The sequence below is a fragment of the Somniosus microcephalus genome, unplaced genomic scaffold (assembly GCF_052327205.1).
Source record: "Somniosus microcephalus isolate GS21.2 unplaced genomic scaffold, FLI_Smic_1.0 unresolved_chr3, whole genome shotgun sequence".
Lineage (NCBI taxonomy): Eukaryota > Metazoa > Chordata > Chondrichthyes > Squaliformes > Somniosidae > Somniosus > Somniosus microcephalus.
In genome coordinates, this window is record NW_028225181.1 from 62,911,633 (window position 1) to 63,055,413 (window position 143,781).

General features: G+C 48.6%; 5 protein-coding genes and 1 pseudogene across 8 annotated transcripts; 3 read left to right on the forward strand and 3 right to left on the reverse strand.

The window, feature by feature from the left end:
* Positions 1-10,850: 10,850 nt before the first annotated feature.
* Positions 10,851-11,166, reverse strand: LOC147091623 (histone H4-like). The gene has a single exon (XM_085976564.1). It carries the CDS (start codon positions 11,164-11,166, stop codon positions 10,855-10,857), a length of 312 nt encoding a protein of 103 aa, XP_085832690.1. The 3' UTR covers positions 10,851-10,854.
* Positions 11,167-20,148: 8,982 nt separating this feature from the next.
* Positions 20,149-20,884, forward strand: LOC147091624 (histone H2B type 1-A-like; annotated as a pseudogene).
* Positions 20,885-27,007: 6,123 nt separating this feature from the next.
* On the forward strand, positions 27,008-115,420 carry LOC147091625 (uncharacterized). Its single transcript, XM_085976617.1, has 5 exons — positions 27,008-27,422; positions 32,370-32,544; positions 48,229-48,410; positions 59,512-60,558; positions 114,537-115,420. The coding sequence occupies exons 4-5, from the start codon at positions 59,617-59,619 to the stop codon at positions 115,254-115,256; spliced, it is 1,662 nt and encodes a 553-aa protein (XP_085832743.1). The 5' UTR covers positions 27,008-27,422; positions 32,370-32,544; positions 48,229-48,410; positions 59,512-59,616; the 3' UTR covers positions 115,257-115,420.
* On the reverse strand, positions 72,326-109,052 carry LOC147091626 (uncharacterized). Of its 4 annotated transcripts, XR_015075230.1 has the most exons (4): positions 99,740-99,847; positions 95,117-95,198; positions 72,692-72,778; positions 72,326-72,550 (listed from the first exon to the last, which is right to left on the reverse strand). XR_015075230.1 is itself a non-coding variant. In XM_085976843.1 (3 exons), the coding sequence occupies exon 3, from the start codon at positions 80,595-80,597 to the stop codon at positions 80,064-80,066; it is 534 nt and encodes a 177-aa protein (XP_085832969.1). In that variant the 5' UTR covers positions 80,598-80,704; positions 95,117-95,198; positions 108,871-109,052; the 3' UTR covers positions 79,936-80,063. The 4 variants fall into 4 exon arrangements, 3 of the variants coding, with proteins under 3 accessions (XP_085832969.1, XP_085832967.1, XP_085832968.1); XM_085976843.1 differs by lacking the exons at positions 72,326-72,550; positions 72,692-72,778; positions 99,740-99,847 and adding exons at positions 79,936-80,704; positions 108,871-109,052; XM_085976841.1 differs by lacking the exons at positions 72,326-72,550; positions 72,692-72,778 and adding an exon at positions 79,936-80,704 and having other exon boundaries at positions 99,740-100,103.
* Positions 115,421-123,367: 7,947 nt separating the features above from the next.
* Positions 123,368-124,540, reverse strand: LOC147091627 (uncharacterized). Its single transcript, XM_085976840.1, has one exon. The coding sequence runs from the start codon at positions 124,435-124,437 to the stop codon at positions 123,664-123,666; it is 774 nt and encodes a 257-aa protein (XP_085832966.1). The 5' UTR covers positions 124,438-124,540; the 3' UTR covers positions 123,368-123,663.
* Positions 124,541-130,029: 5,489 nt separating this feature from the next.
* LOC147091628 (uncharacterized) lies at positions 130,030-140,925 on the forward strand. Its single transcript, XM_085976618.1, has 2 exons — positions 130,030-130,046; positions 139,878-140,925. Exons 1-2 carry the CDS (start codon positions 130,030-130,032, stop codon positions 140,923-140,925), a joined length of 1,065 nt encoding a protein of 354 aa, XP_085832744.1.
* The last annotated feature ends 2,856 nt before the right edge of the window (positions 140,926-143,781 follow it).

Below are 143,781 nucleotides of genomic sequence, written 5' to 3' on the forward strand. Positions count from 1 at the left end.
GTTCATGGAATCCATTCGGGACAGTTTCCTGGAACAAAATGTCATGGAACCAACAATGTTAGAACTTGTATTGTGTAATAAGACAGGGTTAATTAGCAATCTCATAGTAAACGATCCACTGGGGCAGAGTGATCATAATATGTTAGAACTTCACATTAATTTTGAGAGTGACTTGCCTAAGTCCGAAACTAGTGTCTTAAACTTAAATAAAGCCAATTACATTAGGTATGAGGGGTGAGTTGGCTGAGGTAGATTGGAAAAACATTAGGCTGAGTCAACATGGTTTTATGAACGGGAAATCGTGTTTGACAAATTTATTAGAGTTCTTGGAGGATGTAACTAGCAGGTTATGTAAAGTGGAACCAGTGGATGTAGTATATTTGGATTTCCAAAAGGCATTCGATAAGGTGCCACATAAAAGGTTATTACACAAGATTAGGGCTCACGGGGTTGGGGGTAATATAGTAGCATGGATAGAGGATTGGTTAATGGGCAGAAAACAGAGAGTAGGGATAAACGGACCTTTTTCAGGTTGGCAGGCTGTAACTAGTGGGGTGCCGCAAGGATCAGTGTTGGGGCCTCAGCTATTTACAATCTATATTAATGACCCAGATGAAGGGACCGAGTGTAATGTATCCAAGTTTGCTGATGATACAAAGCTAGGTGAGACAGTAAGCGGTGAGGAGAACACAAAGATTGCAAAGGGATATAGATAGACTGTGAGTGGGCAGTAAGGTGGCAGATGGAGTGTAATGTGGGGGAAATGTGAGGTTATTCACTTTGGTCGGAAGAATAGAAAAACAGAATATTTTTTAAATGGTGAGAAACTTTCAAATGTTGGTGTTCAGAGAGAGTTGGGTGTCCTCATGCAAGAAACACAGAAAGCTAGCGTGCAGGTACAGCAAGCAATAAGGAAGGCAAATGGCATGTTGGCCTTTATTGCAAGGGGGTTGGAGTATAAGAGTAAGGAAGTCTTGCTCCAATTGTACAGGGCCTTGGTGAGACCACACCTGCAGTACTGTGCACAGTTTTGGTCTCCTTATCCAAGGAAGGATATACTTGCCTTGGAGGCGGTGCAACGAAGGTTCACTAGATTGATTCCTGGGATGAGGGGGCTGTCCTATGAGGAGAGATTGTGTAGAATGGGCCGATACTCTCTGGAGTTTAGAAGAATGAGAGGTGATCTCATTGAAACATGTAAGATTCTGAAGGGGCTTGCCACGGTAGATGCAGAGAGGTTGTTTCCCCTGGCTGGAGTGTCTAGAACTAGGGGGCATAGTCTCAGGGCATAGTCTCACAACGTGGACCACTTGCCATACCTCGGGAGCCTACTGTCAACAAGGACAGACGTCGATGACGAAGTCCAACACAGCCTTCAGTGTGCCAGTGCAGCCTTCGGTCGCCTGAGGAAGAGTGTGTTTGAAGACCAGGACCTCAAACCCCACACTAAGCTCATGGTCTACAGAGCAGCAGTGATACCCGCCCTGCTGTATGCCTCAGAGACATGGACCATGTACAGCATGCAGATCAAAGCACTGGAGAGGTACCACCAACGCGGCCTCTGAAAGATCCTGCAAATCCATTGGCAGGATAGGCGCACCAACGTCGGTGTTCTCGCTGAGGCCAACATCCCCAGCATCGAAGCTTTGACCACGCTCGATCAGCTCTGATGGACGGGTCACATTGTCCGCATGCCCGATACGAGACTCCCAAAACAAGCGCTCTACTCGGAGCACTGGCACGGCAAGAGACACCCAGGTGGGCAGAGGAAACACTTCAAGGACACCCTCAAAGGCTGCTTGAAAAAAAAAAGTGTAACATCCCCACCAACACCTGGGAATCCCTGGCCCAAGACCGCACAAAGTGGAGCAGAAGCATCCGGGAAGGCGACGAACACCGAGTCTCTTGGCCGGGAGCAATCAGAAGACAAGCGCAGGCAGCGCTCGTCGACCCAAGCAACACCCCCCACCCCTTCGCCCCAAACACCACCCCCCCCCAAGCGCGCCACCCCCCACACGATCGCCCACCCCTAGCGCAACTCCCACCCGCCCCCTTCGCCCCAAGCACGCCCCCCCCGAACACCTAGAGTCTCTTGGCCGGGAGCAATCAGAAGACAAGCGCAGGCAGCACACGTCAACCCAAGCGCCCCCCACCCCCAACCCAACCCACTTCGCCCCCAGGTTCCCAGAGATTGCCTGAGACCGGCGCTGCTGTAAATGTCGGAGATTCTCTGATCCACACTCACCGCACCATCCGCCACTCCTCAGTCCCGCCGCCATTTTATCTCCTTCCTCAAACCGGAGCCTCATCCGGGGACTGCGAGCAGCACCGAGCATGCGCACTACGGCCACGCCGCCCACGCTTAAAGTCCGTCACGGAGTCCGTCTCTTCTATTGGCTGCGACTCGTAGATTGACAGCTGCGCTCACCAATCGCAGCCCGCGACGCCTCGGGGCCCCGCCCACTGTGTTAAAAGGCCGCCGCCAGCTCCGGGGTCACGTGGCTCCTGATCAGCCGTTCAACCGCCTCAGCGCGCGGGTGACGTCATAGCCCCGCCCACCCGCGAGCCCTTGTTGCCCAAGGTGCCGGCCGACTGCTGTCCCTTCTCCCCGGGGGGGCGGACTCCTCTCTAACTCTGTTCTCCAACTGCTCCTCCCCGCTCCGGCCTGCGGCTTTTATAGCAGCCGCCGGTCCCGCCAAGCCCAGCCCAGCCGCGCCTTCTGATTGGCTGAAAACCCGGCAAATCTCTGCCTCTGATTGGCGCGTTTTTCAATCCGCTCCAACCTCGGACACCAACGAAAAAGGCGACTGATAGAATAAGAGCTCGTCTGTGAATCAGACTCGTTATTGTTAAAGTGATGGCCCTCTGTGGGACTGAATATTAACCAGTTATTAAAATCATTGCATCTGTGGGACTGAATATTAACCAGTTATTAAAATCATTGCATCTGTGGGATTGAATAATAATCATTATTGTTAAAATTATTGCATCTGTGGGATTGAATAATAATCATTATTGTTTAAATTATTGCATCTGTGGGATTGAATAATAATCATTATTGTTAAAATCATTGCATCTGTGGGATTGAATAATAATCATTATTGTTAAAATCATTGCATCTGTGGGATTGAATAATAATCATTATTGTTTAAATCACTGCATCTGTGGGATTGAATAATAATCATTATTGTTAAATTATTGTGTCTGGATTTGAATAATAATCGTTAAAATTATGGTATCTGGGACTGAATTATAATTAAAACTGGCATTTGTGAGACTAAATAATCATTACTGCTAAAGATTGTCATCTGTGGGACTGAATAATCATTTTAATTAAAATTATAGCGTCTGTGGGACTGAATAATCATTAAAATGGCATCTGTGAGACTGAATAATTCATTATTAAATTGTGAATTATGGCAAATTGATCCTTTAAAATTACTGGTTCCTGAATTGACAGATTTAATTTCATTTTAGCTTTTCAGCGACCCGCTTGTGAATGAGATGCCGGTGTTGACCTGCTTCAGCACCTTGTAGATGTAGAATGTTGTAACTCTGCTTCCTGGTCTTCCTGCACTTCTTTTCGCCTTTCGCCCGCTTCTTGGTGGCCGCTTTCTTCGGCCCCTTTTTCGGGGCGATGCCCCTGGACGCCGCTTCAGGCCTGGTGAATGGACGCGAGGGTTTGTGATGGAGAAAGTTTCCCGGACGCGCTATTTAATAGATAGTCGTATGCAAATGAGGAATCAGAAAGTGAAGGATTCCTATTGGTGAACCAGTGCATAAGTATCTATTGTGAGTTAGGAACAAGGGGTGCCAACTGGCCAATCAGAAACGCTCATGGCGTTGCAGCTGGTTTCAGGCACGTGGGGGAGAGTCTCCACATGGCAGCAGCTTGAAAAATATATTACAATAGGAAAATACTGCGGAATCTGAAATAACAACAGAAAATGCTGGAAATACTTGATGAAGGGTCCCAGACCTGAAACGTTAACTCTGTTTCTCTCTCCACGGATGCTGCCTGGCCAGCTGAGTATTTCCAGCGTTTTCGGTTGAAAAATGTATTTTTGGTACCATAAGTTGCCCTGTTAAATTGCAGACTGCTTGCCCGACATTGATCCAGCTGAATGTTGGGAAGACCGGTCCCCGCCACTAACTGCGTCCCCACGTCACCGACTCCCTCCCTCTCCCTGGGCAGCTGGCTGAGCCAGACTGTTCGAAACCGTGGTGTCATATTTGGACCCCCCCCCCCCCCCCCCCCCCTCAGATGAGCTTCCGACCACATATCCACGCCAGCACTAAGACCGCCTATTTCCGCCGCCGGTACATCACCCGACCCCGCCTCTGCCTCAGCTCATCTGCTGCTGAAACCCTCATCCATGCCTTTGTTACCTCTAGACTTGACTATTCCAACACACTCCTGGCCGGCCTCCCACATTCCACCCTACGTAAACTTGAGGTCATCCAAAACTCTGCTGCCCATGTCCGCACGTGCACCAAGTCCCGTTCAACCATTACCCCTTGTGCTCGCTGACCTACAGAGGCTCCCGGTTAAGCAACGCCTTGATTTTAAAAATCTCATCCTTGTTTTCAAATTCCTCCATGGACTCGCACCCCCCCTCCTCCCCCACACACACACAAAGCTAGGTGGGCGTGTGTGCTGTGAGGAGGATGCCGAGAAACTCCAGGATGATTTGGACAGGTTGGGCGATTGGGCAGATGCATTGCAGATGCAGTATAATGTGGATAAATGCGAGGTTATCCACTTTGGTGGCAAAAACAGGAAGACAGATTATTATCTGAACGGCAATAGATTGGGAAAAGGGGAAGTGCAATGAGACCTGGATGTCCTTGTGCACCAGTCGTTGAAGGTAAGCATGCAGGTGCAGCAGACGGTTAAGAAGGCAAATGGTATGTTGGCCTTCATAGCGAGAGGATTCGAATACAGGAGCAACAATGTCATGCTGCAGTTGTACAGGGCCTTGGTGAAACCACACCTTGAGTATTGTGTGCAGTTTTGGTCGCCTTATCTGAGGAAGGATGTTCTTGCCATGGAGGGAGTGCAGCGAAGATTCACCAGACTGATACCTGGGATGGCAGGAATGACGTATGAGGAGAGATTGGGTCGATTGGGCTTATCCTCGCTGGAGTTTAGAAGAATGAGAGGGGATCTCATTGAACCTTATAAAATTCTAAGAGGACTAGACAGACTAGATGCAGGAAGGCTGTTCCCGATGGCGGGGAGTCCACAACCAGGGGTCACCGTCTACGGATAAGGGGTAAGCCATTTAGGACTGAGATGAGGAGGAATTTCTTCACCCAGAGAGTGGTGAACCTGTGGAATTCTCTACCACAGAAGGCAGTAGAGGCCAATTCATTAAATATATTCCAGAGAGAGTTAGATATATTTCTTAAGGCTAAAGGGATCAAGGGATATGGGGAGAAGGCAGGGACAGGGTACTGAGCTTGGATGATCTGCCATGATCTCATTGAATGGCGGAGCAGGCTCGAGGGGCCGAATGGCCTACTCCTGCTCCTATCTTCTATGTTTCTATGTTTTTTCTATGTTTCTACCTTTATTGAATGGAATTAAATCCGCTCTACCTCTCTCTCTCCGCCATTAAAACACTCATTAAAACCTCCGTCTTTCTGTCCTAATATCTCCCGATGTGGCTCGGTGTCAATGTTTGTCTGATTACTCTCCTGTGAAACGTCTTAGGACGTTTTACTACATTAAAGGCACTATATGAATGCAAGTTGTTGTTGGAATACCTAGACTAGGCAGATGGATCATGGAGACCTGGGATTATCGTTAGCAGCATGACTCGATATTTCATCCATAAACCACGCCTGAAATCAAATATAAAGAGGCACATTCTTTGACAAAGATACACATAAAACATACCATAGTCACGCTGAAGCAAAGATTCTGCTGCTTGAACAGGTCTGGGAGGGTGGAGGGTGGGGGCTGTCCTATTGCACTGCGCTAGAAAGGTATCCATTATAGTGGTAATAGTGGTATGCTGCACAGTGCATAATTATGCTCTCAGAAGACATGTCACCATGCAGTAGTTGGGACAGGAAGGACAGTCAGGATCGACAGAGGCTGAGCTCACGGCTGGCTGCTCCACCAGACTGGCAGCAAGGAAGACAAGCCCAGCAACTTCTAATGGACAACCATTTCAATTAGACATTCAAAGGTCACTTCAGCACCAGCATTGCTGAACTCATGTTCCCAACGAAACTGATGCACCAAACCCATCCACACCATTATGCTCTACCCAACCCCGGCCATCAAACATATCAACCCCATTCATTTCCTGCTACAGAAATGTGCCCCAGTAAGAGTGAAAACGTGATTCCAATAAACAGTGCAGGATTCATTATGAATGAATGCCTCCTTATCCCACTGCTTCTCTGTGTCCAGCGCGTCTCCAACTACCTAATGTAAGCGACCTGATGGACGTGACTGAATGTTTACTTGGATACAGATGACTCTTTACCTCCTTCTGCTGGGCCATAAGATTGCCCTGTTAATGCCACATCTAACACTGCAGCGGCTGCCTGAGATTGCACTCTCTGGCTCAGTAGGATGGCAAGAATACAGCAGGACCCCGAGCAACAACTCCCTTCTCCAATATATCCAAGTTTGCTGATGATACAAAGCTGGGTGGGAATGTAAGTTGTGAGGAGGATGCAAAGAGGTGTCAAGGGGATATAGATAGGCTAAGTGAGTGGGCAAGAACATGGCAACTGGAATATAATGCAGAGAAATGTGAAGTTAAGAACATAAGAACATGAGAAATAGGAGCAGGAGTAGGCCAATTGGCCCCTCGAGCCTGCTCCGCCATTCAATAAGATCATGGCTGATCTGATCCTAACCGCCAATCCACTATGACAGGACGATCTCCTGAATCTAACAGCATTAGACACACGAAAACAGGAGCAGGATCAGGCTACACGGCCCCTGGGCCTGCTCCGCTACCCACAGGGCCATGACCTATCCGAACCTAGACTCATGTCCAAATTCCTGCCCGCTCCCCGTAACCCTTAATTCCCTTTTCTACTAGGAAACTGTCTATTTCTGTTTTAAATTTATGTAATGATGTAGCTTCGACAGCTTTTTGGGGCAGCATATTCCATGGACCTACCACCCTCTGAGTGAAGTAGTTCCTCCTCATCTCAGTTTTGAAAGAGCAGCCCCTTATTCTAAGACTATGCCCCCTAGTTCTAGTTTCACCCATCATCTGGAACATCCTCCCTGCATCCATCCGATCCAACCCCTTCTTAATCTTATATGTTTCAATAAGATCGCCTCTCATTCTTCTGAACTCCAATGAGTAGCGTCCCAATCTACTCAACCTCTCCTCATATGTCCATCCCCTCATCCCCGGGATTAATCGAGTGAACCTTCTTTGTACTGACTCGAGAGCAAGTATGTCCTTTCTTAAGTATGGACACCAAAACTGTATGCAGTGTTCCAGGTGCGGTCTCACCAATACCTTGTACAACTGAAGCAATACCTCCCTATTTTTATATTCTATCCCCCTAGCAATGAAAGCCAACATTCCATTGGCCTTCTTAATCACTTGCTGCACCTGCATACTAACCTTTTGAGTTTCGTGCACCAGGACCCCCAGATCCCTTTGTACTTCAGTACTTTCAAGTTTCTTGCCATTAAGATAATAACTTGCTCTACGATTTTTCCTGCCAAAGTGCATAACCTCACACTTTCCAGTATTGTATTCCATCTGCCAAATCTCTGCCCACTTACTTAGCCTGTCTATGTCCCCTTGCAGGTTTTTTATGTCCTCCTCACTCACTACTTTCCCTCCCATCTTAGTATCATCTGCAAACTTTGATGTGTTACACTTGGTCCCCTCCTCCAAATCGCTAATATAGATTGTAAAGAGTTGGGGACCCAGCACTGACCCCTGTGGAACACCACTGTTTACTGATTGCCAGTCTGAATATGAACCATTTATCCCAACTCTCTGCCTTCTGTTAGATAGCCAATCCTCTATCCATGCCAGAATGTTGCCCCCAATCCCGTGATTTTTTATCTTAAGCAATAATCTTTTGTGTGGCACCTTGTCAAATGCCTTTTGGAAGTCTAAATACACTACGTCCACTGGTTCACCTTTATCCACCCTATATGTTACTTCCTCAAAGAACTCCAGCAAATTTGTCAAACATGACTTCCCCTTCATAAAACCATGCTGACTTTGTCTTATTAAATTATGATTATCCAAATGTCCTGTTACTGCCTCCTTAATAATGGACTCCAAAATTTTACCTACCACAGATGTTAGGCTAACCGGTCTATAGGTTCCAGCCTTCTGTCTACTGCCCTTTTTAAATAAGGGTGTTACATTAGCAGTTTTCCAGTCTGCCAGGACCTTTGCTGAGTCCAGGGAGTTTTGGAAGATTATTACCAATGCATCCACAATCCCTACCGCCACTTCCCTCAAAACCCTGGGATGTAAGCCATCAGGTCCAGGTGATTTATCCGCCTTGAGTCCCATTATTTTACCAAGTACTACTTCCTTAGTGATTTTTATCGTATTTAGCTCCTCCCCCCCTATAGCCCCCTGCTTGTCAAGTGTTGGGATATTCTTGGTGTCCTCTACTGTAAAGACTGATACAAAATATTCATTCAGTGTTTTTGCCATCTCCATATTTCCCACCATTAATTTCCCGGTCTCATCCTCTAAGGGACCAACATTTACTTTAGCCACCCTTTTTCTTTTTATATAACTATAAAAACTCTTACTATCTGTCTTTATATTTTTTGCTAATTTACTTTCATAATGTATCTTCCCTTTCTTAATCAATCTTTTTGTTATTTTTTGCTGTCTTTTAAAGTTTTCCCAATCCTCTATCCTCCCACTAGATTTGGCTACCTTATATGCCCTTGTTTTTAGTCGATTACTATCCTTAATTTCTTTACTTAGCCACGGATGGCTGTCTTTTCTTTTACACCCTTTTTTTCTCAGTGGAATATACTTTTTTTGGAATTTGTAAAATAACTCCTTAAATGTACACCACTGATCATGTATCGTCTTATCCTTTAACCTATTTTCCCAATCCACTTTACTCAATTCCGCTCTCATACCTTCATAGTCTCCTTTATTCAAGCTTAGCACGCTTGTTTGAGATACAGCCTCCTCACCCTCTAACTGAATATGGAATTCAACCATGTTATGGTCACTCATTCCAAGGGGATCCTTTACTAGGACATTTTTAATTAATCCTGTCTCGTTACACAGGACCAGATCTAAGGTTGCTTGCCCCCTGGTTGGTTCAGTTACATACTGTTCAAGAAACCCATCCCTAATACACTCAATGAACTCATCCTCAAGGCAGCCCTGCCCAATTTGATTCGTCCAATTTATATGATAGTTAAAATCCCCCATAATTATAGATGTTCCCTTATTACAAGCCTCAACTATTTCCTGATTGATACTCCGTCCAACCGAGTTGCGACTGTTCAGAGGCCTGTATACTACACCCACTACTGTTTTTTTCCCCTTATTATTCCTTATCTCCACCCAAACTGTTTCATTATCCTGATCCTTTGACCCAATATCATTCCTCTGTATTACAGTGATTCCTTCCTTTATTAACATAGCCACCCCACCTCCCCTTCCTTCCTGCCTGTCCTTCCTGATTGTTAAATAACCTGGTATGTTTAATTCCCAGGCATTGTCACCCTGCAGCCATGTTTCTGTAATGGCCACAAGATCATACCCATATGTAGCTATTTGTGCCTTTAACTCATCTATTTTGTTACGAATGCTACGTGCATTCAGATAGAGAACTTTCAAATATGTTTTGTGACACTTAGTTCCTGCTATTGCCCTTTTTATTACTTTACCTTTTACTCCACACCTTCTACCCCTTCCTGACACGCTCTGGTTTTTAATTTCCCCACTGCTACCTAAGTCTATGGCCTTCTCTGTTGTCCACTTTAGTAGGAAAAATAGAAAAGCAGAGTATTTTTTAATTGGTGAGAGATTGGGAAATGCTGGTGTTCAGAGGGACCTGGGTGTCCTTGTACACGAATCACTCCAAGTTAACATGCAGGTACAATTAGAAAAGCAAATGGTATGTTGGCCTTTATTACAAGAGGATTTGAGTATAAGAGTAAAGACATCTTACTGCAATTATATAGGGCGTTGGTGAGACCACACCTGGAGTACAGTTTTGGTCTCCTTACCTAAGGAAGGATATACTTGCCATAAAGGGAGAGCAACAAAGGTTCAGCAGACTGGTTCCTGGGATGGGGAGATTGTCCTTTGAGGAGAGATTGAGTAGACTAGGCCTATATTCTCTAGAGTTTATTAGATTGAGAGGTGATCTCATTGAAACATACACAAGTCTGACAAGGCTTGACAGGGTAGATGCAGGGAGGATGTTTCCCCTGGCTGGGGAGTCTAGAACCAGGGGTAACAGTCTCAGAATAGGGGGTCGGCCATTTAGGACGGAGGTGAGAAATGTCTTCACTAGAGGGTTGTGAAACTTTGGAATTCTGTACCCCAGAGGGCTAAGGAGACTCAGTCATTGAGTATATTCAAGACAGAGAAATAGATTGTTTAATATTAAGGGCATCAGGGGATAGTTCAGGAAAGTGGAGATGAGGTGGCGGAGCAGGCTCGAAGGGCCAAATGGCCGACTCCTGTTCCTGTTTCTTATGTTCTTATCTGTGCCTACTCCTGCCACGCCCCTCATTGTCAAATCTCACAGTGAGGTTTACCAGAATTTTTACATTTCACAGACCTCTTTGTCGATTGAATGGGTGGCTATTAAAGGAGCCTTTTTTCTTTGGTTCAGATCCATAATTTTATTTTAATCTTTTCAACCACCGAATCCATAGAGTGTCCGCCCCTGGTGTTTCAGCGCGTACACCACGTCCAGGGCAGTGACCGTCCTGTGCTTCGCGTGTTCCGTGTAGGTGACCGAGTCTCTGATGATGTTCTCCAGGGAGACCTTCAGCACACCCCGGGTCTCTTCGTAGATGAGACCGGAGATGCGCTTGACGTTGCCTCGCCGAGCCAGGCGGTGGATGGCGGGCTTGGTGATACCCTGGATGTTGTCACGAAGGACTTTGCTGTGCCGCTTGACTCCGCCTTTCCCCAGCCCCTTACCCCCTTTCCCTCTGCCGGTCATAACTGAAACTTAAGCTATTGCAAAAGAAACAACCCCAGTAATTGAATTGGGAATAAGAGTTTTGGCGCCGCACACTCCTTTTATACAATGCTGGCGGACCTGGTTGGAAACCCATAAATGGGCGGAGTCAGGATGAAAATGAGGACTCCCGGTTCCTTCTCAAGTAGCCGATATTGAACTGCACCCGTGGGGGAGATAAGCAAAATACTGCGAATGCTGTCAAACCTGAAATAAAACAGAAACTGCACGGAATATACGCAGCAGGTTGGGCAGCGCCTGTGGAGAGAGAGAGAGAAATAGAATCGATCTTCCTTGTGCCAGACCTTGTTTTGGACACAGTTTTGTCTCCTTCAGCGGTGCTTTATTAAAGTCCTTCCCAGTTTTTATCTCCCATTACATGTTTCGGTCCTTCCAGCAGACGACTTTTCCATTGTACCACTGTTCCCCCCCACCACCCCCCCTCCGCCTTTGTGGGGTGTTTCCAGTTCGCCCGGGTTTTCACAAGTTAACAGGGGTGGAGGGTGGGGGTGGGGAGATGCCTTCAGTTAGATGCAACCTGGATGAAGGCAGCCTAGACACCTCTTTCACAGAGTGTTGTAATCGCTGATAAGCACAAAGGTTTAATATAATAATGACTGGGAGATGGCTACTCTCCGAGTCCTCCTGACCCTCAGACTTGAGCACCTACCAGCAATCAGTGAAATCCCAATTGTGATCTGAGGTGAAACCTTTGCTTTAGAAAGTAGCTCCAGGGGTTTCAGAATGCAAGGGCCACTGTATGTGCGTTGTCCATCAGCAGCTTTACCAGCACAAAAATTAATCAGAAGAGCAAATGACAGAATAAACAGCCACTTGCCAATATACAGACAAGACTACTAGGAATCATTCCTAATAGAAATGTTACTCCAGCTCCCCATATTTCCAATTGCATGTGATTACTATGGTTTACAATACTAATCAATCTTTGCTAGATAGGAAGGTCTATGGATGCAACATTAATATTTTCTGGTCTATTTCTCAGTCATTGTTTTCCATTGTTTCCCTAAACCTCTCCGTCTCTCGACCTCTCTTTCCTCCTTTAAGACACTCCTAAAAACCTACCTCTTTGACCAAGCTTTTGGTCATCCACCCTAATCTCTCCTTATGTGGCTCGCTGTCAAATTCTGCTTGATAATCGCTCCTGTGAAGCGCCTTGGGACGTTTTACTACATTGTTGTTGTTTTGTGCGCCTCTTAAGTTAATATGCAGCATATTCCTTTCTCTCCTGTGAAATTGGAAGTGGCAGAGAACCAGGAGGCAAAGTAGGCCGACAAGAGCAGGGGTGATTTGTGAGCGGGACCTGGTGCGGGATAGGATACAGGCAGCAGAGTCTTGGATAAGCTGAAGTTTGCCGAGGATGAAGGAAGGGAGGCTGCCCAGGAGAGCTTTGGAATAGCCGTGCCTGGGGGGCGACAAAGGCATGGATGCGACTTTCAGCAGCAAATGGTCTGAGGCAGGGGCGGAGGCAGGCGATGCCACAGGGGTGGAAGTAGGTGATATTCATGATGGAGAGTAAGGGGAGAAACACAGGGGGTAGATTTTCATCTTAGCACTCAGGCGTAAAACGGGTGTTGCGGATCGGCTGCCCTTTAAAGAAACCACCCGATTTTCGTTCCGTTGAATTAATGTAGTGAAAATTGGATGACTTCTATAACAGGAAGTCTCGCCAGATTCAACCCCCAGACTGAGCCTTATGACATTTATGAACTAACAAAGCAGGTTCACTCCTAAGTTAGAAATTTCTTCCAAATCCATGGGAATCTTGAACTTTTTTTTATTGTTTTGAAAGCCTCTTGCATTAATATACAACATTCCTTTTCTTTTAAATTGGAGGTGTGAGGGAGCCAGGAGCCAAAGTAGGTCAGCAAAGGCAGTGGTGATTTGTGAGAGGGACCTGCTTTCAGCTGTGGCTCTGTGGATAGCACCCTTGCCTCTTGAATCAGAAGGTTGTGGGTTCAGAGTCCCCACTCCAGAAACATCAGCACACAATCTAGGCTGACACTCCAGTGCAGTGCTGAGGGAGCGCTGCACTGTCGGAGGTGCAGTCTTTCGGATGAGACGTTAAACGGAGGCCCCGTCTGCTCCCTCAGGTTGATGTAAATAGATCCCAAGGGGGATGATTTCGAACAAGAGCAGGGGAGTTATACCCGGTGTCCTGGCCAATATTTATCCCTCAATCAACATAACAAAAACAGATTATCTGGTCTTTATCACATTGCCCATTTGTGGGAGCTTGCTGTGCGCAAATTGGCTGCTGCATTTCCTACACTGCAACAGTAACTACACTTCAAAAGTATTTCATTAGCTGCAAAGAGCTTTGGGACATCCTGAGGTCATGAAAGGCGCTATATAAATGCAAGTCTTTCTTTAATTAATCACATGTTTTTTTAACTTGTCACAAACAAGGCTTTTCGTTAGGCCTGTTATACCGAACGCTCAACCATTCCATCGAGGGAGATCAAGACTGCCGTGCTTCTTCAGCCTGGGGAGAACTGGACAAACAGGCCAGGTTGCTTTCTTCAGTGCCCAGGGGTAGTGCTTGGCAGGGCAAAAGCTCCAGTGGCAGAAATTGGAACAAAAAGCATATCCTTCCATTGTACTGGTTTGTGACCAAATTTTAACCTGGTCTTATGTAGTCATGAAAATCTACAATGAATCTAAAAATGCAAAATTGGACAATTTCCCCAGTCTCCTTTACGTTCTAAGCTTTGGTGATTTCAGCAAAGATGGCTATAAAACGGAGGATAGGAGTTAATGGAAGTTTCATGGACTGGCAGAAAATGGGAAGTGGTGTCCTACAGGGACCACCGTTGTTCACCTTATAGATATATATATATAAATGATTTAGACTCAGAAATCGGAGATCTAGAGTCGAAATTTGTTGACTGGCACATAGGAACAGGAGGAGGCCATTCAGCCCCTCGAGCCTGTTCCACCATTCAATGAGATCATGGCTGATCTGTATCTCAACCCCCTCTACCAACCTTGTTCCCGTGACCCTTAATAACTTTGCCTAACAAAAATCGATCAATTTGATGCCAAATTGGGGTGAGGTTGGGGGGGGGGGTAGAGCTAATAATGTGGGGAGCTGCACCAAAACACAGGAAGATATAAACAGGCTTGCAGAATGGGCAGATAAATTGCAAATGAAATTCACTATAGCTAAGTGTGAGGTGGTTCATTTTGGTAAGTGGAATAAGGAGGCCACTTATACCTGGGAATACAGATACAGTACGTAAATTGCTAACCGAAGTAACACACCTTGATAAGGTCATAAAGAGTACAAATAAATTACTGAGGTTCATTGCTGGAGAAATTGAATAAAAAAGCAGAGATGCCAATTTATATAGAACCTTGGTTAGACCACCACTGGAGTAATGTGTACTGCTCTTGTATCCATATTACAAAAAGGATACTGAAGCATTGGAAAAACTGCAGGAAAGACTTACAAGAATGTTTCCAGAATCGAGAGCACGGGAACTATCAGCAGACTGGGGTTCTTTTCTCCGGAGAAGTGATGACTACGAAGAGACCCGATCAAGGTCTTTCAAATTAGGAAGGGGTTCTATGGGGTGGATGTGGAGAAATTGTTTCCACTTGTGGGTCCAGAACAAGTGGGCTTAAACATAAGAGAGCCACTAACAGATCAAATAAGGAATTCAGGAGGATTATTTTGACACAGAAAGAGGGGTGAGAATGTGGAACTGGCTGCCACATGGAATGGTTGAAGCAGAGAGCACTGGTGCATTTAAGGTGAGGCTTGATGCATACATGAGGGAGAAGGGACTAAAGAAGGAAAGACTTGCATTTATATAGCACCTTTCATGACCACCAGACATCTCAAAGCGCTTTACAGCCAATGAAGTACTTTTGGAGTGTCGTCACTGTTGTAATATGGCAGCCTACAGCAAGCTGCCACAAACAGCAACGTGATAACGACCAGATAATCTGTTTTTGTTATGATGGCTGAGGGATAAGTATTGGTCCCAGGACACCAGAGAGAACTTCCCCTGCTCTGCTTCGAAATAGTGCCATGGGATCTTTTACATCCACCTAAGAGGGCAGACGGGACCTTGGTTTTAACGTCTTATCTGAAAGACGGCACCTCCGACAGTGCCGCACTCCCTCAGCACTGCACTGCAGTGTCAGCCTAGTTTTTTGTGCTCAAGTCTCTGGAGTGGGACTTGAACCCACAACCTTCTGACTCAGAGGCGAGTGTGCTGCCCACTGAGCCACAGCTGACACTGTAGTGCAGTGCAGAATAGAGGGCTAGGGTGGGAAGGGGCAATTCGAGTGGTAGGAGGTTTGTGTGCAGTATAAACATCGGCATCGAGCTGTTGGGCCAAATGGTCTGTTTCTGTTCTGTAGATTCTATATTGACAATTTAACCAGATCTCAGTCTCCGCCTCTGGTCTTAGTGTGGCCTCAGTTGTCCACCGATATAAAAGTCCTTTTGCATTAATAACAAAACAATTTGTTGCTGGAAAAAGAAACAAAGAAAGACTTGCATTACTACTACTTTGGTCTGGCGGGTAAAGCTTATGATGGGATGTCTAGTTTGGCCGTCCATCCGATGGCCTCCTGAGATGCCGAGCGGAGAAATGAGGTGCCTCCCACAACAGATCTTTAGTGGGCATGTGTGATGTGTTCCATGGTCTGGGACTCATGGCCACAGTCGCACATCGGGTCGTCCCTCATCTTCCACTTGTGGAGCGGCTGGCCGCAGCGTCCATGTCCTGTGCGGATTGGGTTGAGCGCTGTCCGCTGTCTTTGAGCGAGGTCAAAGCCATGGGCCTCTGCTGTTGAGTCAGCGATGAGGTGTCGGTTCTTTATGTTGCATGTATCCCACGAATCTGTCCATCTGGATAGTGGGTCGATACCAGCTGCATCAAAAGTGGCTGCTGTTTCCCAGAATGGCCGGTGCAACTTTCAGCGCCTTCGTGGTGGGTTTATCCAGTCTTTGTGAATGGGAAGGTCAACGTTGCTCATGATTTCTTCCATCTCATGGAGCACGGTGGCATCGTGGTGAATGGCAGGCGGGGCAATGTGGGACTGCACCGGGAGCAAGTTCAGCTGGAGTGGACTTAAGCATCCCTGACACCGCCCTCAGCGCCTTTCACCACCTCAGGATGTCTCAAAGTGCTGTACAGCCAATGAAGTATTTTGAAGTGCAGTCGCTGTTGTAATGTCGGAAACACGATTTTCACATGACTGCATATAGTGATATTTCAAGCACCAGGCAGAATGGAGATGATTTGGAAATACCTGCATCAATCATGCCTGGAGACCACACAGCTGTAAATGACTGGGATTAATTTTAAGCATATCATTTCTATTATGGAACTATCCTCCACTCACGGCATTTCATTGGAGAAATAAACTCTCTATTATCGGAAGACTTTGCTGTAGTTTCGGTCATGAGTTATGTTTCCTGTACTTTGTTAAATAGACTTTGTTTGCTGTATGCTGAGTAATAGGCTGTTTAATTCTGTTGTGACGTGTTTTAAAATATGGTTCAACCTTTTTTTATTATTCATTCATGGGATGTGGGCGTCACTGGTAAGGCCGGCATTTATTGCCCATCCCTAATTGCCCTTGAGCTGTGACGTGATGATAATCCCATTGAATGTCAAGCTGAGGTGGCTAGACTCTCTCTTGTTGGAAATGATCATTGCCTGAAACTTGTGAGTTGCGAATGTTACTAGCCACTTATCAGCCGAAGCCTGAATGCTGTCCAGGTCTTCCTGCATGCGGGCAAGGACTGCTTCATTGCCTGAGGAGTAATTGGTGTAAGACAAGCCCAAATTCAAAGTTTGAAGAGCGCAACCAGATCGGATGCACCTGCCCAGGGAGGGGGAGGGGGGGATTGAAAGTTTGAAGAATGCAGCCAAATTTGATGCACCTGCCCATTGAGGGGAGGTGGGTGTTGGGTTGTAGGTTTGAAGAATGCAGTCCCATTGCATGTCAAGGGGAGGTGGCTAGGCTCTCTCTCTTGTTGGAGCTGGTCATTGTCTGGCACTTGTCAATTATCAGCCCAATCCTGAATGTTGTCCGGGTCTTGCTGCAGGCGGGCAGGGACTGCTTCGTTATCTGAGGAGTAATCGGTGTACTCTTTTGATTGGGTACTTAAACAAAATGCCTGTAAATTAATAAAACTTTAAATAAAACTTAACAAATTAAATTAAAATTTGATTGTCTGGGCTGATAAATCACTCCAGTCCCTGCAGCGCCCACCAGTCGCGGAATGCCTCAAGCGTGCTGGCGGACACTGCGTGCTCCATCTCCAGGGGAGTAATTGGTGTACTCTTTTATTGGGTACTTTAAACAAATTTAACTGTAAATTAAACAAACTTCAAATGAAACTTAAAATCAAATTAAAATTGTGTTGGCCGGGTTGATGATGCACTCCAGTCCCCGCAGCGCCCACTGGTCGCGGAAATACTCAAGCGTGCCGGCGGACACCGCGTGCTCCATCTCCAGGGGGAGTCATCGGTGTAAGGCAAGCCCGAATTCAAAGTTTAGTTCGCATGGTTAATGTCATGGATGCACCCGCCTTGGGAGGTTGAAGGTTTGAAGAATGCAACAAAATGGGATGCAGCCGCCTCGGGAGAGGGAGGGGTTGTAGGTTTGAAGAATGCAACCAAAAGGGATGCACGCACCTCGGGAGAGGGAGGGGTTGAAGGTTTGAAGAATGCAACCAAAAGGGATGCACCCACCTCGGGAGAGGGAGGGGTTGAAGGTTTGAAGAATGCAACAAAATGGGATGCAGCCGCCTAGGGAGAGGGAGGGGTTGAAGGTTTGAAGAATGAAACCAAATCTTTTCACGCTCACACTCACACAGAAAGAGCCGCAGGCGGCGCTCGGCCACGCGCCGGGTCCCGGTGGAGGAGTTGCCTCTGGACCGTCCGCCTTGAGCTTACAAAAGGCGTGACCACCGCCGCCGCTCGGCAGCTGGACTCGGCGCGGTGAGGAGCGCGGAGCAGCCGGAGGAGGGGGGGAGGCGCTGAGCGGAGCAGCTGGACTCGGCGCGGTGAGGAGCGCGGAGCAGCCGGAGGAGGGGGGGAGGCGCTGAGCGGAGCAGCTGGACTCGGCGCGGTGAGGAGCGCGGAGCAGCCGGAGGAGGGGGGAGGCGCTGAGTGAGCGAAAAAATAAAATGGCTTCGGGCGACCAGACCAAAGGCCCGGCCCGAGGCCGCAAGGCCAGGAAGAGGAGGAGCTCAGCCCAAGGCGCGGCCGGCGGGCGGGCCCACGGTGTCGGGCCACATCCTGCAGGCGGTGGCGGCTTCCAGGGAGCGGCGCGGCCTGTCGCTGGCCGCCGTCAAGCAGGCGCTGTCGGCCGCCGGCTACGACATGCCGCGCATCAACTGGCGGGTGAAGCAGGCGGTGCGGAGCCTGGTGACCGAGGCCTCGCTGGTGCGGCCGGTCGTCCAAGAACAAGCCCAGGGGGCGGAGGAGGAAGGAGGCCGGGGCCGGTGATCCTGCTGCTGCCGCCCGCCGGAGAAAGGCCGAGAAGAGGGCGGGTGGGGTCCGCCAGGGGGCGAGGCCCGTCGGGCGACCCGGGAGCCGTCGGGGGCCCCAGGTCCCCTCCAGGGGCAGGAAGCCCGGGAGCTGCCGAGACCAGAAGGCGGCAGCAGCCCCACGGGCGGCGGCCAAGACTGAAAACCCAAAACAGAAATACTACCCGTGTGAACCAAAACAACAGGCTCTTTTCAGAACCACCACACCCTTCAGATGAAAGAGGTTGTTCCAGAATTATACAATAAATATCTTTATTTTTAAATCATTGCTGCGGCCGATAAACCCGAGAATCTTCGAATGATCCTGGCGGTTGTCCTCCAGCTCTCGGGAGCCTTTGCAACCAGCTGCAGCCGTCGTGAAGCATCTTGCAGACCAGAATGAGTTGGAGAAAAAATAGTCACAGAAATGATTGGTAGTCATTGGATTAAGAGTTGGAATTGTGTTGGTGTTTCCGCTCCATACGATCATCCATGTCGCCCTACTTTACCTCATGTTTCCAGCGTATTCTGCAGTGAGTGTCTCACTTCCTGACTCCAAGCCTTTCCACCATCTACAAGGCACAAGTCAGGAGTGTGATGGAATACTCTCCAGTGTGGACCATCGACAAGATGCACTGCAGCAACTCGCCAAGGCTTCTTCGGCAGCACCTCCCAGACCCGCGACCTCTTCCACCTAGGAGGACAAGGGCAGCAGGCGCATGGGAACACCACCACCTCCAAGTTCCCCTCCAAGTCACACATCATCCTGACTTAGAAATATATCGCCGATCCTGCATCGTCACTGGGTCAAAATCCTGGAACGCCCTCCCTAACAGCACTGTGGGAGTACCTTCACCACACGGACTGCAGCGGTTCAAGGAGGCGGCTCACCACCTCCTCCTCAAGGGCGATTAGGGATGGGCAATATAAGCTGGCCTTGCCAGCGATGCCTACATCCCGAGAATCTTTTTAAATACCAAATAAATTGCCTCAGGTTCAGCATTTGTGTACTATGCCATAAGGATTTCAGTAAATAGCTAATATTGCAGTGGCCTTTCTTAAACAGAAGCGATTAAGCGCATATATTTTTTTCTTAGACAATCTCTTTTGTAGTTTCTGGGACCTGTCTAACTTGTATATTATGGGGAGTTCCAGAATTGTTGTGGCTCGAATGAATTTATTTCGCATAAGACATTTACTGTGGACGTGTCACATGAGAGTATGAGATTTTATATATATATATATATATATAGCTTCGGGGTTTTGCTCCAGCAAATTAAGGTTTCCCCATTCCTTGCGTGGCAGCGGCTTCTGGCAAAAAAAACTTGATAGGTGACTGTGATTTGTGCAGAATGAACATGTGGTGTGTCAAGGATCAGCCAATTGGAATAGACAATTTGGCATCCTTCATTAGGATAAAGCAGTGTATATAAAGGAGGGGTTGCGGGCTCCATTTCGATGTTGCTTTGTGTTTTTATTAACCAGTCGAGGTGGAGAAGGAATTGAAGGGCTTGCCATGCCGACTGCTGCTGCTGTTTCCACCAGTTCCACCACAGCCGGTGCCAAGGATGCCGTCTCCAAGAAGGGCTCGAAGAAAACCGCCATGAAAATGACCAGGAGAGGGGACAGGAAGTACAGGAGGAGCAGGAAGCAGAGTTACAGCATCTACATCTACAAGGTGCTGAAGCAGGTCCACCCCGACCCGACACCGGCATCTCCTCCAAGGCCATGAGTGTCATCAACTCGTTCCTCACCGACATCTTCGAGCGCATCGCCTGCGAGGCCTCCCGCCTGATCCATTACACCAAACACCAGACCATCTCCTCCCGGGAGATCCAGACCGCCGTCCGCCTCCTGCTGCCCGGGGAACTGGCCAAGCACGCCGTCTCGGAGGGGACCAAGGCGGTCACCAAATACACCAGCTCCAAGTAGAGTCCCCCTCCCAAAATAAAACCTGCAATTAAATCACCAAACGGCTCTATTAAGAGCCACTTCACAAAGCCTTAAAACGGAGCTATAAAACAAAACCGAGACCCCTGAACAAATACTTCTGTTAGGCTGTATGTTAATGCAATGAATTGCCAAATTAATCATCCGGTTCATCCATCTACATGTGGTGCGTTCTATTTATGAAAGCTGTTTTAATTCGCATTTCTTACTTTTGAGTATAAGTCCCTGAAGAGATTGGGGAATTCACGGGGAAGGGGGCAATCGGTGCTCAATAACTCCGAGAACAAGGATTTCGGTTGAAACCAAGGCTCTTCCCTGCCAGTTGAAGAATTTACTCTTGATATTGAAACCCAGGAGTACAGCGAAGATCAATGTTGCCGGACCGCCAATATTGTGGAAAAAAGCGGGGTAAAATAGGAGGTTGCTCAAGCATTAATGTTCAGTGACGCCACATTTCGGTTTAGGAAGACCTTTGTTTTGTACAGGGAAGGGGAGAACTTGGAGACAAGAAATCATTGAGACCGCGACTTGGAGTAGGAGATAAGACGGACACATTTTCCCAGATCAAGAAATCTGCACAACTCGCATTTACAAACGACATTTAAGGTCGAAACACGTCCCATGACGCTTCACGGGGGAAAGAGATGAAGAGACGCTCAAGTCTTTACAGAGAGTTGAGCTAAAGATACATGAAAAAAACATAAGATTCAGAAGAACTTAATAATAACAATAATCAACTTTATTGTCATTGTTAGTGCACAAGTGCAGTACAACGAAATGTAGGCTTGCGGCTCCCGAGAGTGTACATTTAGATTAAAACATTTAACATTCAACATTCATTTGGTTTGTAATACATAAACATAAACATAATAAAGTGCCTTGGCAGATGTGCAGGCTTTAGAGTTTATTTGTGGAGTTCAGTAGGATGACAGCCCTGGGAAAGAAGCTGTTCCTAAATCTGTTTGTTCGGGTGCGAATGCATCTGTAGCGTCTCCCAGATGGCAGGGGGTGAACAGACTGCGGCTGGGGTGGGTAGGATCTTTGATGATGGTCAGTGACCTCCGTAAAGAGCGAGAGAGAATGTCTCTGGGGATATATAATCACTCTGAGGTGATACACGCTTTGGAAAGAAGGCGACTTTGTTTTGTGTTTTGTTGGCAGGCATTTTTCAGGAGACGAGACCTTTGGCTCTGCAGCGTCTGGTTCGCCTGGTTAAATAGCGCCGGCTGCTGGAAACTCTTCATCCCCCAACACACACTCAGATAGAGAGAGAGAGAGAACAGGTCCCAGCCCCAAGCCATGGCCGACACTCTCCCTGCCAGGAACACCAGGAGGAAGACCAGGACTGCGCCCCCGGCCAGGAGACCCAGCGCCACTGTGTCCCAGCAGATCCTGGAGGTGGTGGCGGCCACCAAGGTGTGCCGGAGGCTCTCGGCTCTCAAGAAGCTGCTCTCGGGCCACGGCTACGACGTGGCCAGAAACAACTGACGGGTCCACCAGGCGGCCCGGAGCCTGGTGACCAAAGGCTCACTGCTGCAGCCCACCGGCACCGGCGCCTCGGGCTCCTTCAGGCTCAGCAAGAGGTGGGGCAACCGGGAGGAGGAGGAGAAACCCAAAAGGGAGCCCGCCGCCGCCGCCAGGGAGAGGAGGAGGAGGATGAAGCAAGGTGCGGTCAGGAAAGCGGCACCCAGGAGCAGAGGCTCGCCCGGGAAGACCAAGAAACAGGGCGCTGCCAGGAAGGGGGTGAGGAAGGCCACCGCCCACAAACCCAAGGGCAGGAAGGCGGCCAGGGCCGAAGGGAAAGGCAAACGCCAGCGTGCAAAGCCGAGAAAGCTGGCCAAACAACCGGAGCAGGAAGCGGACCAAACCCCCGCTCAGGAGGAGACCTCCCTGTCGGAGAAAGAAAGCCAAGTTTGCTCAGAGCAAGAGGACAGCTCCTGAAGGGGAGACCAATCAGAGGATGAATACCTTCAATATCAAACGGCTCTTTTCAGAGCCACAAAAAACATTCACAAAGAGCCGGACCGGAGGGTTGGGTGTGTGAAAAAAGGAACATTGCAATTGGCCCGATGGTATATGACCAAAATCATCCTTATTGAAAAATAGAAAACCAATTATTTCCCCATTACAATACTGGAAATTATCAAAACTTCGATTGAGTTTTAATTCCTGAAGTATACCTTCCAGGAATAATATAATATATGAACCAATATTGGTTTTTAACTCCTATTTTAAAGGTGGTTAAATTGACAGCAGCAGAGCTGTGATAGATTGTAGGGCGGGAGAATCGGAAGACCAGGAGTCCTCAGCCTGGGCACCACTTTCAACAGTCCTCAGCCAGCTCCGCAACGGCAGCTTTTGCCTCAAATTGTTCATTTTGTTATATTTCTCGCTTTGAAAATGAGACTATCTGAAAATTATAAATGGTTGATATCAAATCCTGTCGTGCAGCTGATGATTGTTGCTGCAAGTATTTATTGCAATGGGCATATCGTGAAACTACAAACGTCTTTATGAACTCTTGTGGTTGCGGCGATGCCTTGTAGATAGCATTTAAATTCTGTTAGTTAGTGACACGATTTCGGTAGGTCAGTCGTCTTCGCCACTTGAATGTGTAAGAATCAACGTTGAAACAACAATAATGAGCTATTTTCACTTCCATTGTGTGCTTCCGATACACTTTTAATAGCCGAGCTGAGATTGTCTTTGTCAAGACCACCAATTTACATTTATATAACGTAAAAAATGGATGGTATCGCAGAATACAACCTCCAAAACGCTGGGGAAATTCCTACAAAACGTGGTTACTAAAATTCAGGCACCATAAACCAGGTGGCCCTACTTATAAACAAATGAAATTTTAGAATGTGGTCTCCAACGTACTGGTGAAATGTTTGGGAATTCCCAACATCCCAGGTAATAGGATTTGGTCACCAAGAACCAGTGTGTGATTGTGCGGACCCAGATCGATGAGTAGCCCCACAACCTATCAGCAACATTCAACACAGCGCTTGAGAATGGAAGTTGCAGGTGATCCTTTCAAATGTTTATTTTCAAAAGGACAGCTCCGCGACCATGGCCGAAATTAATAGAACCTATGGGGTAAAGGCCACAAAATAGCACCGACATCTAAATGACATGACCTGCTGCATCAACACATTGAAATGAAAACGCTGCTTTTTTGCCTGCTGGATCTTCTTGGGCACGGCGGCCGCAGATCTAATGTGCATGATCTCTGGCCAAACTTGCGGTAGGCAGCCCTCTGATTATCGCTATTGATAGGATGTGGCCTTCTCAAACATCCGCTCTCCTGTGAATTCAAAAACCCTCGGGTGTTTACAAGTTCTCCCTTGCCACGACTTCAATTTATATAGTGCCTTTCAAATCCTCTGGACATCCCAAAACACCTGACAACCTAAGATTACTCTTCAATGAAGGAACAGCCAGACAATCTGTTTTAGGTGGTGTTGGCTGAGTTGTGAAATGTTGGTGACATAGGAACAGGAGTTGGCCATTCAGCCCTTCCAGTCTGCTCTGCCATTCAATTAGATCATGGCTGATCTGTACCTCAACTCCATGTACCCACCTTAGCTCCGTATCCCTTGATATCCTTACAAAGGTGGTTGGGACACGGAGACACCTTTTTCTTCTTCAATTACTGCTACGGGACTTATATCCACCCGAACTGAAGATTTCACTTGAATGACTGTGTAAGGGTAAACCGGGAGAGCTTCTTCTCCCCTCTGGTATAAAGGGTCGACGTCCGCCTTATTCCCTATCAATCACTGAGTCCTGCGAGGCCTCCCGCCTGATCCATTACACCAAACGCCATGCCTGGAGGAGTCGGTGTTCCACGTATATATGGAGTGTGAGAGGTTGCAGCCCCTCTTTCATTACCTGAAGGGGCTGCTCCTCCATTTTTGGTTGCACTTCAGTCCCACGCTCTTGATCTACGGTCACCCGGTGCGGAGGGGAGCGGGCAGGTTGGAGGACCTCCTTGTGGGCCTGCTCCTGGGCCTGGCTAAAAAAGCCATCAATTGGTCCAGGCAGCGGCGGTCGAGGGGGTCGTCCAGCCAGATTGCCTGCCTCTCTTCCGCGGCCATGTTCGTGCCCGGGTGGCCCTGGAGATGGAGCACGCGGTGTCCGCCGGCACGCTTGAGTACTTCCGCGACCAGTGGGCGCCGCGGGGACTGGAGTGCATCATCAACCCGGACCACCAAATTTTAATTTGATTTGTTTAAGTTTTATTTGAACTTTTGTTAATTTACAGTCAATTTGTTTAAGCACCAACCAAAAGAGTGCACCAAACGCCAGACCATCTCCTCCCGGCCGGGAGATCCAGACCGCCGTCCGCCTCCTGCTGCCCGGGGAACTGGCCAAGCACGCCGGACCATCTCCTCCCGGCCGGGAGATCCAGACCGCCATCCACCTCCTGCTGCCCGGGGAACTGGCCAAGCACGCCGGACCATCTCCTCCCGGCCGGGAGATCCAGACCACCGTCCACCTCCTGCTGCCCGGGGAACTGGCCAAGCACGCCGGACCATCTCCTCCCGGCCGGGAGATCCAGACCGCCGTCCGCCTCCTGCTGCTCGGGGAACTGGCCAAGCACGCCGGACCATCTCCTCCCGGCCGGGAGATCCAGACCGCCGTCTGCCTCCTGCTGCCCGGGTAACTGGCCAAGCACGCCGGATCATCTCCTCCCGGCAGGGAGATCCAGACCGCCGTCCGCCTCCTGCTGCCCGGGGAACTGGCCAAGCACGCCGCACCATCTCCTCCGGGCCGGGAGATCCAGACCGCCGTCCGCCTCCTGCTGCTCGGGGAACTGGCCAAGCACGCCGGACCATCTCCTCCCGGCCGGGAGATCCAGACCGCCGTCTGCCTCCTGCTGCCCGGGTAACTGGCCAAGCACGCCGGATCATCTCCTCCCGGCAGGGAGATCCAGACCGCCGTCCGCCTCCTGCTGCCCGGGGAACTGGCCAAGAATGCCGGACCATCTCCTCCGGGCCGGGAGATCCAGACCGCCGTCCGCCTCCTGCTGCCCAGGGAACGGGCCAAGCACGCCGGACCATCTCCTCCCGGCCGGGAGATCCAGACCGCCGTCTGCCTCCTGCTGCTCGGGGAACTGGCCAAGCACGCCGGACCACCTCCTCCCGGCCGGGAGATCCAGACCGCCGTCTGCCTCCTGCCCGGGGAACTGGCCAAGCACGCCGCACCATCTCCTCCCGGCCGGGAGATCCAGACCGCCGTCCGCCTCCTGCTGCCCGGGGAACTGGCCAAGCACGCCATCTCGGAGGGGACGAAAACTGTCACCAAATACACCAGCTGCAAATAAAGCCTCTTGTTCCTCCCACCTTAAAAACTCAACCCAAAAGCTCTTTTCAGAGCCACTCACCAGATCCAGAAGGGACTATTTATTTTCATTTGACTAATGACATTTGAAATATGGACAGCATAAAGAACGAAACTCTTTAAAAAAATGTTTTATCATCCTTTCTTTATTTAACCCTCACTTTCATTTTTTTGTCGTATGTTCAGATTTTGCTGGTGTGTTTTTGTAATACAGTATATCGTTAATTTAAAATAGATTGAAATTTAACATAAATACAACAAAATGATGCATTGTCACTGCCCTGTTTTGTACAAAGCACTCATTTATAAGCGGGTCGCTGAAAAGCTAAAATTAAATTAAATCTGTCAATTCAGGAACCAGTAATTTTAAAGGATCAATTTGCCATAATTCACAATTTAATAATGAATTATTCAGTCTCACAGATGCCATTTTAATGATTATTCAGTCCCACAGACGCTATAATTTTAATTAAAATGATTATTCAGTCCCACAGAAGACAATCTTTAGCAGTAATGATTATTATTTAGTCTCACAAATGCCATAGCTTTAATTATTATTCAGTCCCAGATACCATAATTTTAACGATTATTATTCAATCCCTCAGATGCAATAATTTAAACAATGATGATTATTATTCAATCCCACAGATGCAATTATTTTAACAATAATGATTATTATTCAATCCCACAGATGCAATAATTTTAACAATAATGATGATTATTCAGTCCCACAGATGCAATGATTTTAATAACTGGTTAATATTCAGTCCCACAGAGGGCCATCACTTTAACAATAACGAGTCTGATTCACAGACGAGCTCTTATTCTATAAGCCGCCTTTTTCGTTGGTGTCCGAGGTTGGAGCGGATTGAAAAACGCGCCAATCAGAGGCCGAGATTTGCCGGGTTTTCAGCCAATCAGAAGGCGCGGCTGGGCTGGGCTGGGCGGGGCCGGCGGCTGCTATAAAAGCCGCAGCCCGAAGTGGGGAGGAACAGTTGGAGAACAGAGTTAGAGAGGAGTCCGCCACCCAGCGGGGGAAGGACAGCCGCCGCCCGCCCGGGGAGAAGGGACAGCAGTCGGCCGGCACCTTGGGCAACAAGAGCTCGCGGGTGGGCGGGGCTATGACCTCACCCGCGCGCTGAGGCGGTTGAACGGCCGATCAGGAGCCACGTGACCCCGGAGCTGGCGGCGGCCTTTTAACACAGTGGGCGGGGCCCCGAGGCGTTGCGGACTGCGATTGGTGAGCGCAACTGTCAATCTACGAGTCGCAGCCAATAGAAGAGACGGACTCAGTGAAGTACTTAAAGCGCGGGCTGCGTGCCCGCAGTGCGCATGCTCAGTGCTGCTCGCAGTCCCCGGATGAGGCTCCGGTTTGAGGAAGGAGATAAAATGGCGGCGGGACTGAGGAGCGGCGGATGGTGCGGTGAGTGTGGATCAGAGAATCTCCGACATTTACAGCAGCGCCGGCCTCTCTCAGGCAATCTCTGGGAACCTTGGGTCGAAGGGGCGTGGGAAGAGACTCGAGGTGTTCGGCACCTTCCCGGATTCTTCTCCTCCACTTTGTGCGGCCTTGGGCCAGGGATTCCCAGGTGTCGGTGGGGATGTTGCACTTTTTCAAGGAGGCTTTGAGGGTGTCCTTGAAGTGTTTCCTCTGCCCACCCTGGGCTCTCTTGCCGTGCCGGAGCTCCGAGTAGAGCGCTTGTTTTGGGAGTCTCGTATCGGGCATGCGGACAATGTGACCCGTCCATCGGAGCTGATCGAGCGTGGTCAAAGCTTCGATGCTGGGGATGTTGGCCTGAGCGAGAACACCGACGTTGGTGCGCCTATCCTGCCAATGGATTTGCAGGATCTTGCAGAGGCAGCGTTGGTGGTACCTCTCCAGTGCTTTGAGGTGCCTGCTGTACATGGTCAGTGTCTCTGAGGCATACAGCAGGGCGGGTATCACTGCTGCTCTGTAGACCATGAGCTTAGTGCGGGGTTTGAAGTCCTGGTCTTCAAACACTCTCTTCCTCAGGCGACCGAAGGCTGCACTGGCACACTAAAGGCGGTGTTAGACTTCCTCATCGCCGTCTGCCATTGTTGTCAGTAGGCTCCCGAGGTATGGAAAGTGGTCTACGTTGTGAGACTATGCCCCCTAGCTCTAGACACTCCAGCCCGGGGAAACAACCTCGCCGCATCTACCCTGTCAATCCCCTTCAGAATCTTACATGTTTCAATGAGATCACCTCTCATTCTTCGAAACTCCAGAGAGTATAGGCCTATTCTGCACAATCTCTCCTCATAGGACAGCCCCCTCATCCCAGGAATCAATCTAGTGAACCTTCGTTGCACCGCCTCCAAGGCAGGTATATCCTTCCTTAGATAAGGAGACCAAAGCTGTGCACAGTACTCCAGGTGTGGTCTGACCAAGGCCCTGTACAATTGTAGCAAGACTTCCTTACTCTTATACTCCAACCCCCTTGCAATAAATGCCACTTGCCTTCCTTATTGCTTGCTGTACCTGCACGCTAGCTTTCTGTTTTTCTTGCACGAGGACACCCAAATCTTTCCGAACACCAACATTTGAAAGTTTCTCACCATTTAAAAAATATTCTGTTTTTCTATTCTTCGTACCAAAGTGAATAACCTCACATTTCCCTACATTACACTCCATCTGCCACCTTACTGCCCACTCACTTAGTCTATCTATATCCCTTTGCAATCTCTGTGTTCTCCTCACCGCTTACCGTCCCACCTAGATTTGTATCGTCAGCAAACTTGGATACATTACACTCGGTCCCTTCATCTAGGTCATTAATGTAGATTGTAAATAGCTGAGGCCCCAACACTGATCCTTGCGGCACCCCACTAGTTACAGCCTGCCAACCTGAAAAAGATCCGTTTATCCCTACTCTCTGTTTTCTGTCTGTTAACCAATCCTTGATCCATGCTACTATATTACCCCCAACCCCATGAGCCCTAATCTTGTGCAATAACCTTTTATGTGACACCTTATCGACTGCCTTTTGGAAATCTAAATATACTACATCCACTGGTTCCACTTTATCTACCCTGCTAGTAACATCATCAAAAAACTCTAATAAATTTGTCAAACATGATTTCCCTTTCATAAAACCATGTTGACTCTGCCTAATCATGTTATGATTTTTCTAAGTGCCCTGATACCACTTCCTTAACACTGGATTCCAGTGTTTTCCGAATGACTGATGTTGGGCTAACTGGCCCATAGTGCCCTGTTTTCTCTCTTCCCCCCCCCTCCTTTCTTGAATAGCGGTGTTACATTTGCGACCTTCCAATCTGCTGGGACCATTCCAGAATCTAGGGAATTTTGGAAGATCAAAACCAATGTATCCACTATCTCTTCAGCCACCTCTTTTACAACCCTAGGATGTAGGCCGTCGGGTCCAGGGGATTTGTCGGTTTTCAGTCCTGTTAGATTCTCTAGTACTTTTTCTCTACTTACAGGAAACTTTGTGCTATCCGGCACCCACGGGACCGAGCTGCTGCCATTGCCTCAAAACTGCTGTACTCTCCAGAGTTAATGTTGAGAGATACGGAGATTCTTATCTCTGTATTTGACAACAAACACTGTTGCTTAGCAACAGCTTCTAAACACTCGGGTGTGGCCTGCAAGCTCTATGAAGCTGTTGCTAAAGCTACAGACCTTGCACAGCTTGACTGTTCAAACAAAGCAAAAAAAACAAACAAAGAATAAAAAACGGCTGCTGATTTTTGCCGGTGGCTCCAGATTGCTGGATAGCTCATCTCCCGGATAACACAAAGTTTCCTGTATATGAATTACGTTCAGTTCCTCACCCTCATTAGACCCTTGGTTCCCCACCATTTTTGGTATGCTTTTTGTGTCTTCTACTGTGAAGACAGATACAAAATACTTGTTTCACGTTTCTGCCATTTCCTTATTCCCCATAATCATTTCTCCTGTCTCAGCCTCTAAGGGACCAATGTTTACTTTTGCTACTCCCTTCCTACATACTTGTAGAAAATCTTACAATCTGCTTTTAGATTTCTTGCTAGTTTTCTGTCATTGCAATTTTTCCCTTTTTTAAATCAATTTTTGGTCAATCTTTGCTGGTTTCTGAAACTCTCTCAATCCTCAGGCTTACTATTATTCTTTGCAACGTTATAAGCTTCTTTCAATCTAATGCTATCCTTACCTTCTTTAGTTAGCCAAGGCTGGATCACTTCCCGTGGAGTTTTTGTTTCTCAATGGAATGTATTTTAGTTGAGAATTATGAAATATTTCTTTAAATGCTAGCCACTGTTTATCTACCACCATACCTTTTAATCTATTTTTCCAATCTACCTCAGCCAACTCGCCCCCTCATACCTAATGTAATTGGCTTTATTTAAGTTTAAGACACTAGTTTCGGACTTAGGCAAGTCACTCTCAAAATTAATGTGAAGTTCTAACATATTATGATCACTCTGCCCCAGTGGAACCTTTACTATGAGATTGCTAATTAACCCTGTCTTATTGCACAATACAAGTTCTAACATTGTTGGTTCCATGACATTTTGTTCCAGGAAACTGTCCCGACTGGATTCCATGAACCCGTCCTGCAGACTCTTGCTCCACAGCCCTGTAGGTTACGGCTCTTCAAGTGTACACCCAAGTACTTTTTAAATGTGCTGAGGGTCTCTGCCTCGACCATCCTTTCAGACAGTGAGTTCCAGACCCCCACCACCCTCTGGGTGAAAAAAATTACATCTGCTCTACACCCTCTATTGGATGGACTGGGGAGAAAGGTCTTTACTAGCCGAGGCATGGAATATAAGAGCTGGGAGGTAATGCGTGAACTGTATAGCTAGGCCGCAGCTAGAATACTGCGTGCAGTTCTGGTCAACACATTACAGGAAGGATGTGATTGCATTACAGAGGGTGCAGAGGAGATTTATGGGGATTTTGCCTGGGCTGGGGAATTTTTGCTATGTGGAAAGATTGGATAGGCTGGGGTTGTTTTCTTTGGAACAGAGAAGGCCAAGGGGAGACTCGATTGAGGTGTATCAAATTATTAGGGGCCTAGATAGAGTGGATAGGAAAGACCTATTTCCCTTAGCAGAAGGGTCAATAATCAGGGGGGCATAGATTTAAAGCAGATGGTCAAAGGGTTAGAGGGGTTTTGAGGTAAGTTTTTTACACCCAGAGGGTGGTGGAGGTCTGGAACTCACTGCCTGAAAGGGTGGTAGAGGCAGAGAACCTCATCATGTTTAAAAACTGCTTGGATATGCACTTGAAGTGCCGTAAGCTACCAGGCTACGGACCAAGTGCTGGAAAGTGGGATTAGAGTGGATAGATCTTTGTCAGCTGGCTCGGACAAGATGGGCCGAATGGCAGCCTTCTATGCAGTAAATTTCTATGATTGTGTAACCCAGGGAGGATGGGCCCAGTGAGGTCAGACAGTCTGTAACCCGGGGAGGATGGGCCCAGTGAGATCAGACAGTGTGTAACCCGGGGAGGATGGGCCCAGTGAGATCAGACAGTGTGTAACCCGGGGAGGATGGGCCCAGTGAGATCAGACAGTGTGTAACCCGGGGAGGATGGGCCCAGTGAGATCAGACAGTGTGTAACCCGGGGAGGATGGGCCCAGTGTGATCAGACAGTGTGTAACCCGGGGAGGATGGGCCCAGTGTGATCAGACAGTGTGTAACCCGGGGAGGATGGGCCCAGTGAGATCAGACAGTGTGTTACCTGGGGAGGATGGGCCCAGTGAGATCAGACAGTGTGTAACCCGGGGAGGATGGGCCCAGTGAGATCAGACAGTGTGTTACCCGGGGAGGATGGGCCCAGTGAGATCAGACAGTGTGTTACCCGGGGAGGATGGGCCCAGTGAGATCAGACAGTGTGTAACCCGGGGAGGATGGGCCCAGTGAGATCAGACAGTGTGTAACCCGGGGAGGATGGGCCCAGTGAGATCAGACAGTGTGTAACCCAGGGAGGATGGGCCCAGTGAGATCAGACAGTGTGTTACCCGGGGAGGATGGGCCCAGTGAGATCAGACAGTGTGTTACCCGGGGAGGATGGGCCCAGTGAGATCAGACAGTGTGTAACCCGGGGAGGATGGGCCCAGTGAGATCAGACAGTGTGTAACCCGGGGAGGATGGGCCCAGTGAGATCAGACAGTGTTACCTGGGAAAGATGGCCCCAGCTTCGGTTTGCCTAAAGCACAGGGAAATTGTACATTTCTATCCAGAACTTTGGTGATTTGCTGGAAGCCCAGGCGGGCGTGGCGGGGATCTGAGAAAAGGGACAACATCAGACAAAAGCACTCGGACCCAAACTTTTATTTTTATTAAGCTGAAGAAAAGTCTACATTACATTACTTCACACTATTCATGTTGTTATTTTCAGTCCTGCCATAATTAGATCTCCCGGTGAAAGACTGAGTGATTGAGAGGTCCACAGCTGAGAGTAAACAGGGATTGTAGACTGAGGAACGACAGCAGGTGAACCAACACAGGATTGTGAGAGCACCAACTGGAGAGAACTCTTCCGATTCAAAGAGCTTCCAGAGATCGACGAAAAGGTCAGAGAGAGTCCCATTGACTCAGATACACACTGGTCCTGGAGATGGACTGGGGAGAAAGGTCAGAGTCCCATTGACTCAGATACACAGTGGTTCCTCCCTCCCTTCCATTTCCTGATTTACAGCTATTTCTGGGATGTTACTTGTATCCTCTATGGTGAAGACCGATACAAAATACCTGTACAATTCAACTGCCATCTCCTTATTTTCCATTTTTAATTCCCTGACACTCTTTTTGTTAAATCTTTTCTTTATTAAATATCAATAGAAGCTCTTGCTATCTGTTTTTATATTTCTAGCTAGCTTTCTCTCGTACTCTAATTTTTCTCCTTATTAATCTTTTAGTCACTCTTTGTTTTTTATATTCTGTCCTGTATCTTCTGACCTGCCAGCCATCTTTGTGCAATTATATGCTTTTTCTTTAAGTTGGATGCTATTAATTTTTTTAGTTAACCATGGATGGTGGGTTCTCCCCTTGGAATTTTTCTTTCTTGTTGGAATGTGTATATTCTGTGTATTCTGAAATATCCCCTTAAATGTCTGCCACTGCATCTCTATTGACCTATCCCTTAACCTAATTTGCCAGTTCACTTTAACTAGCTCTGCTTTCATGTCCTCGTAATTGCCCTTATTTAATTTTAAAATACTAGTCTTGGACCCACTCTTCTCTCCCTCAAACTGAAGGTAAAATTCAATCATATTATGATCGCTGCTACCTAGGGGCTCCTTCACTGAGGCCTTTAATTAATCCTATCTCGTTGCACAATACCAGGTCTAGTATAGTCTGCTCTCTGGTTGGCTCCAGAACATGCTGTTGTAAGAAACTATCCTGAAAACATTCTATGAACTCCTCATTTAGGCTACCTTTGCCCATCTGATTTTTCCGGTCTCTATGTAGATTAAATCCCCCATGATTATTGCCATACCTTTCTGAGAAGCTCCCATTATTTCTTCCTTTATACTCCATCCTACCGTGTGGTTACTGTTAGGGGGCCTGTACACCACTCTCACAAGTGACTTCTTGCCTTTATCATTTCTCATCTCTACCCAAACCGCTTCTACATCCTGGTTTCCTGAACTTAGGTCATCCCTCTCTATTGTGCTAATACCATCATTAATTAACAGAGCCACCCCTCCACCTTTTCCTAGCTTTCTGTCCTTCCTAAATGTCACGTACTCTTCAATATTCAGGTCCCAATCTATGTCATCCTGCAGCCATGTTTCTGTAATGGCTATCAGATCATACTTATTTATTCCTATTTGCGCCATCAGTTCATCTGTTTTGTTTTGAATGCTACGTGCATTCAGATGCAGAGCCTTTAGTTTTGTCCTTTTATTTTTGTAACCTCTAGCCTTAACTGTTGATTTACTCTTAGATTTGTCCTCTCTATCCCTTCCTGTCACGGTCTGTTTATCATTTCCCATATTAATACCTTTCTCTATTGCCTTGTCTCTACTCTTTGATTTACCACATCTTCCCAAATTTGATCCCTTGCCCCCACTATTTAGTTTAAAACCCTCTCTACCGGCCTGGTTATATGACTCGCCAGAACACTGGTCCCAGCACGGTTCAAGTGAAGACCGTCCCAACGATACAGATCCCACTTTCCCCAGTGTGGTGCCAGTGTCCCAGGAATCGGAACCCATTTCTCCCACACCAGTCTTTGAGCCACGCATTCATCTCGCTAATTTGATTTACCCTATGCCAATTTGCTCGTGGCTCAGGTAATAATGCAGACATTATTACCCTTGAGGTTCTGCTTTTTAATTTAGCCCCTAGCTGCTCACAGTCTCTCAGCAGAACCGCTTTCCTAGTTCTAACTGTCGTTGGTACCTACATGGACCACGACCATTGGCTCCTCCCCCTCCCACTGCAAGTTCCTCTCTAGCCCAGAGCAGATATCCTGAACCCTGGCACCGGGCAGGCAACACAGCCATCTGGACTCTAGCTCTTGGCCGCAGAGAACTGTATCTATCGCCCTGACTATGCTATCCCTTATTACCACTATATTCCTATTAACTCACCCCTGCTTGAATCGCTTCCTGTGCCACGGTCAGTTTGCTCATCCACCCTGCAACCACCGCTTTCATCCATACAGGCCGCAAGAACCTCAAACCTGTTGGACAATTGCAAAGGCTGAGGCTCCCCCACCTCCTGGGTCACCATACCTGCCTCACTTTTAATTTAATTTGAATGAATTAAAGGGTAAGGCATGGCAGGAGAGCTCTGTGCCGTGGTATGCTCTTCCTGCACTATGTGGGAAATCAGGGACACTTCCTGTGTCCCTGACGACCAGGTGTGCGGGAAGTTTATCCAGCTGCAGCTACTGACAGACCGCATTGCGGCGCTGGAGCTGCGAGTGGATACATACTGGAGCATTCGCAATGCTGAGGACGTCGTGGATAGCACGTTTAGGGAGTTGGTCACACCGCAGGTAAAGGCTGCACGGGCAGGAAGAGAATGGGTGACCACCAGGCAGAGTAGTAGGTGCAGGAAGGTAGTGCAGGGGTCCCCTGTGACCATCCCCCTCTCAAACAGATATACCGCTTTGGATATTGTTGTGGAGCATGGCTTATCAGGAAGGCAGCAGCAGCCAACTTCCTGGCACCGTGGGTGGTTCTGCTGCACAGGACGGGAGGAAAGAGTGGGAGAGCTATAGTAATAGGGGATTCTATTGTAAGGGGAACAGATAGGCATTTTTGCGGCCACAAACGTGACTCCAGGATGGTACGTTGCCTCCTGGTGCAAGGGTCAAGGATGTCTCCAGAGCGGCTGCAGAACATTTTGGAAGGGGAGGGTGAACAGCCAGTTGTCGTGGTGCATATAGGTACCAACGATATAGGTACAAAACGGGATGAGGTCCTAAAAGATGAATATAGGGAGTTAGGAGGTAAATTTAAAAAAACGACCTCAAAGGTAGTAATCTCAGGATTGCTACCAGTGCCACGTGCTAATCAGAGTAGAAATAGAAGGATATTTCAGATGAATACGTGGCTAGAGGAATGGTGCAAGGGGGAGGGATTCAAATTCCTGGGACATTGGAACCGGTTCTGGGGGAGGTGGGACCAGTACAAAACTGACAGTTTGCACCTGGGCAGGACCGGGACTGATGTCCTAGGCGGAGTGTTTGTTAGTGCTCTGGGGGGAGGGTTTAAACTAAAATGGCAGGGGTTTGGGAACCTGAGCAGGGAGACAGAGGAAAGGGAAACCAGGATAGAAGCAAAAGACAGGAAGGAGAAAAACAAAGGTGGCAGTCAGAGTAATCAAGGGTTTAAATCAAATATGGCCACAGTAAATAATAATTCTAAAAGGTCTAAGAGCGTTTAAAAAAAACAAGCCTGAAGGCTTTGTGTCTTAATGCAAGGAGCATTCGTAATAAAGTGGATGAATTAGCTGTGCAAATAGAGGTAAACAGATATGATATGATATGATATGATTGGGATTATGGAAACATGGCTCCAGGGTGACCAAGGCTGGGAACTCAACATCCAGGGGTATTCAATATTCAGGAAAGAAAGGCGAAAAGGAGGTGGGGTAGCATTGCTGGTTAAAGAGCAGATTAACACAATGTAAGGAAGGATATTAGCTCTGATGATGTGGAATCCTTATGGGTAGAATTGAGAAATACCAAGGGGCAGAAAACGTTAATGGGAGTGGTATACAGAACCCCAAACAGTAATGCGGAGGTTGGAGATGGCATTAAATGGTAAATTAGAGATGCGTGCAATAAGGGCACAGCAGTTATCATGGGTGACTTTAATCTACATATAGATTGGGCTAACCAAATTAGTAACAATACTGTGGAGGAGGCATTCCTGGAGTGTATACGGGATGGTTTCCTGGCCCAGTATGTTGAGGAACCAACTAGAGATCAGGCCATCTTAGACTGGGTATTATGTAATAAGAAAGGATTAATTAGCAATTTTGTTGTGCGAGGCCCCTTGGGTTGGAGCGATCATAATATGATAGAATTCTTCATTAAGATGGAGAGTGAAGTAGTTGACTCAGACTAGGGTCCTGAATTTAAATAAAGGAAACTACGATGGTATGAGGCGCGAGTTGGGTAGGATTGATTGGGGAATGTCACTCAAAGGGTTGACAGTGAATAGGCAATTGCAAACATTCAAAGACCGCATGGATGAACTACAGAATTTGTTCATCCCTGTTTGGCATAAAAGTAAAACAAAAAAGTTGACTAACCATGGCTCATAAGGGAAATTAGGGATAGCGTAAGATCCAAGGAGAGGACATATAAATTGGCCAGAAAAAGCAGTAAACCTGAGGATTGGGAGCAGTTTCAGATTCAGCAAAGGAGGACAAAGGGATTAATTAAGAGGCGGAAAATAGAGTATGAGAGTAAGCTTGCAGGGAACATAAAAACTGACTGCAAAAGCTTCTGTAGATATGTGAAGAGAAAAAGTTTGGTGAAGTCGAGCATAGGTCCCTTGCAGTCAGAATCAGGGGAATTTATAATGGGGAACAAAGAAATGACAGACCAATTAAATACATACAGGAAACTTTGGTTTATCCGGCGGTTGTATGTCCGTAAACCTCAATCTAACTGCAGAAATCAGCAGCCGTTTTGGTTAGGTTTTTTTTCTTCTGGCATTCTTTTAACAGGCAGGCTCTGGAAAGCATCTCTAGCTTCGCAACAGCTTCAGAGACGCTTCCAAGATACGGGCTGAGTGTTTACAAGCTGTTGCTAAGCAACAGTGTTTGTTGTCAGATACGGAGATGAAAACCTCCGTATCCTACAACATTAGCGCTGGTCTATCCGGAAGTTTGGATAGATCGGCAGCAGCTCGGTCCCGTCGGTGCCGGATATCGCGAAGTTTCCTGTACTTTGGTTCTGTCTTCACAAAGGAGGACACAAATAACCTCCCAGAGATGTCGGGGAACATAGGGTCTAATGAGAGGGAGGAACTGAAAGAAATCAGTATTTGTAGGGAAATGGTGTTAGGGAAATTGACGGGATTGAAGTCCAATAAATCCCCTGGGCCTGATAATCTACATCCTAGGTGTTGTGTATGTACCTTTAAGGGAATAACTGGTCTCAGACTGCAGTACCGGCAGTGACCACCCCTGTATAAAAGGCACTAGCAGCCTTCTGTAGTTTCAGTTTCCCAATTGTCTCCATTCAGTAAAGACTTGTTATAATCAACTCCTGCTGTCCGTGTCTCAATTATACACGGACATAATATTGGCGACGAGCAGATACGAACTTACCTACAGTCTGCACCACCTCATGGGATCCATCCCTGAAGCGAAGTGAGCAGAGGTCGAGGCCAGAAAGAAGAAAGAAACAGTAGAAATGGGCGTTGACCGTGGGCATCCGCCCCTGAGTCAGCGGAGTTGAAGATTTGCAGGAGAGGCTGTCGAGAGCGGGGCTTGGTTCCTGTTGATGGTGCTTCAGCTAATCGGGCTGGTGGCAGGTAGTACACTGATCCTTCCTGGGCTGCGGCGGTCTAGAACTCGAGCGGGTGGCTTGCAACGGGGCCGAGCAGCGTTGTCGGGAAGAGGAGAGAGAGAGAGGGTGGAGCACACAGGGTGCGACCGGTGCTACGAAGCCGGGCAGCGTACAGACCTGAGAAGAGGGAGGCAAGAGTCCCACAGGGTTGTTCCACGACGGGAAAATAATAAAATTTAAAAAAAAAATTAAAAAAATATTAAACGCGCAGAAAGCCGCGAGGAGCTGCAGGTTGCCACTGAAACCGCGGAAAGCAGCACTAGCAACAGCGGGGAAGAAGGCAAAGCGCGGGAGGCGCCATCTTAATCCAGCGGGGAAGAAGGCAAAGCACGGGAGGTGCCATCTTAATCCAGCGGGGAAGAAGGCAAAGCACGGGAGGTGCCATTTTGTTAAATCTGGGAAGAAGGCAAAGCGCGGGAGGCGCCATTTTAGATTTCCAAGATGCCGAAGACTGGCTATATCACTGCCTTTGATAATGCAATAGAAGACTGGACCACGTATGTGGAAAGAGTCGAGGTATATTGCGAGGCAAACGAAATAGCCGATGAGAAAAAGGCATCGGTACTGCTAAACTTAATGGGCGCAAGAACGTACGGCCTATTGCGGGACCTGATTACTCCAGCCAAGCCGAAGGCGAAGAGTTTTAACAAAATTGTTGCTATCCTACAGGAACACCTAAACCCTGCACCGCTGCTGATAGCAGAAAGATTTAAATTCCACAGGAGAACTCCACATAAAGATGAGAGCAATGCTGAGTACCTTACGGAACTACGCAAGCTATCAAAGCATTGCCAGTTCGGAGCAGGACTGGCAGATACCCTACAGGACAAATTTGTCTGTGGACTCCTGAGTGAAGGAACCCAGAAGAAGTTACACTCCGAGAAAGAGCTGATGCTAGATAAGGCTTTCAGCGTGGCAGTATCGTACAAAGCAGCAGCCAGGGGGGCTGCGGAAATACAACAAAAGCCACAGGAATACGGCACCCACGAAATGACACTGGGATTTGCAAAATGTTATCGCTGCGGCAGAACAAACCATGACCAGAGGACTGCTGGTCCAAGGACAAAATATGCAGGCAATGCGGAAAGATGGGACACATTGCACGAGTTTGCAGGTCTGGGAAGAAGACCAACGACAACAAAAAGGCTACTAAGGAACCGTACAGGAAAGTACAAAAGATGACGGACAGTAGTTCCGAAGACCAGATGAGCGATAGTGAATCCGGGAGCAAGAGACTAAGCTGTCTCAAACTTCACAATGTAATCGCAAAAGAGGATCACCGAACCATTTGGGTCACCCTCACTATAGCAGGGTCCCAAGTCAAAATGGAATTGGATACAGGATCAGCTCTAACCATCATGACTCGACGAGACTACGAGCGGCTATTCTCACACATACCCTTGAGAGAGACATCCATTGTCTTGAGGACGTATACGGGGCAAAAAGTATACCCCAGAGGAAAAATAAGGGTGCCTGTGGAATACAACGGCAAGAAAATACGGAAATTGTATCTCTACATTCTGCAAGATGGTGGACCTCCGTTATTGGGACGTGAATGGATCAGAAAGATAAGTTTAGACTGGCACTCCATTCAAACACTGACGGTGGCTGGTAAAAAGGATGACGACGTCACTCCTGGACGATTGTCAACAATCTTAGCTGACGCCAAAGAGGTATTTCAACAAGAACTGGGCACTCTTAAAGGTGTAACCGCCTCGATTAAAAATAGAGGAGAATGCAATTCCCAAGTTTTTCAAAGCAAGATCGGTACCATACGCAATTTGCCCAGCCGTCGAGGCGGAGCTGGAGAATCTGGAGAATGCAGGCGTGTTATCTAAGGTAGACTGGAGCGAGTGGGCGACACCCATCGTTCCTGTCATGAAGAAAACGGTAAACAATAAGTCTGAGGAGCCAAGGAAGGATCGCATCTGTGGGGACTTCAAGGTGACGGTGAACCCAGTCCTTCACACAGTACAATATCCTGTTCCAAGGATGGAAGATATCTTCGCCTCACTATCTGGAGGGAAGCGTTTTACAAAAATTGACCTAGCACAAGCATATTTGCAGATGGAGGTTGAAGAATCCTTTAGGAAGTATCTCGCGATAAACACTCACAAAGGTCTTTACCAGTATAATCGACTGGTCTTCGGAGTAGCATCAGCTCCGGCGATATGGCAAAGAGCGATGGAACATGTCCTGCAAGGGATTCCGGGGACTCAGTGTTACTTAGACGACATCCTAGTGACAGGTGAAGATGACAGTGAACACCTTGCCAACCTAGAGCATGTGCTCACTAGACTACGTGAACATGGGCTACGAGGCAATCGCCCCAAGTGCGAGTTTTTTAAGAAACAGATATTGTATTGTGGCCATGTGATTGATGAAGAGGGGTTGCATAAGTCCCCTGACAAAATTGAAGCGGTAGTTATGGCTCCGGCGCCTGAATGTGTCGCAACTGAGGTCATTCGTCGGATTGGTGAATTACTACCATAAGTTTTTGCCGAATTTGTCCACAATTCTGCATCCATTGAACGCCCTACTACGAACGGGAGTAGCATGGAAATGGAGTGATGAATGTAAGCGGGCCTTTCAGAAGAGTAAGGACCTAATCACTTCAAGAGAAGTATTGGCTCACTACAACCCATCACTACCGATAAGACTGGCGTGTGATGCATCTCCCTACGGCATTGGGGCGGTACTGTCACATAAATTCCTTGATGGTTCAGAGAGGCCGATAGCTTTTGCGTCACGCTCGTTAACTTCAGCCGAGCGTAACTACGCTCGGATTGACGGAGGCCCTCAGCCTGGTGTGGGGGGTGAAGAAGTTCAATCACTACCTGCACGGTCAGAAATTTACTTTACTAACTGATCATCAACCTCTCGTCTCCATTTTCAACCCTCAGAAGGGAGTTCCGATAATGACGGCACAACGGCTGCAGAGGTGGTCCCTTTTCCTAGGGGCACACCAATATGACATCGCGTACAAGGGAACTAAACAGCATGGGAATGCTGATGGATTGTCACTCCTACCGTTACCGACGGTGGAAGAAGAACTGGCAGTGGATCCAGTGGAGTTATTCCACTCGGCTATAGTCGAATGTCTCCCTGTGACGAATGCAAACATAGAAAAGGAAACACGAAATGACCCGACACTCTCCTGGGTCTATGATTTAACGGTGAATGGATGGTCAGCACATGGCGAACCACTGCTGCCAGCATTCTCGCCGAGAAGAGAACAGCTGTCAGTGTGCAGAGGGACCTTGATGTGTGGATCCAGAGTAGTAATTCCACCCAAATTGACGGATAGAGTGCTCAATGAGCTTCATGAGGGTCATCTGGGTGGGGTAAAAATGAAGAACTTAGCCAGAGCGTTTGTGTGGTGGCCGGGAATCGATAGAGAAATCGAAGAGATGACCAAGAGCTGTACAGGATGCCAGAAGGTCCAAAACTCCCCACCACAAGCTCCTCTACATCCATGGGAGTGGCCCTCATCTCCATGGCAAAGGGTGCACATTGATTTTGCTGGTCCCTTTATGGACTCGATGTTTTTAATTGCGGTGGATGCACATTCAAAGTGGCCAGAGGTAATAAAAAATTCCTCAACCACCACAGAAAAAACTATCGCAGTCTTACGAACCATATTCGCCAGGAATGGGCTGCCTGAACAGATTTGCTCTGACAATGGACCACAGTTTGTGTCTGAAGAGTTCCGGAGGTTCTTAAAGAACAATGGTGTTAAGCATTACACATCCGCCCCATATCATCCAGCCACTAATGGATTGGCCGAGAGGTTTGTTCAAACATTCAAGATGGCTATCAAGGCAATGTGTAATGAAGATATACCCCTACAACACAAGGTGGATAACTTGTTTGCCTACCGGAATGCGACACATGCGGTTACCAACCAAACTCCAGCCATGATGTTCTTCATCGAAGACTACGATGCCGCTTGGATTTGGTTAAGCCAAACGTCCGAAGAGATGTGGCGAACAGGCAGTTTCAGAATATGAATGAAAGGCCGACCAGGAGTTTTAAGATAGGTCAACCAGTTTTGGCCCGGGACTACCGCACAGAGAAATGGCAGCCAGGAATGATCTGTACACGGCAAGGACCTCTCATGTATACCGTGGACGTTGGAGAGAGCATTGTAAGATGCCATGCTGACCAGATTCTAGAGTCACTGGAAAAGTCAACTCCACACCACGATCTGATACACCTGGCGATGAAGCCGAAGTACCAATTGCATCTACCGCAGAATCGGTGATATTGGAAGCAGACGAACCAAACAACGACATTGCTCCCGACTCAACCTCACCAGAAGAACCTGATACCCCAAAGAGGCGTTATCCAGACAGAATCAGGAAGCCTCCTCAAAGACTGAACTTATAATTGCTTAACCTCAACCAATGTATCTAGCAACCGTAATTGTAATTAGTTATTTCGTTGTTAAATGAATGTTATGTACTGTTTATCTAAAAGGGGAGGAATTGTTGTGTATGTACCTTTAAGGGAATAACTGGTCTCAGACTGCAGTACCGGCAGTGACCACCCCTGTATAAAAGCCACTAGCAGCCTTCTGTAGTTTCAGTTTCCCAATTGTCTCCATTCAGTAAAGACTTGTTATAATCAACTCCTGCTGTCCGTGTCTCAATTATACACGGACATAATACTAGGGTACTTAAGGAAGTGGCCCTAGAAAGTCTATCTTCCAAAATTCGATAGACTCTGGAACAGTTCCCATGGATTGGAGGGTAGCTAATGTTACCCCACTGTTCAAAAAAGGTGGTAGAGGGAAAGTGGGAAATTATACACCAGTAAGCCTGACATCGGTAGTGGGGAAAATGCTAGAGTCCATTATAAAAGATGTAATAGCAGAGCATTTAGAAAACAGTGATAGGATCGGACAAAGTCAACATGGATTTACAAAAGGTAAATCATGCTTGACTAATCTACTGGAATTTTTTGAGGATGTAACTGGTAAAATAGATAAGGGAGAACCAGTGGATGTGGTGTATTTGGACTTTCAGAATGCTTTCAATAAGGTCCCGCATAAGAGATTAGCATGTAAAGTTAAGGCACATGGGATTGGGGGCAAGGTACTGACTTGGATAGAGAACTGGTTGGCAGACAGGAAGCAAAGAGTTGGAATAAACGGGTCTTTTTCCAAGTGGCAGGCAGTGACTAGTGGGGTACCCCAGCTATTCACAATATATATAAATGATCTAGACGAGGGGACTAGATGTAATATCTCCAAGTTTGTAGATGACACAAAGCTGGGTGGGCATCTGTGCTGTGAGGAGGATGCCAAGAAAGCCCAGTATGATTTGGACAGGTTGGGTGATTAGGCAGAAGCATAGCAGATGCAGTATAATATGGATAAATGCGAGGTTATCCACTTTGGTGGCAAAAACAGAGGCAGATTATTATCTGAACGGCAATAGATTTGGAGAAGGGGAAGTGCAACGAGACCTGGGTGTCCCTGTGCACCAGTCGCTGAAGGTAAGCATGCAGGTGCAGCAGGCGGTTAAGAAGGCAAATGGTATGTTGGCCTTCGTATCGAGAGGGTTTGAGTACAGGAACAAGGATGCCTTGCTGCAGTTGTACAGGGCCTTGGTGAGACCACACCTTGAGTATTGTGTGCAGTTTTGGTCGCCTTATCTGAGGAAGGATGTTCTTGCCGTGGAGGGAGTGCAGCGAAGATTCACCAGACTGATACCTGGGATGCCAGGAATGACGTATGAGGAGAGATTGGGTCAATTGGGCTTATACTCACTGGAGTTTAGAAGAATGAGAGGGGATCTCATTGAAACTTATAAAATTCTAACAGGACTAGACAGACTGGATGCAGGAAGGATGTTCCCGATGGTCGGGGAGTCCAGAACCAGGGGTCACAGTCTAAGGATAAGGGGTAAGCCATTTAGGACAGAAATGAGGAGGAATTTCTTCACCAGAGAGTGGTGAACCTGTGGAATTCTCTACCACAGAAGACAGTGGAGGCCAATTCATTAAATATATTCAAGAAGGAGTTAGATATATTTCTTAAGGCTAAAGGGATCAAGGGGTATGGGGAGAAGGCAGGGACAGGGTACTGAATTTGGATGATCAGCCTTGATCTCATTAAATGGTGGAACAGGCTCGAGGGGCCGAATGGCCTACTCCTGCTCCTATCTTCTATGTTTCACTCGCAGTCACATCCTCCTGTCCCTGACCAAATCCAAAGACCCTATCGTAAGGGGTGTGACTGCCTCCTGGAATAAAGTGTCCAGGTAACTTTCCCCCTCCCTGATGTATCGCAGTGTCCGTAGCTCGGCCTCCAGCTCCTCAACTCTGAGCCGAAGCTCCTCGAGCCGCAGACACTTCTCACAGACGTGTTCGTCCTGGATCAGACTGGCGTCCAGGAGCTCCCACATACTGCAGTCGCAACACATCACCTGCCCTGCTATCTTTTTATTGAGTCTTAATTAATTTATTTTATAACCCTACTACACCCAATTAGATTTATTACTGCTAGTAAACTTTACTAATACTAATGAAACCTTACAATTACTAAAACTTCCTGGGCTTTAAAACATATAAGTGTAAGAAGTCACACAACACCAGGTTATTGTCCAGTGAAGTCACCTGATGGAGCAGCGCTCCGAAAGCTTGTATTTTCAAATAAAACTGTTGGAGTATAACCTGGTGTTGTGTGACTTCTTACATTTGTCCACCCCAGTCCAACACCTGCATCTCCACACCATGGCTACTATTAAAAGATAAGAGAAGTGAGCATAATACTCACCAACCAATCACTTACCCTTTTCCCTGTGATGTCACCTTTTATTTTTCTCCGAATGCGGTTGGGGGGGTTTCACAGAGCCGAACTCCCACTGGTTCTCTGTCCCCCCTCGTGCAGCTTTTTAACTTCTGCTCTCCTGGAGGCTGAGAAAGATAGATAAAGGAGCACTTCCCTCCACTCCTCGCCTAACTCCCTTTCTCATCAAATACACAGGTTTACAGTCTGTGTAAAGTTAAGGCACATGGGATTGGGGGCAAGGTATTGACTTGGATAGAGAACTGGTTGGCAGACAGAAAGCAAAGAGTTGGAATAAACAGGTCTTTTTCTGAATCGCAGACAGTGACTAGTGGGGTACCGCAGGGATCGGTCCTTGGAACCCAGCTATTCACAATATATATTAATGATCTAGACGCGGGAACTAGATGTAATATCTCCAAATTTGCAGACGACACCAAGCTGGGTGGGCGTGTGTGCTGTGAGGAGGATGTCGAGAAACTCCAGGATGATTTGGACATGTTGGGTGATTGGGCAGAAACATGGCAGATGCAATATAACGTGGATAAATGTGAGGTTGTCCACTTTGGTGGCAAAAACAGGAAGGCAGATTATTATCTAAATGGCAATAGATTGCACTTCCCCTTCTCCCAATGAGACCTGGGTGTCCTTGTGCACCAGTCGCTGAAGGTAAGCATGCAGGTGCAGCAGTCAGTTAAGAAGGCAAATGGTATGTTGGCCTTTGTAGCGAGAGGGTTTGAGTACAGGAACAAGGATGTCTTGCTGCAGTTCTACAGGGACTTGGTGAGACCACATCTTGAGTATTGTGCGCAGTTTTGGTCGCCTTATCTGAGGAAGGAAGTTCTTGCTATGGAGGGAGTGCAGCGAAGATTCACCAGGCTGATACCTGAGATGGCAGGAATGACGTATGAGGAGAGATTGGGACGATTGGGCTTGTACTTGCTGGAGTTTAGAAGAATGAGAGGGGATCTCATTGAAACTTATAAAATTCCAACAGGACTAGACAGACTAGATGCAGGAAGGATTTTCCCGATGGTCGGGGAGTCCAGAGCCAGGGGTCACAGTCTAAGGATAAGGGGTAAGCCATTTAGAACAGAAATGAGGAGGAATTTCTTCACCCAGAGGGTGGTGAACCTGTGGAATTCTCTACCACAGAAGGCAGTAGAGGCCAATTCATTAAATATATTCAAGAAGGAGTTGGATATATTTCTTAAGGCTAAAGGGATCAAGGGATATGGAGAGAAGGCAGGGACCGGGTACTGAATTTGGATGATCAGCCATGATCTTCTTGAATGGCGGAGCAGGCTCGAGGGGCCGAATGGCCTACTCCTGCTATCTTCTATCTTCTATGTTTCTGTTCCAAGCTGCACTCCGTGACAAACGGCACTCAGTTGTGAATTACAATTCTGAACTGGAAGCTGTATTTACTGAGTTATTTTCTATCAGTAAATCTGTTTCTAAATTTTGCGATGGCAGTTGAATTAAATGATTAGCGTTTAAGTATAAACTGATAAAATGATACGTAAATCTTATATTTTAATGATTATTAGTAAAATTATTTTGTGTTGTCAGAAAAAAGTTTCTTGTTGGTCCCATGCTCCAGGTGTCTGGAGACATACAATTCGAGAACTAACAGATTTAGATGGTTTAAGACAATCTGTTTTTCAGCGGTCACAGGGTGAATCTCCAACAATGTGACTATTGTGTTGATGTATTTCTGTAGATGCGGCACTGCTTAATGTTCTGTACAGCTGGAACTGACGGTGGATTCAGTAAACCCGCAGTGTCTGGTCTGGTGGTGTAAAAATCCGTTATTGGAATCGCAGCTTCATGGTTAGAAACACTGGCTGAATGTTCAGGATTAATGTTCTTCACTAAACTCCAAACATGTGATGTTGGTTTTGTTATTTCTGTTTTCAGTTATTGTCGGTGAGTGATTTCCTCTGTTGTCAGGGTAACAATCTGTCAGATCTCAGTGCCAGAGGCCTTGGCTCCAATTTATATCTGAAAGTCTGTGAAACATTCAGTGTAAACTCCTGTCTATGTACTCGGCAGTCCAGGCGTAGGTACCTGTTGGTTCTGAGCAGTAGGGTATGTGGATACATATAATTGGTAAGACTTCCTCTTGCTATGGTTTAGTAACTTCTTTTAATTTGATAAACTCTGTCTCATTATATTTTTGAGTAGTGAATATTGTTCCACATGTTGTTCAGTTCTGGGCACCGCCCCTCAGGAGAGAGATGTTGGCCTTGGAGGGGATGCAGAGGGGATTCATCGGATGATACCTGAGCTAAAATGGTTCAATTATCAAGACAGGTTGCAAAGACTAGCCTTCTATTCCCTTGAACATAGAAGATCAAGGGGTCATCTAATTGAGGTGTTTAAGGGGAGCGATAGTGATACTCTCCTGCTGTGTTGCCGTCCCGCGCAGGCGCAGTGCCGCGGCCTTGCCGTCCCGCGCAGGCGCAGTGCCGCGGCCTTGCCGTCCCGCGCAGGCGCAGTGCCGGGCGGTGCGGGTTGATCGGTGAGTGAGGGTCAGACACAGGCTGGTTGCCCGGGTTACAGGGCCTGCTCTGTGACTGAGGGAACTCTGCTCCATTCAACACCCGGCCCGACAGCGGCTGCTCAGCCCCGAGTTTAGATCACAACGAGCGAAGGAGGGTTACAGGGTCACCGCTCTGGTTAGTAACTCCGCACAGAAAATGGCGCGTTTCAGTCTACAGGAGTGAGAATGCGGAAGTCTCAGTTCTAATGTTTTATATCACAAGGAGGGAGGGTAAAGTGCAACAGAACCGGCTTGTAATGGAGGGGAGATTCCTGTCAGCATCAGGTCCCGGGGAATGAGCTGAACCGGCTGACAATACAGGGGCTGGTCCGGGGGTGGAGGGCGCAGTGGGTTCATCAGCAGTTTGGACACAAAATGGCGCATTTCTGTCCAGAGCAGTGAAAATGGGGGAGTCTCAGGAGGCCGGAATTTTACTGTGAGGAACATCTCCAAACTAAATACTCGGCCTTGAAACTGGGTTTGGCGAGAGGACGGAGTTATAGAATAGAAATACCAGTGAGATCAGACAGTGTGTAACCCGGGGAGAATGGGCCCAGTGAGATCAGACTGTGTGTAACCCGGGGAGGCTGGGCCCAGTGAGATCAGACAGTGTGTAACCCAGGGAGAATGGGCCAGTGAGATCAGACAGTGTGTTACCTGGGAAAGATGGCCCCAGCTTCAGTTTGCCTAAAGCACAGGGAAATTGTACATTTCCATCCAGAACTTTGGTGATATGCTGGAGCCCAGGCGGGCATGGCGGGGATCTGAGAAAAGGGACAACATCAGACAGAAGCACTCGGACCCAAACTTTTATTTTTATTAAGCTGCAGAAAAGTCTACATTACATTACTTCACACTATTCATGTTGTTATTTTCAGTCCTGCCATAATTAGATCTCCCGGTGAAAGACTGAGTGATTGAGAGGTCCACAGCTGAGAGTAAACAAGGATTGCAGACTGAGGAACGACAGCAGGTGAACCAGCACAGGATTGTGAGAGCACCAACCGGAGAGAACTCTTCCGATTCAAAGAGCTTCCAGAGATCGACTGGGGGGAAAAAGGTCAGAGAAAGTCCCATTGACTCAGATACACACTGGTCCTAGAGATGGACCCTCCCGCACTCGCCCCCCGCCCTCCCGCGCTCTCCCCCCCTCACGCGCTCGCCCCCCCTCCTCTTTTCCACCCCCCCCCCCGCCCTCGCCCCCCTCCCGCGCTCGCCCACAGCCCCCCGGCCTTCTTTACAGAGGCTGGTGTCAGGAGCAGTGAGACCGGAGACCCAGTGAGTATTTAAATTCACTTTCGCGGGCTTTCTTTACAGAGGCTAGTTTCGGGAGCAGTGAGACAGGGTTAAATTCTGCGGTTTATATTTTCTTGGGTCTCTGTGGTGGAGTGGGGACAGTTGGTAAATAAGCGCCCTAGAGTATATCTTTAACTGATGGTATTGAATTCATTTAAATTAATTAAAGGGGTAAGTCATGCCATGAGAGCCCAGCCCCGTGTTATGCTCCTCTTGCTCTAAGTGGGAATTCAGGGACGCTGCCAGTGTCCCTGATGACCACGTGTGCCAGAAATGCATCCAGCTGCAGCTACTAACGGGCCGTATTGAGGCACTGGAGCTGCGGATGTATGGGTTGTGGAGCATTCACGATGCTGAGAGGGTCGTGGATTACAAGTTTGATGAGTTGGCCACGCCGCAGGGTAGGGCTGCACAGGCAGAAGGGAAATGGGTGACCACCAGGCGGAGCAATAGAAGCAGGCAGGTAGTGCAGGGGACCCCTGTGGCCATCCCCCTTTCAAACAGGTATACCAATTTGGATACTGTTGAGGGGGATGACTCACCAGGGGAAGGCAGCAGCAGCCAACTTCCTGGCACCAGGGGTGCTTCTGCTGCTCAGGAAGGGAGGAAAAAGAGTGGGAGAGCAATAGTGGTAGGGGATTCTATCGTAAGGGGAACAGATAGGCGTTTCTGTGGCCATAGACGTGACTCCAGGATGGTTTGTTGCCTCCCTGGTGCCAGGGTCAAGGATGTCACTGAACGGCTACAGGGCATTCTGAAGGGGGAGGGTGAACAGGCAGAGGTCGTGGTTCACATTGGGACCAACGACATAGGTAGGAAGAGGGATGATCCTGCAGCAAGAATTTAGGGAGCGAGGTAGCAGATTAAAGAGTAGGACCTCAAAGGTTGTAATCTCTGGATTACTCCTGGTGCCACGTGCTTGTGAGTATAGGAATAGGAGGATAGAGCAAATGAATGCGTGGCTAAAGAGTTGGTGCAGGAGGGAGGGCTTTAGTTTCCTGGATCACTGGGTCTGCTTCTGGGGAAGGTGGGACTTGTACAAGTCGGACGGGTTGCACCTGAACCAGAGTGGGACAAATATCCTTGCGGGGAGGCTTGCTAGCACTGTTCGGGGGCGTTTAAACTAAAATGGCAGGGGGTTGGGAACCTGAGCAGGGAGACGGAGGAAAGGAAAACAAGGATAAAAGCAAAAGATAGGAAGGAGAAAAACAAAAGTGGCAGTCAGAGAAATCAACGGTTTAAATCAAACGTGGCCACAGTAAATAATAATTCTAATAGGTCTAAGAGCGTTAAAAGAAACAAGCCTGAAGGCTTTGTGTCTTAATGCGAGGAGCATTTGTAATAAGGTGGACGAATTGGCTGCGCAAATAGAGGTAAACTAATATGATTTGGTTGGGATTACGGAAACGTGGCTCAAGGATGGCCAAGACTGGGAACTCAACATCCAGGGGTATTCGATATTCAGGAAAGATAGTGTCTAATTCTGTTAGATTCAGCAGACAGTTCAGTGATGGTGGATTGGCGGTTAGGATCAGATCAGCCATGATCTTATTGAATGGCGGAGCAGGCTCGAGGGGCCGATTGGCCTACTCCTGCTCCTATTTCTTATGTTCTTATGTATGTTCTTAAAAATAAAGGGAGGTGGGGTAGCATTACTGGTTAAAGAAGGGATTAACACAATTGTAATGAAGGATATTAGCTCTGATGTGGAATCTGTATGGGTAGAATTGAGAAATACTAAGGGGGAAAAAAACATTAGTGGGAGTGGTATATAGACCTCCAAACAGTAAGGCGGAGGTTGGGGATGGCATTAAAAGGGAAATTAAAGAAGCGTGCAATAAGGGCACAGCAGTCATCATGGGTGACTTTAATCTACATATAGATTGGGCCAACCAAATTAGAAACAATACTGTGGAGGAGGAATTCCTGGAGTGTTTACGGGATGGTTTCCTGAACCATTATGTCGGGGAACCAACCAGAGATCAGGCCATCTTAGACCGGGTATTATGTAACGAGAAAGGATTAATTAGCAATCTTGTACGAGGCCCCTTGGGTCGGAGCGATCATAATATGATTGAATTCTTCATTAAGATGGAGAATGAAGTAGTTGACTCAGACAAGGGTCCTCAATTTAAATAAAGGAAACTACGATGGTCTGAGGAGCGAGTTGGGTAGGATTGAGTGGGGAATGGCGCTCAAAGGGTTGACGGTGGATAGGCAATGGCAAACATTCAAAGACCGAATGGATGAGCTACAGAATTTGTTCATCCCAGTTTGGCATAAAAATAAAACAAAAAAGGTGACTCAACCGTGGCTAACGAGGGAAATTAGGGATAGCATAAGATCCAAGGAGAGGACATATAAATTGGCTAGAAAAAGCAATAATCCTGAGGATTGGGAGCAGTTTAGGAGTTCACAAAGGGATTAATTAAGAAAGGGAAAATAGAATATGAGAGTAAGCTAGCTGGGAACATAAAAGCTGACTGTAAAAGCTTTTATAGATATGTGAAGAGAAAAAGATTGGTGAAGTCAAGCGAAGGTCGCTTACAGTCAGAATCAGGGGAATTTATAATGGGAAACAAGGAAATGGCAGACCAACTAAATACATACTTTGGTTCTGCCTTCACAAAGGAGGACACAAATAACCTCCCAGAGATGTCGGGGAACATAGGGTCTGATGAAAGGGAGGAACTGAAAGAAATCAGTATTTGTAGGGAAATGGTGTGAGGAAAATTGATGGACTGAAGGCTGATAAATCCCCAGGGCCTGATGGTCTACATCCCAGGGTAATTAAGGAAGTGGCCCTAGAGATAGTAGATGCATTGCTGGTCATCTTCCAGAACTCGATAGACTCTGGAACGGTACCCATGGATTGGAGGGTAGCTAATGTTACCCCACTATTCAAAAAAGGTGGTAGAGAAAAAGCGGGGAATTACAGACCGGTAAGCCTGACATCGGTAACGGGGAAAATGCTAGAGTCTGTTATATAAAGCTGTAATAGCCGAGCACTTGGAAAGCAGTGACAGGATCGGACAAAGTCAACATGGATTTACAAAAGGTAAATCGTGCTTGACTAATCTACTGGAATTTATTGAGAATGTAACTGGTAAAATAGATAAGGGAGAACCAGTGGATGTGGTGTATTTGGACTTTCAGAAGGCTTTCGATAAGGTCCCACACAAGAGATTAGCGTGCAAAATTAAGGCACATGGGATTGGGGGCATCGTATTGACTTGGATAGAGAACTGGTTGGCGGACAGAAGGCAAAGAGTTGGAATAAAATGAGACCTGGGTGGTGTTGTGCACCAGTCGCTGAAGGTAAGCATGCAGGTGCAGCAGGCGGTTAAGAAGGCAAATGGTATGTTGGCCTTCGTAGCAAGAGGGTTTGAGTACAGGAACAAGGATGTCTTGCTACAGTTGTACAGGGCCTTGGTGAGACCGCACCTTGAGTATTGTGTGCAGTTTTGGTCACCTTACCTGAGGAAGGACGTTCTTGCCATGGAGGGAGTGCAGCGAAGATTCACCAGGCTGATACATGGGATGGCAGGAATGACGTATGAGGAGAGATTGTGTCGATTGGGCTTATACTCACTGGAGATTAGAAGATTGAGAGGGGATCTCATCGAAACCTATAAAATTCTGTCAGGTCTGGACAGACTCGATGTAGGAAGGATGTTTCTGATGGCCGGGGAGTCCAGAACCAGGGGTCATAGTCTAAGGATAAGGGGTAAGCCATTTAGGACTGAAATGAGGAGGAATTTCTTCACCCAGAGAGTGGTGAACCTGTGGAATTCTCTGCCACAGAGGGCGGTGGAGGCCAGTTCATTAAATATATTTAAGAAAGAGTTGGATATATTTCTTAAGGCTAAAGGGATCAAGGGATATGGGGAGAACGCAGGGACAGGGTACTGAATTTGGATGATCAGCCATGATCTCATTGAATGGCGGAGCAGGCTCGAAGGGCCAAATGGCCTACTCCTGCTCCTATCTTCTATGTTTCTCCCGCGCTCGCCACCCCCGGCCCTCATGAGCTCACCACCCCCGGCCCTCCCGCGCTCGCCCTGATGGGGCTCTTCTCAAGTAAACCAAGCGGTGCAATAAAACACCCCCCAGAATCAAGGCCCTGCTCGTGGGGTCAGTGATCAGCCCCCAGGAACTGGTACAAGTGAACAAAGTCAGGGTCAAGGCCCTGCTCCTGGGGAAGGTGATCAGGCCGCAGGAACCAGTACAAGTGAAGCGACTCCTTCTCCCGGAGATTTATTAAACACGAATACTCCAAGAGTTGACCAAAAATCAGGTTAGTAATATTAATCAAGGAGTCAATTTCTGCTGTAAGAAGGAATGATATCTTAGCAGGTTCCTCTAATGAAGCCATATGGGTAGAACTTAAAAACAAAAAGGGGGCAAGCACTTTGCTGGGAGTGTACTATAGGCCCCCAAGCAGTAAGGGGGAGATAGAGGAACAGATATGTAGGCAAATCTCAGGGAAGTGTAGAAATAATAGGGTAATAATTGTTGGGGATTTCAACTTCCCCAATATTAACTGGGATAGTCAGAGTGTGAAAGGCTTAGAGGGTGTAGAATTCTTAGTGCATCCAGGAGAGCTTTTGCAGCCAACATGTCAAAAGTCCTACAAGAGAGGGGGCGGTACTGGACCTAATTCGAGGGAATGTATCAGGGCAAGTGGTAGAAGGGTTAGTAGGATAGCATTTTGGTGACCGTGACCATAATTCGGTGAGATTTAAGGTTGTCATGGAAAAGGACAAAGATGGACCGGAAATCAAGGTTCTAAATTGGGGGAAGGCCGATTTTAATATGATAAGGCAGGATCTGGCCAAAGTGGACTGGGATCAGCTACTTGTAGGAAAATCCACATCAGAGCAGTAGGAGTCTTTCAGAAAGGAAATAGAGAGAGTACAACGCCAACATGTTGCCGTAAAGGTCAAGGGTGGGACCAACAAGCCCAGGGAACCCTGGATGTCAAGAGACATACAAGAATGGATTAGGAAAAAAAAGGGAGGCTTTTGGCAGATACAAAGGACTAAAAACAGTGGAAGCCCTAGAGGAGTATAGAAAGTGCAGTGGGGTACTTAAAAAAAAAAAAAAAAAGAAGAAATTAGGAGAGCGAAGAGGGGTCATGAAAAAACACTGGCAGGCAAAATAAAGGAAAATCCCAAGGTGTTTTATGAGTATATTAAGGGCAAGAGGATAACTAGGGAAAGAGTAGAGCCCATTAGGGACCAAAGTGGCAATCTGTGTAGAGCCAGAAGATGTGGGTGAGGTTTTAAATTAATATTTTGCATCTGTGTTCACTATGGAGAAGGACGATGCAGGCATAGAAATCAGGCAGGGGGATTGTGATATACTTGAACAAATTAGTATTGAGAGGGAGGAGGTACTCGTGGTTTTAGCGGGCTTAAAAGTGGATAAACCCCCAGGCCCAGACGAGATGTATCCCAGGCTGCTGTGTGAGGCAAGGGAGGAGATTGCAGGGGCTCTGACACAAATTTTCAGAACCTCTCTGGCCACAGTGGAGGTGCCAGAGGACTGGAGAACAGCTAACATTGTACCATTATTCAAGAAGGGTAGTAGTAGGGATAAACCAGGGAATTACAGGCCAGTGAGCCGAACATCAGTGGTAGGGAAATTATTGGAAAAAATTCTGAGGGACAGAATTAGTCTCCACTTGGAGAGGCAAGGATTAATCAAGGATCGTCAGCATGGCTTTGTCAGGGGGAGATCATGTCTAACCAATTTGATTGAATTTTTCGATGGGGGTGACCAGGTGTGTGGATGAGGGCAGTCCAGTTGATGTAGTCTACATGGACTTCAGTAAGGCTTTTGACAACGTCCCACATGGGAGACTGGTCAAGAAGGTAAGAGCCCATGGGATCCAGGGCAATTTGGCACATTGGATCCAAAATTGGCTTAGTGGCAGGAGGCAAAGGGTGATGGGCGAAGGTTGTTTTTGTGACTGGAAGCCTGTGTCCTGTGGTGTACCACAGGGTCTGGGTCCTTTGCTGTTTGTAGTGTACATTAATGATTTAGATATGAATGTAGGAGGTATGATCAGCAAGTTCGCAGATGACACGAAAATTGGTGGAGTGGTAAATAGCGAGGAGGGAAGCCTCAGGCTACAGGAGAATATAGACTGGTTGGTTAGATGGGCAGCACAGTGGCAAATGGAATTTAACCCTGAAAAGTGTTAGGTGATGCATTTTGGGAGGACTAACAGGGGAATACACAATGAATGGTAGAACCCTAGGAAGGACGGAGGATCAGAGGGACCTTGTTGTGCATGTACATAGATCCCTGAGGGCAGCAGGACAGCTAGATAAGGTGGTTAAGAAGGCATATGGGATACTTATATTCTATTCCTCGGCTGATGAAGGCAAGAGCAGGGAGGTTATGATGGAGCTGTACAAAACGCTAGTTAGGCCACAGCTGGAATACTGTGTGCAGTTCTGGTTGCCACACTATAGGAAGGATGTCATTGCATTGGAGAGGGTGCAGAGGAGATTCACCAGGGTGTTACCTGGGCTGGAGCACTTCAGCTATGAAGAGAGACTGGACAGGTTGGGGTTGTTTTCCTTAGAGCAGAGAAGGCTGAGGGGGGACCTGATTGAGGTGTACAAAATTATGAGGGGCATAGATAGGATAGATAGAAAGGAACTTCTCCCCTTAGTAGAGGGGTCAATAACCAGGGGGCATAGTTTCAAGGTAAGGGGCAGCAAGTTGAGAGGAGATTTGAGGAAAAGCTTTTTCACCCAGAGGGTGGTGGGAATCTGGAACTCACTGCCTGAAAGGGTGGTAGAGGCAGGAACCCTCACAACATTCAAGAAGCATTTAGATGAGCACTTGAAACGCCATAGCATACAAGGCTACGGACCAAGTGCTGGAAAATGGGATTGGAATAGACAGGGCTTGATGGCCGGCACGGACACGATGGGCCGAAGGGCCCCTTTCTGTGCTGTATAAATCTATGACTCTATGGTAGTACTCTTGCCTCTGAGGCATAAGGTTGTGGGTTCAAGTCCCACTCCAGAGACTTGAGCACAAAAATTCAGGCTGACACTCCAGTGCAGTACTGAGGCACTGTCAGAGGTGGCGTCTTTCGGATGAGACATTAAACTGAGGCCCTGTCTGCTCTCTCAGGTGGATGTAAAAGTTCCCATGACACTATTTTGAGAAAGAAAGACTTGCATTTATATTGTGCTTTCATGACCAGCAGACGTCTTGAAGTGCTTTACAGCCAATGAAGTACTTTTGAGGTGTAGTCACTGTTGTAATGTGGGAAAGAGCAGGGGAAATATCCCCGGTGTCCTAGTCAATGTTTATCCCTCAATGAATGTAACAAAAGGATAATAGCAAAATACTGCGGATGCTGGAAATCTGAAATAACAACAGGAAATGCTGGAAACACTCAGCAGGCCAGGCAACATCCGTAGAGAAACAGAGTTAACAAAAAGATAGATTACCTGGTCATTATCACATTGCTGTTTGTGGGAGCTTGCTGTGTGCTAATTGACTGCCGCATTTCTTACATTACAACAGTGACTACACTTCAAAAGTACTTCATTGGCTGTAAAGCACTTTGGGACGTCCGGTGGTGGTGAAAGGCGCTATAGAAATGCAAGTCTTTCTTTCTTCACTGGTCTCACCAGCGACCTCTTCTGGCTGATGGTTGATTGACAGACGATAGTCCGCACATGCACACAGGGAGCGGCGGTTTGGACCGAGTCCGGCACAGCGACCCCTCCCGGTCACCAAGGGTAATAACCGCGCATGCCCAGAGGAGACCAACCCCCTCCCCCACTCGGAGCTGCACCTACGTGGTCGGATCCTGCCAGACGGAGTCGGCGCGGGCCATGCCGGGGAAAGGCCTTGGTGTCAGTTCCAGAGTCGCGATCGGTGACGCAAAGTGAGTTTTCTCCGCTCCGATCGGGTGGAGAATCGCGCGGGTGGGGGGAGGGGTGGATCGGGAGAGAATAAAGAGAAATAGAAAAACCTGAGAGTCCGCGAGGCCCCGGACCGAGCAGCGTCAGTTGGACGGAGCATGTGATCTCCTCGGGGACACCTGACCCGGGCCCACAGCCTGATTGACGGGAGCTTCCGACCAATAGGGAGCGAGCGGGGTGGGGCTGGAGGAGCAAGCCGGCGGCGAGTCCTCCAACCAACCAATTGGGGAGCCCGAGGGGCGGGACTAGCGCCGGCTGATTGTCTGATCCGCAGGGCAGCGAGTTTCTCCAGTCCCTTGTTCAGGGCCCGGGGCCAGGGGAGGCTGTGGGCCTTTATTCCCCTTATTGGACACAAGGCTCTTTGGCTCACAACACACTGGCTCAGGTTTTAATAGAGACTTTTTAAATTCATCAATAAAAGCAGATAAACCCCGTGCTTCTGTGGAACAAACTTTCTAATATTTTATAGAATCATAGAATGGTTACAGCACAGAAGGAGACCAGCCCGTCGAGCCCGTGCCGGCTCTCTGCAAGACTACTTCAGCTAGTCCCACTCCCCGCCCTTTGCCCGTAACCCTGCAAATTTCTTTACTTAAGGTACTTATCCAATTCCCTTTTGAAAGCCGTGATTGAATCTGCTTCCACCACCCTTTCAGGCAGTGCATTCCAGATCCTAACCACTCGCTGAGTAAAAAAAAGTTTTTCCTCATGTCGATTTTGGTTCTTCTGCCAATCCCCTTAAATCTGTGTCCTCTGGTTGTCGACCCTTCCGCCAATGGGAACAGTTTCTCTCTCTCTACTCTGTCCAGAACCCTCATGATTTTGAACACCTCTTAAATCTCCCCTCAACCTTCTCTGCTCTAAGGAGAATAACCCCAGCTGCTCGAGTACATCCACCAAACTGAAGTCCCTCATCCCTGGAACCATTCTTGTAAATCTTTTCTGCACCATCTCTGAGGCCTTCACATCCTTCATAAAGTGCGGTGCCCAGAATTGGACACAATACTCCAGTTGAGGCCGAACCAGTGTTTTATAAAGGTTCATCATAACCTCCTTGCTTTTGGACTCTATGCCTCTATTTATAAAGCCCAGGATCCCGCACGCTTTTATAACTGCTTTCTCAACCTGCCCTGCCACCTTCAATGATTTGTGCACACATACCCCAGGTCTCTCTGTTCATGCACACATTTTAGACTTATACCCTTTAGTTTATATTGCCTCTCCTCATTCTTCCTACCAAAATATATCAGTTTGCACTCTTCTGCGTTAAATTTCATCTCCCATGTGTCCGCCCATTCCACCAGCATGTCTATGTCCTCTTGAAGTCTATCACTATCCTCCTCACTGTTCACTATACTTCCACGGTTTGTGTCATCTGCATATTTTGAAACTGTGCCCTGTACACCCAAGTCTATGTCACTAATATATATTCTATAATATCTGTATATATCTCAAGAAAAGCAGTGGTCCTAGTACCGACCCCTGGGGAACACCACTGGATACCTTCCTCCAGTCTGAAAAACAACCATTCACCACTATTCTCTCTTTCCTGTCACTTTGCCAATTCCGTATCCATGCTGCCACTGTCCCCTTTATTCCATGGCCTTCAACTTTGCTGGCAAGCCTATTATGTGGCACTTGTCGAACGCCTTTTGTAAATCCATGTTCAACATGTTAACTGCATTGCCCTCATTAACCCTTTCTGTTACCTCATCAAAAACCTCTATCAGAATCAGAGCAGCCGGGCCAGGCAGACGTGCGGCCAGGGCCCTGGCACCAGGAAACCCAGGGTGCAGTGCCTCCCCCATCTGAGCCGCCGCTTCTCGGTTTCTTCAGCCGGTTCCACCAAGTCTGACTCGGGACAAAGGACAGGAGCCAGGGTCCCAGAATGGCCCGCGGCCCCGGGGAGCATGCGCACTCTCAGCAGGGAAATCAGCGCGTTGGGTAGAGTGGTTTCTGGGGCACGGTGATTGTGGGTGCTGCGGCCGCCATTAGTCAGCAGCTGTGGGGAAGAGTTATACTGCAGGCTGACAGACGGTAGGGCCCTGGCTGCCTGTGTAGGTCTTTCTGTTGCTTCAGTTTGAGCTGGAGTGGAGATGGAAGAGAAGTTGCTGGGTTTAACCCCCAGTACTTCTGGGCCCAGGAGGACCCAACAATTTCCATTGTGTGACAGTCAAGGGAGGTGGATTCTGGGGAGATTAGGTTGTTACACAGACACTGTCCCTACAATGTAAAAGAATATTGTTTTAGTATAAGTATTTCTGTAGAGGCTTTTAATCCAGTTTACATCTACAGATTTGTTTTAATTCATTCTTCGGATGTGGGCGTTGCTCGCAAGACCAGAATATGTTGCCAATCCCCATCTTCCCGTTGAGAAGGTGATGGTGGGCCGCCTTCTTGAACCGCTGCAGTCCATGTGGTGAAGGTACTCCCACAATGCTGTTGTGTAAGGAGTTCCATGATTTTCACCCAGTGATGATGTAGCAACGGCGATATATGTCCAAGTCAGGATGATGTGTGACTTGGAGGGGAACTTGGAGGTGATGGTGCTCCCATGCACCTTCTGCCTTTGTCCTTCTAGGTGCTGGAGGTTGCAGGTTTTGGAGGTTCTGTCAAAGTTCTGGTCGAGTTGCAGATGTATAAACTCCATCTCCTTCGCCCCCTCCCACTCCCACCTCTCTCTCTCTCTCTCCTCCCATAGAGGCCAGAGGCCCAGACCAGGTGACAGATTCCCTTCACTGAGGGACATCAGTGAACCAATGGGAATTTATGACAATCCGGCAGCTTTCATGGTCACTTTTTTCTAGTGCCGGCCCCACAAATAACCAGATTCATTGAGCTCAATTTCACAACCTGCCTCTTTAGTGGGTTCTGTCTCACGCTCCCTGTTTTAAATTCATTTTACAGGGTATTAGAAGGAGGATTTGCAGACGGGAAACTCAAACCACACATCACGTCAAGATCTGACAGTCACTCGATTCATCAGGAACTGAATATCATCGGCCTTTGAATATGGAAGTAAAAACCACCGTTCACACCAGGGAGAAACCATACACGTGTTCTGTGTGTGGACAAGGCTTCACCCGATCCTCTGGCCTATCGCAACACAAGTGCATTCACACCGGGGAGAGGCCGTTCCCCTGCTCTGTGTGTGGGAAGGGATTCGCTCAGGCATCCATCCTGCTGACACACCAGCGAGTTCACACTGGGGAGAGGCCGTTCACCTGCTCTGAGTGTGGGAAGGGATTCACTGATCCATCCATCCTGCGGAGACACCAGCGAGTTCACACTGGGGAGAGGCCGTTCACCTGCTCTGAGTGTGGGAAGGGATTCACTTATTCATCCCACCTGCTGACACACCAGCGAGTTCACTCTGATGAGAGACCTTTTAACTGTTCGGACTGTGGGAAGTGCTTTAAAAGTTCCTGGGAACTGCTATTCCATCAACGTGTTCACACTGATGAGAGACCGTTCAGGTGCTCTCACTGTGGGACTGGGTTCAGGCGATCATCTGAGCTCACTGTACACCAGCGCACTCACACTGGGGAGAGGCCGTTCACCTGCTCCGAGTGTGGGAAGGGATTCACTCGCTCATTCACCCTGCTGAATCACCAGCGAGTTCACTCTGACGAGAGACCTTTTAAATGCTCGGACTGTGGGAAGTGCTATATAACTTCCTGGGAACTGATACGCCATCAACGTGTTCACACTGACGAGAGACCGTTCAGGTGCTCTCAATGCGGGACTGGGTTCAGGCAGTCATCTGAGCTCGCTGCACACCAGCGCACTCACACTGGGGAGAGACCGTTCACCTGCTCCATGTGTGGGAAGGGATTCACTCGTTCATCCAACCTGCTGACACACCAGGGGCTTCACACTGGGGAGAGGCCGTTCACCTGCTCCGTGTGTGGGAAGGGTTTCACTCACTCATCCCACCTGCTGAAACACCAGCAAGTTCACCAGTGACTGCAGGGGTTGGATTCTGCTGTTGCTGCTGTTAATCACATCCAGGACTGAACCATGTTCATTCTGACAGGTGGGGTTGTTTCTGCTGATAATAACTCCGGGAACTGGGCTGGAGTTTAATATTCTGGATAGATGTCAAATAAACCAGCTTTGTTTTAAACACATTATTGTAGATTTTCTTCTTTCCCGCCTGAATGTTTAGCATCACCTGGCTGGAGCTCAGAAAGGACAAACTGGGGGAGGATCATACAGCGGGAACAGAACTTCCTGGACACAGTCCTTCAGGGCCACACTGAGAGGGGTAAACGGAACTTTGGTCTTTCTTGTCTCTCTTCAATGACCGCAAAGTTGCCGTGTGGGTTAATCTCGAGGCGTGTGAGAAACGTGTCCCAGCCGCGCTCTGCCATGGTTCAGAGCTCCTGGGCACGGAACAGAAGGCTCCTTTAGGAATGTACCCCGGTGCTTTTTTTTTTAATGGCCTTATTAACCTGTGTTGCTACTTTTAGTGATTTGTGTATCTGTATCCCTGGATCCCTCTGCTCCTCCAGTCCACTTAGACTCTATGGGGGAAATTCGGTGGCGCCCCTTTTGGGTCGCAAACGTCACCGGGGCTAATTTTAGCCCCCTGACAAACTTAGCGCCCCAAGCAGGAGGTGGGGTGCTACTGGAAGCGCTCCCCTCCCTCTTGAGGCGCTACCAGTGAATTTCACGGTGCTTCGTGTAACAGCGCCACGCCCGTCGGCACATAGCACCGCGTCATAGCAGACCTCCCTCCATGATTAAAGGGGAGGTGCCTAGCACTGCGCACACCAGGGCCCTGCTGGACCACCGGGGAGCGGGGTGTCGGATCAAGAGGAGCACCGGGCTGACCGATCGCGGCCAGCACCCCGAAGAAGGAAGGGGAAGGGGGCAGGTGCTGGCAGTCGGCCAAAATAATAAGTTGCCGCCCGGCACCTGCCCTTTAACTGGCATCGCCACGGCTGCAGGAACGACCCCTGACCCTGTCGGACATATTGTCCGGTGATAGGCCAGGGGTTGTATACCCAAGTTTGCAGCCGGGGTGCTGGGCATTGCGATGATGTCATTGCCGGCGGTGTAGTGCCACGGGGCGCTACCACCACCGCTAACCTCCCACTGAATATCACAGGATGCACAAAGTAACTGAATTTCACACCCTTGTCCAAGTAGTGAGTGGCCTCCTTATTCTTCCCACCAAAACACACCGCCTCACACTGATCTGCAGTGAAATTAATTAACACACCACCTCACACTGATCTACAGTGAAATTCATGAACACACCACCTCACACTGATCTATAGTGACATTCATTAACATACCACCTCACAATGATCTGTAGTGAAATTCATTAACACACCACCTCACACTGATCTACAGTGAAATTCATGAACACACCACCTCACACTGATCTATAGTGATATTCATTAACACACCACCTCACACTGATCTATAGTGATATTCATTAACACCACCTCACACTGATCTACAGTGAAATGCATTAGCACACCGCCTCACACTGATCTATAGTGAAATTCATTAACACACCACCTCACACTGATCTATAGTAAAATTCATTTGCCAATTACACCCCCATGCTGAAATTTATTAATGGCTTCTTGCATTTTGTCTTCCTTAGTAATAACTCCACCTTTTTTGGTGTTTTCGACAAACTTTGAAATTGTTCTTCTGATCCCTGAGTCCAAATCGTTTATGAACAACAGTGATCCCAGCACCGATCCCTGTGGAACACCACTGTACCTGAACTCTTAAATCACTCTGCTCCTCTACTCCTTTTAAAGTTTTACATAAGAACATAAGAATTAGGAGCAGGAGTGGGTCACACGGCCCCTCGAGCCTGCTCTGCCATTCAATAAGATCATGACTGATCATCGACCTCAACTCCACTTTCCCACCTGATCCCCATATCCCTTGATTCCCCTGGAGTCGAAATATCTATCTATCTCAGCGTTGAATATACTCAAAGACTCAGCATTCACAGCCCTCTGGGGCAGAAAATTCCAATGATTCACAACCCTCTGAGTGAAGAAATTCCTCCTTATCTCAGTCTTAAATGGCCAACCCCTTATCCTGAGATTATGCCCCCTAGTTCTACACACTCCAGCCGGGGGAAACAGCCTCTCAGCATCTACCCTGTCAATAACCCTCAAAATCTTGTATGTTTCAACTTAAAATACATTTCCCTTCATTTTTCCTCCCAAAATGTATCACTTCACATATCTCTACACTAAATTTCAGCTGACCTCTACCTGTTCAATCTACTAACCCATGTATATCACTTTAAATCACTCTTCACAGTTCCCCACACTCCCTATTGTAGTCTCATCTAGATATTTTGATCTTGTGCTCCATAAAGCCAAGCCCAGATCATTTGTCTATATTGAGAAGAGCAATGGTCCCAACACTGACCCTGGGGGACACCACTGTTTACACCCCTCCAGTCTGAACATCCATTAACCACTACTCTCTGTCCTTTACAAAACTTCCTATCCATGCTGCCCCACTCCCTTTAATACCGTGAGCCTTAACTTGTCCTTCCACTTTTAACTGTTTGTGTATCTGAGCCGCTTGTTTCCTGCAATACAACACTGTCAGTGACTACACTTCGAAAGTACTTCATTGGCTGTGAAGCACATTGCGACATCCTGAGGTGGTGAAAGGTGCTATATAAATGCAAGTCTTTCTTGTAGGTTTTAGAGATATTAACATAACAAGGCTAAAATTCATTGACATCAAATGTCTTATGTAATATGCATTATGCGAAAGGGAAGTTTAGTCTGAGTTAGAAACTCAAACAGGTGTTTCACTGCAGCCAGGTAGCTATGGCAACACTGAAAAGACATTCCATTCACTGAATCGACTGGTTGGAATCTGTAATCATCAGGGGAAAGAACAGAGTGTGTCTGTTATTAAACACAATATAAGCTTAAAGCAGAGTGAGTAGTAGAATAGATTAAATTATAATGTGTGCTGTTCATACGTATAATTGTGAAACTATAAGAAATAACATAATTAACAGCAGGCATGGTAGTTTAGGGATGATGAGAACATTACTGAAGAAAAGTAGCTGTTGGGAACCAGGGAATCACAGAAACCCCACCGTGCAGATAGAGGCCATTTCGGCCCATCGAGCCTTCACCGACACATATCCCACCTGATCCCCGTAACCCCTACACCAACACATATCCCACCCTATCCCCGTAACCCCACGTATTTAATCCCCCTAACACTAAGGGTCAATTTATCATAGCCAATCAACCTAACCCGCACATCTTTGGACTGTGGGAGGAAACCGGAGCACCCGGAGAAAACCCACGCAAACACGGGGAGACTGTGCAAACTCCACACAGTCACCCGAGGCCGGATTCGAACCCGGGTCCCTGGCGCTGTGAGGCAACAGTGCTAACCACTATGCCACCGTGCTTGTAAATCACAGATTAGTGAACTTCCAGCTGTCTTTTCCTCGCTTCCTGCCAAAACCCAGCAGAGAAGACAAAGAAGAGTCAGGTGCCAGAGATGGATCACTGCAGGGTATAAAAGTGAGGGGATACTGATGTAAGGGGGCAGTCGGGACTGGAGATCAAGCTCAGGGCACCTGAGGTTCCATCCAGTGGGCTGGCCTCGTGTAATGTTAGTGGGAGTGGTGTACAGACCTCCAAACAGTAATGCAGAGGTTGGGGATGACATTAAATGGGAAATTAGAGACGCGTGCAATAAGGGCACAGCAGTTATCATTGGTGACTTTACATATAGATTGGGCTAACCAAATTAGTAACAATACTGTGGAGGAGGAATTCCTGGAGTGTATATGGGATGGTTTCCTGGACCAATATGTCAAGGAATCAACTAGAGATCATGCCATCTTAGACTGGGTATTATGTAATGAGAAAGGATTAATTAGCAATCTTGTTGTGCGAGGCCCCTTGGGTCAGAGCGATCATAAGATGATAGAATTCTTCATGAAGATGGAGAGATCCCACAGCAGGATCTGCCATGAAACACTCCACAAACATTCCTCTATAAAGTCCAGTCCAGAAAAATATCAAATGGCTTGATGTATAGATGTAGATTTGCCTTTTACAAATTCTTGAAAGTGAGGCAATGTAAGATCCCACAACAGTGCAGTCTGGAATTAAATCAGTATTATCTCATGGTCTATATTCTCTCGGTTTTTCAGACATGAGATTCAGTACCAATGCACACAGCAGATAACTTGAACACAGCCAAGCCCTGCATACACACCAGCTTTTGCTGTCTGTCTGTCTCTCTCTCTCTCTCACACACACACACACACAGGCCAGACTTTAAATTGCCATAAATCACTGTCAGCAATCAAAGAAAGTTGATTTCTTTCATTGCTCCGCTCTGTTTGGCAGTTTAAAAACAAACAGAGAGTATTCAGTATTTTATCTTTTCACTTTGTGGTCTACAGAAACAGGCTTTCTATTCTGCAACGTGCCTTATGATTTCATGTCTCTCTCACTCTCACTGACTGTCTGCCACTCACACAATCTCCCTCCCACCCACACTGAACTAAAATGAACAGTAACATGACACACACACACAAACAGACTCTGCAATTTGCAGACACACAGACACCCACTCACATACAGACACACTCACACAGACTCTACAATTTGCAGACACACAGACACCCACTCACATACAGACACACTCACACAGACTCTACAATTTACAGACACACAGACACCCACTCACATACAGACATACTCACACAGACTCTACAATTTGCAGACACAGACACCCACTCACATACAGACACACTCACACAGACTCTGCAATTTGCAGACACACAGACACCCACTCACATAGACACATTCACACAGACTCTGCAATTTACAGACACACACTCACGTACACTCACACAGACTCTGCAATTTACAGACACCCACTCACATACAGACACACTCACACAGACTCTGCAATTTGCAGACACACAGACACCCACTCACATACAGACACACTCACACAGACTCTGCAATTTGCAGACACACAGACACCCACTCACATACAGACACACTCACACAGACTCTGCAATTTACAGACACCCACTCACGTACAGACACACTCACACAGACTCTGCAATTTACAGACACCCACTCACATACGGACACACTCACACAGACTCTACAATTTGCAGACACACTCTTCTTCTTCTTAGGCAGTCCCTCGGAACCGAGGATGACTTGCTTCCACATTAAAAATGAGTGCTCAGGTGACTGATGTGTCCAATGTGGGACCGACAGTCTCTGTCACAGGTGGGGCAGACGGTGGTTGAAGGGGCGGGTGGGTGGGGTGCTTGGGTTGATGTGCGCTCCTTGCGCTGCCTGTGCTTGGCTTCCACTTGCTCCCGGCGAAGAGACTAGAGGTGTTCGGCGCATTCCCGGATGTTTCTCCTCCACTTTGTGCGGTCTTGGGCTAGGGATTCACAGGTGTCGGTGGGGATGTTACACTTTTTCAAGGAGGTTTTGAGGGTGTCCTTGAAGTGTTTCCACTGCCCACCTGGGGCTCTCTTGCTGTGCCGGAGCTCCGAGTAGAGTGCTTGTTTTGGGAGTCTCGTTTCGGGAATGCGGACAATGTGACCCGTCCATTGGAGCTGATCGAGCGTGGTCAAAGCTTCGCTGCTGGGGATGTTGGCCTGAGCAAGAACACTGACGTTGGTGCGCCTATCCTGCCAATGGATTTGCAGGATCTTGCGGAGGCAGCGTTGGTGGTACCTCTCCAGTGCTTTGAGGTGCCTGCTGTACATTGTCAATGTCTCTGAGTCATACAGCAGGGCGGGTATCACTGCTGCTCTGTAGACCATGAGCTTAGTGCCGGGTTTGAGGTCCTGGTCTTCAAACACTCTCTTCTTCAGGCGACCAAAGGCTGCACTGGCACACTAAAGGCGGTGTTGGACTTCGTCGTCGATGGCAGATACCCACTCACATACAGACACACTCGCACAGACTGCAATTTGCAGACACAGGCACTCACTCACATACAGACACACTCGCACAGACTCTGCAATTTGCAGACACTCACACATCCATTTTGAAAGGGGTGCAGCCTGGGAGCGGTTGAGTCATGTGACCCTGTGGCTGGGCCTCTGACCTCACAATGGGAGATGACGCAATCAGCTCGAGCTGGAAACCCTTAAATTAAATTAAAATCAAATCAACGGCCAGAAATGGTCACACAATGGGAGCAGTGACTGTTATGTATTGTGTGTTCTCCTCCCACCTGTGGTGGCACTGTCACAGCAGATAAATGGTTGGGTGTTCTCTTGGTTAAGTTTAGCTCTCTTTGTTTGGAACTTTCCAGAACTTCCCTTTCCTATCTGAATAAAGCACTTCATGTTTGAATCTCTGAGTTCTGAGTCCTAAATTGTGTTTAGGTAGAAAGGTACCGACACAACAAGTGGTGACGAGGATCGGATGAATCTGCATTGTGGGAACTTTCTTGTTTTCGACTACAAAACACTCGGAACAGAGATTGCAGCATCACATTAACATTACGGCAGTGAGTAAACAGAAATTTTAATTTGAAACGTGAGATGGCTACTATATTAGGAAACATCAGTGATTTTGATGAAAATGTGGAGCAATGGAGCACATATACGGAACATTTTGACTATTTTGTATTGGCGAATGTGGTGGCAAACGAAAAGGTCGTGCCTATCTTTTTGAGTGTAATGGGGCCGAAGACATTCAATTTACTTCGCAGCCTTGTGCAGCCAGATAAGCCAGGAACTAAAACATATAAGCAACTAGTGGAAATTCTTGGAGCAAATTTTTCAACAAAACCTCTGGTTATTGCTGAGAGATTTAGATTTCACAAATGGAATCAAGAGGAGGGGGAATCAGTGATGATGTTTATTGCTGCTTTAAAAAGGTTGTCAGAGCACTGCAAGTTCAAAGAGGCGCTGAAGGACACCATTAGAGACAGACTCGTGTGTGGTCTGCAAAGTGCAGCCACACAGAAGCGGCTTCTTACTGAGGACAACCTTACTCTTGAAAAGGCCATTGAAGTTAGTGTCTCCATGGAGATGGCGGAAAAGGAGGCTCACCAGTTGAGATCAACAGGGAGAGTTCACAAGGTGTCGTTTGAGCCTAAAGGTGCGCGGAACGGCACATGTTACCGTTGTGGGAAAACGGGCCATCACGCTAATGACTGCTACTGTACGGAGCTGGAATGCCGAAATTGTGGCAAAAAGGGTCACATTGAACGCACCTGTAGAGGTAAAAAAAAGAACAGAGCTGGGAAGCATGAAAGCAAAATGTCTGTATTTGGACAAGAGAGGAAAAGGAGTGTTCATTCAGTGCAGTATGATGGAACAAGCAAAACAGAGGGGAGCGACACCTCTGAGGAGGAAGAGGTGCACATACTGATGGTTGCAGGTGGTTCAAATGGCTACTGGGTGTCACCACTGGTGGAGGGACAATCAGTGTGGATGGAGGTGGACACAGGCGTGGCTGTGTCCCTTGTTTCAGACACTGTCTACAACAAAATGCAAAAGCATCTTACCCTTCAGCCAACAAACATTGTGCTAAAGACGTATACCGGCGAACCTGTGGTCATGAGAGGTGCCATTGAGGTGACAGTTAAATTGAATGGACAGACTGCGAAACTGCCACTATATGTGGTAAAGGGAAATTACCCATCGCTACTGGGACGTGCATGGCTAGAGAAAATCACGCTGGACTGGCCTGCAGTCCGCATGATGTCAAAAGGGGAGTCAGGTCTGACTGCAGTGTTAAACAAACATGCAGAACTCTTCAATGGGGAACTTGGGAGCATGAAAAAGATCAGCGTGAGACTGGGCATTAAACCTGACAGCAAGCCGAAGTTTCACAAAGCCCGACCTGTACCCTATGCAATTAGGCCAAAAGTTGAGGCTAACTTGGAGGCCTTAGTCGAGAATGGAGTCCTGGAGCCCGTGAGCATGAGCAAATGGGCCACACCCATTGTTCCTGTCCTGAAAAAAGATGGAGCTGTTCGAATCTGCGGGGATTTTAAAGTGACTATTAACCCGGTGCTGTCTGCGGAACAGTACCCTCTTCCCCTCATTGATGATCTTTTTACGGGCCTGGCCGGAGGGCAAAAGTTCAGCAAAATAGACTTATGCCAGGCTTATCTACAAATGCATGTCGATGACAAATCAAAGGAGCTGCTGACAATTATGACACACAAGGGGCTATACAGGTACTGCCGCCTTCCGTTTGGAATTACGTCGGCCCCTGCTCTATTCCAAAGGGCAATGGATCAGATTTTGAGTGGACTGCCAGGAGTCCAGTGCTACCTGGATGACATCCTTGTCACTGGGACAAATGAGGAGGATCATCTTCTGAACTTGGATGCGACACTACAATGACTGAAAGAGTACGGACTCAGAGTTCGTAAGGACAAATGTGAATTCTTTCAGTCTTCAGCTGAGTACCTGGGGCATGTGATTGACGTTACTGGCCTGCATAAGGCGCCGTCAAAGGTCAAGGCGATCATGGAGGCCCCAGCACCCCAGAATGTGAGCCAGTTACGTTCATTTCTGGGGCTACTTAACTACTATGGGAAGTTTATTCCAGACTTAGCAACATTGCTGAAGCCGTTACATCAGTTGCTATGTCAAGGCAAAACATGGAAATGGACTGAACTGTGCAACAAAGCTTTCACCCAAGCAAAGAAAGCATTGCTGAAATCGGAGGTCCTGACACACTTCCACCTAAAGCTACCCGTGCAGCTAGCATGTGATGCATCACCATATGGTGTGGGAGCAGTCATATCCCACATCATGCCTTCTGGTGAAGAGAAACCTATCGCCTTCGCATCACGCACCTTGAACAAGGCCGAGAGTAACTATGCACAGATTTTCGGGTCCCACACCGGAATTCCGTCTCTTGCTGCAAGCAGGATGCAAAGGTGGGCTTTACTGTTGTCAGGACACACATGACATCAAATATCGCAAATCAGACTTGCACGGCAACGCAGACGGTCCCTCGAGGCTACCCTTGCCTGTTACTCCCCCAGAGCCTCGTCAGATAGACATCTTCTACTTTAGACAAGTGGAGGGAGCACCTGTCACAGCAGTTCAGGTGCGAAGGTGCACCCGCAACGATCCAGTCCTGTCTGAGGTAATGGATGATGTCATTCGAGGGAGAGCCATAGGTGATTCATCTAGTTTGAAACCTTACGTTTCAAAAAGAAGTGAGCTCTCCGTCCAGGCAGGTTGTCTTCTTTGGGGACGCGGTGTCATCATTCCGCCACCTCTGAGGGAACCTATACTGCAACAACTTTATACAGGCCACAGTGCGATGGTTCGGATGAAGGAAATGGCAAGAAGCTACTTCTGGTGGCCAGGTCCTGATGGAAATATTGAGGAGAAAGCCAAAACATGTTCCCCATGTCAAAGGGTCCAGAATGTTCCACAGCTGGCAACCCTACACCCCTGGGATTGGCCTGCAGAAGTGTGGCAGCGAGTACATGTGGACTTTGCCGGTCCTTTCAAAAAGAAGATGTTTATGGTGTTTGTGGACGCTCATAGCAAGTGGCTGGAGGTCGCTGTGATGAGGTCTACCACGGCAGAGCAAACAATTGAGAAACTTGGTGAGATGTTCAGCCGTTATGGCTCACCGGAACAACTCATAAGTGACAACAGTCCACAATTTGTATCACAGGAGTTTGCAACCTTCCTGCACGTGAATGGTGTCCAACACATCAGGTCTGCGCCTATCATCCCTCTACTAACGACCAGGCAGAGAGGTTCATGCAAACTTTGAAGCACGCCTTGAAGGCATCGCAAGGTCAGGGCTCCATCCACCAACGTCTGAACAGCTTCCTGTTGTCCTACAGGAACGAGCCGCATGCCACAACCAAAACTTCCCCCGCTTCACTCATAATGAAGAGGCAGTTGCGGACAAGTTTTGACTTACTCAAACCTCCAAGGGCAGGACAGGTTGTCCATTGTCAACAACAAGCTCAAGTTGAAAAGAGAGGGATAAGAGCCAAGGAGAGACGGTTTCATCCTGGAGAGCACATCCTAGCTCGAACCTACAACACTGGACCGAAATGGATTCCTGCTACGGTGATTGCACAGACAGGCCCTGTGTCTTACATGGTTGAGACTGCTGAGGACATCGTTTGGAGAAGACACACAGATCAACTGTTGCTAGGAGCAGAGACAGCCACAGAGGCTCCAATGGCTGGTTGGCCTGAACTGTTTCCAGATGATACCGCAAACCAGCATCCTTTGTCACAGTGCTCTTCTCCAACACAGGAAGTCATAGAGACTGTTCCACCTGTGCAAACTCCTGACTTTCGACTGACACAGGCACCTTCTCCATCCAGGCCTGTGTCAATGCCTACTGCTGTGGAAGCCAGTGATGGCTGCCGGTATCCTGCCAGGGAGCGGCGGCTTCCAAGACACTTGGATCTGTAGGCTTAGTGACTTACCCACAAGACTGGGGCAGAATAAACCCCAGGGTAAAGTCAGGGTTTGAGGCAGTCTACCTCTACCCTTGGTTAGTGAGTGCATTGAAAGTAACTTAACTGTTGAGGAATAATGTGGACCTTTCATTTAAGAGGGGAGGAATATGTTATGTATTGTGTGTTCTCCTCCCACCTGTGGTGGTGGCACTGTCACAGCAGATAAATGGTTGGGTGTTCTCTTGGTTAAGTTTAGCTCTCTTTGTTCGGAACTTTCCAGAACTTCCCTTTCCTTCCTGAATAAAGCACATCATGTTTGAATCTCTGGCCTAGAAATTGGGTTCTGGTCTTGCCAGGGCTGTAGCGCCAGAAAGTTTGCGCCAGCGGTAATGCGGCAGCGTGCGATGAAAATTCGGGTGCGCCGGGCCCAGACGGCGGCGGGCGCTAAAACCCTCCTTTAGCGCCTCAAAACGGGCGTGAACTTGGGTTTCCCGGCGCTAATCCCCCGCTGCGGCACCCGATGCGGTGCGGCAGGCGGGGGAACTGCAGGCCTCCTCCTCCTGTTAAGGAGGAGCTGCCTGCAGCCGACAACTGTCCAGCGGATTGACCCGACATCTGAGCCCAGCACCTCGGGGAAGTGCCAGGCTCGCATGAGACACTGATCAGGGCCGCGGGGGGGGAATGCAGGAGTCCAGGAAGGGAGGTGCGGGCAGGCGGCCGCCGGGAACGCGACCGGCCGCCGCTCCACCTTTATGCGCCGGCGCACACTGGGGGAAGACTCTGTTGCCAGAGTCTTAGTTGCGCCTGCCACGGGCGAGGCGGGCGCAACTGAATTTCGGCTTGGGGCCGGGTTACCACGGCAACCGGGACGCTGCGCACACCGATGACGTCATCGGTGCCGGCGCAGCGCTACCGGTGCAACGCCGATTTAGGGCCCCAGGGAATTTCTCAACTGGCCATAACTCCGGCGCTAGGCCCTCTAGCGCCTCAAATGCGGCGCTAAGCCTACCGAATTTCTAGGCCTCTGAGTTCTGAGTCCTAAATTGTGTCTAGGTAGAAAGGTACCGACACAACAGTGACGTCATCAATTGTAATGGTCACACAGACACACTCAGTCTGGGTCTTGTTTCCTGTAGCACACACAGGAGTCTCTCTCCAGATAAACTGAACTGATTCCTCCACAGCCTGAAACAGATTAAAGATTAAACAGGAAATAAACAGATTGAACATCAGTGTAAACAACCGCGAGACAGGGGTTAATATTTCAATAATAATTACAGACAAATATTACCCAGAAAAGTGACTGAATCCCATTGATATTTTATTTATTACATTAAACATTAACACAAACACTCATCCGATCCACTCCAGACTCCCGCAGGTCAGTATGAGGCGGTGGAGAGTGGGGACAGATCGGTCTGTGAAGGAGTTTGATCCCAGGGTCAGAATCCTCAGTGAGCGGTTTGTACTGAGAGCAGAGGCGAGATCCTCGGTATAAGAATCTGTGAGACCGACAGACCATAGACTGGGGATCAGAGAGAGAAATAACAGGAATCAGAGTAAATCCCCAGAGTTTATTAATAACAGTGTTACTGATACTAATAACAATGTACAGTGTCAGACATCCAGTTGTTATAAACACAATCTCACACAGTCTGGTACTTACAACAGTCTCTGTATTTTACAGTCCGGGTTCCTCAGAGCTGCAGACAGTAGTTTCACTCCTGAATCTCCCAGATTATTGTGGCTTAGTCTAAACACAAACAGAGAGAAGAAACAAACTGAATCAAAGCCCGGAGCTGATATGATTTTCTCTCTCGGATATTACAGCAATCACAAAGTATTTCAGGAAATTAACAACTCAGTTTTCCCCGTCGGTGGCGGGCTGGGTCGGGTGGGGCTGGGGACGAGGATGGGTCAGGTGGGGCCTTGGTCCGGGGAGGGGTCGGGGACGGGGTCGGTGGTGGGTGGGGCCGGGGTTGGTGGAGGGTCGGGTGGCGCCGGGGTCGGTGGAGGGTCGGGTGGGGTCGGGTCGGGTGGGGCCAGGGTCGGGTGGGGCCGGGGTCGGTGGAGGGTCGGGTGGGGCCGGGGTCGGTGGAGGGTCGGGTGGGGCCGGGGTCAGTGGCGGGTCGGGTGGGGCCGGGGTCGGTGGAGGGTCGGGTCGGGGTCGGTGGAGGACCGGGTGGGGCCGGGGTCGGTGGAGGGTTGGGTGGGGCCGGGGTCGGTGGAGGGTCGGGTGGCACCGGGGTCAGTGGAGGGTCGGGTGGGGCCGGGGTCGGTGGAACGTCGGGTGGGGCCAGGGTCGGTGGAGTGTCGGGTCGGGCCGGGGTCGGTGGAGGACCGGGTTGGGCCGGGGTTGGGGGAGGGTTGGTTGGGGCCAGGGTCAGTGCAGGGTAGGGTGGGGTCGGGGTTGGTGGAGGGTTGGGTGGGGTCGGGGTCGGTGGAGGGTCGGGTGGGGTCGGGGGAGGGTCGGGTGGGTTCGGGGGTCAGTTGGGGCCGGGGGAGTGTCGGGTGGGGTCGGTGGAGGGACGGGTGGAGTCGGGGCAGGTGGAGGGTCGGGTGGGGTCAGTGGAGTGTCGGGTGGGGCTGGGGTCGGGTCGGGTGGGGCCGGGGTCGGTGGAGGGAGGGGCAGGGGTCGGTGGAGGGTCGGGTGGGGCAGGGGTCGGTGGAGGGTCGGGTGGGGCCGGGGTCGGGGTCGGGTCGGATGTGGCCAGGGTCGGTGGAGGGACAGGTGGGGCCAGGGTCAGTGGAGGGTCGGGTGGGGCCGGGTCGGGTGGGGTCGGGGGAGGGTTGGGTGGGGCCAGGGTCGGTGGAGGGTCGGGTGGGGCCGGGGTCGGTGGAGGGTCGGGTGGGGCCGGGGTCGGTGGAGGGTCGGGTGGGGCCGGGGTCGGTGGAGGGTCGGGTGGGGATGGGGTCGGTGGAGGGTCGGGTGGGGACGGGGTCGGTGGAGGGTCGGGTGGGGTCGGAGTAGGTGGAGGTTCGGGTGGGGCTGGGGTCGGTGGAGGGTCGGGTGGGTTCGGTGGAGGGTCGGGTGGGGCCGGGGTCGGTGGAGGGTCGGGTGGGGATGGGGTCGGTGGAGGGTCGGGTGGGGATGGGGTCGGTGGAGGGTCGGGTGGGGATGGGGTCGGTGGAGGGTCGGGTGGGGATGGGGTCGGTGGAGGGTCGGGTGGGGAGGGGGTCGGTGGAGGGTCGGGTGGGGAGGGGGTCGGTGGAGGGTCGGGTGGGGCCGGGGTCGGTGGAGGGTCGGGTGGGGCCGGGTGGGGCTGGGTCGGGTGGGGCCGGGGTCGGGGGAGGGGCCGGGGTCGGTGGAGGGTCGGGTGGGGCTGGGGACGGTGGAGGTTCGGGTGGGGTCGGAATCGGTGGACGGTCGGGTGGGGTCGGTGGAGGGTCGGGTGGGGCCGGGGTCGGTGGAGGGACGGGTGGGGCCGGGGTTGGTGGAGGGTCGGGTGGGGCCGGGGTCGGTGGAGGGTCGGGTGGGGCCGGGGTCGGTGCAGGGTCGGGTGGGGTCGGGGTAGGTGCAGGTTCGGGTGGGGTCTGGGTCGGTGGAGGGTCGGGTGGGGATGGGGTCGGTGGAGGGTCGGGTGGGGACGGGGTCGGTGGAGGGTCGGGTGGGGATGGGGTCGGTGGAGGGTCGGGTGGGGCCGGGGTCGGTGGAGGGTCAGGTGGGGATGGGGTCGGTGGAGGGTCGGGTTGGGCCGGGGTCGGTGGAGGATCGGGTGGGGCCGGGGTCGGTGGAGGGTCGGGTGGGGCCGGGGTCGGTGGAGGGTCGGGTGGGGTCGGGGTCGGTGGATGTTCGGGTGGGGTCGGGTGGGGCTGGGGTCGGTGGAGGGCCGGGTGGGGCTGGGGACGGTGGAGGGCCGGGTGGGGCCGGGTCGGGTGGGGCCGGGGGAGGGGCCAGGGTCGGTGGAGGGTCGGGTGGGGCCGGGGTCGGTGGAGGGGCCAGGGTCGGGGGAGGGGCCGGGGTCGGTGGAGGGTCGGGTGGGGCTGGGGACGGTGGAGGATCGGGTGGGGCTGGGGACGGTGGAGGTTCGGGTGGGGTCGGGGTCGGTGGAGGGACGGGTGGGGCCGGGGTCGGTGGAGGGTCGGGTGGGGTCGGGGTCGGTGGAGGGTCGGGTGGGGTCGGGGTCGGTGGAGGGACGGGTGGGGCCGGGGTCGGTGGAGGGTCGGGTGGGGTCGGGGTCGGTGGAGGGTCGGGTGGGGCCGGGGTCGGTGGAGGGTCGGGTGGGGCCGGGGTCGGTGGAGGGTCGGGTGGGGCCGGGTCGGGTGGGGCCGGTGGAGGGTCAGGTGGGGCTGGGGACGGTGGAGGGTCGGTTGGGGCTGGGGACGGTGGAGGGTCGGGGAGGGTCGGGTGGGGTCGGAGTCGGTGGACGGTCGGGTGGGGTCGGTGGAGGGTCGGGTGGGGCCGGGGTCGGTGGAGGGACGGGTGGGGCCGGGGTCGTTGGAGGGTCGGGTGGGGCCGGGGACGGTGGAGGATCGGGTGGGGCCGGGGTCGGTGCAGGGTCGGGTGGGGTCGGGGTCGGTGCAGGGTCGGGTGGGGTCGGGGTCGGTGCAGGGTCGGGTGAGGTCGGGGTCGGTGGAGGGTCGGGTGGGGTCGGAGTCGGTGGACGGTCGGTGGAGGGTCGGGTGGGGTCGGTGGAGGGTCAGGTGGGGTCAGGGTCGGTGGAGTGTCGGGTGGGGTCGGGGCCGGTGGAGGGTTGTGTGGGGCCGGGGTCTGGTGGGGTGGGGCTTGGGTCGGTGGAGGGTCAGGTGGAGTCAGGTGGTGCCAGAATCGATGGAGGGTTGGGTGGGGCCAGGGGTGGGTGGGGTCGGGTGGAGCATCGGGTGGGGTCGGGGTCGGCTGGCGTCGGTGTCAGTGGAGGGTCGGGTGGGGTCAGGGTCAGGTCAGGTGGGGCCGGTGGAGGGTCAGGTGGGGACGGGGGAGGGTCGGGGTCGGGTGGGGTTGGGGTCGGGTGGGGTCAGGTGGGTTCGGGGTCGGTGGAGGGTCGGGTGGGCTGGGGACGGTGGAGGGTCGGGTGGGGTCGGTGGAGTCGGGTGGGCCGGGGTCATTGGAGGGTCGGGTGGGCCAGGGTCAGCGGAGGGTTGGGTGGGGTCAGTGGAGGGTCGGGTGGGCCGGGGTCGGTGGGGGGTCGGGTGGGTTCGGTGGACGGTCGGGTGGGGTCAGGTCGGGGTAGGGCCGGGTTGGCTGGGGCCGGTCGAGGGTCGAGTGGGTTCGGGGTCGGTGGACGGTCGGGTGGGGTCGGGGTCGGGTGGGGTCGGTGGAGGGCTGGGTTGGGTCAGGGTCAATGGGCGTGTCGAGTGGGGCCGGGGTCGGTGGGGGTGTTGGGTGGGGTCGGTGGAGGGTTGGGTAAAGTCACCATGATAACTGCTTTGCCCTTATTACACGCGTCTCTAATTTACCATTTAATGCCATCCCCAACCTTCGCATTACTTTTTGGAGGTCTGTATACCACTCCCACTAACATTACACGAGGTCAGCCTGCTGGATGGAACCTCAGGTGCCCTGAGCTTGATCTCCAGTCCCGACTGCCCTCTTACGTCAGTATCCCCTCACTTTTATACCCTGCAGTGATCCATCTCTGGCACCTGACTCTTCTTTGTCTTCTCTGCTGGGTTTTGGCAGGAAGTGAGGAAAAGACAGCTGGAAGTTCGCTAATCTGTGATTTACAAGGACACATTCCCTGGTTCCCAACAGTTACTTTTCTTCAGTAATGGTCTTATCATCCCTAAACTACCATGCCTGCTGTTAATTATGTTATTTCTTATAGTTTCACAATTATACGTATGAACAGCACACATTATAATTTAATCTATTCTACTACTCACTCTGCTTTGAGCTTATATTGTGTTTAATAACAGACACACCCTGTTCTTTCCCCTGATCTGATTACAGATGCCAACCAGTCGATTCAGTGAATGGAATGTCTTATCAGTGTTGCCATAGCTACCTGTCTGCAGTGAAGCACCTGTTTGAGTTTCTAACTCAGACTAAACTTCTCTTTCCCATAATGCATATTACATAAGACATTTGATGTCAATGAATTACAGCCTTGTTATGTTAATATCTCTAAAACCTACAAGAAAGAAAGACTTGCAATTATATAGCACCTTTCACCACCTCAGGACTTCGCAATGTGCTTCTCAGCCAATGAAGTACTTTGGAAGTGTAGTCACTGACAGTGCTGTATTGTAGGAAACAAACGGCTCAGATGCACAAACCTTTAAAAGTGGGAGGACAAGTTAAGGCTCACGGTATTAAAGGGAGTGGGGCAGCATGGATAGGAAGTTTTGTAAAGGACAGAGAGTAGTGGCTAATGGATGTTCAGATTGGAGGGATGTAAACAGTGGTGTCCCCCAGGGTCAGTGTTGGGACCATTGCTATTCTCAATATAGACAAATGATCTGGGCTTGGGTTTATGGAGCACAAGATCAAAATATCTAGATGAGACTACAATAGGGAGTGTGGGGAACTGTGAAGAGTGATTTAAAGTGATATACATGGGTTAGTAGATTGAACAGGTAGAGGTCAGATGAAATTTAGTGTAGAGATATGTGAAGTGATACATTTTGGGAGAAAAAATGAGGGGAAATGTACATTTTAATTGAAACATATAAGATTTTGAGGGGTATTGACAGGGTAGATGCTGAAAGGTTGTTTCCCCTGGCTGAAGTGTGTTGAACTAACGGGCATAATCTCAGGATAAGGGGTCAGCCATTTAAGACTGAGATAAGGAGGAATTTCTTCACTCAGAGGGTTGTGAATCTTTGGAATTCGGTGCCCCAGAGGGCTGTGAATGCTGAGTCTTTGAGTATGTTCAAGGCTGAGATAGATAGATATTTGGACTCTAGGGGAATCAAGGGATATGGAGATGGGGCGGGAAAGTGGAGTTGAGGTCGATGATCAGTCATGATCTTATTGAAATGCGGAGCAGGCTCGAGGGGCCGTGTGACATACTCCTGCTCCTATTTCTTATGTTCTTATGCAAAACTTCAAAAGGAATAGAGGAGCAGAGTGATTTAAGAGTTCAGGTACAGTGGTGTTCCACAGGGATCGGTGCTGGGATCACTTGTTCAAAAACGATTTGGACTCGGGAATCAGAAGAACAATTTCAAACTTTGTCGATAACACCAAAAAAGGTAGAGTTAATACTGAGGAAGACAAAATGCAAGAAGCCATTAATAAATTTCAGCATGGGGGTGTAATTGGCAAATGAATTTCACAAAAGATCAGTGTGAGGTGGTGTTAATGAATTTCACTATAGATCAGTGTGAGGTGGTGTGTTAATGAATTTCACTATAGATCAGTGTGAGGTGATGTGTTAATGAATTTCACTGTAGATCAGTGTGAGGTGGTGTGTTAATGAATTTCACTGCAGATCAGTGTGAGGTGGTGTGTTAATGAATTTCACGATAGATCAGCGTGAGGTGATGTATTAATGAATTTCACTATAGATCAGTGTGAGAGGGTGTGTTAATGAATTTCACGATAGATCAGTGTGAGGTGGTGTGTTAATGAATTTCACTATAGATCAGAGTGCGGTGGTGTGTTAAGGAATTTCACTGTAGATCAGTGTGAGGTGGTGTGTTAATGAATTTCACTATAGATCAGTGTGAGGTGGTATGTTAATGAATTTCACTGTAGATCAGTGTGAGGTGGTGTGTTAATGAATTTCACTATAGATCAGTGTGAGGTGGTGTGTTAATGAATTTCACTATAGATCAGTGTGAGGTGGTGTGTTAATGAATTTCACTATAGATCAGTGTGAGGTGGTGTGTTAATGAATTTCACTGTAGATCAATGTGAGGTGGTGTGTTTCGGTGGGAAAAATAAGGAGGCCACACATTACTTGGACAAGGGGGTAAAATTGGGTTGCTTTGCACCTCCTGTGAAATTCAGCGGGAGGTTAGCGGAGCCGGTAGCGCCCCGCGGCACTGCACCGCCGGCAATGACATCATCGCCATGTGCAGCACCCCGGCTGCAACCTTTGGTTGTGACCCCTGACCTATCGCCAGACAACATGTCCGATAGGGTCAGCGGTCCTTCCTGCAGCCGCGGCGACACCACTTAAAGGGCAGGTGTCGGGCGGCAACTTTTTATTTTGGCCTACTGCCAACACCCGCCCCCTTCCCCTTTCTTCTTCGGGGTGTCGTCCGTGATCGCTCAGCCCGGCGCTCCTCTTGATCTGACACCCCGCTCCCCGGTGCTCCAGCAGGGCCCCGGTGTACGCAGTGCAAGGCCCCTCCGCTTTAATCAGGGAGGGAGGTCTGCTATGACACGGTGCTATGTGCCGACGGGCATGGCGCTGTTACACAAAGCACCGTGAGGTTCACTGGTAGCCCCTCAAGAGGAAGGGGAGCGCTTCCAGTAGCACCCGCCTCCTGCTTGGGGCGCTACCACTGAATTTAATGCACAGGGGCGCTAACTTTTTCAGGGGCTAATATTAGCCCCGGCGCCACCGAATTTCCCCCCAAGAGTCTAAATGGGCTGGAGGGGCAGAGGGATCCAGGGATACAGATACACAAATCACTAAAAGTAGCAACACAGGTTAATAAGGCCATTAAAAAAAAGCACTGGGGTACATTCATAAAGGAGCCTTCTGTTCCGTGCCTTGGAGCTCTGAAGCATGGCAGAGAGCGGCTGGGACACATTTCTCACACGCCTCGAGATTAACCCGCACGGCTACTTTACTGTCAGTGAAGAGAGACAAGAAAGACCAAAGTGCTGTTTGCACCTCTCAGTATGGCCCTGAAGGACTGTGTCCAGGCTGGAGTTCTGTTCCCACCATACGATCCTCCCCCAAATTGTCCTTTCTTAGCTCCAGCCAGGTGATGCTAAACACTCAGGTGGGAAAGACAAAAATCTACAACAATGTGTTTAAAACAAAGTTGATTTATTTGACATCTATCCAGAATATTAAACTCCAGCCCAGTTCCCGGAGTTATTCACATCAGCAGAAACAATCCCCACCTGTCAGAATGAACATGGTTCAGTCCTGGATGTGATTAACAGCAGCAACAACAACAGAATCCAACCCCTGCAGTCACTTGTGAACTCGCTGGTGTGTCAGGAGGGTGGATGACTGAGTGAATCCCTTCCCACACACGGAGCAGGTGAACGGTCTCGCCCCAGTGTGAACTCGCTGGTGTGCCAGCAGGTGGAATGAACGAGTGAATCCCTTCCCACACTCAGGGCAGTTGAATGGCCTCTCCCCAGTGTGAACTCGCTGGTGTGTCAGCAGGTGGGATGACTGAGTGAATCCCTTCCCACACTCAGAGCAGGTGAACGGCCTCTCCCCAGTGTGAAATCGCTGGTGTGTCAGCAGGTGGGATGACTGAGTGAATCCCTTCCCACACTCAGAGCAGGTGAACGGCCTCTCCCCAGTGTGAACTCGCTTGTGTGTCAGCAGGATGGATGACTGAGTGAATCCCTTCCCACACTCAGAGCAGGTGAATGGCCTCTCCCCAGTGTGAACTCGCTGGTGTCTCAGCAGGGTGGATGACAGAGTGAATCCCTTCCCACACTCAGAGCAGGTGAACGGCCTCTCCCCGGTGTGAACGGTGCTTTTTGCTTCCATATTCAAAGACCGATGATATTCAGTTCCTGAAGAATTGAGTGACTGTCAGATCTTGACGTTATGTTTGGTTTGAGTTTCCCGTCTGCAAATCCTCCCCTTCGAATACCCTGTAAAATGAATTTAAAACAGGGAGCGTGAGAGAGAACCCACTAAAGAGGCAGGTTGTGAAATTGAGCTCAATGAATCTGGTCATTTGTGGGGCCGGCACTAGAAAAAAGTGACCATGAAAGCTGCCGGATTGTCATGAAATCCCACTGGTTCACTAATGTCCCTCGGTGAAGGGAATCTGCCACCTGGTCTGGGCCTCTGACCTCTATGGGAGGAGAGGGAGAGAGAGAGAGAGGTGGGAGTGGGAGGGGGCGAAGGAGATGGACTTTATACATCTGCAACTCAACCAGAACTTTGACAGAACCTCCAAAACCCTCAACCTCCAGCACCTAGAAGGACAAAGGCAGAAGGTGCATGGGAGCACCATCACCTCCAAGTTAGGAGTGGGCCTTTGGCGTAGCGGTAGCATCCCCGCCGTTGGGCCAGAAGGTGTAGGGTTTCGAACCCCGCTCCAGACAGTCCCGGCAAGTGGAGTCGGAGCTCCGGCTCTAAATTCTGGGTTGACATCCAGTGGGATACTTGCGTCCGTGGGTGTGGGTGGCCCCCACCCCTCATATGGGTTGTGGGAGCCCGTAAAACCCTCCCGCCATAGGACTAACCACCCTAATGGCTGGTATGAAGATGGTTATGGTCACGGAAGGAGCGCTAATGCGGCCAGAAATCCTTCCACCACTTCATACAGTTCCCCAAAGGGAACAGTGTGAAGACACGTACGACGACGACCTCCAAGTTCTCCAAGTCACACACCATCCTGACTTGGACATATATCGCCGTTGCTACATCATCACTGGGTGAAAATCCTGGAACTCCTTACACAACAGCATTGTGGGAGTACCTTCACCACACGGACTGCAGCGGTTCAAGAAGGCGGCCCACCATCACCCTCTCAACGGGAAGATGGGGATTGGCAACATATTCTGGTCTTGCGAGCGATGCCCACATCCCAAGAATGAATTAAAACAAATCTGCATATGTAAACTGGATTAAAAGACTCTACAGAAATACTTATTCCTAAAACAATATTCTTTTACATTGTAGGGACAGTGTTTGTGTAACAACCTAATCTCCCCCAGAATCCACCTCCCTTGACAGTCTCACATTGGAAATTGTTGGGTCCTCCTGGGCTTAGAAGTACTAGGGGATAAACGCAGCAGCTTCTCCTCCATCTCCACTCCAGCTCAAACATAGCAACAAAAAGATCTACACAGGCAGCCAGGGACTTACCTTCTTATGTTCCGTCAGCCTGCAATGAAACTCTTCCCGACAGCTGCTGACTAATGGCGGCCGCAGCACCCACAATTCCCCGCGCCCCAGAAACCGCTCTATCCAATGCGCTGATTTCCCCGCTGAGTGTGCGCATGCTCCCCGAGGCCGCGGGCCATTCTGGGAGCCTGGCTCCTGTCCTTTGTCCCGAGTCGGACTTGGTGGAACCAGCTGAAGAAACCGGGAAGCGGCGGCTCGGATGGGGGAGGCAGTGCACCCTGGGTTTCCTGGTGCCGGGGCCCTGGCCGCACATCCGCTGGGCGAGGCCGCTCTGATTCTGATTGAGTTTTTGATGAGGTAACAGAGGGTTGATGAGGGCAATGCGGTTATCGTGGTGTACATGGATTTCCAAAAGGCGTTCGAGAAAGAGCCACATACTAGGCTTACCAGCAAAGTTGATGCCCATGGAATAATAGGGACAGTGGCAGCATGGATACAAAATTGGCAAAGTGACAGGAAACAGAGTGTAGTGGTGAACGGTTGTTTTTTTAGACTGGAGGAAGGTACACAGTGGTGTTCCCCAGGGGTCGGCACTAGGACCACTGCTTTACTTGATATATATTAAAGACTTGGACTTGGGTGTACAGGGCACAGTTTCAAAATCTGCAGATGACACAAAACTTGGAAGTATAGTGAACAGTGAGGAGGATACTGATAGACTTCAAGAGGACATACACATGCTGGTGGAATGGGCGGACACATGGGAGATGAAATTTAACGCAGAAAAGTGCAAACTGATATATTTTGGTAGGAAGAATGAGGAGAGGCAATATAAACTAAAGGGTATAAGACTAAAATGTGTGCATGAGCAGAGAGACCTGGAGGTATGTGTGCACAAATCATAAGAACATAAGAAATAGGAGCAGGAGTAGGCCAATCGGCCCCTCGAGCCTGCTCCGCCATTCAATAAGATCATGGCTGATCTGATCCTAGCCGCCAATCCACTATCACAGAACCATCTCCTGAATCTAACAGAATTAGACACACGAAATAGGAGCAGGATCAGGCTACATGGCCCCTGGTTCCGCTCCGCTACCCACAGGGCCATGACCGATCCGAACCTAGACTCATGTCCAAATTCCTGCCCGCTCCCCGTAACCCTTAATTCCCTTTACTTCTAGGAAACTGTCTATTTCTGTTTTAAATTTATGTAATGATGTAGCTTCTCCAGCTTTTTGGGGCAGCATATTCCATGGACCTACCACCCTCTGAGTGAAGTAGTTCCTCCTCATCTCAGTTTTGAAAGAGCAGCCCCTTATTCTAAGACTATGCCCCCTAGTTCTAGTTTCACCCATCATCGGGAACATCTTCCCCGCATCCACCCGATCCAACCCCTTCACAATCTTATATGTTTCAATAAGATCGCCTCTCATTCTTCTGAACTCCAATGAGAAGAGTCCCAATCTACTCAACCTCTCCTCATATGTCCATCCCCTCATCCCCGGGATTAACCGAGTGAACCTTCTTTGTACTGACTCGAGAGCAAGTATGTCCTTTCTTAAGTATGGACACCAAAACTGTACGCAGTATTCCAGGTGCGGTCTCACCGATACCTTGTACAACTGAAGCAATACCTCCCTATTTTTATATTCTATCCCCCTAGCAATGAAAGCCAACATTCCATTGGCCTTCTTAATCACTTGCTGCACCTACATACTAACCTTTTGATTTTCGTGCACCAGGACCCCCAGATCCCTTTGTACTTCAGTACTTTCCAGTTTCTTGCCATTAAGATAATAACTTGCTCTACGATTTTTCCTGCCAAAGTGCATAACCTCACACTTTCCAGTATTGTATTCCATCTGCCAAATCTCTGCCCACTTACTTAGCCTGTCGATGTCCCCTTGCAGGTTTTTTATGTCCTCCTCACTCACTACTTACCCTCCCATCTTAGTATCATCTGCAAACTTTGATATGTTACACTCGGTCCCCTCCTCCAAATCGTTAATATAGATTGTAAAGAGTTGGGGACCCAGCACTGACCCCTGCGGAACACCACTAGTTACTGATTGCCAGTCTGAGAATGAACCATTTATCCCAACTCTCTGCCTTCTGTTAGATAGCCAATACTCTATCCATGCCAGAATATTACCCCCAATCCTGTGATTTTTTATCTTAAGCAATAATCTTTTGTGTGGCACCTTGTCAAATGCCTTTTGGAAGTCTAAATACACTACGTCCACTGGTTCCCCTTTATCCACCCTATACGTTACTTCCTCAAAGAACTCCAGCAAATTTGTCAAACATGACTTCCCCTTCATAAAACCATGCTGACTTTGTCCTATTAAATTATGATTATCCAAATGTCCTGTTACTGTCTCCTTAATAATGGACTCCAAAATTTTACCTACCACAGATGTTAGGCTAACCGGTCTATAGTTTCCAGCCTTCTGTCTACTGCCCTTTTTAAATAAGGGTGTTACATTAGCAGTTTTCCAGTCTGCCGGGACCTTTGCCGAGTCCAGGGAGTTTTGGAAAATTATTACCAATGCATCCACAATCCCTACCGCCACTTCCCTCAAGACCCTAGGATGTAAGCCATCAGGTCCAGGTGATTTATCTGCCTTGAGTCCCATTATTTTACCGAGTACCACTTCCTTAGTGATTTTCAGCGTGTTTAGCTCCTCCCCCCCTTTAGCCCCCTGTTTGTCCAGTGTTGGGATATTCTTAGTGTCTTCTACTGTAAAGACTGATGTAAAATATTCATTGTGTTTTTGCCATCTCCATATTTCCCACCATTAATTTCCCGGTGTCATCCTCTAAGGGACCAACATTTACTTTAGCCACCCTTTTTCTTTTTATATAACTATAAAAACTCTTACTATCGGTTTTTATATTTTTTGCTAATTTACTTTCATAATCTATCTTCCCTTTCTTAATCAATCTTTTTGTTATTTTTTGCTGTCTTTTAAAGTTTTCCCAATCCTCTATCCTCCCACTAGATTTGGCTACCTTATATGCCCTTGTTTTTAGTCGAATACTATCCTTAATTTCTTTACTTAGCCACGGATGGCTGTCTTTTCTTTTACACCCTTTTCTTCTCAGTGGAATATATATTTTTTGGAAGTTGTAAAATAACTCCTTAAATGTACACCACTGATCATGTATCGTCTTACCCTTTAATCTATTTTCCCAATCCACTCTACTCAATTCCGCTCTCATACCTTCATAGTCTCCTTTATTCAAGCTTAGCATGCTTGTTTGAGATCCAACCTTCTCACCCTCTAATTGAATATGGAATTCAACCATGTTATGGTCACTCATTCCAAGGGGATCCTTTACTAGGACATTTTTAATTAATCCCATCTCGTTACACAGGACCAGATCTAAGGTTGCTTGCCCCCTGGTCGGTTCAGTTACATACTGCTCAAGAAAACCATCCCTAATACACTCAATGAACTCATCCTCAAGGCAGCCCTGCCCAATTTGATTTGTCCAATTAATATGACAGTTAAAATCCCCCATAATTATAGATGTTCCCTTATTACAAGCCTCAACTATTTCCTGATTGATACTCCGTCCAACAGAGTTGCCACTGTTCGGAGGCCTATAGACTACACCCACTAGTGTTTTTTTCCCCTTATTATTCCTTACCTCCACCCAAACTGTTTCATTATCCTGATCTTTTGACCCAATATCATTTCTCTGTATTACAGTGATTCCTTCCTTTATTAACATAGCCACCCCACCTCCCCTTCCTTCCTGCCTGTCCTTCCTGATCGTTAAATAACCTGGTATGTTTAATTCCCAGGCATTGTCACCCTGCAGCCATGTTTCTGTAATGGCCACAAGATCATACCCATTAGTAGTTATTTGTGCCATTAACTCGTCTATTTTGTTACGAATGCTACGTGCATTCAGATAGAGAACATTCAAAGATGTTTTGTGACACTTAGTTCCTGCTTTTGCCCTTTTTATTACTTTACCTTTTACTCCATACCTTCTGCCCCTTCCTGACACGCTCTGGTTTTTAATTTCCCCACTGCTACCTAAGTCTATGACCTTCTCTGTTGTCATTTTTATTATTTGCTCTCTAGGAACCTCCCCCCCCACTAGTTAGTTTAAAGCCCTCTCTACAGCCCTAGTTATATGATCCGCCAGGACTCTAGTCCCAGCACTGGCCAAGTGAAGCCCATCCCAACGGAACAGCTCCCTCCTGCCCCAGTACTGGTGCCAGTGTCCCAGGAAGCAAAACCCATTTCTCCCACACCAGTCTCTAATTTTATTTGTCCTAGCCAAATTCGCTCGTGGCTCAGGTAATAACCCTTGTGGTTCTGCTTTTTAATTTGGCCCCTAGCTGCTCAAACTCCCTCAGCAGAACCTCCTTCCTTGTCCTATCTATGTCGTTGGTACCAACATGGACCACGACAACTGGATCCTCCCCCTCCCACTCCAAGTTTCTGTCCAGTCCAGAGGAGATGTCCTTAACCCTGGCACCGGGCAGGCAACACAGCCTTCGGGACTCTCACTCTCGGCTGCAAAGAACTCTATCTATCCCCCTAACGATACTATCCCCTACCACTACAACATTTCTTTTAACTCCCCCCACTTGAATGGCCCCCTGCTCCACGGTGCTGTGGCCAGGTTGCTCATCCTCCCTGCAGTCCCTGCTCCTGTCCCCACAGGGAGTAAGAGCCTCGAACCTGTTGGACAAGTGCAAGGGCTGCGGCTCCTCCAACACTACCTCCTGGATCCCCGTACCTGCCTCACTTCTAGTCACACCATCCTGACCCTGGCCACGGACTACATCTGAATTAATTAATCTAATTGGTGTGACTACCTCGTGATACACAGAGTCCAGGTAACTCTCCCCCTCCCTGATGTGTCTCAGTGTTTGAAGCTCGGACTCCAGCTCTTCAACACGGAGCCGGAGTTCCTCGAGCAGCCAACACTTACTGCAAATGTGATCACTGTGAGCGTCAATGGTGTTCACCAGCTCCCACATATTGCAGCAGCAACACATCGCCTGATCTCCAATTCTATGTAATTAATTAAATTTATTAATATTACTCTTAAATATCCTCTGCCCCGATTCTAGATGGTGAATATCACACCTTAGAAACTATAAACCAAAGAGATTTAAGCTTAAAAGGGAGAAATACTCACCAACCAATCACTTACCCGCTTTCTGGTGATGTCACACTTGAAGGCGGCAGGGCAGGTTGAGAAAGTGGTTAAAAAAGCATATGGGATCCTGGGCTTAATAAATAGAGGCATAGAGTCCAAAAGCAAGGAGGTTATTGTTGTGTCCGTGTATAATAAGACACAGACTGCAGGAGAACGGTACAACAGGTGTTTACTCAACGTGGCTCACACTGGAACTGATCTGTACAGATTACTACTCAGTACTATATACAGGTGTGGTCACTGCCGGTACTGCAGTATACATGAGCTGTAAAAGATAGTTCCCCCCTTAAAGGTATGTACATTACAGTTATGATGGACCAGGGGGGCAGCGAGGAGGAGCCCGGTATAAAAACCGGTGCGACCAGTGAGGCCCGACCAGTTCGGACCAGGGAGCAGCGAGGAGGAGCCCGGTATAAAAACTGGCGCGACCAGCGAGGCCCGACCAGTTCGGACTAGGGAGCAGCGAGGAGGAGCCCGGTATAAAAACCGGCGCGACCAGCGAGGCCCGACCAGTTTGGACCAGGGAGCAGCGAGGAGGAGCCCGGTATAAAAACCGGCGCAACCAGCGAGGCCCGACCAGTTCGGACCAGGGAGCAGCGAGGAGGAGCCCGGTATAAAAACCGGCGCGACCAGCGAGGCCCGACCAGTTCGGACCAGGGAGCAGCGAGGAGGAGCCCGGTATAAAAACCGGCGCGACCAGCGAGGCCCGACCAGTTCGGACCAGGGAGCAGCGAGGTGGAGCCCGGTATAAAAACCGGCGCGACCAGCGAGGCCCGACCAGTTCGGACCAGGGAGCAGCGAGACTTGCCAACTCAGCAGCGGGGAGAGAGGTAAAAAGTAATCAGAGTGTGACGTCACCAGGGAGCAGGTAAGTGATTGGTTGGTGAGTATTTCTCTTTTTTAAACTTTAACTCTGTGGTTTATAGTTGCTAAGGTCTTTCTGGTGTAGCGGGGACTGTTGGTAAACCATACAAGCGCCTTAGAGTTTATCTTTAATTGGTGGTAGTGAATTAATTTAAATTAATTAAAGGGTAAGTCATGTCAGGACAGCCCAGCCCCGTGTTATGCTCCTCTTGCTCTATGTGGGAATTCAGGGACACTGCTGGTGTCCCTGACGACCATTTGTGCCAGAAATGCATCCAGCTGCAGCTACTAGCAGACCGCATTGCGGCGCTGGCGCTGCGGATGGATGGGCTTTGGAGCATTCACGATGCTGAGAGGGTCGTGGATAACACATTTAGTGAGTTGGTCACACCGCAGGTAAGGGCTGCACAGGCAGAAGGGAAATGGGTGACCATCAGGCAGAGCAGTAGAGGCAGGCAGGTAGTGCAGAGGACCCCTGTGGCCATCCCCCTCTCAAACAGGTATAGCGATTTGGATACTGTTGAGGGGGATGATTTACCAGAGGAAGGCAGCAGCAGCCAACTTCCTGGCACCGGGGGTGCTTCTGCTGCTCAGGAAGGGAGGAAAAAGAGTGGGAGAGCAATAGTGGTAGGGGATTCTTTTGTAAGGGGAACAGATAGGTGTTTCTGTGGCCGTAGACATGACTCTAGGATGGTTTGTTCCCTCCCTGGTGCCAGGGTCAAGGATGTCACTGAACGGCTGCAGGGCATTCTGAAGGGGGAGGGTGAACAGTCAACGGTCGTGGTTCACATTGGGACCAATGACATGGGTAGGAAGAGGGATGAGGTCCTGCAGCAAGAATTTAGGGAGCTAGGCAGCAGATTAAAGAGCAGGACCTCAAAGGTTGTAATCTCTGGATTGCTCCCGGTGCCACGTGCTAGTGAGTATAGGAATAGGAGGATAGAGCAGATGAATGCGTGGCTAAAGAGTTGGTGCAGGAGGGAGGGCTTTAGTTTCCTGGATCACTGGGCCTGCTTCTGGGGAAGGTGGGACTTGTGCAACCGGTCCGACTTGTACCTGAACCAGAACGGGACAAATATCCTTGCGGGGAGGTTTGCTAGCACGGTTCGGGGGGGTTTAAACTAAAATGGCAGGGGGTTGGGAACCTGAGCAGGGAGACAGAGGAAAGGGAAACAGGGATCAAAGCAAAGATAGGAAGGAGAAAAACAAAAGTGGCAGTCAGAGAAATCAACGGTTTAAATCAAACATGGCCACAGTAAATAATAATTCTAATAGGTCTAAGAGCGTTAAAAAACCCAGCCTGAAGGCTTTGTGTCTTAATGCGAGGAGCATTTGTAATAAGGTGGACGAATTGGCTGTGCAAATAGAGGTAAACGAATATGATTTGGTTGGAATTACGGAAACGTGGCTCAAGGATGGCCAAGACTGGGAACTCAACATCCAGGGGTATTCGATATTCAGGAAAGATAGGCAAAAAGGAAAGGGAGGTGGGGTAGCATTACTGGTTAAAGATGGGATTAATACAATTGTAATGAAGGATATTAGCTCTGATGATGTGGAATCTGTATGGGTAGAATTGAGAAATACTAAGGGGAAAAAACATTAGTGGGAGTGGTATATAAACCTCCCAACAGTAAGGCGGAGGTTGGGGATGGCATTAAAAGGGAAATTAAAGAAGCGTGCAATAAGGGCACAGCAGTCATCATGGGTGACTTTAATCTACATATAGATTGGGCCAACCAAATTAGTTACAATACTGTGGAGGAGGAATTCCTGGAGTGTTTACGGGATGGTTTCCTGGACCAATATGTCGAGGAACCAACCAGAGATCAGGCCATCTTAGACTGGGTATTATATAACGAGAAAGGATTAATTAGCAATCTTGTTGTACAAGGCCCCTTGGGTCGGAGCGATCATAATATGATCGAATTCTTCATTAAGATGGAGAATGAAGTAGTTGACTCAGAGACTAGGGTTCTCAATTTAAATAAAGGAAACTACGATGGTCTGAGGAGCGAGTTGGGTAGGATTGATTGGGGAATGGCACAATGGTTGACGGTGGATAGGCAATGGCAAACATTCAAAGACCGAATGGATGAGCTACAGAATTTGTTCATCCCAGTTTGGCATAAAAATAAAACAAAAAAGGTGACTCAACCATGGCTAACAAGGGAAATTAGGGATAGCATAAGATCCAAGGAGACGACATATAAATTGGCCAGAAAAAGCAATATTCCTGAGGACTGGGAGCAGTTTAGGATTCAACAAAGGAGGACAAAGGGATTAATTAAGAAGGGGAAAATAGAATATGAGAGTAAGCTTGCAGGGAACATAAAAACTGACTGTAAAAGCTTTTATAGATATGTGAAGAGAAAAAGATTTGTGAAGTCAAGCGTAGGTTCCTTGCAGTCAGAATCAGGGGAATTTATCATGGTAAACAAAGAAATGGCAGACCAACTAAATTCATACTTTGGTTCTGTCTTCACAAAGGAGGACACAAATAACCTCCCAGAGATGCCGGGGAACATAGGGTCTGAAGAAAGTGTGGAACTGAAAGAAATCAGTATTTGTAGGGAAATGGTGTTAGGAAAATTGATGGGACTGAAGGCCGATAAATCCCCAGGGCCTGATAATCTACATCCCAGGTTACTTAAGGAAGTGGCCCAAGAAATAGTATATGCATTGCTGGTCATCTTCCAGAACTCGATAGACTCTGGAACCGTACCCATGGATTGGAGGGTAGCTAAGGTTACCCCACTATTCAAAAAAGGTGGTAGAGAAAAAGTGGGGAATTATAGATCAGTAAGCCTGACATCGGTAGTGGGGAAAATGCTAGAGTCTATTATAAAAGATGTAATAGTTGAGCACTTGGAAAGCAGTGACAGGATCGGACAAAGTCAACATGGATTTACAAAAGGTAAATCATGCTTGACTAATCTACTGGAATTTTTTGAGGATGTAACTGGTAAAATAGATAAGGGAGAACCAGTGGATGTGGTGTATTTGGATTTTCAGAAGGCTTTCGATAAGGTCCCACATAAGAGATTAGCGTGCAAAATTAAGGCACATGGGATTGGGGGCAAGGTATTGACTTGGATAGAGAACTGGTTGGCGGACAGAAAGCAAAGAGTTGGAATAAACAGGTCGTTTTCCGAGTGGCAGGCAGTGACTAGTGGGGTACCGCAAGGATCGGTCCTAGGACCCCAGCTGTTCACAATATATATTAATGATCTGGACGAGGGAATTGGATGTAATATCTCCAAATTTGCAGACGACACAAAGCTGGGTGGGAGGGTATGCTGCGAGGAGGATGTCATGAAACTCCAGTATGATTTGGGTGATTGGGCAGAAACATGGCAAATGCACTATAATGTGGATAAAGGTGAGGTTATCCACTTTGGTGGCAAAAACAGGAAGGCAGATTATTTGAATGGCAATAGATTGGAAGAAGGGGAAGTGCAAAGAGACCTGGGTGTTCTTGTGCACCAGTTGCTGAAGGTAAGCATGCAGGTGCAGCAGGCGGTTAAGAAGGCAAATGGTATGTTGGCCTTCGTAGCAAGAGGGTTCGAGACCAAGAACAAGGATGTCTTGCTACAGTTGTACAGGGCCTTGGTGAGACCACACCTTGAGCATTGTGTGCAGTTTTGGTCGCCTTATCTGAGGAAGGACGTTCTTGCCATGGAAGGAGTGCAGCGAAGATTCACCAGGCTGATACCTGCGATGGCAGGAATGACGTATGAGGAGAGATTGTGTCGATTGGGCTTATACTCACTGGAGTTTAGAAGATTGAGAGGGGATCTCATCGAAACCTATAAAATTCTGTCAGGCCTGGACAGACTAGATGCAGGAAGGATGTTTCTGATTGTCGGGGAGTCCAGAACCAGGGGTCATAGTCTAAGGATAAGGGGTAAGCCATTTAGGACTGAAATGAGGAGGAATTTCTTCACCCAGAGAGTGGTGAACCTGTGGAATTCTCTGCCACAGAGGGCGGTGGAGGCCAGTTCATTAAGTATATTCAAGAAAGAGTTGGATATATTTCTTAAGGCTAAAGGGATTAAGGGATATGGGGAGAAGGCAGGGACAAGGTACTGAATTTGGATGATCAGCCATGATCTCATTGAATGGCGGAGCAGGCTCGAGGGGCCGAATGGCCTACTCCTGCTCCTATCTTCTATGTTTCTATGTTTCTCTATCCAAGTCAATACCTTGCCCCCAATCCCATGTGTCTTAATCTCTTATGCGGGGCCTTCTGAAAGTCCAAATACACCACATCCACTGGTTCTCCCTTATCTATTTTACCAGTTACATTCTCAAAAAATTCCAGTAGATTAGTCAAGCACGATTTACCTTTTGTAAATCCATGTTGACTTTGTCCGATCCTGTCACTGTTTTCCAAGTGCTCTGTTATTACAACTTTTATAATGGACTCTAGCATTTCCCCCACTACTGACGTCAGGCTTACCGGTCTGCAATTCCCCGTTTTCTCTCTACCACCTTTTTTGAATAGTGGGGTAACATTAGCTACCCGCCAATCCATGGGTACTGTTCCAGAGTCTATCGAATTTTGGAAGATGACCGGCCATGCTATTTCTACTACTTCTAGGGCCACTTCCTTAAGTACCCTCGGATGTAGCACTCTGCAGCCTTCCGGACTCAATATCGAGTTCAACAATTTCAGATCATAACCTCGGCCCCCATTTCATTTTTTCTTGTAATTTTTCCACTCCTTTCCCCCCCCCCCGCCTTTCCTTTTGTTTCTCTCTCACACCTGGCAGCTATCTCTTGCCCTGCCAGTACACTTTACACCTAATCTCAGCCTATTACCATCTCGTCTAGCTTCTAATACCTTTTATTGTCTCTTTCTTACTTCTATGTTTCTTTTATTCTTTTGTCGGATCGCAGCCCTGCCTCCGATCTATCTTTTCTTTCCAGTTTTGAAGAAGGGTTCGACCCGAAACGTCAACTCAAATTTCTGTCCACGGATGTTGCCTGACCTGCTGAGTTATTCCAGCATTTTCTGCTGTTATTTCGGATTTCCAACATCCGCAGTATTTTGCTATTGGACTAGGATGTAGATTATCTTCTATGTTTTTATGTATACAATCTTTCCTTGTAGCTGAAATTCTCTAGTCCTGGCAACATAATCTCCTGTCTCAAGCAGTCACATCTTTCCTGCAATGGGGCGAGCAGAACTGTACGCAGCACTCTAGCCGGTGGCCTAACTGGTGTTTTGTACAGTTCAAGCAGAACCTCCCTGCTCTTACATAGAAACATAGAAGATAGGAGCAGGAGTATGACATTTGGCCCTTCGAGCCTGCTCCGCCATTCAATGAGATCATAGCTGATCATCCAAATTCAGTACCCTGTCCCTGCCTTCTCCCCATATCCCTTGATCCCTTTAGCCTTAAGAAATATATCCAACTCTTTTTTGAATATATTTAATGAACTGGCCTCCACCGCCCTCTGTGGCAGAGAATTCCACAGGTTCACCACTCTCTGGGTGAAGAAATTCCTCCTCATTTCAGTCCTAAATGGCTTACCCCTTATCCTTAGACTATGACCCCTGGTTCTGGACTCCCCGGCCATCATAAACATCCTTCCTGCATCTAGTCTGTCCAGGCCTGACAGAATTTTATAAGTTTCGATGAGATCCCCTCTCAATCTTCTAAACTCCAGTGAGTATAAGCCCAATCGACACAATCTCTCCTCATACGTCATTCCTGCCATCCCAGGTATCAGCCTGGTGAATATTCGTTGCACTCCTTCCATGGCAAGAACGTCCTTCCTCAGGTAAGGCGACCAAAACTGCACACAGTACTCAAGGTGCAGTCTCACCAAGGCGCTGTACAACTGTAGCAAGACATCCTTGTTCCTGTACTCGAACCCTCTTGCTACGAAGGCCAACATACCATTTGCCTTCTTAACCGCCTGCTGCACCTGCATGCTTACCTTCAGCGACTGGTGCACAACAACACCCAGGTCTCTTTGCACTTCCCCTTCTCCCAGTCTATTGCCATTCAAATAATAATCTGCCTTCCTGTTTTTGCCACCAAAGTGGATAACCTCACATTTATCCACATTATAGTGCATTTGCCATGTTTCTGCCCAATCACCCAATCTGTCCAAATCGTACTGGAGTTTCACGACATCCTCCTCACAGCTTACCCTCCCACCCAGCTTTGTGTCGTCTGCAAATTTGGAGATATTACATCCAATTCCCTCATCCAGATCATTCATATATATTGTTAACAGCTGGTGTCCTAGGACCGATCCTTGCGGTACCCCACTAGTCACTGCCTGCCACTCGGAAAACGACCCGTTTATTCCAACTCTTTGCTTTCTGTCCGCCAACCAGTTCTCTATCCAAGTCAATACCTTGCCCCCAATCCCATGTGCCTCAATTTTGCACGCTAATCTCTTATGTGGGACCTTATCGAAAGCCTGCTGAAAGTCCAAATACACCACATGCACTGGTTCTCCCTTATCTATTTTACCAGTTACATCCTCAAAAACATCCAGTAGATTAGTCAAGCATGATTTACCTTTTGTAAATCCATGTTGACTTTGTCCGATCCTGTCACTGCTTACCAAGTGCTCTGCTATTACGTCTTTTATAATAGATTCTAGCATTTTCCCCACCACCGATGTCAGGCTTACCGGTCTATAATTCCCCGCTTTTTCTCGACCACCTTTTTTGAATAGTGGGGTAACATTAGCTACCCTCCAATCCATGGGTACTGTTCCAGAATCTATCGAGTTCTGGAAGATGACCAGCAATGCATCTACTATTTCTAGGGCCACTTCCTTAAGTACCCTGGGATGTAGATTATCAGGCCCTGGGGATTTATCGGCCTTTAGTCCCATCAATTTTCCTAACACCATTTCCCTACAAATACTGATTTCTTTCAGTTCCACCCTTTCATCAGGCCCTATGTTCCCCGGCATCTCTGGGCGGTTATTTGTGTCCTCCTTTGTGAAGACAGAACCAAAGTATGAATTATTTGATACAGAAAGAAAGAGGCACTGCCCCTTTAAATACCTGGGGGGCACCCATTCCCCTTTAAATGGCCAAGCAATTTTTTTTGTTGAAAAGGGGCCGCAGTCCCCTTTGACCCACCCCCCACCCTCTCACCCTCTCACCCACCACAAATACTCACAAGAGAGGAGGAAGAATGCTGGTCTATGTCCCTTTAAATGTGGCTGCCCACCAAAATGTTCACAGCACCAGGGCTCTTTGTTCTGGATAAAAGTGAAAAAGAGAAAAGGTTCACTTATTTTTAAATGAATGCAATTGATGAATAGCCTTGCAATAAAGGTAATGGAAAGGAATAAACACTCACAAGCTGGGTTTTCCCACCCGCCTCCTCCCCTTCCCTTTAACAGCTCCTGCAGACAATGAAAGCAGGAAATAACAACAGAAAATGCTGGAAAAACTCAGCAGGCCAGGCAACATCCAGGGAGAGAAATTAGAGTGACGTTTCGGGTCGAACCCTTTTTCAAAGTGGAAAGGAAATAAAATAAATAGGAAATGAAAGCAGGAAAACGGCCTGCAGCCCACCGAGGTCCCGCCCCCCTCCCTCCCGCGCCGCCATTGGTTGGAGGACTGTCAGCCCGTCCGGTCCTCCCAGCGTTTTCCGCGCTCCTGATTGGCGGACGCCTCGCGTCAATCAAACACCCCCGCCCCCTCCGATTACGAGATGACGCATGCACGCAACGCCCAAGGGTCAGTTGGATCGGCGCACGCAGACCAGCGAGGTCCCGCCCCCCTCTCTCCCGCGCCGCCATTGGTTGGAGGACCGTCAGCCCGCCCGGTCCTCCCAGCGTTTTCCCCGCTCCTGATTGGTGGGCGCATTGCGTCAATCAAAACCCCCCTCCGATTACGCGCTGACGCCAACACGCAACGTCATGGGTTCGGTTGGATCGGCGCCGCCACCGCAAGGTAAAAAAAAGACACGCCACACAAATGAGGAAAACCAAGAATAATAATAATCGCACTTTAGAGGGGAGGAGGGTTCGGGGAATTAATGAGTGTTTTCAATTTGTTTCGGAAAAATTTTTTTTTGAAAAGCTTCCCAACGGTGCGAGTCGGGCTGCGCATGCGCTCCAGCCAGCCTTTGACTCCCCCACGTCGGCCCGGGGGCCTTACACGCCCACTTGCCTTCCCCTGCACCAATCACAGCGCGGGCAGGCGCTTGTATAAATCGTCATCCTGTCAATCACCCTCCCTTCCCCTCGTGGTGTCGATTGACAGCGGTGTCAGCCAATGAGGTGCAGGAAGGGGGGTGACCAGGGCCAGGACTGACAGCAAGCCTGAACGAACTCAATTAAATACCTGCATGCAGCCAAAAAAAAACCTTTTATTTAGTCAGCCAAAAAACAGCAAAGCAAATGAGGTTTGCTGAGTCAGCAAAGCAAGCAAAGTCTATTTTAGAAACATAGAAGATAGGAGCAGGAGTAGGCCATTCGGCCCCTCGAGCCTGCTCCACCATTCAATGAGATCATGGCTGATCATCCAAACTCAGTACCCTGTCCCTGCTTTCTCCCCATACCCCTTGATCCCTTTAGCCTTAAAGAAATATATCCAACTCTTTCTTGAATATATTTAATGAATTGGCCTCAACTGCCTTCTTACACTGGGTATTATGTGACGAGAAAGGATTAATTAGCAATCTTGTTGTACGAGGCCCCTTGGGTCATAATATGATCGAATTCTTCATTTATATGGAGAATGAAGTAGTTGACTCAGAGACTAGGGTCCTCAATTTAAATAAAGGAAACTACGATGGTCTGAGGAGCGAGTTGGGTAGGATTGATTGGGGAATGGCACTCAAAGGGTTGATGGTGGATAGGCAATGGCAAACATTCAAAGACCGCATGGATGAACTACAGAAGTTGTTCATCCCAGTTTGGCATAAAAATAAAACAAAAAAGGTGACTTAACCGTGGCTAACAAGGGAAATTAGGGATAGCATAAGATCCAAGGAGAGGACATATAAATTGGCCAGAAAAAGCAATAATCCTGAGGATTGGGAGCAGTTTAGGATTCAACAAAGGAGGACAAAGAGATTAATTAAGAAGGGGAAAATAGAATATGAGAGTAAGCTTGCAGGGAACATAAAAACTGACTGTAAAAGCTTTTATAGATATGTGAAGAGAAAAAGATTGGTGAAGTCAAGCGTAGGTCCCTTGCAGTCAGAATCAGGGGAATTTATAATGGGGAACAAAGAAATGGCAGACCAACTAAATACATATTTTGGTTCGGTCTTCACAAAGGAGGACACAAATAACCTCCCAGAGATGCCGGGGAACATAGGGTCTGATGAAAGAGTGGAACTGAAAGAAATCAGTATTTGTAGGGAAATGGTGTTAGGGAAACTGATGGGACCGAAGGCCGATAAATCCCCAGGGCCTGATAATCTACATCCTAGGGTACTTAAGGATGTGGCCCTAGAAATAGTAGATGCATTGCTGGTCATCTTCCAACATTCGATGGAATCTGGAACATTACCCATGGATTGGAGGGTAGCTAATGTTACCCCACTATTCAAAAAAGGTGGTAGTGTAGGAACGGAAGTTCCTATCCAAATAACGAAGTCCAACGCAGTGAAACGAAATAATTAAACTTTAATAAACAAAATACTTTAACTGATAACTACAAGAGCAGAGGTCAGCAGGTCTGTTTCGGTCCCCAGCCTTTCTCAGACTGCCCTTAAATACTGGAAACCGACGTCATGACGTCATCACATTTTCCACGCCAACTGGGGGTCACGTGATCGGCGTCATGACATCATCATGTGGAAATACAAGAACCTACACACAGCTTAAAGGTGCAGTCCACAACTGCACTACAGAGTGGTTAAAGGAACGATTACAGATTGTTCAGTGTCTCTTGGTGGCTCCGCCACAGGAGAGAGAAAACGGGGAATTACAGACCGGTAAGCCTGACATCGGTAGTGGGGAAAATGTTAGAGTCCGATATAAAAATGTAACAGCAGAGCACTTGGAAAACAGTGACAGGATCGGACAAAGTCAACATGGATTCACAAAAGGTAACTCCTGCTTGACTAATCTACTGGAATTTTTTGAGGATGTAACTGGTAAAATAGATAAGGGAGAACCAGTGGATGTGGTGTATCTGGACTTTCAGAAGGCCTTCGATAAGGTCCCGCATAAGAGATTAGCATGTAAAGTTAAGGCACATGGGATTGGGGGCAAGGTATTGACTTGGATAGAGAACTGGTTGGCAGACAGAAAGCAAAGAGTTGGAATAAACGGGTCTTTTTCCGAATGGCAGGCAGTGACTAGTGGGGTACCGCAGGGATCGGTCCTTGGTCCCCAGCTATTCACAATATATATAAATGATCTGGACAAGGGAACTAGATGTAATATCTCCAAATTTGCAGACGACACAAAGCTGGGTGGGCGTGTGTGCTGTGAGGAGGATGTTGAGAAACTCCAGGATGATTTGGACATGTTGGGTGATTGGTCAGAAACATGGCAGATGCAATATAACATGGATAAATGTGAGGTTATCCACTTTGGTGTCAAAAACAGGAAGGCAGATTATTATCTAAATGGCAATAGATTGGGAGAAGGGGAAGTGCAACGAGACCTGGGTGTCCTTGTGCACCAGTCGCTGAAGGTAAGCATGCAGGTGCAGCAGGCAGTTAAGAAGGCAAATGGTATGTTGGCCTTCGTAGCGAGAGGTTTTGAGTACAGGAACAAGGATGTCTTGCTGCAGTTGTAAAGGGCCTTGATGAGACCACATCTTGAGTATTGTTTGCAGTTTTGGTCGCCTTATCTGAGGAAGGATGTTCTTGCCATGGAAGGAGTTCAGCGAAGATTCACCAGACTGATACCTGGGATGGCAGGAATGACGTATGAGGAGAGATTGGGTCGATTGGACTTGGAGTTTAGAAGAATGAGAGGTGATCTCAGTGAAACTTATAAAATTCTGACAGGACTGGACAAACTAGATGCAGGAAGGATGTTCCCGATGGTCGGGGAGTCTAGAACCAGGGGACACAGTCTAAGGATAAAGGGTAGGCCATTTAGGACAGAAATGAGGAGGAATTTCTTCACCCAGAGAGTGGTGAACCTGTGGAATTCTCCACCACAGAAGGCAGTGGAGGCCACTTCATTAAATATATTCAAGAAGGAGTTGGATATATTTATTAACGCTAAAGGGATCAAGGGGTATGGGGAGAAAGCAGGGACCGGGTACTGAATTTGGATGATCAGCCATGATCGGATGAGTGCGTAAACCTCTTCCCGCTCTCAAGGTCTTTCACATCCTTGCTAAGGTGCGGTGGCCGGGGGAATTGTCACTGTCCCTTTAATCAGAAGAACGCATGAGAGGGGGGAGTCCCTTTAAATGTGGAGGGGGTGGCTCTCCCTTTAAATGTGGAGGGGGTGGGTGTCCCTTTAAATGTGGAGGGGGGTGGGTGTCCCTTTAAATGTGGAGGGGGTGGGTGTCCTTTTAAATGTGGAGGGGTTGGGCGTCCCGTTAAATGTGGAGGGGGTGGGTGTCCCTTTAAATGTGGAGGTGGTGGGTGTGTCTTTAAATGTGGAGGGGCGGGGCCGCGCATGCTCATTCGGCCCCACCAGAAAACCAGACTGCCAGTGCGCCTGCGCGGGGCCTGCAGAGCGCAGCCGGAAGGCCGGGCCCGGGAAGAGGCGGAATCAGCGGCCGGATAAAGTAGTGTTTGGGAATCGATTTAAATCGAGGTGAGGGGGGAGCGGAGAGTGAGATTATAAAGTAAAATACGAGAAAAGCAAACCTGAGAGTCGGGCGGGCGGGACCTCAGCGGACACCGGACGAAGCAGATTCAGTCGCGCGCTGTGGCGGAGTGAGCCGGTGCAAGGTGATTGTGACTGACGGGAGCACTGACCAATAGGAAGAGGGCTGAGATGGGAGGACTGAACTGGGTGGCCTGGTCCTCCAACCAATGGCGGCGCGGCTAGGGGGCGGGACCTTCCTACCCGGCGCTGATGCTGGCCCGATTGTGACGTCATCAGAGGAAGAGGCCCATTTAGGTGGATGGAAGCCGGCCCGGGACTTTGACTGACGGGAGCTCTGACCAATAGGAAGAGGGCGGGCCGGGTCCTCCAACCAATGGCGGCGCGGCAAGCGGGCGGGGCCTCCTCTCCAGCTCAGGTGCGCTGGGGCCGATTGTGACGCGCTGTCCCCAGGTGAGAGCAGCTCAGTCAGCACAATAGCAAAATACTGCAGATGTTGGAAATCCGAAATAACAACACCCGAGTCCACTCCTCTATCACCCCAAACAGCCCTTCCCCTTTGCCTGGCACCTTCCCGTGCAAGCGAAGGAGGTGTAACACCTGCCCCTATACCTCCCCCCTCCCCACTGTCCAGGGCCCCAAACACCCCTTCCAGGTGAAACAGCGATTTACTTGTACTTCTCGCAATCTAGTATACTGTATTCGCTGCTCACGATGCGGTCTCCTCTACATTGGGGAGACCAAACGCAGATTGGGTGACCGCTTTGCGGAACACCTCCGTTCAGTCCGTAAGGGTGACCCCGAGCTTCCGGTCGCCTGTCATTTCAATTCACCGCTCCATTCCCACTCGGACCTCACCGTCCTTGGCCTCTTGTACTGTTCCACGGAAGCTCAACGTAAACTCGAGGAACAGCACCTCATCTTCCGATTAGGCACTCTGCAGCCTTCCGGTCTCAATATCGAGTTCAACAATTTCAGATCATAACCTCGGCCCCTATTTCATTTTTACTTATATTTTTCCACTCCTTTCCTCCCCCCCCCATTTCCTTTTGTTTCTCTCTCACACCTGGCAGCTATCTTTTGCCCTGCCAGTACACTTTACACCTAATCCCAGCCTATTACCATCTCGTCTAGCTTCTAATCTCTTTTACTTCTTTTGGTTCTTTTATTCTTTTGTCCGATCGCAGCCCTGCCTTCGATCTAGTTCCTTTTCTCTCCAGTTTTGAAGAAGGGTCAAACCCGAAACGTCAACTCAAATTTCTCTCCACGGATGTTGCCTGACCTGCTGAGTTTTTCCAGCATTTTCTGTTGTTATTTCAGTCAGCACAGAGCTGGGGCTGGAATCTGGGAGAGGGGCCGCAGTCAGCACAGAGCTGGGGCTGGAATCTGGGAGAGGGACTGCAGTCAGCACAGAGCTGGGGCTGGAATCTGGGAAAGGGGCCACAGTCAGCACAGAGCTGGGGCTGGAATCTGGGAGAGGGGCCACAGGCAGCACAGAGGTGGGGCTGGAATCTGGGAGAGGGGCCGGAGTCAGCACAGAGCTGGGGCTGGAATCTGGGAGAGGGGCCGCAGTCAGCACAGAGCTGGGGCTGGAATCTGGGAGAGGGGCCACAGTCAGCACTGAGCTGGGGCTGGAATCTGGGAGAGGGGCCGCAGTCAGCACAGAGCTGGGGCTGGAATCTGGGAGAGGGGCCACAGTCAGCACTGAGCTGGGGCTGGAATCTGGGAGAGGGGCCGCAGTCAGCACAGAGCTGGGGCTGGAATCTGGGAGAGGGGCCGCAGTCAGCACAGAGCTGGGGCTGGAATCTGGGAGAGGGGCCACAGTCAGCACAGAGCTGGGGCTGGAATCTGGGAGAGGGGCCGCAGGCAGCGGGCCTGGCAAAGGGGCAGAGCCACAGCAGCTTCACTAAAGAAGATTATTTAAAAACAAATTTCCCGCAGTTTCAGAGACAGCATTTGTCACTGCAATAATTTCTTAAATGTTTAATAATTAAATCAAAAGCTTCAAGAATATCCCAACACTGGACAAACAGGGGGCTCTAGGGGGGGAGGAACTAAATACGATTAAAATCACTAAGGAAGTGGTACTCGGTAAAATAATGGGACTCAAGGCGGATAAATCCCCTGGACCTGATGGCTTGCATCCTAGGGTCTTGAGGGACGGAGCGGTAGGGATTGTGGATGCATTGGTAATAATTTTCCAAAACTCACTGGACTCAGCAAAGGTCCCGGCAGATTGGAAAACTGCTAATGTAACACCCTTATTTAAAAAGGGTAGTAGGCAGAAGGCTGGAAACTATAGACCTGTTAGCCTAACATCTGTGGTTGGTAAAATGTTAGATTCCATTATTAAGGAGACAGTAACGGGACATTTGGATAAACATAATTTAATAGGACAAACTCAGCATGGTTTCATGAAGGGGAAGTCATGTTTGACAAATTTGCTGGAGTTTTTTGAGGAGTAACATACAGGGTGGATAAAGGGGAACCAGTGGATGTAGTGTATTTAGACTTCGAAAAGGCATTTGTCAAGGTGCCACACAAAAGATTATTGCTCAAGATAAAAAATCACGGGATTGGGGGTAATATTCTGGCGTGGGTGGAGGATTGGCTCTCTAACAGAAAGCAGAGAGTTGGGATAAATGGTTCGTTCTCAGATTGGCAACCAGTAACTGGTGGTGTTCCGCAGGGGTCAGTGCTGGGTCCCCAACTCTTTACAATCTATATTAACGATTTGGAGGAGGGGACCGAGTGTAACATATCAAAGTTTGCAGATGATACAAAGATGGGACGGAAAGTAGTGAGTGAGGAGGACATAAAAAACCTGCAAAGGGACATAGACAGGCTAAGTAAGTGGGCAGAGATTTGGCAGATGGAATACAATACTGGAAAGTGTGAGGTTATGCACTTTGGCAGGAAAAATCATAGAGCAAGTTATTATCTTAATGGCAAGAAACTGGAAAGTACTGTAGTACAAAGGGATCTGGGGGTCCTGGTGCACGAAACTCAAAAAGTTAGTATGCAGGTGCAGCAAGTGATTAAGAAGGCCAATGGAATGTTGGCTTTTATTGCTAGGGGGATGGAATATAAAAACAGGGAGGTATTGCTTCAGTTGTACAAGGTATTGGTGAGACCGCACCTGGAATACTGCATACAGTTTTGGTGTCCATACTTAAGAAAAGACATACTTGCTCTCGAGTCAGCACAAAGAAGGTTCACTCGGTTAATCCCGGGGATGAGGGGGTGGTCATATGAGGAGAGGTTGAGTAGATTGGGACTCTACTCATTGGAGTTCAGAAGAATGAGAGGCGATCTTATTGAAACATATAAGATTGTGAAGGGGCTTGATCGGGTGGATGCGGTGAGGATGTTCCCAATGATGGGTGAAACTAGAACTAGGGGGCATAATCTTAAAATAAGGGGCTGCTCATTCAAAACTGAGATGAGGAGAAACTTCTTCACTCAGAGGGTGGTAGGTTTGTGGAATTTGCTGCCCCAGAAAGCTGTGGAAGCTACATCATTAAATAAATTTAAAACAGAAATAGATATTTTCCTAGAAGTAAAGGGAATTAAGGGTTACGGGGAACGGGCAGGAAATTGGACTTGAGTCTAGGTTCGGAATGGTCATGGCCCTGTGGGTATTGGAGTGGGCCCAGGGGCCGTGTAGCCTTGTTCTGCTCCTACTGTGTTCTAATTCTGTGTTAGATTTCAGGAGATGGTTTTATTCCTGTTCCTGGCTGGGGTGGAGATCGCCTTTACAGAAGGTAAGTACTGTAGAAAATATAGGGACAGAGTGATCTCCTGGAAGAATTTCGATCGCCTAGATGGGTCGGAGAGGAATTTCCCAGATTTTTTTCTCCCAAATTGGCCATTGGGTCTTTATCTGGTTTTTCGCCTCTCCCGGGAGATCACATGGGTTCGGGTGGATGCAGAGTGATAGAAGATTTGAGGTTAGGATCAGATCAGCCATGATCTTATTGAATGGTGGAGCAGGCTCGAGGGGCCGATTGGCCTACTCCTGCTCCTATTTCTTATGTTCTTATATTCTTAAAAAGGAAGAGAGTAGCAAAAGTAAAGGAAGACTTGCATTTATATAGCGCCATTCACGACCACCGGACATCTCAAAGCGCTTTACAGTCAATTAAGTACTTTTTGAAGTGGCGTCACTGTTGTAATGTGGGAAATGCGGCAGTCAATTTGCACACAGCAAGCTGCCACAAACAGCAATGTGATAATGACCAGATAATCTGTTTCTGTTATGTTGGTTGTGAGATAAATATTGGCCAGGACTCCCGGATGACTTCCCTACTCTTCTTCGAAATAGTGCCATGGGATCTTTTACATCCACCTGAGAGGGCAGACGGGGCCTCGGTTTAACGTCTCATCAGAAAGACGGCCCCTCCGACAGTGCAGCACTCCCTCAGCACTGCACTGGAGTGTCAGCCTAGCTTTATGTGCTCGAGTCCCTGGAGTGGGACTTGAACCCACAACCCTTTGACCCAGAGGCGAGTGTGCTACCAACTGAGCTATAGCTGACAACGTTGGTCCCTTAGAGGTAGAGACAGGAGAAATTATTATGGGGAATAAGGAAATGGCAGAAACGTTAAAACAAATATTTTGTATCTGTCTTCACAGTAGAAGACACAAAAACATACCAAAGATGGTGGGGAACCGAGGGTTTAATGAGGGTGAGGAACTTCATGTAAAGTACTAGAGAAACTAATGGGACTAAAAGCTGACAAATCCCCTGGACCTGACGGCCTACATCCTAGGGTTCTAAAAGAGGTGGCTGAAGAGATAGTGGATGCATTGGTTTTGATCTTCCAAAAGTCCCGAGATTCCCTAGATTCTAGAACGGTCCCAGCGGATTGGAAGGTCGCAAATGTAACACCGCTATTCAAGGCAGGAGGGAGAGAAAAAACAAGGAACGACAGGCCAGTTAGCCTGACATCAGTCGTTGGGAAAATGCTGGAATCCATTGTTACGGAAGTTGTATCAGGGCACTTAGAAAATCATAACATGGTTAGGCAGAGTCAACATGGTTTTATGAAAGGGAAATGGTGTTTGACAAATTTATTAGAGTTATTTGAGGATGTAACTAGCAGGGTAGATAAAGGGGAACCAGTGGATGTAGTATATTTGGATTTCCAAAAGGCATTCGACAAGGTGCCACATAAAATATTATTACACAAGATTAGGGCTCACGGGGTTTGGGGTAATATAGTAGCATGGATAGAGGATTGGTTAACAGGCAGTAAACAGAGAGTAGGGATAAACGGACCTTTGTCAGGTTGGCAGGCTGTAACTAGTGGGGTGCCGCAAGGATCAGTGTTGGGGCCTCAGCTATTTACAATCTATATTAATGACCTAGATGAAGGGACCGAGTGTCATGTATCCAAGTTTGCTGATGATACAAAGCTAGGTGGGATAGTAAGCTGTGTGGAGAACACAGAGACTCTGCAAAGGGATATAGATAGACTGAGTGAGTGGGCAGTAAGGTGGCAGATGGAGTGTAATGTGGGGAAATGTGAGGTTATTCACTTTGGTAGGAAGAATAGAAAAACAGAATATTTTTTAAATGGCGAGAAACTTTCAAATGTTGGTGTTCAGAGAGATTTGGGTGTCCTCGTGCAAGAAACACAGAAAGCTAGCGTGCAGGTACAGCAAGCAATAAGGAAGGCAAATGGCATGTTGGCCTTTATTGCAAGGGGGTTGGAGTATAAGAGTAAGGAAGTCTTGCTCCAATTGTACAGGGCCTTGGTGAGACCACACCTGGAGTACTGGGCACAGTTTTGGTCTCCTTATCTAAGGAAGGATATACTTGCCTTGGAGGCGGTGCAACGAAGGTTCACTAGATTGATTCCTTGGATGAGAGGGCTGTCCAATGAGGAGAGATTGTGTAGAATGGGCCGATACTCTCTGGAGTTTAGAAGAATGAGAGGTGATCTCATTGAAACAGACAAGATTCTGAAGGGGATTGACAGGGTAGATGCTGAGAGGTTGTTTCCCCTGGCTGGAGTGTCTAGAACTAGGGGGCACAGTCTCGGGATAAGGGGCCGGCCATTTAAGACTGAGATGAGGAGGAATTTCTTCACTCAGAGGGTTGTGAATCTTTGGAATTCTCTGCCCCAGAGGGCTGTGAATGCTGAGTCTTTGAGTATATTCAAGGCTGAGATCGATAGATTGTTGGACTCTAGGGGAATCGAGGGATATGGAGATCGATGATCAGCCATGATCTTATTGAATGGCAGAGCAGGCTCGAGGGGCCATATGGCCTACTCCTCCTATTTCTTATGTTCTTATGGACTTTCAAAAGGCATTTGGTAAAGTACCACACAAGAGACCTACTCGGAAAATAGAAGCACAGGGAATTAAAGGGCTGATGGTAATTTGGGTATATAATTTGCCGAGGGATAGGAGACAGTGAGCAGTGCTGAGGGATGTTTTTCTGACTGGAGGGAAGTATGCAGTGGGTTCCCCCAGGGCTCAGGATTAGGACCATTGCTTTTCTTGTTATATATAACTGACCTGGATTGGGTATAGGTGTACAAGTTTGAAGTTTACAGATGATACAAAACTTGGCAACGTAGTAAATAGTGAGCATAGTAGTAGCAGACTTCAGGAGGACAGAGACAGACTGTGAAATGAGCAGACACAAGGCAGATGAAATTAAATGAGGATAAGTGTGAAGTGATGCACTTTGGGAGAAACAACAGGGAGAGGCCGTATAATCTAAATGGGACTATTTTGAGGGGGTGCAAGAGCAGAGGGACCTGGGGGTCCATATTCACAAATCTTTGAAAGTGCCGCGGCAAGTTGGTGAGGTTTCAGAAAGCGTGTGGGGTACTTGGCTTTGTAAATAGGGCCATTGAATACAAAAACAAGGAAGTTACACTAAACCGTTACAAATCACTAGTTAGGAACATAGGACAGGAGGAGGCCATTCAGCCCCTCGAGCCTGTTCCACCATTCAATAAGATCATGGCTGATCTGTGATCTAACTCCATACACCCGCCTTTGGCCCATATCTCTTAGGTTTTTGTTACCCAAAGGTATTATCAATCTCAGATTGAAAATTAACAATTGATCTCGCATCAATTGCCGTTTGCAGAAGAGAGTTCCAAACTTCTACCACCCTTTGTGTGTAGAAGTGTTTCCTCATTTCACTCCTGAAAGGTCTGGCTCTAATTTTTAGACGATGCCCCCAGTCCGAGAATCCCCAACCAGCGGAAATAGTTTCTCTCTATCTACCCTCTGTTCCCCTTAATATCCTGAAAACTTCAATCAGATCACACCTTAACCTTCTAAATTCCAGGGAATACAACCCTAATTTGTGTAATCCCTCCTCGTAACTTAACCCTTGAAGTCCGGGTATCATTCTGGTAAACCTACGCTGCACTCCCTCCAAGGCCAATATATCCTTCCTAAGGTGTGGTGCCCAGAACTGCTCACAGTGCTCCAGGTGTGGTCCAACCAGGGTGTTGTACAGCTGCAGGGTTTTGGCCTCAGCTGGAGTCTTGTGTACAGTTCTGGGCACCACACTTTAGGAAGGATGTCAAGGCCTTGGAGAGGGTGCAGAGGAGGTTGACCAGGATGGTACCAGGGATGAGGGACTTCAGTTATGTGGAGAGATTGGAGAAGCTGGGATTGTTCCCCTTAGAGCAGAGAAGGTTAAGAGGAGACCTAATAGAGGGGTTCAAAATGATGAGGGGTTTCGATCGAGCAAGTAGGGAGAAACTGTTCACTCTGGCAAGTGGGTCGGTAACCAAAGGTCACAGATTTACAATAGTTGCTAAAAGAACGAGAGGGAAATGAGGAGAATTGTTTTCACACAGAGGGTTGTTAAGATCTGGAACGGACCATCTGAAAGGATGCTGGAATCAGGTTCCACAGGAACTTTCAAACAGTAATTGGACATGTCCTTGAAGAGGACTAGTTTGCAGAGTTCTGGGGATAAAGCTGGGGTTTGGGACTAAATTGGACAGCTCTTTCAAAGAGCCGGCACAGACTCGATGGGCCGAATCACCACCTCCTGTGCTGTTAGATTCTATGATCAGTGTGAACACGCTGGTGTCTCTTAAGGTTCTTAAGCTTTTATTGCTCTTCCCACAGTCAGAACATTTAAAGGGTCTCTCGTCAGTGTGAACAAGCTGGTGTGAGGAGGGTGGATAACTGAGTGAATCCCTTCCCCCCCCCCACACGGAGCAGGTGAACGGTCTCTCACCAGTGTATAGGAGCCGGTGTCTCTTCAGCTCCCTGGAGCTTTTAAATCTTTTCCCACAGCCACAACATTTAAAGGGGTTCTCTCCAGTGTGAACTCGCTGATGGGCCAGCAGGTTGGAGGACCGAGCGAATCACTTCCCACACACGGATCAGGTGAACGGCCTCTCCCCAGTGTGTAGGTGTTAGTGTCTCTTCAGCTCCCCAGGGCTTTTAAATCTTTTCCCACAGCCAGAACATTTAAAGGGGTTCTCTCCAGTGTGAACTCGCTGATGGGCCAGCAGGTTGGAGGACTGAGCGAATCCCTTCCCACACACGGATCAGGTGAACGGCCTCTCCCCAGCGTGTAGGAGCCGGTGTCTCTTCAGCTCCTCAGGGCTTTTAAAGCATTTCCCACAAGTCAGAACATTTAAAGGGTCTCTCATCAGTGTGAACTCGCTGATGTGTCTGCAGAGTGGATTAGCTGAGTGAATCCCTTCCCACACACGAAGCAGGTGAACGGCCTCTCCCCAGTGTGAACTCGCTGGTGTTGCAAGAGCTCCTGGGGGATTTTAAAGCTCTTCCCACAGTGAGAACATTTAAATGGCCTTTCATCAGTGTGAACAAGCTGGTGTGTCAGCAGGAGGACTGCAAGAATCCCTTCCCACACACAGAGCAGGTGAATGGCCTCTCCACAGTGTGGAGGCACTGGTGTCCCTTCAGATCCCCGGGGCTTTTAAAGCTCTTCCCACAGTCAGGACATTGAAATGGTCTCTCCCCAGTGTGAACTCGCTGGTGTGTTTGCAGGTGGGATGAACAAACAAAATCCCTTTCCACACACTGAGCAGGTGAATGGACTGTCCCTGGTGTGACTGTGCCGTTGAACTTCCAATGCAGACGGGGAACTGACTCCCTTCCCACTGTCCCCACCTTTACCCGGTTTCTCCCCGGTGTGACGGTGCACGTGTCTCACCAGGTCAGTCGATCGGCTGAATCCGTGTCTACACACTGAACACGTGTGCGGTTTGTCATCGCTGCTTTCTCCTTCCATGTGTAAAGGCCGATGATACTCAGGTCCTGATGAATCGAGCGACTCTGTCAGATTTTGACGTGATGTTTGGTCTGAGCGTTCCGCCTGTAACTGCTTCACTTCTATAACCCTGTAAATAGAGTTCAGAAAAGGATCAGAGGCAAACTGTTGTTTAATTTTCCCCTTTCCGAACCTAGGGGCAGTGAAACTGATTTTCAGGCCCCAGCTGCTGCACAGGTTGGTTGAAAGGATCAGCAGTAATGGTGGCTGTAATACCCACAAGCCCCCAGCGCTGCAGAAAGCGCTCTGTTGACTGAGTCCCGCGCATGTGCTCATGGCCCCCACGCTCTCCCTCCTGCTCCACAATCGCCCATCCCGATCGGTCCGCAATGCGCATGCTCAGCGCACAAAACCCTGCGGTTGGAACATCGGGCGTGCATGCGGAGCTGCAACATCTTGTACGCGTGCGCAGCTCAGGTGGGGGTGAGTCGGTGTTTTGCCTCAGCCGCCAGGGAGGTGCGCATGCGCAGGACAACCCAACATTCTTCCAGTCAGCAATCACTCCCTCATTTCTTTAACAAAAACAGAAAATGCTGGAAATACTCAGCAGGTCAGGGTGCATCTATGGAGACAGAAACAGAGTTAACGTTTCAGGTCGATGACCTTTCGTCAGAACTGCTTGTTCTTTAGTGTCAGCCAGTGGCTCAGTGGGTAGCACTCTCGCCTCTGAGTCAGAAAGTTGTGGGTTCAAGTCCCACTCCAGAGACTTGAGCACAAAAATCCAGGCTGACACTCCAGTACAGTCCTGAGGGAGTGCGGCACTGTCGGAGGTGCTGTTTTTTGGAGGAGACATTAAACCAAGGCTGCGCTCTCAGTTGGACGTCAATGATACTATGGCATGATTTGAATAAGAGCAGGGGAGTTATCCCTGGTGTCCTAGCCAATGTGTTTATCCCTCAATCAAAATAACAAAAAACATAGATTATCTGGTCATTATCAGATTGCTGTTTGTGGGAGCTTGCTGTGCGCTAATTGGCTGCTGCGTTTCCTACATTACAACAGTGACTCTACTTCATTGGCTGTAAAGCGCTTTGGGACGTCCGGTGGTGAAAGGTGCTATATAAATGCAAGTCTTTCTTCCTTCACTGGTCTCACCAGCGACCTCTTCTGGCTGATGGTTGATTGATAGCCGAGCGTCCGCGCATGCGCACACGAGACGGCATTTTGTGCCGAGTCCGGCACAGCGACCCCTCCCGGTCACCAAGGGTAATAACCGCGCATGCCCAGAGGACACCAACCCCCCTCCCCCACTCGGAGCTGCACCTGCGCACTCGGATCCTGCCGGACGGAGCCGGCGCGGGGCATTCCGGGGAAAGGCCTTGGTGTCGGTTCCAGAGTCGCGATCGGTGACGCGAAGTGAGTTTTCTCCGCTCCGATCGGGTGGAGAATCGCGCGGGGTGGGGGGGAGGGGTGGATCGGGAGAGAATAAAGAGAAATAGAAAAACCTGAGAGTCCGCGAGGCCCCGGACCGAGCGGCGGCAGTTGGACGGAATACGTGATCTCCTCGGGGACACGTGACCCGGGCCCAGGGCCTGATTGACGGGAGCTTCCGACCAATAGGGAGCGAGCGGGCTGGAGGAGCGAGCCGGTGGCGGGTCCTCCAACCAATTGGGAAGCCCGAGGGGCAGGACTAGCGCCGGCTGATTGTCTGATCTGCAGGGCAGCGAGTTTCTCCAGTCCCTTGTTCAGGGGCCGGGGCCAGGGGAGGCTGTGGGGCCTTTATTCCCCTCATTGGACACAAGGCTCTTTGGCTCACAACACACTGGCTCAGGTTTCAATAGAGACTTTTTTAATTCATCAATAAAAGCAGATAAACCCCGTGCTTCTGTGGCACAAACTTTCTAATATTTTATAGAATCATAGAATGGTTACAGCACAGAAGGAGGCCATTCGGCCTGTCGAGCCCGTGCCGGCTCCCTGCAAGACCACTTCAGCTAGTCCCACTCCCCGCCCTTTCCCCGTAACCCTGCAAATTTCTTTACTTCAGGCACTTATCCAATTCCCTTTTGAAAGCCGTGATTGAATCTGCCTCCACCTCCCTCGGGCAGTGCATTCCACATCCTAACCACTCGCTGCATAACATTTTTTTTCCTCTTGTCACCTTTGGTTCTTCTGCCAATCACCTTAAATCTGTGTCCTCTGGTTCTCGACCCTTCCGCCAATGGGAACAGTTTCTACTCTGTCCAGACCCCTCATGATTTTGAACTCCTCTATCAAATCTCCTCTCTACCTTCTCTGCTGTAAGGAGAACCACCCCAGCTTCTCGAGTCTATCCACATAATTGAAGTCCCTTATCCCTGGAACCATTCTTGTAAATCTTTTCTGCACCCTCTCTGAGGCCTTCACATCCTTCCTAAAGTGCGGTGCCCAGAATTGGACACAATTCACCAGTTGAGGCCGAACCAGTGTTTTATAAAGGTTCATCATAACCTCCTTGCTTTTGGACTCTATGCCTCTATTTATTAAGCCCAGGATCCCGTATGCTTTTTTAACCACTTTCTCAACCTGCCCTGCCTCCTTCAATGATTTGTGCACACATACCCCAGGTCTCTCTGTTCATGCACACACTTTAGACTTATACCCTTTAGTTTATATTGCCTCACTTGGTTCTTCCTACCAAAATATATCAGTTCGCACTTTTCTGCGTTAAATTTCATCTCCCATGTGTCCGCCCATTCCACCAGCATGTCTATGTCCTCTTGAAGTCTATCAGTATCCTCCTCACTGTTCACTATACTTCCAAGTTTTGTGTCATCTGCAAATTTTGAAATTGTGCCCTGTACACCCAAGTCTAAGTCATTAATATATATCAAGTAAAGCAGTGGTCCTAGTACCGATCCCTGGGGAACACCACTGTATACCTTCCTCCAGTCCAAAAAACAACCGTTCACCACTACCCTCTGTTTTCTGTCACTTTGCCAATTTTGTATCCATGTTGCCACTGTCCCTTTTATTCCATGGGCTTCAACTTTGCTGGCAAGCCTATTATGTGGCACTTGTCGAACACCTTTTGGAAATCCATGTACACCATGTTAACCGCATTGCCCTCATCAACCCTCTCTGTTACCTCATGAAAAAACTCAGGCGGCCAGAGCCCCGACACCAGGAAACCCAGGGTGCAGCGCCTCCCCCATCCGAGCCGCCGCTTCCCGGTTTCTTCAGCTGGTACCACTGAGTCAGACTCGGGACAAAGGACCGGAGCCAGGCTCCCAGAATGGCTCACGGCCCTGGGGAGCATGCGCACTCTCAGCGGGGAAATCGGCGCGTTGCATAGAGCGGTTTCTGGGGCACGGGGAATTGTGGGTGCTGCGGCCGCCATTAGTCAGCGGCTGTGGGGAAGAGTTTTATTACAGGCTGACGGAAGGTAGGTCCCTGGCCGCCTGTGTAGGTCTTCTTGTTGCTTCATTGTTGAGGATGTAACTAGTAAAATAGATAAGGGAGAACCAGTGGATGTTGTGTATTTGGACTTTCAGAAGGCTTTCGATAAGGTCCCGCATAAGAGATTAGCGTGTAAAGTTAAGGCACATGGGATTGGGGGCAAGGTATTGACTTGGATAGAGAACTGGTTGGCAGACAGAAAGCAAAGAGTTGGAATAAACGGGTCTTTTTCCGAGTGGCAGGCAGTGACTAGTGGGGTACCGCAGGGATCGGTCCTTGGACCCCAGCTATTCACAATATATATTAATGATCTAGACAAGGGAACTATATGTAATATCTCCAAATTTGCACATGACACAAAGCTGGGTGGGCATGTGTGCTGTGAGGAGGATGCCGAGAAACTACAGGATGATTTGGACAGGTTGGGTGATTGGGCAGAAGCATAGCAGATGCAATATAACGTGGATAAATGTGAGGTTATCCACTTTGGTGGCCGAAACAGGAAGGCAGATTATTTTCTGAATGGCAATAGATTGAGAGAAGGGGAAGTGCAACAAGACCTGGGTGTCCTTGTGCACCAGTCGCTGAAGGTAAGCATGCAGGTGCAGTAGGCGGTTAAGACGGCAAATGGTATGTTGGCCTTCATAGCGAGAGGGTTTGAGTACAGGAACAAAGGTGTCTTGCTGCAGTTGTACAGGGCCTTGGTGAGACCACATCTTGAGTATTGTGTGCAGTATTGGTTGCCTTATCTGAGGAAGGATGTTCTTGCCATGGAAGGAGTTAAGCGAAGATTCACCAGGCTGACACCTGGGATGGCAGGAATGACGTATGAGGAGAGATTGGGACGATTGGGCTTGTACTTGCTGGAGTTTAGAAGAATGAGAGGGGATCTCATTGAAACTTTTATAACATTCTGACAGGACTAGACAGACTAGATGCAGGAAGGATGTTGCCGATGGTCGGGGAGTCCAGAACCAGGGGTCACAGTCTAAGGATAAGGGGTAGGCCATTTAGGACAGAAATGAGGAGGAATTTCTTCACCCAGAGAGTGGTGGACCTGTGGAATTCTCTACCACAGAAGGCAGTAGAGGCCAATACATTAAATATATTCAAGAAGGAGTTGGATATATTTCTTAAGGTCAAGGGGTATGGGGAGAAAGCAGGTACCGGGTACTGAACTTGGATGATCAGCCATGATCGCATTGAATGGCGGAGCAGGCTCGAGGGGCCGAATGGCCTACTCCTGCTCCTATCTTCTATGTTTCAGTTTGAGCTGGAGTGGAGATGGAGGAGAAGCTGCTAAGTTTAACCCCCAGTACTTCTGAGCCCAGGAGGACCCAACAATTTCCAATGTGAGACTGTCAAGGGAGGTGGATTCTGGGGGAGATTAGGTTGTTAAACAGACACTGTCCATACAATGTAAAAGAGTATTGTTTTAGGAACAAGTATTTCTGTACAGGTTTTTAATCCAGTTTACATATTTTGATTTGTTTTAATTCATTCTTGAGAAGTGGGCGTAGCTCGCAAGAGCAGCAAATATTGCCAATCCCCAGTTTCCCGTTGAGAAGGGGGTGGTGAGTCACCTTCTTGAACTACTGCAGTCCGTGTGGTGAAGGTATTCCCACAATGTTGTTCGGTAAGGAGTTCCAGGATTATGACCCAGCAACGATGAATATGTCTGAGTCAGGATGATGTGTGACTTGGAGGTGATGGTGCTCCCATACAACAGCTGCCCTTGTCTTTCTAGGTCGTGGAGGTTGCGGGTTTTGGAGGTTCTATCAAAGTTCTGGTCGAGTTGCAGATGTATAAAGTTCCTCTCCTTCGCCCCCTCCCACTCCCACCTCTCTCTCCTCCCATAGAGGCCAGAGTCTTGTGTAGGCCCAGACCAGGTGGTGGATTCCCTTCCCTGAAGGACATCAGTGAACCAGTTGGGTTTTTATGACAATCCGGCAGCTTTCATGGTCACTTTTTTCTCATGCCGGCCCCACAAATGACTAGATTCATTGAGCTCAATTTCACAACCTGCCTTTGTTTTCTTGTGGATTGTCTCTCACGCTCCCTGTTTTATATTAATTTTACAGGGCACTGGAAGGGGAGGATTTACAGACGGTAAGCTCAAACCTAACATCACGTCAAGATCTGACAGATTCACTTGACTCATCGGATCTGAATATCACCGGCCTCTAAACATGGAAGCAAAAAGCACCGTTAACAGTGGGGAGAAACTGTACACGTGTTCTGTGTGTGGACGAGGCTTCAGCCAATCATCTGGCCTATCGAGACACAAGCACAGTCACACTGGGGAGAGGCCGTTCACCTGCTCTGAGTGTGGGAAGGGATTCACTCAGTCATCCGACCTGCTGAGACACCAGCGTGTTCACACTGGGGAGAGGCCGTTCACCTGCTCCGTGTGTGGGAAGGGATTCACTCAATCATCCGACCTGCTGAGACACCAGCGTGTTCACACTGGGAAGAGGCTGTTCACCTGCTCCGTGTGTGGGAAGGGATTCACTCAGTCATCCACCCTGCTGACACACCAGCGAGTTCACACTGGGGAGAGGTCGTTCACCTGCTCCGTGTGTGGGAAGGGATTCTCTAATTCATCCCACCTGCTGAATCACCAGCGAGTTCACACTGATGAGAGACCTTTTAAATGCTCGGACTGTGGGAAGTGCTTTAAAGGTTCCGGGAAACTGATACGCCATCAACGTGCTCACACTGGGGAGAGACCGTTCAGGTGCTCTCACTGCGGGACTGGGTTTAGGCAGTCATCTGACCTCACTGTACACCTGCGCACTCACACTGGGGAGAGGCCGTTCACCTGCTCCATGTGTGGGAAGGGATTCACTCGCTCAGCCCACCTGCTGAGACACCAGCGAGTTCACGTGTGACTGCAGGGGTTGGATTCTGTTGTTTTTGCTGCTGTTAATCACATCCAGGACTGAACCATGTTCATTCTGACAGTTGGGGTTTGTTTCTGCTGATAATAACTCTGGGAACTGGGCTGGAGTTTAATATTCTGGATATATGTCAAATAAATCAGCTTTGCTTTAAACACATTGCTGTAGATTTTTGCCTTTCCCACCTGAGTGTTTAGTATCACCTGGCTGGAGCTCAGAAAGGACAATCTGGGGGAGGATCGTATGATGGGAACAGAACTTCAGCATGGACACAGTCCTTCACGGCCACACTGAGAGGAGCAAACGGCACTTTGGTCTTTCTCATCTCTCTTCGCTGACAGCAAAGTCCCCGTGTGGGTAATCTTGAGGCGTGTGAGAAGCGTGTCCCAGCCGCTCTCTGCCATGGTTCAGACCTCCTAGACATGGAACAGGAGGCTCCTTTATGAATGTTGCCCAGTGCTTTTTTTTTAATGGCCTTATTAACCTGTGTCGCTACTTTTAGTGATTTGTGTATCTGGATCCCTGGATCCCTCTGCTCCTCCAGCCCATTTAGACTCTTAGGGGGAAAGATCGGTGATGCCCCCTTTGGGTCGCTAACGTCATTGGGGCTAAGTATAGCGCCCCGAAAAAGTTAGCGTCCCTGTTCATTAAATTCAGTGGTAGCGCCCCAAGCAGGAGGCGGGGTGCCATTGGAAGCACTCCCCTCCCTCTTGAAGCGCTACCAGTGAATTTCGCGGTGCCCATCGGCACATAGCACCGCGTCATAGCAGACCTCCCTCCCTGGTTAAAGCGGAGGGGCCTAGCACTGCGCACACGGGGGCCTTGCTGGACCACGGGGGAGCGGGGTGTCGGATCAAGAGGAGCGCCGGGCTGAGCGATCACGGCCAGCACCCCAAAGAAGAAAGGGGAAGGGGGCAGGTGCTGGCAGTTGGCCAAAGTAAAAAGTTGCCACCCGACACCTGCCCTTTAAGTGGTGTCGCCGCGGCTGCAGGAATGAGCTCTGACCCTGTCAGACATATCGTCCAGTGAAAGGTCAGGGGTCGCAACCCAAGGTTGCAGCCAGGGTGCTGCGCATGGCGATGATGTTATTGCCGGTGGTGCAGTGCCGGCTACCGCCGCTGCTAACCTCCCGCTGAATATCATGGGAGGCACAAAGGAACCCAATTTCACCCCCTTGTCCAAATAGTGAGTGGCCTCCTTATTCTTCCCACTAAAACACACCACCTCGCACTGACCCAGAGTGAAATTCATTAACACACCACCTCACACTGATCTATAGTGACATTCATTAACACACCACCTCATACTGATCTATGGTGAAATTCATTAACACACCACCTCGCACTGATCTACAGTGAAATTCATTAACACACGACCTCACACTTTTTTATTCCTTCATGGGATGTGGGCGTCGCTGGCTGGCTAGGCCTGCATTTAGTGCCCATCCCTAATTGCCCTTGAGAAGATGGTGGTGAGCCGCCTTCTTGAACAGCTGCAGTCCATATGGTTTAGGTACACCCACAATGCTGTTAGGAAGGGAGTTCCAGGGTTTTGGCCCAGCGACAGTGAAGGAACGACGATACAGGTCCAAGTCAGGATGGTGTGTGGCTTAGAGGGGATCTTGTAGGTGGTGATGTTCCCATGCATCTGCTGCCCTTGTCCTTCAAAGTGGTAGAGGTCGCGGGTTTGGAAGGTGCTGTTGAAGGAGCTTTGGCGAGTTGCTGCAGTGCATCTTGTAGATGGTACACACTGCAGCCACAGTGCGCCAGTGGCGGAGGGAGTGAATGTTGAAGGTGGTGGACGGGGTGCCAATCAAGCGGGCTGCTTTATCCTGAATGGTGTCGAGCTTCTTGAGTGTTGTTGGAGCTGCACTCATCCAGGCAAGTGGAGAGTATTCCATCACACTCCTGACTTGTGTCTTGTAGATGGTGGAAAGGCTTTGGGGAGTCAGGAGGTGAGACACTCGCTGCAGAATTCCCAGCCTCTGGCCTGCTTTTGTAGCCACAGTATTTATGTGGCTGGTGCAGTTCAGTTTCTGATCAATGGTAACCCCCAGGATGTTGATACTGGGGGATTCAGCGATGGTAATGCTATTGAATGTCAAGGGGAGATGGATAGAGTCTCGCTTGTTGGAGATGGTCATTGCCTGGCACTTGTGTGGTGCAAATGTTACTTGCCACTTGTCAGCCCAAGTCTGAATGTTGTCCAGGTCTTGCTGCATATGGACACGGACTGCGTCAGTATCTGACGAGTCTCGAATGGTGCTGAACAGTGTGCAATCATCAGCGAACATCCCCACTTCTGACCTTATGATGGAGGGAAGGTCATTGATGAAACAGCTGAAGATGGTTGGGCCTAGGACACTGCCCTGAGGAACTCCTGCAGTGATGTCATGTGATTGAGATGAATGACCTCCAACAACCACAGCCAACTTCCTTTGTGCTAGGTATGATTCCAACCAATGGAGAGTTTTCCCCTTGATTCCCATTGACTTCAGTTTTGCTAGGGCTCCTTGATGCCACACTCGATCAAATGCTGCCTTGATGTCAAGGGCAGTCACTCTCACCTCACCTCTGGAGTTCAGCTCTTTTGTCCATGTTTGGACCAAGGTTGTAATGAGGTCAGGAGCTGAGTGGCCCTGGCGGAACCCAAACTGGGCATCAGTTAGCAGGTTATTGCTGAGTAAGTGCCGCTTGATAGCACTGTCGACGACACCTTCCATCACTTTGCTGATGATTGAGAGTAGACCGATGGGATGGTAATTGGCCGGGTCGGACTTGTCCTGCTTTTTGTAGACAGGACATACTTGGGCAATTTTCCACATTGCCGGGTAGATGCCAGTGTTGTAGCTGTACTGAAACAGCTTGGCTAGGGGCGCAGCTAGTTCTGGAGCACAAGTCTTCAGTACTATTGCCGGAATGTTGTCAGGGCCCATAGCCTTTGCAGTATCCAGTGTCTTCAGCCGTTTCTTGACATCACGTGGAGTGAATTGAATGGGCTGAAGACTGGCATCTGTGATGCTGGGGACCTCAGGAGGAGGCCGAGATGGATCATCCACTCGGCACTTCTGGCTGAAGATAGTTGCAAATGCTTCAGCCTTGTCTTTTGCACTCACGTGCTGGGCTCCACCATCATTGAGGATGGGGATATTTTTGGAGCCTCCTCCTCCTGTTAACTGTTTAATTGTCCACCACCACTCACGACTGGATGTGGCAGGACTGCAGAGCTTTGATTTGATCCGATGGTTGTGAGATCGCTTAGCTCTGTCTATCGCATGTTGCTTCCGTTGTTTGGCATGCAAGTAGTCCTGTGTTGTAGCCTCACCAGGTTGACACCTCATTTTTCAGTATGCCTGGTGCTGTTCCCAGTATGCTCTCCTGCACTCTTCGTTAAACCAGGGTAATCTCCTGGCTTGATGGTAATGGTAGAGTGAGGGATATGCCGGGCCATTAGGTTACAGATTGTGGTTGAATACAATTCTGCTGCTGCTGATGACCCACAGCGCCTCATGAATGCCCAGTTTTGAGTTGCCAGATCTGTTCGAAATCTGTCCCATTTAGCACGGTGGAGTGTATCCTCAACATGAAGCCGGGACTTCGTCTCCACAAGGACTGTGCGGTGGTCACTTCCACCAATGCTGTCATGGATAGATGCATCTGCAACAGGTAGATTGGTGAGGACGAGATCAAGTAGGTTTTTCCCTCTTGTTGGTTCCCTCACCACCTGTCGCAGACCCAGTCTGGCAGCTATGTCCTTTAGGACTCGGCCAGCTCGGTCAGTTGTGTTGCTGCCGAACCACTCTTTGTGATGGACATTGAAGTCCCCCACCCAGAGGACATTTTGTGCCCTTGCTACTCTGTGCTTCTTCCAATTGGTGTTCAACATGAAGGAGTACTGATTCATCAGATGAGGGAGGGTGGTAGGTGGTAATTAGCAGGAGGTTTCCTTGCCCATGTTTGACTTGATGCCATGAGACCTCATGGGCTCCTGAGTCAATGTTGAGGACTCCCAGGGCTACTCCCCCCTGACTGTTAATCACATCCAGGACTGAACGTTGTTGATTCTGACAGTTGGTTTTTTTTTCTGCTGATAACCCCTATTACTGGGCTGGAGTTTAATATTCTAGATATATAGCTGATTGAGTTGTCGGGGCTGCGGTGTTCATTTAAGAATCGCTGGCTGATCTTTCCCCTTAAATTCTGATGAGAGTCCCTGAAATAAAAGAGTAGATTGCCTTTCAAAAGCTAGGCTTTATTAACCTTAAAAAACCAGCAAGTACATGTTGAGCACCCAGTCTCAACCAAACTGTAGAGAACTGAATTTAAGATGGCCACCACAGGTCACATGGAATCAACTAACCAATAAGTTTACAGCATATATCTCAAGGCAGGAAAACAGGCAACCAATTACAATGCTTCTTATAAAACAAGAATAATCACCACAGTCCCTGAATTATTTTAAAATAAAATTATGAACTTTTACTTCAATCCTAAATTGATATTTGGTACAAAAGCTACAATTCATTGTCTGAAAGATTACACTGATTAACATCTCCAATTAGAAAGTGCTGATTAATCCTTGCTGACAATTCTTACTGACTTGCACATTAGACACAGTGGCACCTCCATTATCCACCAGAAAGAAGGGGAATGGGAATCGGTGGAGAATCGAGAGTCCCCAAGTGTTGCCTCCACTGTCTGGTACAGCAATCCCCTCGGCACGGGAATGGAGACAAGTCCAGTTATTGTGACGGGATGAGTTAAAGGTATTTACTCAGACGGGCGGAAGGTGGGAAATGGTGTTCCACGGGGATTGGTGCTGGGACCACTGTTGTTCATCATTTACATGAATGATTGGGACTTGGGAATCAGAAGTACAATTTCAAAATTTGCAGATGACACTAAATTGGGGATGTAGTTAATACTGAGGAAGACTGCGATAGCATCCTTGTAGAATTATTCAGTTGTGTTCAATAAATAGCATCATTTTTTAAGTTGCTTTGACTGATCACATCACTATATACTTATGTAAAAAACAGAAATCCTTAACAGCTCCCAATTTCAGAATTGTCATTCAAACTCAACTTCTTCCAAGTACAATCTAACATTTCAAACATTGTAATGGATGTAGGTGAGATATTAGGACTGTTGTCTAACACAATCCAAACACAGTGATACACAGACAGATGGGCAGGTGTAGCTTCACAGCGAATCCTTTCAAGCCTCACTAAAAAGTGGCAGACTGGCAATCCATTGTTCACTAATGGAGTTGTGATCTTTGTAAATTAAGAAAGGAAATGCATGGAAATGTGTCAAAGAGTTGATTAACAGAGTGGGGCATCATCTCCCTTTGATTTCTATTTCTGACACCAGGCAACAGAAAAAGGTCATTACAACACGACATAAACAGACTCTTCAGGTGTGAGACATCAGACTTCAGAACAACACGTCTGCCAGCTCTGGCCACAAACCCCAGTACAGTCAACCTTTCAGCAGCTGCAGCCCGGATTAAATAACCAGTAGATTAACATGTCTAGTAGAGCTTTTGTATCAAAATAGAAGAAATGTATTTGTGACACACACACAATTAATAATTCAATCACAATGTGATCGTGAGGATCGATTATCGCCTCTTCATACCTTCCGTGTCCACCGGTCGAGGAAGGTATCAAGTGAACCGGGGACACCGCCTGCTCCCTCTCCAGGGCCACCCGGGCAGGGACAAGACCACGGGAGAGAGGCAGGCAACCAGGGTAACCCCCCATGGGCCCCGCCCATCCTGGACCTACAAATTGCTGTTTTCACCAGGCCCAAGAGCAGGTCCAGGAGAAGATCCTGCGACTTACCGACGCCCCTCTGCACCAGGTGGGCAAAGATTAGGAGCGTGGGGCTAAAGTGTAACCAAGAGTTGAGGAGCAGCCCCTTCAGGTAACTACACAGGGGCTGCAACCTCTCACACTGAATATATACACGGCCCGTGGACTCCTCTAGGCTGCAAAAAACACATCTGGCCTTGGAGTCTGGAAAGGAGCTTAATCTGTTGCACATGACAGCTCCCTGCAACAGTCTCCACCCCAGATCCCCAATGGTGCTGGGAAGGACTCCCGCATCGAGAGCCCTCCATTGGGGACCCCTGCCTCCGCCAGATAGCAAGATGACCCGCCAGTCTGATTGAGATTGGGCAATAAACAAAATTAATCAATAAATGACACAGAAACCCAAGTCCCCGGGTCCTCAGCCCGGGTGTGAAGTACGCTGGCCACCAGTTTCCCGTTACTAACTCGCACCTCAGGCCCCGCCCAGTCTGGTTTAATTACTAAATGTTTTCTAACTCGGGTTCAGGCCTGTCATTCTGAGGGAAACAAGGCCTCATTTATTGGTGTGTCCCACCCGAGCGGCTGTTAATGGCTTTAATAAACTGGCAGCAAGGTTTTTTTCTAAAGGTGGAAAGTGGTGAAAAACGCAACTAGCGATGCCTCAAAACTCACGGACAGAGAAATCCACTTCAGCAACGCCCCTGCCACAGGACTCAATATCCACCCCCTCCACCACTGGTGCACTGTGTCTGCAGTATGTACGGTCTACAAGATGACCACAGTCAGGCCGTGTGGAGTCAAGGGCCAGGCAGCAGAATGGATGGAAAGATCGCTACAAACTTCCCTTAACTCCAACCCTCTGATTTCTGTTTTGTAGCCAGCTTTCCATCCATTCTGCTGCCAGGCCCTTCCCTCCACATGGACTGACCTGGGTCATCTTGTAGATCTTACATACTGTTTATGGATAGCAAGCTGGTCACAAAACAGAAAACAGAGAGTAGGGGTTGGGAGTAGCTACTCAGACTGGCAAAAGGTGGGAAGTGGTGTTCCACAGGGATCGGCGCTGGGACCAGTTTTGTTCACCATTTACAGAAACGATTTGGACTCGGGAATCAGAAGTACAATTTCAAAATTTGTCGATGACGCCAAATTGGGAGGTAGAGTTAATCCTGAGGAAGACAAAATGCAAGAAGACATTAATAAATTTCAGAATGAGCGTGCAATTGGCAAATGAATTTCACTGTAGATCAGTGTGAGGTGGTGTGTTTTGGTGGGGAAAAATAAGGAGGCCACACATTACTTGGACAAGGGGGTGAAATTGCGTTGCTTTGTGCCTCCCGCGATATTCAGCGGGAGGTTAGCGGTGGCGGTAGCTGGTACCGTCCCGCAGCACTGCACCGCCGGCAATGACGTCATCGCCGTGCGCAGCACCCTGGCTGCAACCTTGGGTTGTGACCCCTGACCTATCGCCGGACGATATGTCCGACAGGGTCAGGGGTCGTTCTTGCAGCCGCGGTGACGCCACTTAAAGGGCAGGTGTCGGGTGGCAACTTTTTATTTTGGCCGACTGCTAGCACCTGCCCCCTTCCCCTTCCTTCTTTGGGGTGTCAGCCGCGACCGCTCAGCCCGGCGCTCCTCTGGATCCGACACCCCGCTCCCCAGTGGTCCAGCAGGGCCCCGGTGTGCGCAGTGCTAGGCCCCTCCGCTTTAATCAGGCAGGGAGGTCTGCTATGACTCGGTGCTATGTGCCGACGGGCGTGGCGCTGTTACACGAAGTGCTGAGAAATTCACTGGTAGCGCCCCAAGAGGGAGGGGAGCGCTTCCAGTAGCACCCCGCCGCCTGCCTGGGGCGCTACCACTGAAATTAGCCCCAGTGACTTTAGCGACCCAAAGGAGGCTCCACCGAATTTCCCCCTAAAAGTCTAAATGGGCTGGAGGAGCAGAGGGTTCCAGGGATACAGATAAACAAATCACTAAAAGTAGCAACACAGGTTAATAAGGCCATTAAAAAAAAAGCACTGGGGTACATTACTAAAGGAGCCTTCTGTTCCTTGCCTAGGAGCTCTGAACCATGGCAGAGAGCGGCTGGGACACGTTTCTCACACGCCTCGAGATTAACCCTCATGGGGACTTTGCTCTCAGTGAAGAGAGACGAGAAAGACCAAAGTGCCGCTTGCCCCTCTCAGTGTGGCCCTGAAGGACTGTGTCCAGGCTGGAGTTCTGTTCCCACCGTACGATCCTCCCCGAGATTGTACTTTCTGAGCTCCAGCCAGGTGATGCTAAACACTCAGGTGGGAAAGACAAAAACCCACAACAATGTGTTTAAAACAAAGCTGGTTTTTATTTGACATCTATCCAGAATATTAAACTCCAGCCGAGTTATAGGGGTTATTAACATCAGCAGAAACAAACCCTAACTGTCAGAATGAACATGGTTCAGTCCTGGATGTGATTAACAGCAGCAACAACAGAATCCAACCCCTGCAGTCACTTGTGAACTCGCTGGTGTGTCAGCAGGTGTGATGACTGAGTGAATCCCTTCCCACACTCAGGGCAGGTGAACGGCCTCTCCCCAGTGTGAACTCACTGGTGTCTCAGCAGGGTGGATGAACAAGTGAACCCAGTCTCGCAGTGAGAGCAGGTGAACGCCCTCTCCCCAGTGTGAGTGCGCTGGTGTACAGTGAGCTCAGATGACTGCCTGAACCCAGTCCCACAGTGAGAGCACCTGAACGGTCTCTCGTCAGTGTGAACACGTTGATGGAACATCAGTTCCCCGGAAGTTTTAAAGCACTTCCCACAGTCCGAGCATTTAAAAGGTCTCTCGTCAGAGTGAACTCGCTGGTGATTCAGCAGGGTGGATGAGCGAGTGAATCCCTTCCCACACTCAGAGCAGGTGAATGGCCTCTCCCCAGTGTGAGTGCGCTGGTGTATAGTGAGCTCAGATGACTGCCTGAACCCAGTCCCACAGTGAGAGCACCTGAATGGTCTCTCGTCAGTGTGAACACTTTGATGGCGTATCAGGGTCTCGGGACTTTTATAGCACTTCCCACAGTCCGAGCAGTTAAAAGGTCTCGCATCAGTGTGAACTCGCTGGTGTCTCAGCAGGTGGGCTGTCTCAGTGAATCCCTTCCCACACTCAGAGCAGGTGAACAGCCTCTCCCCAGTGTGAACACGCTGGTGTATCAGCAGTTTGGATGAATTAGTGAATCCCTTCCCACACTCAGAGCAGGTGAACGGCCTCTCCCCGGTGTGAATGCACTTGTGTCTCGAGAGGCCAGAGGGTTGGCTGAAGCTTCGTCCACACACAGAACACGTGTACGGTTTCTCCCCGCTGTGAACGGTGCTTTTTGCTTCCATGTTCAGAGGCCGGTGATATTCAGATCCGATGAGTCGAGTGATTCTGTCAGATCTTGAAGTGAGGTTTGGTTTGAGCTTCCTGTCTGAAAGTCCTCCCCTTCCAGTGCCCTGTAAAATTAATTTAAAACATGGAGCGTGAGAGACAACCCACAAAGGCAGGTTGTGAAATTGAGCTCAATGAATCTGGTCATTTGTGGGGCCGGCACGAGAAAAAAGTGACCAAGAAAGCTGCCGATTGTCATAAAAACCCAACTGGTTCACTGATGTCCTTCAGAGAAGGGAATCCACCACCTGGTCTGGGCCTACACAAGACTCTGGCCTCTATGGGAGGAGAGAGAGAGAGAGAGAGAGAGAGGGGGGGGGGGAGGGGTGAAAGAAAGGAACTTTATACATCTGCAACTCGACCAGAATTTTGATACAACCTCCAAAACCCGCAACCTCCACCACCTAGAAGGACAAGGGCAGCTGTTGTATGGGAGCACCATCACATCCAAGTTCCCCTCCAAGTCACACATCATCCTGACTCAGATATATTCATCGTTGCCGAGTCATAATCCTGGAACTCCTTACCGAACAGCATTGTGGGAATACCTTCACCACACGGACTGCAGTAGTTCAAGAAGGTGACTCACCACCGCCTTCTCAACGGGAAACTGGGGATTGGCAATATTTGGTGCACTTGCGAGCGACACCCACATCCCAAGAATGAATTAAAACAAATCTGTAGATGTAAACTGGATTAAAAGCCTGTACAGAAACACTTGTTCCTAAAACAATACTCTTTTACATTGTACGGACAGTGTCTGTTTAACAACCTAATCTCCCCTAGAATCCACCTCCCTTGACAGTCTCACGTTGGAAATTGTTGGTCCTGGGCTCAGAAGTATTGGGGGTTAAACCCAGCAGCTTCTCCTCCATCTCAAACTGAAGCATAGAAACATACAAACATAGGAGACAGGAGCAGGAGTAGGCCATTCGGCCGCTCTAGCCTGCTCCGCTATTCAATGCGATCATGGCTGATCATCAAAATTCAGTACCCGGTCCCTGCTTTCTCCCCATATCCCTTGATCTCTTTGGCTTTAAGAAATATATCCAACTCCTTCTTGAATATATTTAATGAATTGGCCTCTACTGCCTTCTGTGGTAGAGAATTCCACAGGTTCACCACTCTCTGGGTGAAGAAATTCCTCCTCATTTCTGTCCTAAATGGCTTACCCCGTATCCTTAGACTGTGACCCCTGGTTCTGGACTCCCCGACCATCAGGAACATCCTTCCTGCATCGAGTCTGTCCAGTCCTGTCAGAATTTTAAAAGTTTCAATGAGATCCCCTCTCCTTCTTCTAAACTCCAGCGAGTATAAGCCCAATCGACCCAATCTCTCCTCATACATCATTCCTGCCATCCCAGGTATCAGCCTGGTGAATCTTCGCTGCACTCCCTCCATGGCAAGAACATCCTTGGCAACCAAAACTGCACACAATACTCAGGGTGCGGTCTCACCAAGGCCCTGCACAACTGCAGCAAGACATCCTTGTTCCTGTACTCGAATCCTCTCTATTAGCCTGTCTATGTCCTCTTGAAGTCTATCACTATCATCCTCACTGTTCACTATACTTCCAAGTTTTGTGTCATCTGCAAATTTTGAAATAGTGCCCTGTACACCCACGGCCAAGTCATTGATATATATCAACAACAACAACTTGTATTTCTATAGCGCCTTTAACGTAGTAAAACGTCCCAAGGTGCTGCACAGGAGTATTTTAAGACAAAAAAATCTGACACCGAGCCACATGGGAAATTAGGGCAGGTGACCAAAAGAGGCAGGTTTTAAGGAGGTTTCGGCAGGGAATTCCAGAGCTTAGGGCCCAGGCAGCTGAAGGCACAGCCACCAAAGGTTGAGTGATTATAATCAGGGATGCTCAAGAGGGCAGAATTAGAGGAGTGCAGATATCTCGGGGGATTGTGGGGCTGAAGGAGATTAACATAGAAACATAGAAGATAGGAGCAGGAGTAGGCCATTCGGCCCCTCGAGCCTGCTCCACCATTCAATGCGATCATGGCTGATCATCCAAATTCAGTACCCGGTCCCTGCTTTCTCCCCATATCCCTTGATCCCTTTAGCCTGAAGAAATATATCCAACTCTTTTTTGAATATATTTAATGTATTGGCCTCTACTGCCTTCTGTGGTAGAGAATTCCACAGGTTCACCACTCTCTGGGTGAAGAAATTCCTCCTCATTTCAGTCCTAAATGGCTTACCCCTTATCCTTAGACTGTGACCCCTGGTTCTGCACTCCACCGCCATCAGAAACATCCTTCCTGCACCTAGTCTGTCCAGGCCTGACAGAATTTTATAGGTTTCGATGAGATCCCCTCTCAGTCTTCTAAACTCCAGTGAGTATAAGCCTAATCGACACAATCTCTCCTCATACGTCATTCCTGCCATCCCAGGTATCAGCCTGGTGAATCTTCGCTGCACTCCTTCCATGGCAAGAACGTCCTTCCTCCGGTAAGGCGACCAAAACTGCACACAATACTCAAGGTGTGGTCTCACCAAGGCCCTGTACAACTGTAGCAAGACATCCTTGTTCCTGTACTCGAACCCTCTTGCTACGAAGGACAACATACCATTTGCCTTCTTAACCGCCTGCTGCACCTGCATGCTTACCTTCAGCGACTGGTGCACAAGAACACCCAGGTCTCTTTGCACTTCCCTTTCTCCCAATCTATTGCCATTCAAATAATAATCTGCCTTCCTGTTTTTGCCACCAAAGTGGATAACCTCACATTTATCCACATTGTAGTGCATTTGCCATGTTTCTGCCCAATCACCCAACCTGTCCAAATCGTACTGGAGTTTCACGACATCCTCCTCACAGCTTACCCTCCCACCCAGCTTTGTGTCGTCTGCAAATTTGGAGATATTACATCCAATTCCCTTGTCCAGATCATTAATATATATTGTGAACAGCTGGGGTCCTAGGACCGATCCTTGCGGTACCCCACTAGTCACTGCCTGCCACTCGGAAAACGACCCGTTTATTCCAACTCTTTGCTTTCTGTCCGCCAACCAGTTCTCTATCCAAGTCAATACCTTGCCCCCAATCCCATGTGCCTTAATTTTGCACGCTAATCTCTTATGTGGGACCTTATCGAAAGCCTTCTGAAAGTCCAAATACACCACATCCACTGGTTCTCCCTTATCTATTTTACCAGTTACATCCTCAAAAAATTCCAGTAGGTTAGTCAAGCATGATTTACCTTTTGTAAATCCATGTTGACTTTGTCCGATCCTGTCACTGCTTACCAAGTGCTCTGCTATTACATCTTTTATTTATAATAGACTCTAGCATTTTCCCCACTACTGATGTCAGGCTTACCAGTCTATAATTCCCCGTTTTCTCTCTACCACCTTTTTTGAATAGTGGGGTAACATTAGCTACCCTCCAATCCATGGGTACTGTTCCAGAGTCTATCGAGTTTTGGAAGATGACCAGCAATGCCTCTACTATTTCTAGAGCCACTTCCTTAAGTACCCTGGGATGTAGATTATCAGGCCCTGGGGATTTATTGGCCTTCAGTCCCATCAATTTTCCTAACACCATTTCCCTACAAATACTGATTTCTTTCAGTTCCACCCTTTCATCAGACGCTATGTTCCCCGGCATCTCTGGGAGGTTATTTGTGTCCTCCTTTGTGAAGACAGAACCAAAGTATGAATTTAGTTGGTCTGCCATTTCTTTGTTTCCCATTATAAATTCCGCTGATTCTGACTGCAAGGGGCCTACACTTGACTTCACCAATCTTTTTCTCTTCACATATCTATAAAAGCTTTTACAGTCAGTTTTTATGTTGCCTGCTGGCTTACTCTCATATTCTATTTTCCCTTTCTTAATTAATCCCTTTGTCCGCCTTTGTTGAATCCTAAACTGCTCCCAATCCTCAGGATTATTGCTTTTTCTGGCCAATCTTTTATATGTCGTCTCCTTGGATCTTATGCTATCCCTAATTTCCCTTGTTAGCCACGGTTGAGTCGCCTTTTTTGTTTTATTTTTATGCCAAGCTGGGATCAACAAATTCTGTAGCTCATCCATTCGGTCTTTGAATGTTTGCCATTGCCTATCCACCGTCAACCCTTTGAGTGCCATTCCCCAATCAATCCTACCCAACTCGCTCCTCAGACCATCGTAGTTTCCTTTATTTAAATTGAGGACCCTTGTCTCTGAGTCAACTACTTCATTCTTCGTCTTAATGAAGAATTCGATCATATTATGATCGCTCAGACCCAAGGGGCCTCGTACAACAAGATTGCTAATTAATCCTTTCTCGTTACATGATACCCAGTCTAAGATGGCCTGATCTCTGGTTGGTTCCTCAACATATTGGTCCAAGAAACCATCCTGTAAACACTCCAGGAATTCCTCGTCCACAGTACTGTTACTAATTTGGTTGGCCCAATCTATATGTAGATTAAAGCCACCCATGATGACTGCTGTGCCCTTATTGCACGCTTCTTTAATTTCCCTTTTAATGCCATCCCCAACTTTCACCTTACTGTTGGGAGGTCTATATACCACTCCCACTAATGTTTTTTTCCCCCTTTAGTATTTCTCAATTCTACCCATACAGATTCCACATCATCAGAGCTAATATCCTTCATTACAATTGTATTAATCCCTTCTTTAACCAGTAATGCTACCCCACCTCCCTTTCCTTTTTGCCTATCTTTCCTGAATATCGAATACCCCTGGATGTTGAGTTCCCAGTCTTGGCCATCCTTGAGCCACGTTTCCGTAATCCCAACCAAATCATATTCGTTTACCTCTATTTGCGCAGCCAATTTGTCCACCTTATTACAAATGCTCCTCGCATTAAGACACAAAGCCTTCAGGCTTGTTTTTTTAACGCTCTTCGACCTATTAGAATTATTATTTACTGTGGCCACGTTTGATTTAAACCGTTGATTTCTCTGACTGCCACTTTTGTTTTTCTCCTTCCTATCTTTTGCTTTTATCCCTGTTTCCCTTTCCTCTGTCTCCCTGCTCAGGTTCCCAATCCCCTGCCATTTTAGTTTAAACCCCCCCGAACTGTGCTCGCAAACCTCCCCGCAAGGATATTTGTCCCGCTCTGGTTCAGGTGCAACCCGTCCGACTTGTACAAGTCCCACCTTCCCCAGAAGCAGGCCCAGTGATCCAGGAAACTAAAGCCCTCCCTCCTGCACCAACTCTTTAGCCACGCATTCATCTGCTCTATCCTCCTATTCCTATACTCACTAGCACGTGGCACCGGGAGTAATCCAGAGATAGGAAGGGGTGAGGCCATGGAGGGATTTGAAAACAAGGATGAGAATTTTGCAATCGAGGCGTTGCTTAACCAGGAGCCAATGTAGGTCAGCGAGCACAGGGGTGATGGGTGAACGGGACTTGGTGCGAGTTAGGACACGGGCAGACGAGTTTTGATTGACCTCAAGTTTCCGTGGGATGGAATGTGGGAGGCCAGCCAGGAGTGTGTTGGAATAGTCAAGTCTAGAGGTAACAAAAGGCCCGGATGAGGGTTTCAGCAGCGGATGAGCTGAGGCGATGTCACGGAGCGATGTTACCGAGGTGGAAGTAGGCGCTCTTTGTTATGCTGCAGATATGTGGTCAGAAGCTCATTTCAGGGTCAAATATGACACCAAGGTTGCGAACAGTGTGGTTCAGCCTCAGACAGATGTTAAGAAGAGGGATGGAGTCAGTGGCTAGGGAACGGAGTTTGTGGTGGGGACAGAAAACAATGGCTTTGGTCTTCCCAATATTTAATTGGAGAAAATATTTGCTCATCCAGAACATATCAAGAAAAGCAGTGGTCCTCGAACCAACACCTGGGGAACGCCACTGTGTACCTTCCTCCAGTCTGAAAAACAACCGTTCACCACTACTCTCTGTTTCCTGTCACTGGGCCAATTTCATATCCATGCTGCCACTGTCCCTTTTATTAATGGGCTTGCCAGAAAAGTTGAAGCCCATGGCTGTGGCACTTTATCAAATGCCTTTTGGAAGTCCATGTACACCACAGCAGAGGAACATAGAAGATAGGAGCAGGAGTAGGCCATTCGGCCCCTCGAGCCTGTTCCGCCATTCAATGAGATCATGGCTGTTTATCCAATTTCAGTACCCTGTCCCTGCTTTCTCCCCATACCCCTTCATCCCTTTCGCCTTAAGAAATATATCTAACTCCTTCTTGAATATATTTAATGAATTGGCCTCCACTGCCTTCTGTGGTAGAGAATTCCACAGGTTCACCACTCTTCGGGTGAAGAAATTCCTCCTCATCTCTGTCCTAAATGGCTTACCCCTTATCCTTAGACTGTGACCCCTGGGTCTGGACTCCCCCGCCATCGGGAACATCCTTCCTGCATCTAGTTTGTCTAGTCCTGTTAGAATTTTATAAGTTTCAATGAGAGCCCCTCTCATTCTTCTAAACTCCAGCGAATGTAAGCCTAATCGACCCAATCTCTCCTCATACGTCATTCCTGCCATCCCAGGTATCAGCCTGGTGAATCTTCGCTGCACTCCCTCCATGGCAAGAACATCCTTCCTCAGATAAGACGACCAAAACTGCACACAATACTCAAGATGTGGTCTCACCAAGGCCCTGTACAACTGCAGCAAGACATCCTTGCTCCTGTACTCGAACCCTCTCGCTATGAAGGCCAACATACCATTTGCCGCCTTAACCGCCTGCTGCACCTGCATGCTTCCCTTCAGCGACTGGTGCACAAGGACACCCAGGTCTTGTTGCACTTTCCCTTTTCCCAATCTATTGCTGTTCAGATAGTAATCTGTCTTCCTGTTTTTGCCACGAAAGTGGATATCCTCGCATTTATCCACATTGGGCAGATGCATGGCAAATGCAGTATAATCACCCAACCTGTCCAAATCATACTGGAGTTTCTCGGCATCCTCCTCACAGCACACACGCCCACCCAGCTTTGTATCGTCTGCAAACTTGGAGATACTCCATGTAGTTCCCTCGTCTGGATCATTTATATATATTGTGAACAGCTGGGGCCCTAGCACCGATCCCTGCGGTACCCCATTAGTCACTGCCAGCCACGTGGAAAAAGACCCATTTATTCCAACTCTTGCTTCCTGTCTGCCAACTAGTTCTCTATCCAAGACAGTACCTTACCCCCAATCCCGTGTGCTTTAACTTTGCACGCTAGTCTCTTATGCGGGACCTTATCGAAAGCCTTCTGAAAGTCCAAATACACCACATCCACTGGTTCTCCCTTATCTATTCTACCAGTTACATCCTCAAAAAATTCCAGTACATTAGTCAAGCACGATTTACCTTTTGTAAATCCATGTTGACTTTGTCCGATCCTGTCACTGCTTTCCAAGTGCTCTGCTATTACAACTTTTATAATGGACTCTAGCATTTTCCCCACTACCGATGTCAGGCTTACATCAACCGCATTGCCCTCATCAACCCTTTCCATTACATCATCAAAAAACTCAATCAAGTTGGTTAAACACGATTTGCCTTTAACAAATCCGTGCTGGCTTCCCTTAATTAATCCACACTTATCCAAGTGACTGTTAATTTTGTCCTGGATTATCGTTTCTAAACGCTTCCCCACTACCAAGGTTAAGCTGACTGGCCTGTAGTTGCTGGGTTTATCCTTACACCCTTTCTTGAACAAGGGTGTAACATTTGCAATTCTCCAGTCCTCTGGCACCACCCCCATATCCAAGGAGGATTGGAAGATTATGGCCAGTACCTCCGCAATTTCCACCTTTTACTTCCCTCAGCGTCCTAGGATGCGTCCCATCCAGTCCTGGTCACTTACCTACTTTAAGTACAGCCAGCCTTTCTAGTACCTCTTTATCAAAATTTAGCCCATCCAGTATCTCCTCTACCTCCTTTCGCTATGACTTTGGCATCTTCTTCCTTGGTGAAGTCAGATGCAAAGTACTCATTTAGTACCTCAGCCATACCCTCTGCCTCCATGCGTAGGTCTCCTTTTTGGTCCCTAATCGGCCCCACCCCTCCTCTTACTACCCGTTTACTATTTATATGCTTATAGAAGACTTTCAGATTTCTTTTTATGTTAGCTGCCAGTCTATTCTCATACTCTCTTTGTCTTTCTTATTTCCTTTTTCACTTCCCCTCTGAACTTTCTGTATTGAGCCTGGCTCTCACTTGTATTCTCAACCTGACATCTGTCATACACCCCCTTTTATCTGCTTTCTTACTCTCTGTCTTTTGTCATCCAGGGAGCTCTGACTTTAGTTGCCCTACCTTTCCCCCTCGTGGGAATGTACCTCGACTGTACCCGAATCATCTCCTCTTTAAAGGCAGCCCATTGTTCGATGACAGTTTTGCCTGCCAATCTTGGATTCCAATTTACCCGGGCCAGCTCTGTTCTCATCCCACTGAAATTGGCCCACCTCCAGTTAAGTATTTTGACTCTAGATTGCTCCCTGTCCTTTTCCAGAGCTAACCTAAACCTTATGATACTATGATCACCATTCCCTAAATGTTCCCCTACTGAAACTTGATTCACCTGACGCACCTCATTCCCCAGAACCAGATCCAGCAATGCCTCCTTCCTCGTTGGGCCAGAAACGTACTGATCAAGAAGGTTCTCCTGAACACACTTCAGAAATTCTTCCTCCTCTCTGCCCTTTACACTATTACTATCCCATATTCGGATAATTGAAGTCCCCCATTATTACTGCTCTTTAGTTCTTGCACCTCTCTGTAATTTCCCTGTAAATGTGCTCCTCCATATTGTCCCCACTAGTCGGTAGCCTATAGAATACACCTGGGAGTGTAATGGCACCTCTATTGTTTCTTATCTCGAACCAAATCGATTCTGTCCTCGACCCTCCAGGACATCCTCTCTCTCCAGCACTAATATTATTATTATTCTTCCTCCTCCTTAGGCAGTCCCTCGGAACTGAGGATGACTTGCTTCCACATTAACAATGAGTTCTCAGGTGACTGATGAGTCCAATGCGGGACCTACAGTCTCTGTCACAGGTGGGGCAGACGGTGGTGGAAGGGGCGGGTGGGTTGGGTGCTTGGGTTGACGTGCGCTCCTTGTGCTGCCTGTGCTTGGCTTCCACTTGCTCCCGGCGAAGAGACTCAAGGTGTTCGGCGCCTTCCCGGATGCTTCTCCTCCACTTTGTGCGGTCTTGGGCCAGGGATTCCCAGGTGTCGGTGGGGATGTTACACTTTTTCAAGGAGCACTGTAATATACTCCTTTCATCAATACTGCCACACCACCACCACCTTTCTTTCCTTCCCTATCTTTCCTGAACACCTGATATCCAGGAATATTTAGGACCCAATCCTGCCCTTTTTTGAGCCAGGTCTCTGTTATCACCACATCCTATTCCCATGTGGCTATTAGTGCCTGCAGCTCACCAACCTTACTTACCACACTTTGTGTGTTTAAATACATGCACTGTAAAATTCTTGTATTCTCTTAGTCTGACCCCACCTAAGACCGTACTATTTCTTACTCTAGTGCTCTTTGTATCTCCCACTCTTTTGTGCACCATGTTTTTCCTTTCTATTGCTACATCCTGGTGCCCATCCCCCTGCTAAATTGGTTTAAACCCTCCCCAACAGCACCAGCAAACCCCCCAGCGAGGATATTGATCCCGGCTCTGTTGAGGTGTAACCCGTCTGACCTGTACTGTTCCCACCTCCCTCAGAACCGGTCCCAATGTCCCAGGAATCTAAATCCCTCCCTCCTGCACCATCTCTCCAGCCACGCATTTATCTGCTCTATCCTCCTGTTTCTATCCTCGCTCGCGCGTGGCACCGGGAGTAATCCGGAGATTACTACCTGTTTGAGGTCCTGCTTTTCAATCTCTCTCCTAGCTCCCTAAAATCTGCCTGCAGGACCTCATTCCTCTTTCTGCCTATGTCGCTGGTATGAGCCGCGACCTCTGACTGTTCACCTGTCCGGCAGTCGTTCAGTGACATCCTTGAGCCTGGCACCAGGGAGGCATCATACCATCCTAGAGTCACGTCTGCGGCTGCAGAAACGCCTGTCTGTTCCCCTAACTATCGAATCTCCTATCGCTATTGCTATCCTGATTTCCCCCCACCCCGTGACTCTGGCTGTACTCCCTAGAGGAACCATCGCCCTCACCAGTGCCAGATGCACTCGGGGGACTCCTGCACTACCTGCCTGGTCCTCCTTTTCCTTCTGGTGGTCACCCATTGTTAGGGAGATGGATGGAGTCAGTGGCCAGGGAGCAGAGTTTGTGGCGCAGTCCGAAACATAGAAACATAGAAGATAGGAGCGAGAGTAGGCCATTCGGCCCCTCGAGCCTGCTCCGCCATTTAATGAGATCGTGGCTGATCATCCAAATTCAGTACCCTGTCCCTGCTTTCTCCCCATATCCCTTGATCCCTTTAGCTTTAAGAAATACATCTAACTCCTTCTTGAATATATTTAATGAATTGGCCTCCACCGCCCTCTGTGGTGGAGAATTCCACAGGTTCACCACTCTCTGGGTGAAGAAATTCCTCCTCATCTCAGTCCTAAATGGCATACCTCTTATCCTTAGACTGTGACCCCTGGTTCTGGACTCCCCGGCCATCGGGAACATCCTTCCTGCATCTAGTCTGTCCAGTCCTGTCAGAATTTTATAAGTTTCAATGAGATCCCCTCTCATCTTCTAAACGCCAGTGAGTATAAGCCCAATCGACACAATCTCTCCTCATACGTCATTCCTGCCATCCCAGGTATCAGTCTGGTGAATCTTCGCTGAACTCCCTCCATGGCAAGAACATCCTTCCTCAGATAAGGCGACCAAAACTGCACACAATACTCAAGGTGTGGTCTCACCAAGGCCCTGTACAACTGCAGCAAGACATCCTTGTTCTTGTACTCAAACCCTCTCACTACGAAGGCCAACTTCCCATTTGCCTCCTTAACCACCTGCTGCACCTGCAATGCTTACCTTCAGCGATTGGTGCACAAGGACACCCAGGTCTCGTTGCACTTCCCCTTCTCCCAGTCCATTGCCGTTCAGATAATAATCTGCCTTCCTGTTTTTGCCACCAAAGTGGATAACCTCGCATTTATCCGCATTTATCCACATTATACTGCATCTGCCCAATCACCTAACCTGTCCAAATCATACTGGAGTTTCTCAGCATCCTCCTCACAGCACACACGCCCACCCAGCTTTGTGTCGTCTGCAAACTTGGAGATATTACATCTAGTTCCCTTGTCAAGATCATTAATATATATTGTGAATAGCTGGGGTCCAAGGACCGATCCCTGCGGTACCCCACTAGTCACTGCCTGCCACTCGGAAAATGACCCATTTATTCCAACTCTTTGCATCCTGTCTGCCAACCAGTTCTCTATCCAAGTCAGTACCTTGCCCCCAATCCCATGTGCCTTAACTTTACACGCTAATCTTTTATGCGGGACCTTATCGAAAGCCTTCTGAAAGTCCAAATACACCACATCCACTGGTTCTCCCTTATCTATTTTACCAGTTACATCCTCTAAAAATTCCAGTAGATTAGTCAAGCACGATTTACCTTTTGTAAATCCATGTTGACTTTGTCCGATCCTGTCACTGTTTACCAAGTGCTCTGCTATTACATCTTTTCTAATGGACTCTAGTATTTTTCCCAATACTGATGTCAGGCTTACCGGGCTATAATTCCCCGTTTTCTCTCTACCACCTTTTTTTGAAAAGTGGGGTCACATTAGCTACCCTTCAATCCATGGGAACTGTTCCAGAGTCTATAGAATTTTGGAAGATGACCAGCAATGCATCTACTATTTCTTTGTTCCCCATTATAAATTCCCCTGATTCTGACTGCAAGGGACCTATGCTTGACTTCACCAATCTTTTTCTCTTCACATATATATATAGAAGCTTTTAAAGTCAGTTTTTATGTTCCCTGCAAGCTTACTCTCATAATCTATTTCCCCCCTCTTAATTAATCCCTTTGTCCTCCTTTGCTGAATCCTAAACTGCTCCCAATCCTCAGGTTTGCTGCTTTTTCTGGCCAATTTATGTCCTCTCCTTGGATCTTATGCTATTCCTAATTTCCCTTGTTAGCCACAGTTGATTCACCTTTTTTGTTTTATTTTTATGCCAAACACAGATGAACAAATTCTGTAGTTCATCCATGCAATCTTTAAATGTTTGCCATTGCCTATCCACCGTCAACCCTTTGAGTAACATTCCCCAATTAATCCTACCCAACTCGCGCCTCATACTATTGTAATTTCCTTTATTTAAATTCAGGACCCTAGTCTCTGAGTCAAATGCTTCACTCTCCATTTTAATGAAGAATTCGATCATCATAAAAAACCTGCAAAAGGACATAGACAGGCTAAGTGAGTGGGCAGAAATTTGGCAGATGCAATATAATGTTGGAAAGTGTAAGGTTATGCACTTTGGCAGAAAAAATCAAAGAGCAAGTTATTATCTAAATGGAGAGAAACTGCAAAGTGCTACAGTACAAAGGGATCTGGGGGTCCTGGTGCACGAAACACAGAAGGTTAGTATGCAGGTGCAGCAGGTGATCAGGAAGGCCAATGGAATCTTGGCTTTTATTGCAAGGGGGATGGAGTATAAAAGCAGGGAAGTCTTGCTGCAGTTATACAGGGTACTGGTGAGGCCACACCTGGAATACTGCGTACAGTTTTGGTTTCCATATTTAAGAAAAGATATACTTGCTCTCGAGGCAGTTCAGAGAAGGTTCACTCGGTTGATTCCGGAGATGAGGGGGTTGAGTAGGTTGGGCCTCTACTCGTTGGAATTCAGAAGAATGAGAGGCGATCGTATCAAAACATATAAGATTGTGAGGGGGCTTGATCGGGTGGATGCGGTGAGGATGTTTCCACTGATGGGTGAGACTAGAACTAGGGGGCATAATCTTAGAATAAGGGGCTGCCGTTTCAAAACTGAGATGAGGAGAAACTTCTTCACTCAGAGGGTAGTAAATCTATGGAATTTGCTACCTCAGAGAGCTGTGGAAGCTGCGGCATTAAATAAATTTAAAACGGAGATAGACAGTTTCCTAGCTGATAAGGGAATTAGGGGTTACGGGGAGTGGGCAGGGAAGTGGACGTGAGTCTAGGTTCAGATCAGTCATGATCCTATTGAATGGCGGAGCAGGCCCGAGGGGCCGTCTGGCCTACTCCTGCTCCTACTTATGTTCTTATGGCAGGAATGACGTATGAGGAGAGATTGGGTCAATTGGGCTTATACTCGCTGGAGTTTAGAAGAATGAGAGGGGATCTCATTGAAACTTATAAAATTCTAACAGGACTAGACAGACTAGATGTAGGAAGGATGTTCCCGATGGTCGGGGAGTCCAGAACCAGGGGTCACAGTCTAAGGATAAGGAGTAAGCCATTTAGGACAGAGATGAGGAGGAATTTCTTCACCCAGCCATGGTCTCATTGAATGGCGGAGTAGGCTCGAGGGGCTGAATGGCCTACTCCTGCTCCTATCTTCTATGTTTCTATGTTTCTGTCCTATGAATGTGCCTCCTTATTGTTGCTTCTGCATGCTAACTTCTGAAAGTTAGCATGCAGGTACAGCAAGTAATTAGAAAGGCAAATAGAATTGCCTTTATTGTAAGGGGTATGGAGTATAAAAGAGGGGAAGTTTTGATGCAACTTTACAGGGCGCTGGTGGGACCACACCTGGAGTACTGCGTACAGTTTTGGTCTCCTTATTTAAGGAAGGATATACTTGCATTGGATGCAGTGCAGAGAAACATAGAAAAATAGGAGCAGGAGTAGGCCATTCGGCCCTTCGAGCCTGCTCCGCCATTCAATATGATCATGGCTGTTCCTCTATCTCAATACCATATTCCCGTTCTCTCCCCATACCCCTTGATGCCTTTTGTGTCTAGAAATCTATCTATCTCCTTCTTAAATATATTCAGTGACTTGGCCTCCACAGCCTTCTGTGGTAGAGAATTCCACAGGTTCACCACCCTCCGAGTGAAGAAATTTCTCCTCATCTCAGTCCTAAATGTCCTACCCTGTATCCTGAGACTGTGACCCCTCGTTCTAGAATCCCCAGCCAGGGGAAACATCCTCCCTGCATCCAGTCTGTCTAGCCCTGTCAGAATTTTATACGTTTCAATGAGATCCCCTCTCATTCTTCTAAACTCTAGTGAATACAAGCCTAGTCGGTCCAATCTCTCCTCATACGACAGTCCTGCCATCCCAGGAATCAGTCTGGTGAACCTTCGCTGCACTCCCTCTATGGCAAGCATATCCTTTCTTAGGTAAGGAGACCAAAAGTGCACACAGTACTCCAGGTGTGGTCTCACCAAGGCCGTGTATAACTGTAGTAAGACATCCTTGCTCCTGTACTCAAATCCTCTTGCAATGAAGGCCAACATACCATTTGCCTTCCTAACTGCTTGCTGTACCTGCATGTGTGCTTTCAGTGACTGGTGTACCAGGACACCCAGGTCCCTCTGTACATCAACATTTCCCAATCTATCACCATTTAAATAATACTCTGCCTTTCTGTTTTTCCTACTGAAGTGGATAACTTCACATTTATCCACGTTCTACTGCATCTGCTATGTATTTGCCCACTCACTCAACTTGTCTAAATCGCCTTGAAGCCTCTTTGCATCCTCCTCACAACTCACAAACCCACCTAGTTTCGTGTCATCAGCGAACTTGGAAATATTACATTTGGTTCCCTCATCCAAATCATTGATATATATTGTGAATAGCTGGGGCCCAAGCACTGATCCCTGCAGTACCCCACTAGTCACCGCCTGCCACCCTGAAAAAGACCCATTTATTCCTACTCTCTGTTTCCTGTCTGTCAACCAATTTTCAATCCATGCCAGTATAGTACCCGCAATCCCATTGCCTTAATTTTGCACACTAACCTCTTTTTACGTGGGACTTTATCAAAGGCCTTTTGAAAATCCAAATACACCACATCCACCGGTTCTCCATTATCTAGTCTACCAGTTACATCCTCAAAAGGCTCCAGTAGGTTTGTCAAACACGATTTCCCTTTCATAAATCCGTGCTGACTTTGTCTGATCCCGTTGATATTTTCTAAGTGTCCTGTTATCACATTCTTTATAATACTCTTTAGCATTTTCCCTACTACTGATGGTAGGCTAACCAACTTGTGCAGCAGCTGGGGCCTGAAAATCAGCTTCACTGCCCCTGGGCTGGAAAAGGGGGACATGAGGCAACATTCTCCCTCTTACCCCTTTCTACACTCCTTTTGCAGGGTTTTAGAAGTGGAGCATTTACAGACAGGAAGCTCAGACCAAACATCACGTCAGGGTCTGACAGAGTCGCTCGATTCATCAGGACCTGAATATCATCGGCCATTGCACATGGAAGGAGAGAGCAGCGATCGCAGTGCAGACAAACCACACACATGTTCCGTGTGTAGACTCTGATTCAGCCAATCGCCTGACCTGGCGAGACACGTGCACCGTCACACCGGGGAGAAACCGGGTAAAGGTGGGAATGGATTCAGTTCCCCGTCTACGTCAGAAGTTCATCCGCACAGTCACCCTGGGGACAGTCCGTTCACCTGCTCCGTGTTTGGGAAGGAATACACTCGCACATCCCACCTGCTGAGACACCAGCTTGTCCACACTGATGAGAGACCGTTTCAATGTTCTGACTGTGGGAAGAGGTTTAAAAGCTCCATGAATCTGATGACACACCAGCGGTCCCACACTGGAGAGAGACTGTTCATCTGCTCTGTGTGTGGGAAGGGTTTCACTGTGTCATCCAACCTGCTGCAATGTGAGCAAGTTCACACTGGAGAGAGGCCTTTCTCCTGCTGTGAGTGTGGGAAACATTCCACTCAGTCATCCATCCTGCAGACACAGCACCGAGTTCACACTTGGGCGAGGCCATTTAAATGTTCTGACTGTGGGAAGAGCTTTAAATACCCCGGGGACCTGAAGCAACACCAGCTTGCTCACACTGATGAGAGGCCGTTTAAATGTTCCGACTGTGGGGAGAGCTTTAAAAGCTCAGGGAATCTGACCAGACACCAACGAGTTCACACTGATGAGAGAGCATTTAAATGTTCCAACTGTGGGAAGAGTTTTAAATGCTCCGGGTCTCTGACCAGACACCAGCGAGTTCACACTGATGAGAGACCCTTTAAATGTTCTGACTGTGGGAAGAGCTTTAAAAGCCCTGGGGTTCTGACCACACACCAGCGAGTTCACACTGGGAAGAGACCATTCACCTGCTCCGTGTGTGGAAACGGATTCACTGATCCATCCAAACTGCTGAGACACCAGCTTGTTCACACTGATGAGAGAGCATTTCAATGTTCTGACTGTGGGAAGAGCTTTAAATGCTCTGGGCATCTGAAGCAACACCAGCGAGTTCACACTGATGAGAGAGCGTTTACATGTTCTGACTGTGGGAAGAGCTTTAAAAGCTCTGGGGATCTGCTGAGACACCAGCGAGTTCACACTGTTCTGTAGCACAGGGCCCTGCAGACAGCTGGGTGACATGAACATGGAATGGATGAATGTTTTATAAATTCCTGTACTATTGTTTAATCTTTCAAGCTGTTGTGCTGATGATTCCCTTGATTTGACTGTTCATGTTATTTTTTCCCTTATCACAGGCAATTGCCTATTAAAAGTCAACCATGTGCCCCCTTTTTAAAGGGGCACAACCAATAAAACCTGTAACATAACAAAAAAAAGTTTAAAGGGAACTTAACAAATGAAGTTAAAATTCTATTTTCGGTGGTGATGATGCACACCAGTCCCTCCGGTACCCACCGGTCGTGGAAGGCCTCGAGCGCGCCAGTGGACTGTTCATGTTATCACATAGAATAGGTCGACAAGTAAAGGCACAACGTCTGGGTGTGAATCTAATAATAACCTCACGGACCGTATAGGTGTGATACCCAGACGGGCTTGTGGTTATAGTCTGGTCACAGATGGACTAAATCCCCTTTACTCACCTCTACAACAGGTGATGGAGATTCACAATCTGCACAGGGTGGGGAAGGAACCTCGGAACAGGACGAGGCCATTCAGTCCCTCGAGCCTATTCCGCCATTCAATCAGATCACGGCTAATCCGTATCTTACTCCATCTACCCGCCTTGGTTCTGTAATCCTCACCACCCATACCCAACAAATTCTATCAATCTCCATTTTGATATTTTCAGTTGACCCCCAGCCTCAACAGCTTTTTGTGGGAGTGTGATCCAGATTTCCACTACCCTGTGTGTGAAGAAGTGCTTCTTGACATCACCCCTGAAGGGCTTAGCTCTAATTTTAAGGTTGTGCCCCCTTGTTCTGGACCCCCCACAGCTCTACCAGAGGAAATAGTTTCTCTCTCGACCCTATCAACTCCTTTAGTCATCTTAAACACCTCATTAGATCACCCCTTAATCTCCTATACTCGAGGGAATACCAGCCCAGTCTGGGCAACCTGGCCTCATAACTTAACCCTTTCAGCTCCGGTATCATTCTGGTGAATCTGTGCTGCGTCCCTCCAAGGCCAGTATATCCTTCCTGAGGTGTGGGGCCCAGAACAGAACAGGAGGGCAACAGAAAATGCTGAAAATACTCAGCAGGCCAGGCAGCATCCGTGGAGAGAGAAACAGAGTTAACGTTTCAGGTCTGGGACCCTTCATCAGAACTGGAAAAAGCTGGAGATGTAACATATTAAGCAGGTGCAGAGACGGCGGGGGGGGGGTTAGGAGGGGAGGAAGGAATTGAAGAACATCCTGTACTTCTGTAAGAGGCAGGAAAGATAAAATGTTGCAAATGGGAATGGCAAAAATCATACTGCATGAAAAATGGGGGCAGGGATAATTACCTGAAATTGTTGAACTTGATGTTGAGTCCGGCAGACTGCAAATGTGCCTAATCGAAAGATATGGGGCTGTTCCTCGAGCTTACGTTGAGCTTCATTGGAATAATGTAATAGCCCGAGGACAGAGAGATCAGAGTGGGAGTGAAGCGGTGAATTAAAGTGACAGGCGACCGGAAGCTCAGGGTCACCCTTACAGACTAAACGGAGGTGTTCCGCAAAGTGGTCGCCCAATCTGCGTTTGGTCTCCCCAATGTAGAGGAGACCGCATCGTGAGCAGCGAATACAGTATATTAAATTGCAAGAAGTACAAGTAAATCGCTGTTTCACCTGGAAGGGGTGTTTGGGGCCCTGGACAGTGGGAATGGAGGAGGTAAAAGGGCAGGTGTTGCATCTCCTGCACTTGCATGGGAAGATGCCAGATGAAGAAGGGCTGTTGGGGGTGATTGAGGAGTTGACCAGTATGTCGCGGAGGGAGCGGTCCCTTCGGAATGCTGAAAGGGGAGGTGAGGGGAAGATGTGTTTGGTGGCGGGATCACGTTGGAGGTGGCGGAAATGGCGGAGGATGATCCGTTGAATGTGGAGGCTGGTGGGGTGAAAGGTGAGGACAAGGGGAACCCTATCGTGTTTCTGGGAGGGAGGGGAATGGGTGAGAGCAGAAGTGTGGGAAATAGAACGGACACAGTCAAGGGCCGAGTCAACCACAGTAGAGGGGAATCCTCGGTTGAGGAAAAAGGAAGACATGTCATAAGCACTGGTATGGAAGGTGGCATCGTCAGAACAGACGTGGCGGAGACGGAGAAGCTGATTTTCAGGTCCCAGTTGCTGCACAGGTTGGTTGAAAGAATCAACAGTAATGGCGGCTGCAATACCCACAAGCCCCCACGCTCCAGAAAGCGGTCTGGCTGCCGTGCTGAGTTGTGGTTGACACTGCGCATGCGCCCCATGGCCCCGCCCTCTCCTGCTCCACAGGCGCCCGGCCCGCACCGCGCGTGCTCAGCACATACCCTGTGCCCCTGTCAATCATCCTCCCCCGCGCCTGCGTGCTGGGCCCCTGAGCTCCAGGCTGCGGTGCAGGGCTTTCTTTGTAAAGTCGGTGTTGGTGAAGAGCCGCAATCAGTGAGGGAAAGTGAGTTTTCCCCCAGATCCGATTGAGATCAGAGGAGGGTAGAGAATAAAGGGGAATCCAAACCTGAGAGTCTGCTGATCCGGGCCCCGAGCAGAGCGTGCTCCACTGACACGTGACCCGGGCCCAGGGCCTGATTGACGGGAGCTTCCGGCCAATAGGGGGCGAGCGGGGCGGGGCTGGAGGAGCGAGCCGGCGGCGGGTCCTCCAACCAATCGGGGAGCCTGAGGGGCGGGACTTGCGCCAGCTGATTGGGGCAGAGGAGGCTGACAGGAGATTTAATTTAAATTAATTTAATTTCCCGCCTGCTCCAACCGCCCACCCTGCAACGTCACGACGTTGCCAGCGTGCACTGACTGACACTGAGCTCTCCACCAATG

What these genes read in the sequence shown, in the direction of transcription:
- LOC147091623 (XM_085976564.1), bottom strand. Translation starts at nt 11,166, where the DNA reads ATGACCGGCAGAGGGAAAGGGGGTAAGGGGCTGGGGAAAGGCGGAGTC.
- LOC147091625 (XM_085976617.1), top strand. Translation starts at nt 59,617, where the DNA reads ATGGAAGTAAAAACCACCGTTCACACCAGGGAGAAACCATACACGTGT. An exon ending in ACCTGCTGAAACACCAGCAA is followed by an intron (nt 60,559 to 114,536) that starts GTTCACCAGTGA and finishes ATCGGATCTGAA; the next exon opens with TATCACCGGCCTCTAAACAT.
- LOC147091626 (XM_085976843.1), bottom strand. Translation starts at nt 80,597, where the DNA reads ATGGAAGCAAAAAGCACCGTTCACACCGGGGAGAGGCCGTTCACCTGC.
- LOC147091627 (XM_085976840.1), bottom strand. Translation starts at nt 124,437, where the DNA reads ATGGAAGCAAAAAGCACCGTTCACAGCGGGGAGAAACCGTACACGTGT.